The sequence below is a fragment of the Passer domesticus genome, chromosome 15 (assembly GCF_036417665.1).
Source record: "Passer domesticus isolate bPasDom1 chromosome 15, bPasDom1.hap1, whole genome shotgun sequence".
In the NCBI taxonomy this organism is placed as follows: domain Eukaryota; kingdom Metazoa; phylum Chordata; class Aves; order Passeriformes; family Passeridae; genus Passer; species Passer domesticus.
The window spans coordinates 11,972,237-12,090,357 of record NC_087488.1 but is presented as its reverse complement, the minus strand read 5'-3'; the positions used below and the strand labels follow the sequence as shown (position 1 = coordinate 12,090,357).

The following is a 118,121-nucleotide window of genomic DNA, read 5'->3' as shown; positions in this document are numbered from 1 at the left end:
CAAGACAATGCAGGGGACAACACTCTCAGATCTTAATGGATGAGACGGGCCAGGAGAGAAGAGCTCATTAGGAAAGGGCACTGCATGGTGAAGGGAGGACAGGATGTAAGCCGTGTGAAAGCTGATAAAAGACAGAAATGGAAATCTTTTCGTCCCAAAGAAAGCAAGGATGGAGTGCATTAATGAGCTCTTTAATGGCAAGGCAAGTAAAGGTGAGCAGCAAATGGCTATTGCCAGACAGCTGAGCTGAGTGTGAAAAAACAGATGTTGGTGGGATGTGAGAAGAGATCAAGCTCGTACAGGAACAACAGCACAACCCTGTGATTAACATTCCCACTGAATTATTGAAAAGGCACACACACAAACTTGGAGACTTGGCAGCTCCTCTGGTTACTCTGCAGGGACAGGGAGGTTGCAGGGGGATGGATATAGGCATGCTCACATCCAATTTGAACCAACAGAAAGGGCAGCAAAACTAAAGTAAAAACTGACATCCTGCTTGGCTACTCCCCAGGTGATGAAAATCCACATCCCTGGTACTTCTGTGTCATCTTATCCCTTGCACAGAAGAAACTGAGTCCAGAAAACTGGCTTTCACTCTGGATCAAATGGTTTCCCTCCATTAAGTTCTGGACAGGGGTGGGGGAAAATGGGAAATGAACAAAACTCTCAAGGCAGCATTTGTACAATCTCTACCACCCTTCTGGTGGTGCTGGTGAGCTGGCTGAGAGGGGTAAAACAGAAGCTGTGACACAGAGGAGATGATACAAAAAATTGGAGCCTAAGTAAATTCAGGTGAAGTCAAAGTCACTGCTCCAAGCCAAGGAGTTGGGCTGGTTTCTCCAGCAGCTCTGGCCATGCTTTCCAGCACCTTCACCATCTTCACTGCCTTGGGCACTGCTGGTATTGGAGGTTGGAGGTGAAGGAAATGAAATGTGCTATATTCCTCTCTCTGGAGAACAATCTAATCTCAGAACACTTACCCAGAAAAACTGCCCCAGGCCAATGGTGGAATGCCTATGGTGAGGAAAATGGGAGAGAGGAGCTGGAGGAGAGGCTGGGGCACCTCTGAAGTCCACACCTGCCTGGCCATGGCAGTGCTGCAGCCACGCTACAAGACCTGTGCATTTAAGGTATGATCAGTGCTTTTCCCAAATAAACCCTTCATCCTCTCAATTCCATCCCCTCCCCTCTCTGCTCTGTCCCCATCCTGTGTCCATGTGCATCCACGTGCTCACAGCTCCAGGCTTTGGTGGGTGGCACTGTCCCCAAAGGCACTGCAGAGGAGAGGGACACAGTGTGCACCCTGGGGTTCCTGAAGCCAAGGTGAGCAGGTCCCAAAAAGATCAGCAGGGCACTGCTGCACCCGTGCTGGGTGGTGCTGTTCATCCTCCCCCTGACAAGCACTCACAGATGCAAATAGATTCTGACTTGGGCTCCCAAATTCCTGCTCTGCCGGCTGTGCTATAAATATCCCAACACAGTGCTGGCTTCAATCACCTTCATCGATCCGAGCTCCTGGATCTGCTCCAGCCACGCCGCAGCGCATCCATTGCATGCATCCCATCCCATCCCATCCCATCCCATCCATCGCATCCATCCCATCCCATCCCATCCCAACCACCCCATCCCATCCCAACCACCCCATCCCATCCCATCCCATCCCACCCCACCCCATCCCATCCCAACCACCCCATCCCATCCCATCCCATCCCATCCCATCCCATCCCATCCCATCCCATCCCATCCCATCCCATCCCATCCCTCCGCTGCCTCCCCTCCTCGCCCAAGGCATTTGTCCTTCCCCCCTGCCCGCCCCCTCTCCTGCCGGCAGGTGATTTATTGCTCCACAGCCCGGGGGCATGCGGCTCCCGATCCCTGCAGAGCCAGGTCCGACACCGGGATGAGTTCGGGGCTCTCGGTTCGCCAAGACCCAGCCCTGATTCTGGGAAGGGCTGACCTCAAAAATGGGCAGGGGGAGTTGGCTGAGGTTGCTGGGAGCGAGGGGTGTGCAGCAGCTGGCTGGGCTGCTGGAGCCCAGGGCTCTGCTCTGCCTCTCCTGCCTCCCTGGGCATCACCCAAGTGTTGGTGCATGGGCAGATCCATAAGCATCCATGGGGCTGGGATGCATCACTGCCAGGGATGGCTCCCTGGCAGCTCTAGGAAAGGTGCCAGCTCCCAGGAAGCACTGCAGGTCACTGCAGGCCTGATTTGGGCAGAGACAATGAGGCCTGGCTGTTGTGTGGTCAGGGTGGTGCATGGGAGCCCCTTCCCTTGTTAGGGCCCCCTGCACCCACACAGACCCCTCCCATGGGATCTGCACCTGCTTTCATGGCAAACTCAGCTGAAGCCACCAGGAGGCTCAAATGCTGGGCAGGGAGGGGGCAGTTCACACCTCCAACACCCACCACCCACTCTGAAGAAGGAGGCAGCCCCCAGCTCCCCTCTCGAGTGCTGTGCTGCATCAGGGAGGGAGCTGGGCAGGCACTGCCTGCCTCCACTGCACCCTGTGCTGCTCCACGTTCTGTCTGTGAGCATGGCCCTTCCCACAGGCCATGCTTTGGAACAGATGGACACACCCCGTGTGCACACCAGGGCTGGCAGGTGCCCTCAGGAATCCTGGGCTTAAATGGTGCATGTCTATATAATGGGATGTTTCTGTCCTAATTTACAGGGTTTTAAATAATATCCAGGCTCTGGATGCCACACAGGCCTTGTAACACATGGCAGGGTCCTTTGCTGCCTCTGGGCCAGAGTGAGGACTGAGCCATGGGCAGTGTGGGCTTGGATTTACTCTCCAGCTAGAACTGCCCTTGCTGAGGAAGGATCAGAGAAAGGATTTTTAGTGCTGCCTTGGTTTTGCCCTTGAAGACAGGTTGTTGAGACAACAGCAGTTTTGTGGACACAGAAAGGGCATCAGCAGAATGCATTTCCACATGGCCCCAGGGCTATGGCTGTACTGCAGGAAACTGTGATTTTTTTTTTTTCCCCCTAGCCTCCCCTCCTCTTCACTCCAACATGCCTTTCTTGTGCCCTCTCCTTTCTGCTTGGTGGGGGCCCATTCTTTTGGAAGAGTTTAGGGCAGCCTATCTGTACCAGGTATCACTTCTCTTTGCAGAGGCAGCTTGGGAGCTTTGGTGATTGAACAGGAGACAAAACAGAGAACAAAAACAGCCAGCATGTCACAGGTGATGCAATCCCTGCTCTGTCCCCAGAGGGGTCTGTAAAGTAGCTGCCTTGGAGGGATGGAAATGCTGTGGACAGAGCTCTCCAGGCCCTGTGCAGAGCCAGCCCTGGAGCTCATCCATGGGGTGGTGGCCCTGGGGACAGTGGAATCTCTTCCCTTTTCTTGTCTGGCTTTTTTCACAGCTCATCTTATGGCATGTCCTACCAAGGGATGTGGACAATGGCTGCCAGGACTGCACCTTGTTTTGGAGGGAGGGCAAGGGGCTGGAAGGTGCTCAGCAGCTCAGGAGCCATCTGGAGACCTGTGGTGAGGCCCCACCAACAATGGGGTACTGGGTGATGACTTAGAGATGCCTTGGAGATAGAGAGGCCTAGACTTCTTCTAATTCTCCTTTCTTCCAGTTGCAGACCGTTTGCATGTGGGAAGTGTTTAATTTAGAAAGGCCAGCACTGCTGTATCACATTCCTGTCAGTCTCTGTTGGTTTATCACCAGTGAAATCCAGGTGTGAAAACAGAATCAGGCTTTGATTTCATCTGCCCCTGCTGTTTTACACCACTAACAGCTTTGCATTTCGATAGCAGCTTTTATTCTAGGAGCTCAATGGGCTTCACAGACAGCCAATTAATTAATTGAGCCTCCCCAGCCAGCCTGTGCCCTCAATGCCACAAGGAAGCATTTGCAGAGGAGGAAACAGAGGCAGAGAAGCAAAATTATTGGCCCCAGCTAAAGAGCTGAGCTGGCTGCTGCCTCCAGAGCGAGGCCTCACACTGCACTGGGGGGGCCATTGCTCCCAGTTCTGTGGAGATGGTCCTGGTGTTTCCAAACTGGTGTGGGAATGGTCTCAATGCAGAGATCCTTTGGGTGTCTATCAGTGACTGTCAGCCCTGGAGCATCTGACCCCAAAGTAACTCATGAGCTGCCATCACTTTGGACCACCCCAGCCTCCTGATAAGGAATCCTGTGAGACCATGAAACAGTGTCAGGAGGCCCCACTGCTGTTTCCATCATCCATCCTTGCTGACCAACTCTTTTTTCTCCAGGTTGTGACTTTGAGCAACAGGATTTAGTGAGTGGCATTCCTGCCCATGGCTGGGGAGTTGGAATGAAATGATGATGACTTTTTATTTTATAATCCTAGATTACTTTTAAGGTCCCTTCCCATCCAAAACATTCTGTGGTCCTATGAGGAGGCACTCAGGGTTTGCAAGGAAAGGCTGTTTCAGCTGAAAGGTTTGCTTTGGTCCAGGTGCTGAGATCTGGGGATGAACCTGCCATGAAGGCACTAAACAAGAGAGGGGTGACCCTCAGCTCCCCCTCCAGTTCTGTTCACTGCCTGCTGAGCAAGACACAGCCCTGGGGAGCTGTGTGCTGTGGGCAGGGTCTGGGGACCTGGAGGAGGTGGAGGAAGAGTGAATGCATTCCTGGAGAAATTACCTGCCTTTTATTATGAAATCCTGCTAATGGTTTGTTGTCTACACAAATAACCACGGGGAATGAACTCGTGCACTTCCCAGCCTGCTCTGTGTCTTCCTGGCTCAGCTCCTTTCTGAACAAACATAACCTTTTGCAAGAATACCTGTCAAAATCGCTCTGAAATATTGAAATAACAGGATGGGATATGGTTTGCTCCTGGGCCCTAGTGCTCATCCGTCAGGACTTAGGATGCCCATCCAAAGCGACTTGTGAGCAGGATGCAAGGGAAAAAAACTGCAGCAGGGCCTCAGAGGGCTGCATTTGGGGAGCTTAGCACCTCACCTCACTGTGCTGGCCTCCTGGGCACCCACACACCCACCTGGGAGCAGGGCAGCTCTCAGACCTTCATGAAGCCCTCACTTTTTGTTGGTCATGGGTGGGTGAGACATAGGGGCCTGTGACTCAGCTGGAGCTGATCAGGACAAAATCCTGTCCTTTGGCCACCAGTGTGGCCTGGAAGTGCCCTCATGGCCCCAACACCTCCCTTCTCACCTCATGTGAGTATTTTGGAGATGGGGCAAAAAGCTGTGGAGTCTTGGAACAGTGCTGGACAGCAATGGTTGAGGGGGTGGCTGCTTGGGTGGACCCATTGACAAAGAGCCATCCCCTTCCCCTCCAGTCCCAGAGTGCCAGGGGCTGGCCAGGGGCTCCCCAGGGTGTCTCAGTATGGGCAGGCTGTAAATGCTGAATCACCTCAAAAGCAAAATCACCCCTCCATTCTCTCCTCCACAGAGCAGCAAGAGGCTTTGTGCCCTAACCCATCACTGGGTTCCCCATCCTGAAAGTGGGGGGATAATCCACCCCTCAGTGGCTGGTCCCCCAGGGCCACCACTGCCCAGACACATTTGTTTAGGGGCAGAGACCAGTACCTTCTGATGTGCAGGAGAAACCCCACTGCATGGTGGCACCTGCTCAGCCAAGAGCCCTTCACTCCTCATCCCCTTCCCAGTTCCTGGTCATGATGGTCTCCCAACTGGAATAAGGTGAGGGATTCTATTTTCTTGGGTACGAGCCTTTTTTCTTCAATGCACTTGGAAGTGATGAGAACTTGGACACAGACAATTGGTGGAAGAAATCAAAACAAAACACTTAGAAATTCAAACACTCCCCCCTCCAAAAGATGTCCCATCAACCAACCAACCAACAAAAAAGTCCTTCAAATAAAACTCCATCTCTTTCTCTAAAATCCATGATTAAAACCTGGTACAAACAGGTGAATATAGAGATATATATATATATATATTTTTTTTTAGTAGATGTAGTATTGTTTTTTTTCTCCTCTCTCTCTCTCATTATACAGCAAACATTGCAAATATAGAAATTTTCTCTGTACAATTAACGACTTCGGTTTACAATGCAATGTGTGGTAAAACCTCTTAGTGAGTGAAAATGTGAACGGGCCTTCAACCGGGTAAAAGTCTAAACTGGAAGACTCCGTTTGCAAAAACAGCCCAAAAGATGGAGCTCCTTCTGGTCTCTTTTTGGTTTTTGTTGCTGTTTTTGTCGCTGTTGATTTTGGAAGGGAAGGAAGGAAGAACACAAACTGTTCACAAAGAATCCACAAAATCACGGAATAGGGACTCATGCAATGCAATATTGGAAAACGCCAGACCTCAGCTCTCTGCCCGCTCTTTCATTTTCATTTTATATTCAATTTTTTCTTTTTTCTTATATTTTTTTAAAAAATCAAAATGAAACAAAACTTTTTTTTCCCCCACTCCACAGTTTGTTTGTTTGCAAAGTTTGTGTTCAAATTTGGTGCATGTCTCACCAACGTGAGGACATTTTAATATCTCACTGTATATATTATATAGAATATTTATAGATTTTTCATTATTTGTTCTCTCTTTTAATTTTTTTTTATTGATTCCCTTTTTTTTTTTTTTAATTTTATTTTGTTTCAAAGACAGTCTGAATAAAAATAGCTGCTGCGGATTTCTTTTGGTCCAGTTAGTGTGTTAAGTCACGAGTTGTGTGAGGACTCAGGACTTTTGCTGGGCAGAGACGCCCTTCCAGTAGTCTAAGATGTCGTGAAGATCCTCGTCTTTGGCAAACTGGACCTTTTTGCGTAGGGCATGGCCGGCTGCCATGTACTCCTCCTCGTCTTTGTGCCGCTTGCGGTTGAGTTTGAAGCGCTCCCAGATGCTGTGCGATGGTTTGCAGGTGTACTCTGGGCTGGAGGTGTAGCTCAGGTTGTGGTACTGAGGCGAGAGCTGGGAGTAGGCCAGGTCTCTGGGGCGAGGCCGGGTCAGCGGCTCCAGGATGGAGGGCTTCCTGCCGCCCATGCTGTCGTGCTGCTCCCCTGGGTGCGAGCTGGGGTACGAGTGCCGGTGTTCGCTGTACTGGCGGATCTTCTCCGCCTCTGCCCGCAGGATGGCCGCGGCCGGTGTCACAGTGAGGATGGTGTCGGTGGTGGGGGAAGTCTTCTCGATGTATTTGGCTTCGGATTTGTGGCCCGATCCCTCGGAGCGGTAGGACCTGGGGCTCCGTATGGAGCCACTGGAAGAGGTGCTGGAGCGTTTGGGGGCCGCCTCCATGCTGTGGTGTCGCTGGAGAGGGTGGTTGTAGCTTTCCTTGTAGACAGGGGAAAGGAATCCGTGCTTGCTGGGGATCTGCTCTGACAAGAGCACCAGCTGAGGCTCCACCGTGGAGACTGCCCCCGACTTCACCCCTTGGAAGGAGGTGGACTCGGATTTCAAGGCATCGATGCAGTTGTTGATGATCTGGTTCACCTTGTCCACCTCCTTGGCAATGGTGGAGATCTCAGCCACAGAGCCCTGCGTGTCTGGCGGCAGGGACAGCTCACAGTCTCGCCTCTCAGGCTGCTCACCTGTCCTCACCTCCATGTAGTTGCCCTTGGTGGCCTTGGGGGTCTCACTGCTCTCAATCAGCTTGTACTGCTCGACCTCACCAGCAGAAGGTAGATAGGGGATGCGGGTCACTGTCTCCCCACCCAGTATCTGTCCCTGGGACAGCTGGGTGATGCTGGTGGTCTCCATTTCTGGCCCATACTTCAGCTCGATGATGGTCTTCTTCATGCTGCCGGCAGCCTTTTTGTGCTTCTCCTCCTGCTGGCGCCTCTTCCGGAGGCAGTAATACACCACGCCCAGGACAATCACCATGCCAAAGAGACAGCCCAGGATTGTCATGATGTAATGGGTGGCAGTGGAAGGGGTGGGCACCGGCTCCTTGCGGTTGGGTCTGGTGGGGGTGATGGTGACGCAGGTGTGGTTGTACTTGGAGTACTGGTGAACAGAGACTACACAGTAGGTGTAATCTCTTTGTGCTACTAGGTTGCTCACGGTGATGTTCTCCTCCTTCTTCCTGAGCTTGGTGATCATGGAGGAGAAGCCGTTTTCGAACTGGGAGAGGATGTACATCTTGCTGAAGGGGTAGGGAATCTGCACGGTGAGGACGGCCGAGTTGTGGTTGAGGTGCTTGACCTGGATGTTGGGGCGCACCTCCGTCTCACCGATGGGTGTGAACAGGGAGAACTGCGGCGTCGTGCCGTCGCCGGAGGAGCACTCCTCCTCGGAGCAGGGGCTTTCGGAGGGCACCGTGGTCACCTGGTACCTGGGAGGGATAAAACGAGGGATCACAGTGTAGGAGCCGCCAGTGCAAAGAGAAGAGAGCATGCTCAGAGCATTGCGGTAGCCAGTCCGGCCTTGGCCTAACAAGTAGTAGCCCATGTAGTCGGGTGGGGAGTCGCACTGCATCCGGTCGTAGGTGCGTGTCATGTTGGTGAAAGCCTCCAGCCATTGCAGGAAGCCGAGGAGCTCGCAGGAGCAGTAGAAGGGGTTACTGTAGAGTTCACAGACAGAGAGCTTGTTTAGGCCCCGAAAAGTGTTGCTGTCCAGTCTCTGGATCCTGTTCATGGACAGGTCAATGTTCACTATGTTGGGGCACTCCCAGAAGGCATTGGGGGTGACGGTCTCAATGAGGTTGGCCTGGAGATAGAGGTACTCCAGCTTCCCCAGGCCCCGGAGGATGCCCTCGGTGAGGTTCCTCAGTCGGTTGTAACCCAGCTGCAGCACCTGGAGGTTGAACTGTCCTGAAAAGGCACCGTCCTCGATGTAGGAGATCTCGTTCTTCGTCAGGTTGAGGTATGTCAGGTTGCCAAAGCGGCTGAGCGAGGCGTACTGCACGCTCTTGATCTTGTTGTCGTTCAGCCGCAAGTCCACGATGGTGCTGTTGATCTGCTGGGGGATGGACTCATAGGGGGGCTGGTTTTGGCTGCAGATGGCCAACCAGACGAAGCCCTTGTCCCCCTCGATGAGCCAGCAGTCTGCCCGCACCCCGCCGGCGTGCAGGAGAGACACGGCCGCCACGCACATGCAGAGGGCTGACGTCGCGGCCCACCGGCGACCTGCCATCTGGAAGGGCAGCACGGAGAAGGGCTCCTGGTCTGCTGGAAGCGGGGAACAGGACAGGGGCCGGGAAGGTGTGGGCTAGTGCTCCTTCGGCAGCTTTGCTTGCCTCTCCCTTCTCCTCATGGCTCAGAGACGGGAGGGAAGCGTCCGTGGAGAAAGCGGACCTCGGTGCCCACGGTACTTGGCAGCCAGCAGCCAGGGGCTGCTACCAAGGCCTTGGAGGCTGGGGCTGGTCCCACATCACCATGCCTCTGGCATCTCGAGGAGGGAGTCATGAAGTTAAGCGCCTGTGCAGAGTTGTTGAGGCTTAGAGACAAGCCTTCCTCTCATTTTTTATAGTACTTCTCCTCGTTTTCTTTTTGCTGCACATCGTGGCGCTGGTCCCCATCTCCCTGTACCTCCGTGTGTTTGGCTGTCCCCACTCAGTCCCCCAGCTCACCTGCTCAAAACAAAACACAAACACAAACTAAGCACAAAGGAAAGACAGTCAGCAGTCAGAGGTGTTGGAGATCCATCCAACTCCCCTATCAGTTAGGCACTTGCCTTCTCATTCTGGCAACCGCCTTTCAAGGAGCCTTTGGTTTATTTGGCTACCAGTACTGTTTGGCAGCACAGGGAGAGGCAGTCACTGGCCATTGTGGTCACCCTCTGAGCCCTTGTCCAGCACCACTTTTTTGGCAGTTGAGAGACCAACACACATCCAGCACACCGTTTGTCTGACCTATTTAGGTGTCTACCTGAGGAGGAGAGGAGTGATGCCCCAGAAGTGTCTGTTCCTCTCCGCTGAGAGCAGGTGAAGTCTAGACAACTCGCTCTGATGTAGATTTGATGCTGCAGCGTTTTGCTGAGGGGAATCCTGCCTGTCTCGTGTGCTGGTGTGCGTGGCAGCAGTGCCCACACAAGGGGTGCTGGTCGAGGACATTGTGTCTCTGCCTGCACTGCCATGTGGCAGCTGGGTACAGCCCAGCATCAAACGCTTGTCCTGTTTCTGGGAACCTTTGTCAAATCCACTGGTGTGATTGTGAACCACCCAGTGTCCTTGTCCCTGCTGGGGGCTTTTTCCCTTTCTCCAAGGCTCTCCCTCCCAGGTGAAATGATGCAGAGGTGTGGAAAACCAGCAAACATTCAGTGGCATAACAAGAGCATTTGCAGAAGATGGGACAAGACCTTCCCTCCCCATCCAGAAACAGCTGTTTGAAGACTAGGAAAAGTCTTCATTAGACACAAACCTATGGGACTTCCAGCAGCCTCACTCCCCACAGAGAAACTAATTTCTGGCTCATGTTTTCCATTCTTTTTCCCACCTAAATTTTTGACTAAGCATAAATTTCCATGGACAGCTCTTACTTCTTTTTCTGATTTCTTAGGGAAACAGGAAGGCAAAAGTGGAGAGGTAGGAAATGCATGAGCACCAGCAACTCCTGGGTCATGCTTTTCCACCAGATATTGAAAACATTATCTGTGAATATCTCTACTGCCAAACAGAACTCTGGGCTGGTAGGATGGATGCAAGAGAGATGTTGTAGCAGAGATGGAGTTGCCCACAAATGGAGAGAAATCATCATGGCTTATCTAGAAAAATCCTTCTTTGAACTTTTTTGGGAACAGGAACACGATTTTTCTGCCTTGTCCAAGGGCAGACTGTAGAAGCCAGAGAAGGCACCACCAATACTCATTGGAAACAGAGCTGATAAGAACTGCAGGTTTCTTGGGAAGTTGTGAAGGCGATAGGAGCACACCTTACATCCAAATTTTCTTTCAGTAAATCTGAAAAACAGTATAAACCCAGAAACAGTTTTCCAGACCATTTGACAGTGCCCAGGCTGGACTGTTCTTGGTGCTACATACCTGAAAATTGTGTGGGGTTCATTGTTTAGAGGCAGATGTATACTCTGACCCTTGTCCCAAAGAAACCGGGTTCTTTTCCAGCCACAATACCAGGCTGGAAAGGAGAGCATATTTCACTGCAGAGACCCCTTTCCTCCATTCAGTTTGTACCCTGGTAAACAGGCCAGTAATAAGAACCAGTGAAACAGTTTATTTGGTTGGATTGTGACCAATGAGTCAGTTCCCTGGTGACAGTTGTGTTTCCATTACATAAATGACAGGACCTTCTCTCACATCACCTCTCTGCACATGAGAATTTCCAGCCACCTTTTCCTCCGTGTGCTGTCACTGTCCTGAGATGCTCTGGCAATACCTGCAAGTCCATTTTAACATAGCTGAGTCCTTGGAGCCAGCGAGGAAGGGAAGTGGGACTGTGCTCCCTGGCAGATTGCAGGTGAGTGCCCCCCCTTGCCACCCCCACAGAGACACAGGCTGCAGTGCCAGACTGAAACACGCCTGCTGCTGCATCCCTCTGGTGTTAGACAACTCAATTAACCTCTCTGCACTCCAGCCTCCTCCCTGGTACCATGAGATAATGATAGCACTTCACAGGCTGGTGGGAGACTGCAGCAAAGTGCTCTGGGCTCTTCTTGGGGTGAAAATCCCAGCACACACATTGTGTTGCAGGTGGAGACTTTCTCTCTAGGTGTGCCAGCTCTCTGCCTGGTGTCCAGCTCCTCCTGCATCCTGTGGGGATGTGCATTGCCCCTAAGGGTTGGGATCGGGGTATTCCTGGTCTGCAGAGCCATAAGCAATGACTTGCCCCATTGTCCCTTAGGGGTGGCCCTTGATTCCAGCATCTCCCTGTTTTCCTCCAAGGACTTGTGGATTCCTGCAGGCAGGGGAAGCCCTTCCAAACCCAGCACAGGCAGCAGGAAGGGATGCACTTGGTATGTTCTCTTCAGCATTTGTTCTGTCCCCTCTATCTCCCATTGTGACCCAACCACCCTGTCTGGGCAAACCTGGGTTTGGGAAGGCTCTGCAGAGCCAAACCAGCCTTTTCCTCACAGGAAATTTGTGAAATTTCCTCAAAGGAAATTTGTGGAGTGGGACCATTCATGAGGAAGGAACAGAGACAGATTCCCCACAGATCTTGCCAGGCTGACCATCTAAAGCCTTCCCCTACAGCACCCTCGTGCTTCCCCCATCTAGTTGGAAATATTTGGGATGAAGAAGAGGAGTACTAAATGACTCAAACACATTCAGTGAGGCTCCCAGTGTATGTTTTCTCTTATTTCCCATACATTGCCTATCAGCCAGGTCCTTCCCAACAACAGAAAGGAGAAATGGCATTTTATCAGCAGCCCGAGTTTAATTTCAGCTCATTAAAGCAAGCAATTTGCTGGTTTATTTGCTTTACAAAGTGTGAATAAAATGACAGCATTAAGGAGATGTGAGAGAGGAAAGAGGGGCTAATCTCCCTTTTTATTAGATTCTCGGGACATGACTGGTGAGTGGAGAAGTGGGCCTTGTTGCTTTGCACAAAAGGCATAATTGTTCATCTTGCTGCCTTCTGAGAGCCTCCGTCCCAGCCCGTGGTGGGTGTGGGTGTGTGCCCAAGCAACACCAGCACCGAGCATCCTGCAAGGATCTGGTGCTTTAACTCTCCTGCCTGCTTGGTTCATCTTTGCCCAGTTGTCCTGAGTTTATTCTCCTGGTAACACAATTGCACATTCCTTTTTCCAGTCCTCTGAACCCCCACAGAGCTGAGAAAACCTGAGAATAAACCAGCAAAATTCTCACATGAAAAGCAACCAGGAAAGTGGCAGTTTGGGGAGTCTCTTACTGCTGGAGAATGAAGCAAAAGGTAGGAATGAAGAGAGTGTGGAATAACACAGAAATGTTTAGGAATGATGGGTTTAATCTCAGTCAGAATATCTTGAAGTGTGGCACCATGGTGACAATGACTACAGGCTCATCCATGACAAGGCCATGGGAGCAACCCAGGAAATTCCTGCACCATTCCTGCACAGTTTCCTGGGCCCTGCAGACACTGCTGTAATTCCCTTTCCTTCCACTCTCAGGAGGCAGAATGGATTGACCAGCTGAGATGATGCTGAGATTTTGTGGTTTTGTGTCTAACAGAGGCCAGCAAAGGGGCAATAACAACTCCCTCACTCCTTGCTCCTCCTGCACATTGCTCTGACATCCAGTATCTCTGCTGGAGCCCAGATCCATGCTTCCCCCTGCTAATCCTCAGCCCTGACTGTGATATGCTCCCCTCCTACCCTTCTCTGCTTCTCCAGCCCTGGTCCTGTCAGCAACCCAGCAGTAAAGAGGATGGCTGGAATTTCCAGGCTGTAGCCTGCTCTGATGAGCAGCAGCATCCTTATCCTGGCTGAAAACCCATAGCAAGGGAAGTGGAAAGAAAAAGGAAAAGCTGGAGCTTCAAAAACCAATGCAAGCTGAATGGGAAGTTTTTGCTTCCATTTCCCAACTAATGGCATCTTGGAAAATTAAACCAGAGCAGCAGCTGCAAGGAAGCAAACAAAGCAGCTGTGGGGGCTGGGAAGAGAGCTGGCACTCAGTTCCTAATTTTGTTATTCTACTGAATGAGTTATTTCAAACTGTGGATTACATTTGCTGAGGGAACACAAGATTACGCATGCGTGTGTGTGTATACACACAGCAGTGCTCCTCTCCTTGGCATTTCTGCATCTCCACCACTTCCTTTTCCCTAGCTGCTCCAGCTCCAGCTCCTCTTGGATCCCCTTTCACAGCCATTTGGGCTGTTTTACCAAAAAATTATCCCCACTACAAAGAGAGCCAGAGGAAAATGGGAGTGCTACATTACAAATATGAGTGTTTGGTCACCCAAACAGAAGGAGAGGGAAAATTTGGCTTAGAGAAACCAGAGTTTAAAATGAACCTTGGTTCTTCATTATGTGTAAAAAAATCTGAAGAGGCAGCTCCAAGATGGCAGATTAAACCTTTTCTAGTGATGAAATCACCTGCAAATAGCTAATGTCCATCCTGTATATGTCAGGTGGGGAAAGGAGGCTTCCAGGCAGCTTTTTCCCTCATTCATACTCCTGGTCTTTGCTCCATGACTCCTGCTGGGTGTTGTTGGTCAGAATCACAACCTCCCTGGATCATAAAGATGCTCAGGCCTGTAGAATTTAAGTTAATTTTATATCCAGACATCCTGGTCCTAATACCCTTCACTGACAGGGCTTAGGCAGCATTTTGTGCATCCCAAACACCTCACAGTGTTAGATAATAGAGTTGTCCAGTCAATTCTACTCTCTCTCCTGCTATTATTTATTATTTAAGAAAAACAGGAAAGGGAGAAGAGATACATTTTCCACTGAGGTTTGAGGAGAGATTAAGAAGGAACGAAGCAGAGAGGTGAAGGGGAGGCTGAGAGAGAAGTGCTCAGCATTGCATCCAGCTTTTACTGGGACTGTGGGAGGTCACAGGCTGTATGACAAGTATCCAGGTGGGAAGGATGGCAAAGAGATAACTTTTCTGGTAGACACTGGGAGAAACAAAGAGAAATTACATGCTTGGTCTCTATACAGGGACATTAATATCATCAGTATGTCAACACTCTTGGGCTCTGTATGGTGCTGGGGTCAGTCTATCCTTGGTTTATTCCTATTTTAACCTTGATTGAACAGGTTATGATCTTTAGTGGAAGCTGATAGTCAATCCCATTTAATTTAGCAGTAAACTTGAGTGCTGTAGTGTCTGAGGGGAGCCTTAGTTCAAAGCCACTGTGCCTCCAAAAGGCAGGATGAGGCCAGAGCTGCAGCCTGGGAACGGCCAGAACACACCTTGTTTGCACAAACATTTTTAAGAACCTTTTTTTTCTACGGAAAGATAAATTCTGGTTTAAAATGACAATATTTTCAAGATAAACTGTTGGGATTTCAGAAAATAAGACTATTCTGCTGTTACTCAGCTGCAGTCTGAAATCATTTACATCCATCTCATGCTGCTTGGTTTCCAGGGTCTGTTGAGATGACAACCCTATCTCATGCTGCTGTGGGCTGCTGAGCAGAAGCCTCTGCTGAGTTTAAGTAAATGCATAAATGATCTTCTTGGTGAGCAACCTCTTAAGCCCAGCTGGGGTACCTGTGCATTAAACCAGCCTTCCAAAACATCAGCACGAGCTGCAGTGGAACACCAGCTCCAGCCCCTGACAGTGCAGTTGAGCCCTCAAGGAGCTGAGAAATGTGATGAGAGGGACAGAGTCAGGGGAAGGTGAAGAGGAAAAACATTTTAGGGAATGTAGAGAAGTAAGAGCTCTGATCAGGTACCACTCTAGCAATAAGAAAGATGTGTTTCCATGGGAGAAAGCCTTTCTAATACTTTCTTGATGGGATTTTTCCTTAGAAATAATCAGTCTGAATCACAGCTTCATTATGGGATGGTTGTGCTGATGGTAGGCTGGGGAAAAGCAGAGGTCTGGTGTGGAAGCAAGAGTCCTGTTTTCCCCTGTAAAAAGTGCTGAAGATCAAAGGATGCTTTTCCAGCACCAATGCCATGGAGGGAGCCAGCCCCACGCTGGGAAGTGGAGCTGCTGGTGTTCCTCAGCAGTGACAACCTGAGCTGAGCCTTGCCTCCCCTGCATTGTCATCCTCACTCAGATCTTTGCTGCTGTTTGGAAAAGGGCTTTACTGCTTTCATTCATTAATTCATTTTTGCAGGAAGCCTGCATAACCCTTTGCCTTCCAGATGGGAAAACCCACTTCTACAAAAGGAAAATCTGGTGATGGATCTGTGAAATGGTGAGTTGTTAGAAATTCTTTTTAGTGGTGCAAGTGTCTTTTTTGCTCTGGTATTTTTATGGTGGCATTTGCAGAAGAACACTTCCCCCTCTGTCCTGCCCTTCCCCTGGGAAGGGGTCTCTGGCCAGAGCAACATCACAGTTTCTAGGCTGTAATGCTGAGTGCTGAGAGATGGACAAGAAAACATACAGCTCATGAAGGACTTCATGATCTGTGATCTCTGGGTAGGCAGAACAGAATTCACCCTTCCCTCAGCACGTGCCCTGCACACAGGGATTGTTATGTCTGTGCTGTGAGCAAACACCTCTACTAACCTCTCACTGGCTCGCTCACCTTGGGAGCTGGTCCTGCTTTTCTGCTTGGAGACTTTCAGATGTCTCTTCCAATCCAGGTTATCTTGTGATTTTAATGGTCTTCTGGAGCTGAGAAGCCCAGCTTAAGGCTGGACCCTCTGGCTATCCACTTTCTGAAGGGGTTTCTGCCCAGATATTGCTATATCTGGCAAGCCCCAGTGCCCTACAAGCCTAATTTTAGCTCAGTGCTGCAGGCTGGCTTCTTGTCATGGGCCAGGAGAAGGTTAATGATCATCTGGGCAGCCCTCCAAAACCAATCTAATGTTTATTCAGGATAACAGCATTGCAGAGGAAACCAAGCATGACCACCTTCCACGTACAGCTTGCCCATCGCAGCCCTGCTCCTGCAGGTGATGTCATTTTAAACCAGAATTTATCTTGCCATTTATCTTGCTCTGCTGGAGCAGCTCACGTTGGTCCACTCTTGGAGGAGACCCTTCCCTAGGTCAACTCAGGAACTCATCAACATTTCCAACCCTGCCCTCTTAACCCAAACAGATGCTGTTTTTCTACAGAAAAGCAGTTTACCAGGCTGTGGGTCTGCTGTTTCAGCAGTGGAAATATGCACTCACCCTTTTATTTATTTAATTTTTTAATAGGACACTCCTCACAGGTCAGATAGCCAGGCTACAAACAAATATCCATTTATTTGGATATTTGGGAGGTGGGTCAGTGGTCCCAGCCTGGGGGTGGTGGCCTGGGTGCTGCAGGTCTGTGCTCCAGCTGGGTCTGGGATGGAGGTGAGAGGATGAGGGGCTGGTGCAGATTAGCCCATGAGGAGGCACAGGGATGTGAGACAGCAGTGACTGCACCCTCTGGCAGAGGGCAGAGTCCACAAGATGGCTGTGTGCATTTATTCACCTCAGCTGCTCTTTAATGGCTTAATTTCAGCCATGAATTACAGCCTTGTCTTCCCACCAGCACAGCCCCTGCAGTTATTCCATCATGCCTCTGACCCAGCGTGAAAGGATGTGCAACAGATTCATCCCAAGCATACCCTGCACCTGTAGGGAGGTGAGTACTCTGCTTTTCTTGGGCCCCCCAGGGCTCCATGAAGGGATGGGGTACAAGCTGTAAAGCCTGAAGGCCTGAGATGTGCTGTGCTGAGGGAAATATTCTCTTCAGCAATAAGTACTCACAGACATACATGGCCCTGGAGAACTCTTGATGCTTCCCTTGGGGTGCAGCAAAAATTGTACTAATAGCAAAAAGAGTTTTCTGAGGCAGCCCTGAGATGCTGGTAGTGGCTTCACCATCAGCAGTCCCAAAATAGCTGCTTCTCACTGCCTTCCCAGGCGTGCTGAGGGGCATTGTGAGAACATCTATTTAGCAGTGTCCCTGGAGAACCCTGGGAATGTGCCTCCTGCCACCTGAGATGGTCAGGGAGATGCCTGGACAGCCAGATGGCCACATGTGTTTGGAGCTGATATTAATGTCTCATTTGATTATGTTCACAGCATGATTAAAAGGCTCCTAGATTCCTGAGCAGGTATCTTTATTATGCTAAATCTAAACAGAACACAGATACCCCACTGTGGGCTTGGCTGGTTAAACATGGTGGCAGGCAGTGTTTCTCTCAAGAGAAACCTGATTTCCCACTGCAGCATGCCCATGCTCTGGTGGGAACAAGCAAAACCCATCTTTGCCCACAGAGGATACTCAGCTCCAGGGATGAGGGAGCACTGTGTTTTCTTTATGGTGCCAGCATGCCTAAAGCTCAACCAAACAGCCTTCTACCTAAAAACGTGTGGCCACATGCAGAGAAGCTTGTAAAAAATGGGTTGTGCTCATGCTGGACTCCAAAAGAAACTGGTTTTGTCTGGGCACATGCCAAAGTGATGGTGGAAAAGCAGCAGTAGGAGCTGCTGGTGTGTTATTGTGGGCTTGCAGCACACAAAGCCCTTGCTCAGCACCCTGGCTGCCCCTCAGCCAGGTCTGTGGCCCCTCTCTGTGTTTCCCTGCTTGTCCAGAAGATAGGGAGAGTTAAAGAAACTCTGGAGTCCAAGACAACAGAAGCAGGGAGCTGTGCCAGTGTTTGGATTGCCCGTCCTTTTCCTAAACATTTCCTGTGGAGGTTACCCAAGCCGAAAAAGCAAGTGAACCCAAAACACCTACCCTCTTTGGAGGATTGGAGTTTATTGTTAATAATCTACTGCTAAAGGGTAACATCTGTTTTGGACAAACTGTAATGAGATTTAAACCCCAGGTGGAGGGAGGACTTCACAGTAATAAATGACTTTCTGTATGTCTAAATAGTTTTAATTTTTTTTCTGGCAGAAATAGCTGCTTTTCACCTCAGGCTTCTTTTTGCCAGCTCTTTTTGTTTAATGATTGCTATTAATTTCCAGGGTGGCAGATGGATTCTAGGCTGGTGTAGTCTGAAATGAGGAAAATCAGCCTGTGAAGGTGTGAGCTCTCCATGAATGTGTGCACAGGTCACACACGCAATGCCACGTGTGGGAGTTTGCTTCCCAGGGGAACAATTGCTTCCAGGTACCTGCTCCTCCCCCCTGGGATGTTTGAGCATCCCTCAGTCATAAAGGAAGGTAAATTAACATTTCTGGTCAATGCTCGTAGCTCTGCTTGTTTAGACCTTCATTTAATAAAGCTGCTGATTTCAGCAAGGGTTCGGGAGGAATTCAAACCAGCACCAAGTGCTTTGCTAAATCCAAGCTGGAGTGAGCTGGAGAGCAGCACGTGGTCCCCAGAACATGGAGAGGAGCTCCCTGCCCATGGCTGGATGCTGCAGGTGATGGGGATTCCTCCTTGGGCATGACACAGACATTTTTCAGTGCTTTTCCTGTGTTACTTGCATTTTGGGGTTTTTTAACAATGTGGGATGTCCCAAACAAACAATCATTCTCCATCCTCCAGCTGTAGTAGTAAATATCTGATGTTGAACCCAGCACAACCTGGGTAGTGCCCAAAGGAGGACTTTCTTTATCCTCTCTGCTGCCACCTCTTCCTCAAGAAGCCTACAGAACTAATCCCAATTAGTGCTACAGTGTGCTGGGGTGCCCTCCTTTGTCTTCTCCTGTGGAGCATCTCTGCACTTGGCTCAGGGGGCAGAACCAGAACACATGGGTAGTCAGGTGAGAAGCTGGATCTGGGAAGCAGGGCTGATGATGGACCACCAATGGCAGCACCCTGTGGCCAGACAGCTGTCCTGAGACAAGAGCGTGGCAGAGGATTTGGGAAGGAGGGAGGGGTTTGTTTGCCTGGGCCTGGGCGAGCTCCTGGGGATGGAGGAAAGGGGGTAGAGATAGAAAGTGCAGCATCTCAGGTGATGCAGATAATCGCCTTTAATCTCCTGCTCAAAATAACCCAAAGTCAAGTAAAGGAGGGATTACAGGGCCTAAGCCACTGTTATTGCGGGGTGGAACAGACTTAGGTTGCCTCTGAAGGGCTCCCGAGGAAGAAGAGGAGCTGCAGCAAACACTGCTGGAAATGCCTCCTGGTGAGGGTGGCTGGGTGGGCTGGGGACCCTCCTGAGGTAGCCCAAGGGGAGCTGGAGCTGCAGGGACAGCAGCTGCTGGCAGACTGAGGAGCCTACACAGGACCTGGTCCCAGGGAGAGAGTGCCTCAGATGCCACTGGTCACCTTGTCATTGCTGATGGGTTTATTCTTAGTGCAGGATCCAAAGTGCTTTATAGCCATTAATTATCCTAATGGGGAAGCAGTGCCCCTGAAACCCATTTTACAGATGGGAAACAGAGCCCAGGAGGAGCTAAATGACCCACCAGGTGCTGGGGCAGGGCTAGAGAGGTGGCCAGGCCCTGCCCCCACCTCCCTCCAATTTGAAGGGGCCTTTCCTTGGATGTGTGTTCCCATCAGCTGTGAAGGCACCTCCTGCCCTTTGCCAAAAAGCCACACCACAGCTCCCTGGCTGCTGTGCTGCAGCCGGGGAAAACTGAGCTGCAGGGCCCTATTCATCAGCTCCTGGTGATGCCTCTGAGATAGCAGCAGCACAGGGACTGTGTGAAGCAGGATTGCACTGGGGAGGGAGCAGAGTATGCTCATTTTAATGAGCCTGTCCCTGCCTAAAGGAGAGAGAAAGCGAGAGGCCAACCTGGTTTAATAAACTCTGGCATGCGGATTTAATCAGACGGATCATTGTTCCCCAGCACAGGGATGAATATATTAAAAAAATGATTCAAACTTTTCCCCTTTGTTTTTCATTTGTATTATGTGCTGTGGTGTGATAAAACATCCTGGGGCCAACTTGCAAGGCAATAAAAGAGACAGTGGAGGAGAGGAAGACATTGATCCATGTGAGCGAGCACAAGCGCTGTGGGAAGGAGGCTGCTGGCAGGCAGGGCTGGGAGAGAGGGGCTGCAGCATCCTCAGCCCCCACCAAAGCCCCAGGGAAGATGTGGTTATGGAGGCTGACCTGCTGTCAGCTCCTTTTCAGAGATCTGAGATGACTAATAGCAGTTTAAGTCCAGAGCTAAAAGCAGCCTTCTTCAAGCATGAGACTTCCATCTCACCACAGAAAGGTCTGAGCACAAGAAAATCCCCACACCCCTGCCCCAGGAGGGCAGGAGGGACAGTCCCCACCTTTCTACAGGGACACCAGCACGTGGATTGTGCTGGTGGTGTCTTTTGGAGTGGCCTCCCAGGGAATGGTGCAACAGGACAAACTTTCCTCTGGACTCTCCCTTTCCCCATGGAGTTGTTTCATCTCTGCCTCCTTGTGCCAGGGGATCTGGGTGCTGCTCACTAATTTAGAGAACTAAACAGCTGTGGGTGCAAAGCTGCAAACTGGCAGAAGACAAAGGCTGCTCCCCGTGTGAATGCCACAGCCCTGTGCCTCTGCCCGTCCCTGGGGACAGCAGGCATTCTTGGAGGCACAGAAAGGCCTTGAGCCAGCACAGCAAAGAGCAAACTGGGTCTGCAGACAGCCCAGGTGGGATTGTGCCAGGGTGTGCCTCAGCAGCACCTGGCTCTGTGCTTGCAAGGCTCTGGCTACGTGGGTGGGAATAAAGCCAGCTTAGACAAAATAGTCTTTTGTACTAAATCCTGGACAGACCACCTGGAGCTGTGGGCAAGGACAGACCTCAGGGGCCTCAAGATGCCTCCATGGAATTTACCTCCTTTGCCCTGCCCAAGCTCAGTGTCCTTGGCTCAGGCTTAAATAACCCCCAGCCTTGCTTTGCTCGCCCTGCTCTGGCCCATCAGGCTGCTTGCCACCCTGAGACACAAAGAATTGGCTCTCCAAGGATGGCACAGGGCACTCAGCTGGGGTTTTAACCTCTCCCTCTAATACTAAGGCCAGAGGTGTCTCGCTGCACCAGACAGCTCTCTGACAGGTGACAGATGGGCATTTGGCTGAAGGCAGCCCAGAGGGGTTTTTTGGGGGGCTACAGTACACCACACCAGAGCAAAGCTGTACCTGACAGGTTTGACTGGCCCTAAGACACAGATGGGGTTTGTGGTGAGAACCCAGGAATTACTTTTTACATCCTTCCTTCAGGATGGATGACCAGCAGCTGCAGGGCCATGATAATGTTTAGACTAAAAGGCATCTGCTTCCTTGGAAAAGCTTTCTCTAAACTGTGCCATTGACCCATCCACTGAAGAGTCACTTATGGCCACTTGGAGTTAAGTATCACCAACTTTGGCTTCTAACACACCACCGTGCTGCTGCTTCATTACTTGATCCATTACTGTCCATAAACACTAATAAATAATCCTATTTTCATTCCCCCCATTGTTTAAGTGGTCATTAATTGTAGTTTATATGCTTTCCTTGCGTATTTGTGTACGATAGCTTCTTCATGATTCCTTGATTAACTGTGATTGATCGTGTATTTTAAAATCAATTAAAAGTTGCAACACTAAAAGGTAGAGTCTTTAGCAGTAATTCTCCAAGACATTGCCATTTATAATGGAGCTATTGTAGTGCTGGGATCCATTAGTGTGGCAGGCTGTGATCTTTATTTTCCAGATTTATGCAAATAAGTAAGTGTGAGTGTGCACGTGGCTGTGTCGGGTGTGGGAAAGAATCAGCTTCTCACAGGGTTGCTGGCTTTTGTGGGTGACCAGGAATCACCCACTCCCTTCCTTAAGGCACTATGCAAGGGCTGAGCCCCAACACCCTATAATTTCCTTGCACTGTGTATTAATTTTCTAATTGTAAAGAGGTGCTGATACCCTCAGCTGAAGGGGGGCACAAAGTGGGATGGGTATTCTTCTGCAAAGCTGCTTCAGTGAATGCCCTGTGCCTTGCTGGGGTGGAGGTGAGGGGCATGTGGGAGGATGGGGATGGCTGTGAAGGTCTGTGTCTGTGGTGGTGCTGATAGGATGGAGGAGGAGGAGGGTGGCCACCAGTGGGTGTCAGGGCATGTGCTGGAGCACAAATCTCTGCTCTTTATAGCATCATACCTGTATTACATCAATGTTTAGCTCCTCATATTGCTGCTGTGCTGGGAAAATGTGTATGTCCAGCACCAGGGCTGGAGGAGATGGGTTTAACACCGTGCTGCCTTGTCCTGTAAACCTGGATCCTAAGTGCTCATGCCTCTGTGCACCCTGTGACTCCAGGGCAGCTCTGCCCAAGCAGAGAATTAGGGATGGGGGAACCACAAAAGAGATTTTGTGCAGGTGCTCCGAGGTGGGGAGCAGATCCCCAAGGACCAGTGGGAAATCAGGCCCTTGTAATGGATCCCCTACTTGTCCCCTGTCCTCCTGGATGTCTGCCTGCTGCCAGGAGCAGGGCCCTCCCAGCCATCTGCCAGCTCAGGCAGAGGATTCCTGTGTTCTAATCTGCTCACAGACATTTGTCACCCACCCCTCTGCCAGCTGCAAAAAATGCCTCAGTGCCCCAGTACAGCTGCTGGGAGCACCTGTAGAGGAAATCACCAGTCCTGTTAAATGATGGGGGCACTATTTTGTGCAAGCCCTGGAATGGGATCACTCTGTTGTATTAACTTGCCTGCTTGCATTGATGTTAATGAAATAAAGAAATATAATGGTTCCAGACTTTTAAACTTCTTATGGCTCGATTTGCATAATGGCCACCACTACCCTGAACAGGAACTGATCTGTCAAAAAATATTGTTCCAGTCCTCTATCATTCAGCTCAATGGGAGGTGCAGATTGGCCCACAGGAGCTGTTTTTCTCTGATGGAGTGGAGTTTGCCTAGTGCCGACCATAAAAAGCTAATATTAGCACGCAATCCAATATTGTAAAAAAGAAATTGGTTAAAAGTTATAGATCAATAACTGTTAACGTGGCTCTATTTTTCAGACAGATCATGTTTGCTGCTGCCTGCTGATGGGGAGACAGGCTCCTTCCAAATGGCTGAAGCAACCCCAGAGTTCCTCCTTGGAGATGCCTGGAGCTGCCAGCTGAGGCTCAGCTGTCCTGGACAGCCCTGGCAGCTCACTATGCTGCATTTCTTGTGGCAGTTTGTTCCCCTCTACCCTGGAGTATGAAATGCTGGTCAGGGCTGGACATTAACCTTCTGGCACGTCACTCCTCAGTGCTTCAGATCCCCTCTCCTTGATGCCCCACAGCAACCCCCTTTGGTGCCTTAATTGTCACTCCTTGATTACCTGGACCCCTTCTCCTCCCTGCCCTAGATCACTGCTCCTTGATTATCCACATCTCTGTTCTTTGATGCCCCAGATCTCAGCTCCTTGATTACCTACATCTCTGCTCCTCCATGCCCTAGATCTCTTCTCCTTGATTATCCTGATCTCTGCTCTTTGATGCCCTAGATTTCCTCTCATCAGTGCCCCAGATCTCTGCCTGCTGCCAGCATGGTGTCTCTCCCTGCAGACGACTCCTGCAGTGCTTCCAGCTCTTCCAGAGCAACTGGATGCTCTCACCCCTGTGGGGAGAAGGGTGCTGCTCTTGGCATGTGTCTGTCCCCTCCCTAAAGTGAGGTGAACATCCCTCCTCTCCACTGTGTGGATTTAAAGTGTGCTGCCCACGGGGCAGGGACAGTCTGTCCACTCCAGAGTGTGTTTAGGGAGTGCAGACCCCAATCCTCAGGTACAGTGATGGGGATGGGAGTGTGCAGGAGCAGGGAACCAGCTGAGCATCACCTGCCAGTGTGACAGGGACCCTTTTGCCCCCCCTGACCTTAGGCTTGCCTCTGATAGCTCATCACAGCCTGCCTTGGATCACTTGCCTCTTCCCTGCCCTTTATTGGAGATACTGGAGAGCTTTCCTGACCAATATCATCAAAAAGGACATTTTTACTTCCAAAATATACAACTTAATTAGAACTGTGAAGGGAGAGAGCAGCCAGTCCATAAAAACACCCACTCTGCCACAATCTCTGTACTGATTCTGTGGGAACTGGGGACAAGAGTCACCTGGTTTTCTGTGGGAACTGGGGACAAGAGTCACCTGGTTTTCTGTGGGAACTGGGGACAAGAGTCACCTGGTTTTCAGTGGGAACAGGGTAGTTTCTCAAATGTTACAAACACCACTCAGGTCCTGGACAAAAGGGGTTCTTCCACTGCAAGAGAAGGGTTTGGAAATGCTCTCACCTGCAGTCAAACATGCTTTGCTGAATTGGGATCCATTGGAAGCATGGGCTGAACAGCTGCAGACAGCAGCAGAGAGACCCTCATCTAAATCATCCCTCAAACACACCTTCTGGCTGAATGCTGGAATATCCACAGTCTTGCCAGCACACTCACAGAACTGGGACCATTTCCAGCTGCCCAGGGCCATCTCCCTGCAGGCAGCAAGGCAGTCCCAGCCCACGGCAGGGAGGAGTGTGTTTGCATCCAACTGCCAGCTGTGGGCAGGACCTGCCTAACAAACCTTCCCACCTCTGCAGCTGCCCCAGGAAACAGCTGACACCTTAAAAATTGATGGGGTTCATTTCCTGCCTCTGCGCACTTACTTGAAGCACCAGCTCTGCCATTACCAGCCATGTCCACATTAATTACTATCACAACCCAAGTGCCTTGGCACGGCTCCCCTGCCTGGAACGTCTGTCCCAGCAGTGACCTGCATTTCCCTCCCCGTGGGACCTTGGGCATGACTGGGATTTCCAGCACTGAGCAAAGCTGATGCTGTGACAGCCCCTGGGGAGGAGGACAGGCAGTCAGACAGGTCTGCTGACAGGTTGGCTCTGGCCCAGGCTCACCTGCAGCACGGGGGGCTCCTTCACCCCTTGCCTCAGTGCTGCCCCATCTCTGGGGAATGGGCTTTTCCACGTGGCATAAACTATTTAAATATTCATTGGAGACTGACTCTGTGGCTGGGTGGTGGAAGCACTTCTCCTGGGATTGTCTGGAGTCCTTGCACTGAGTCCCTTCAGGTTTGAGCCCCAGGGACCAGCCTTCAGCTATGGAGTCCTTCTGAACAGAAACCTCCAGTTTCTAAGGAAAAAAAGTCAAGTCATGGAAAAAAGGCTCAGCTCACTCTAAAAACAGCTCCTGAGGGATGGAGACAGGCTTTTCAATGCTCTGTTGGCTGCAGAAAATTGAAAATCTCATCTCTTTTGCATAAAATGCTGATTAATGAGTGCTAAACATAAGCATGTCTTAAACAGTAAAAGGACATGCACAAAAGAGATAAAACACTAGAAATTATGAGGTAATGGGTGTCAGCAACTGAAAGGATCATCAATAAAGCTTCTTCAGCATGGACAGAGTTACATCTAACCCAGGCATCACACAGCCTAGTCAAAAGTCTAACCAAAATGTGCTTTGAATGCACGAGCACACCAAAATCAGGACCTGCAAGAGACTGACAAACACAAGAGAAAACAACATTCATTTGAGATGCTTCATTCTTGCCTTTGCCATTCACCTCAAAACCTCAAGGGAAACACCAAGCCCGCAAGCAATAGTTCCCCAGAAAAAGGTCTGTGAATTATCATGGGTCACAAGCTGAACATGAAGTATCTGTGTCACATCAAGAGGCAGACAGAGCCCTGGGATGTTCGAGCTGCAGTGTGGCCTGGGAGCCTCACAAAATCATCTTTGTGATCTCTTCAGGGCTCGTGAGATCTGCACTGGAGTAGATTCTGGTATTGGCAGCTCATATCAGAAAGGAGGTGGCACTGCTGTAGGCAGCACAGAGCAAACAGGATGATCAGAGGTCTATGAGACATGACCTACAAAGAAAGATTGAAAGAACTGGGTTATTTTGCCTAAAAGAGATGATGGAAGAAGAGATGTGATAACAGTTTTCAAGTGCTTAAAAGGCTGCTGCTAAGGGGAAGAGAATAATCTGTTCTTTATGTCCATGGTGGACAGGACAAGAAATAATCAGCTTAAATTACAGCAAGAGAAATCAGGTTAGACTTGGGGACAAAAAAGGCTCCTGGAGCAAGGCAGTGGTTACCTGGGAGGTGGAGGAGCTCTGTCACTACAAACACAAATGCTGTCTGGGGACAGGCTGCCAAATCCATGGGGAGAGGGGGCTGTCCTGGGGCAGGGCTGCACCCTCCCCATGCCCCTGTGGTGTCTCCAACATGAGTCTGGAGCTCCTGGACTGTCCAAAGTGAGATCATCCTGCAGCTATCGCTTCAGCTGGCTGGACAAATCCCAGACATTTTGCCTTGTGAGAAGATTCAAGATAGCAAAACTTGATTTGGTAGCAGACCGGGGGCACAAGTCAATGTTTTGGGTTATTTTTCTTGCAGTAAAGAAATACTTCAAAATTGATTTTCCTTTTGCCTCTCATCTCTTTCAGTCACTCGATTGTAGCACAAACGAAGCGGAGCATCCCAGCCACGCCACACAGCCAAGCTGAAATGACACCATCCAAATGAAACCTGTTTGATAATGCCCTTGCTGAAAACAACAGTGAAACCAATCTCTCTCCCCCAGACAGTGGGGTTGAATCACCAGTTCTGAGTGCACAGACTTGCCTGGAGACGTTTTTCAGCCAGCTCACAGGATTGTTGCTACCCGAGAGACAAAAAGAAAACAGAACCAGGGCCCCTTCCAACCCAGCTGTGCCCCCAGTGAGCAGCAGCCGCCGTGCCAGGGGCCAGGATGGGGGATCCACCACGGTGCCCAAGAGCAGCTCCATCCACTTCCACCCAGCAGCATCCCCCTGTGCTGCTGAGCATGCACCTCGGGGCTTCTGATTGAGAGATTCTGTGTTCTCCTCAGGAATTATTATTACCCCTGGTTTCCAAGAGCAATCCTTTATTTTAAAAACCTGACTCCTAGTTCATTTTATATTTACCCATAGAATCTTGGCCGGGGTTTCTGAGAGTTGCAGGTTTTTGGGAAGGCCAAGTTTTAAATGGAGCTGACTCAGCAGAAGCTAAGTTGATTGAAACAGTGCCTGTTTGAGTTTATTCCATTCCTGGGCAGGATTGGAAACAAAGCAGCAGAAAATGGGCTCTTCCCAGCTTTGTTTTCTCCACAGGCTCTTGGCTGTGTACAGCAAATGTTGTTGCTGACCCACAGGGCTGGGACTGAAGTGGAGGAGAGCAGAAGAGAGCTGGCAGAAACCCTGCTGTATATCCCATATTCTATTGATTTAAAGTTTCATACAGTTGAGATGAGAATCAAAAAATAAAAAGAAGAAAAATGAAGAAATAATGAAAAAAAATTAAAACCCTGCAATTAATTTTCAGCCTCGCTGCCCAGCATCATTCTCAAGGAGGGGACTGGGGACGCAACTAATACTTAGATTATTAAAATATCTCTCCAGTTCCCCCCAGGTATAGGCAAGCCCTGTCATGGGGAACATGGTGCCAGTTCTTTCCCACATGACAACAGCAGCAAACTGGGGCTTGGAGTCATTTTAACATAGCAGCCAAGCCTGCTTCTGCCTTCCTTTTCCCAGGCTGTGGATGCTTAGCTGTGCCTGTGGCACAGTCTGACTTCTGGACACAGTGGCAGCACGCCTTGCTTGTTGATGGGGCAGTGCTCTCCCAAGCAGGTCTTGCCTGGGAGATGAGTGTCCCCTCCACAGCCTGGCCTTTTTCTCAGGCTCTCCTCCTTCCAGAGCTGGAACTGGAAAGACAAGAGGGTTATGGAGGATGGCCAAGCTGCCATGCCAATGTAGTACTGGGGACTGCAGTTGGATCCTGTCCCAGGTGAACCAAGATTCCTTCAAGGAAAAATTCATTTTCGGCTCAAGAGAAAAATACAAAAGTGCTGAAAGTTGACCCTCTTCTCATACCTTGGAGAGTGCCTGCTGTTGATGTCCTCACTGTTATGAGGTGCCTGAGTGACAGCCAGACTATGAAATACAGCCAAGGGGTTTTGAATTGACAGCTCATTTCATGTACAGGCAAAGCCTGAAGGACAGTCCAGAGCTGCTTAGCAAGAGCAGGCTAATGGCTAAGTACACAGCAGAGGCCTAATGAGAACACCAGTATCTCCTAACTCCAGCTTCATTCAGAAAGCCAAGAATATGGAAGTTGTCACTTAGTGTCCAATGACCACAATGAATGTGCCAGTGGAGGTGCCCAGAAAGAATAATACCATAAATTGGCAAGGTGGCAGCTGCATTCATCAGCTCAAATAAGAGCTGGTCATCCATAAAATCCGCCAGGATCAAAGACCAGTTCTTCAACGCCAATGTTTTTTCCACCTTTAGAGTGTGGGTGGAAATATGCTTGAAATTTGCCAGCAGCCCCAACAGATGTGTCTCTTCTGCTGAGAGCCAATGCTGGATGGTGATCCAAGCTACGAAATGCTATTAATTTATTACAGAAAACACTGAGAATCATCAGGGGATTCAGAAGTGAACCCCCAAGTCCTCTGGAGAAGGCAGCGAGCGTGTGCCCAGGCCATGCATCAGCAGCAATGATCAACGCCCTGCTGAAGCTGAGCACCCAACACCTGGGCTGGGGGTGAGGACCAGCCTGTCCTGGCAGTGATTTGGAGACCCCTCCAGCACATGAAATGTGCCTGCTGAGTTTGTGCTGCAGGGACAACACACGGGACCCTGCTGTCCCCTCCTCGGTGACAGCGCTGTCTCCAACCCGCCACAGGGCAGCCTGCCAGCTGACACCCTTCCCCTGGGAGCTGGGAGGAGGGTGACAAACGTGCTGCAAGTCCCCAGTAAGTCATGCCCACTCCTGTCTGCTGGCAGAGCCCCCCCAAGCCGCCTGTCACCACGATGGGGCTCACCACAGCTGTGACGAGCCCGGGGAGCGCGCGGTGTTATCTGCTGGGCTTGCCAGGCAGTGATCTCTGCAGGGACATAACTGATAACTTCCCTGCAGCACCCAGGATCACATCCTGCCTTCCCCTGGGCAAAGGGGGGGACTCCTGCTGTCCCTTCTGATATCCTTCCCCGGGATATTCTGATATCCTTCCTCAGGGAATTGCTGGGGCAGGGGGTGGTCTGCTCGCCCAAGCTGGGTCACAATCTTGGAATGGAACAGAGTCCCTGGTGAGGACTTTCTGGAATTTTTTTTCCCCTTTGCAGGGGAATATGGGTGATTTGAAGGCCCTGGGTCACCAAAAGTTATGCAGTGTTATCCCTGCAACAGCTAATGAAGATCACTCAATCCATAAAGATTTTAAGTCAAGGGTTTGATGTTAATTATGGACCAAAACATTTAATAGCCCGTTTCACTTCCACAAGGCATTTTTTAAATTAAAAAATGATATATTGCACAAAAGGGTGGGGGGAAGGAGAGATTGTTTTATTCCAGAACAACCTGAGGCAGGGAAGGCAGCGGAGAGATGACACGTTGGGGAGTGTGATGGCAGCACCACAAGCCATGAACTGGTGGCAGAGGAAGCAAGGGAGGGAGCAGTCTCATCACACTGGGAGAAGGTGCCCAGGGAAGAGAAAAACAGCATGTAGGTGGAAATCCAGGTCAATCTTTTGGCCACCATACTGGCCTGCCCTTACCTGTTGGATCTTTAGTTTGTGCTGCTGAGGACTTGGTTTCAAATCCCTCTTTCTGACTCTCTGTCAGCTGTCTCTCAAGAAAAACAGCTAAACCCACATAGTGGAAATTAGTCTGGGATAGGCCAGAGATGAAGAAAATCTGACACGTCTGGCTCCAATGTTACTCTGGTTTTCATTCAATATTTAAAGATGGGTTTGAGCAGGAGATGGTCTGGGCAAAGGAAAGGTCTTCAGCAGAGCAAACCAACACTTCCCCTGCCTTGATGGGCACTGCCCATCAGCTGGTGGTGCCCAGGGCAAGGGGGCAGCAGGAGGGAGTAGCTCCAGGTGGGAGGCTGGTACTGGACTAACTCAAGGAAGGAGGAAGAGAAGTGGGATGGAAATGTGGCCTGGGGCTGACTGGGAAAACTTAGTGTGACTGCTTAAAACTGGAAGGAGCAGGAATATGACACCAAAGTCCGTGACCATGGAGGGACTCAAGTCCTCCTGTGCCTCCAGCTTTGAGTCTTGCTGTTGTTCTCTTCCTTCAACTCTACAAGGGGAATAATATTATTCCCTCCTCACAGGGTTTTGAGATGCTCAGTTACTATGGTGATGGGGCCATAAAAGTACCAAAGATAGCAAGAAAATAATAATATCAGACATGGTAGGAGCCAAATAATTGCATTTAGGGCACGCACACAACACAAAAGGGAGAGCCACCTCCATTCACCACGGCTCTCAAACCCCAAAGACACAACCTTTGTTGTACCAATGGGCTCTCAGCCTACTTAAAGGGCTAATTCCCAATTCCTGCAATATCCACTCAATGCTAGGAGTGATCACCAATAGCTGCAGCTCCAGGACTGGTCCTGCCTCTCCCCAACTCCAGCCAGGAGGAGAGGGGAGAGCAGGGATGGATGGCCTTTGCCAGTGGAGAAATCAAATATTCCTGGCACCACCTCTGTGACACAAAGTCCCCACAGGTGTTTGGCCACTGCACTGTGTGACCAGCTAAGCTTTCTTTGCCCACAGTGGCAAGTGGGCCCAGCACAGTGCCAGTGACAATTTGTGTTCCTTTGTCTCTGCTCAGCACAGCGCCTGCCTCATTGTTTTTATTTATTTTTTTTTTAATTTATGGGGTTTTAATTGAAAAAATTGTGTAACATCTGTGGCTGCTTCCTAGCACCTGTGTGTGACAAGGCTGATTTTCAGCAGTGATTGTCACAGCATTCTCATCTGGGCAATGCTGAGTCAGTGCTGTGTGGCCTCCTCTGAACTGCTCAGAACGATCCTTGGATGGTGTGTAAGAAACATGTGATGGAAAACAAGGTGCTGAGGAAAAAATATGAAAGACATCCCTTTTAAAAGGGGAAAGCTTGGCATGAGCAGGTGGTGAGTTTGCAAAGGTTCACCTGAACAAATGCTGCTGGCACCCAGGGGGAGAGCTGGGCTGCCAACCCAGCTCAGGTGTTATGGTAAGGGGAGGTGGCAGAGGGGATTTGGCCTTTCCGTCAGCATTTCGGGCTGTGTTTGCACCCCAGTTCTTGCTGGGCATCCACCTTGTGGTTGCCCCCAGCTCTGTCCCAGGAGCTGCCTGCTCCCTGAGGGGGGCACGGGCAGGGCTGGTCCTCCTTTTGCAGCCTTTACAGCAGCGTGTGCCACAGCAGTGACAGCTCTGGGACCTGCTGAGCCCGGGGGGGCTGCTGGCAGCAGGAATACAAACTGCCCTCCTGCCATTTGCACAGCTGCTGTGGGGACCTGCCCTGCTCATTCCTGCTCTGACAAACATTTGCACACTCGCAGCATCCCAGATGTGGCTGGGAAATGTCACCACCCGTGCTGTGGCACGAGGAGCTGCTGCAGCCCTGGCCTTGCCAGCTGTGGACAGTGAACCCAGAAGGCAGCAGACACCCCCAGATGGATGAAAACCCAGCAATCCTTCTCCTGCATTGTTAGCAGCACTGCCCAGGTAGTTTTTATCACGAGTAGAAGGATCCTGGAGCTCACTGCTGGTGTTGCCACCCAAATCCTCATGATTTTGACAGCCTTGAGTGCTGCCTACCGAAAGCTGCCTCCTTACAGCATCTCCCAGGGCTTGCTGTGCAGGTGCTGGCTGTAACAGTTTGGCTGTTCAGGAAGCACAGAGCAGCCTGGGAGGCTTACAGGTGCCTCTTACATTTCTACATGCTCATGACAAAGCTGCTTGGTAGCACGAGTGAGCGAGGAGCAGCAGGGACACAGCTCCAGCTGTGCACAGGCTGAGGTTTCTTCCTTGCAGGAGCCTCCCTGTACAAAGCTGGAGGAGGTTTTATCCACTGCTCACAGCTCTGGGAAGCTCAGGCTGCCCTAAAATCCCTCTTCCCACTGTGACTTGGTAAATAAATAAAATCCTGTTCCCTGCTGAGCTCAGTAATGGCAGCAGGGCTGCCAGGGCAGCAGACAACCAGGCTGGCAGGTAGAAAGCAGGGGCCAGCTGAGCAGTTTGGGCAGGGAATAAAGGAGCAGCAGTGCAAACATTCCCTGCTCCTTGTCACGGCAGCTTGGCAACACCCCTGTGTAACATGAGCTTTTTGAGCAGATTTCCCTTGCACATCCTGGGAGCTCCCCCACTGCTCTCCCTTCAGCACAGGATCACCATCACTCCCCTCCTCCCTCACTTGTTCGGCCTAAGAATTCCCCTCATCTCCCAGAGCACATTAAAAATCAATGTAATTACACAGCAAACATTAATTATGATCAGAAAATGCAACTGAGCGGGATTGATCTGGAGGCAGGTGGCAGCTAGCCACCAAATTACCAAACACCAAATCAGTGGGGTCGGCCCAGACAGCAAAGCATCCTTAGTGACACATGGCTTGTCCATCTCAGTCTCTGGTTTCTGCCATTGGCTCTCCAGTTTGTGGTGCAAGGCAAACTGAGAAGTGGATAAATGTCATTTGTTTGTTGATACATCTATGTGCCCCTGGTATGGCTGCTAAGAGGACATGAGACAAGAGAAAGCAAATTGCTTGTCTCAGCCTGGTAATCCAAAGGGCACAGCTAATCCTGCTTGGGGTGAAACTTCATCCCTGCTATGGAGGTGACCTCCATGCAGATGCTGCCTCAGTTGGGTGTTGAAGCTCTCCTGGGGACAGGACTCCCACACACCCCTCTACAGCCTGCACAGGCTCTCAGTCACCCTTGTCCTTAAGAAGCTTTTCCTCAGCATCTAACCCAAGACTCTTGGCTGCAGTTTAAGCCCATTGCAGCTTGTCCAACCCTTGACCAATTGATCAGCATCATTTTTATAACTGCCTTTTTCCACCCTGATGAATGTTACACATCCTACCTCCAGTTGTCTCAGTCATGGAGCACAAACCAGCTCTCTCAGTCCATCTTCCCTGGAGCATGTTTTCAAAACTCTGTGAACTCACTCAATTTGTCTGAATCTTTCTTAGAGTTGTGATGCCAAAGCCTGGAGATATATGTCTCCAGCTGATGCATCACCAGCACTAAATAGAGCCAAATAAATTACCTTTCTGCTTTCTATCTGAAACTATTAATACATCTGTGGGCAAGATGTGCCTTTGCTCTCCCTTTCTCAAGCACCAGGTTATTGTCTGCTGCTCACTTTGAGGGCTACTCCATTGCTTGAGCCACTCTCCTGCTGGCTTACCAGTGCTTCCCCATCTTATATCTGTGATTTTGATATTGCCTTCCTAAGTGCAACACTTTGCACTCGACTTTATTGAATTTCAGTGTATTGATTTCAGGCCATTTCTCCAATTTATCAAGATCATTTTGCTCAGAGGAATCTGGCAGCAGCTTGTCTTATATCTGCTCTGTTGACAAAAGGTCTTTAGACCTCAGGGCTATCAAGCCAGAGCTTTGCATTATCCTGAAAATAGTCAGAAAGAACCACATGGGAGGCATGGGGACAGTGGCAGGTGGCAGTGACAGGCTGGCTCACACAGAACAGCCCCACGCTGCCATCTCAGCCAGGCAGGGAGCAGAAGCAAGAGGAGGAGCAAGATGGGAATGCTAATGGGTCCCCAAGGGTGAAAGCAGGGATACCTGCTGAGAGAGGCTGGGGCCCTGCTGCAGCCCTGGGGACAGCCCTGGAGCTGGGCATGGAGGGAGATGAGCACTGGCATTTAATGGTGCCTCTTTCCTTTCAGGTCAGCGTGTGATGAGCTGCCCTGGTCCCACCTGAGGGCTCGCCAGCAGGCTGGGAGAAGCCCTGCAGCACCAGGCATTAATGGCAGTATTTGGGGACAGAAACACTGGAGTGAGGTGGAGACAGGAGTCCACCCCTGGTGTGCACAAACCAGGTCAGATGGTTTTATTCTTGCTATTATTATTATTATTATTATTATTATTATTATTATTACCCAGAGATTGGAATGCTCCACTCTTTAAGGCAGAGAAAGAGTCTTGGGAAGATGCTGCTTGTCCTGGGGTGGAAGGAGCAGCTCCCAACCCTTCTGTGTCGGAACACAGAGCATCTCTCTGGATGCCCTGAATGTCTCAAAGCCCTGGCAGGGGCTTGGAAACCCTGACAGGAAGCCAAAGACACCTGGAAATTTGATCTTAACTCATGGAGCAAATTGCCAACCTTATACGAAGAATTACAGGCCACAAAAGTTTAAGTGGCACAGTAGTAGGAATCACAGGGTGAAGGAAAAAATTTTAGAGCACTGTACAGGGGGGTTTTGTATGTTGTACAGGGGGGTTTGAAATTCTATACATGGGGGTCAGGGGTTCTAAGATGGAGGGATTTGGGTGTGCCCTGTCCTTCTTTCTTCTCCTTGGCATCCATGTTCAGGATGATGTTGGCATGTGTGGATTGGTTCATAGTGAAAGTGCACTTGCCAACAAGGACGAAAAGTATTGGAAATTAAAGGTAAATATCTTATACGTAGTTTTTACTATAAAACAGACAACCGCCCCGTGGGCGGGAGAGAGTGCCCTTGGCTGTCTTGCTGATCAGACCTCGGCTGGACAGACAGAAAAATTTTGTAGATAAGGAACAATAAACTCAACTGAAGACCAAAAGCAAGAGTCCAGACTCCTTCTTCGAGAGTGCGGCGTGCCCAGAACCACCTTTTCCCGTGCTGGGGCAGAGACAAGTAACAGCCGACCCCGGCACTTCTGCTTGGGCACACTGCAGGAGCACAAGGCTCTGCACAAACACTATGGGTATACAGCAGTATCCACCTTCCCACCACACTCTCCTTCCTCTACTTTTCCCACCAGCTTGCCAACAGCCCTTCCTCTGCCCCCTCCTCCTCCTGCCCCTCAGGAGGGCTGCAGTTCAGCCAACAATTACCCACATACTGGGAGGAATCTCCCAGAAAACTTTGCAGAAAAGCACCTCCTGCAGAGCTGCTTCCTGCCAAGTCCCCGTTCTGCTGTGGAGGGCAGGTGAAACAGCTGCTGGCACAGCGGGAGGCTGGGGAAGCTTTGGGAGAGAGCTGCCAACAGCCCTGGGGAGGGGGCAAGGCAGAGGCGTGATGGAGGGGCTGGAACAGCTTGGGAGAGGGCAGTGGGAATGGTTTCCTTGGGAGAAGGCTGGCAAGCCTCGACTGGAAAAGGGATAGCAAGGAGGAGATAGCAGAGCTCCTCTGGGGGCAGAGGTCGTGAGGAGAGAAGAGGAGCAAGGTTTGGGTGAGCCCTGGCAGCCACAGGAGCTCACCTTGGCTCTTGCCATGGAAATGATGCAGACACAGACGTGTGATAAGCTCTACCCTGCACACGCTTTAAAATCTAAGTAGCTTATGAATAAGTAATAATCCCTTATTCCCAGAGCCATAATCTATATTTAATTAAGAAAATAACTAAATGGTGGCAGTAAAAGGGGCTGTGTGGGGAAATGGAGAGAGGAACACTGTCAGATAAGCTGCAGTAAGAAAGGGAACAAACAGAAGCCTCAGCAAGGCAGAGGCAGCAGAGAGTGGCCTCCAGCCTGGCTGCAAACACAAGGTAACCCGACCTTCAGAACACCTGTCTGCAGCAAAGTCTGCCTCAAGAAGCTTCTTGGGTCAACAGGTGAGCTGCAGGTGGCCAAGAGGGCCTCAGTCATTCTCATGCAAGTGTGAATTTTCCTGCTGTCCCATGGTGCTGGACTGTGCATGGAGAGCAAGGCACAGAGGAGCCAAAGCAGCCCCCACATCCTGTATGGGAGCATTCAGCAAACACCCTCAACGCTGCCACAACAGAACTGCCTTACAGCATCTCTGTGCTCAGTGTTCCAGGTCTCCCAATGCCTGGCACTGGCACATCCAAGCAAGCCCTGCAGCTGAGCAGCACACGGGGCTGGCAAGCTGTGAGCCTGGCAGGGGCCATGCCAGCCCAGCACTGGGCCAATGCCCAGAGCAGGTAGAGATGTCCATATAACGCCTGCAGGAGCTTGTCAGCCAGGCCAGAGCCCACAGCAGTGCTCTGCTGGACCCCTCCATGCACCCTGGGACCACCGTCCTGCTCAGTGTCACCCCAGCACCCGTGGGCATTGGCTGCTTTTCAGGGGTCTTTGCCATCTTGGGCCCAGTGCCAGGCCAAGCCTGGAGCTTGGCTTTTCCCCTGGTCTCTGCTGGGATGGTGCTGATGTGAGCACTGAGCACCCCCTGCCCTGGACAAGAGAGAAATGTGGGCAGCAGTGTGTAGATAGTCCAAATACTCAGCATCTGTATCTAGACCCCCTCCAAGCCCACCAAAAACACCTCCCTGGTGCATCCCCAGACCTTTCCCTCCTGGCACCTTTCACCAGTTCCTCAAAGCTCACTGCAGCCTTGCTCTGTTAACTATATTTTACTTATCATTCCACCCACAGGGTCTGCAGGTGACAGATGCCCCTCTGCTTCCTTGGATTGTAGTAGTGGAAATGACAGCACGTTTTAAAGGCTTGGTTAAAGAGAATAAAAAAAAAAATCTCAGTCCACATACTATGCATTATAAATAGACCGTCTGGTTTTTAAATTGAAAAACAGCAATAATCACTGCTAAGAGCCTGCTGAACAAAACTAGCCTTATTACCACTGGGACAAATTCATACTTACCAAAAGAACACAAGTATTTTTAAGCTGCTCTTGAGCTCCCTAAGTTGCTAATGCCTTGCTGCTTCCCCTCACGGAGGTCCCTGGGAGCAGAGCCCCAGCAGGGACACGTGGGCAGGGCAGAGTGGGGGCAATGCTTTCAGCTGTGGGCAAGAGGGAGGAAGGGCATTTGGAGCAGCTTTGCCAGGCTGCAAAGAGAGATGCCGTCAGTTTTTTTTAGCTGCACTCTTTTCCTCTAACTGCTCTTTTATGGCAGGGAGGCCTGGAGAAACGTGGGTGGAGGAACCTGGGTGGAGGTGAGGGGCAGGCGTGGGACAGGCTGTGTTCCAAGGGGCACAGCCACTCAGGCAAGGCTGCATTCCCACAGCTTTTAAAGGGCATGGTGTGCCCAGAGCCCCCCAGCACAGCACAGCTGCTGTCCCTGGGAAGGCGCTGCTGAGAGGTGGAGGAATGGTCCAGGGCAGGCAGGTGTGTGAGCTGCAGGGATTCTTGGGTTTGGATTGTCCAGGGGGATCACAGAGATAACCACCACAGCTGTGACACTGCTGATGGCAAGGTCAGAGCGTGGGCAGTGAGTGCACTGAGGGAGGTGCAGGGATGGGATCCCCAGATCTGCCTCTTCTCCCCTTCTTTACCAGAACAGGTGACCAGGGCAGGGACATGGGCCTGCAGAAGCTGCCATGGGGAGCAGGGTGCATCTCAGTGGGATGAAGGGCATTGCTGCCAGGCCTCAGGGCTGTCCTGAGGGTGCAGGACAGGCTGAGTTCTCACACAGCATAGGAAAGGAAAATTAAAACAGCCCCACGCCAAGGTCCTGAGATCTTCCTTTCCTCACTTCCCAGGCCATAATACAGTGAGATCACTGGAAGCTGGCTGCTAAATCTCATCTGTCCTGTACTTTGGGAACACTGAGGTACCACAGAAGTCATCAACAAGCTGCCAAGGTGGCTGCCAACCCAGAGCCAGGAGCATGGCTCGAGCAGGTGGAGGGCTGGAGCTGGTGGAGGTAACACTCTTTCATCTGGGTTTTGGCCCCTGAATCAGAGGGCTGGACAGCATCAGCCACCACTGATCTGGAGCCAGCTTCTGGATGACTGCAGAAGAAGCTCTCCCTCGCTGGAGCCCTGCCTGGGCTCTGTTTCAGGCACAGCTGCCAGCAGGCTCATGCAGTTGGCCTGTCCTGTGCAATGATCAGCACAAGTGATGTGGGACTGAGAGCGTGCCACAGCCCTGGCCACAGCAGCAGCTACCCTGAGCAGAGCTCTGGGGCAGCCATACCCTGGGGATGGGGCTGTGTGGGTCTTCTCTCTGCTGGAGCCTGGCTGTGGCCACTGGGGAGGAAGCACAGACTTGTGGGGCTGATCTACCAAGTGATGCTGACTGCTCCATGTTGCAAGTTGTCTCTGAGTGCAGCATTCAGCATTCAAATTTTCCAGAGAAATAAGAAAGGTGCAGCCTTGGAAGGTGGAGGAGAAAGGAAAGGAACAATTTAATAATTAATATATTATGTAGACATGTCATGCCTCTTGCCTGATGGCATGGATTAATATCCCTAAATCAAGAGGAAGGAACTGTTTTTAATGCTGGAGATGGATGCTGGTCCTCAGAAAATTGCTAAGGGGGCATTAATGAGGAGAGACATCTGGGAATGGCTCCAGGTGCATTGGCTGCATGCACAGGGAATGCTGCAGTACTGCTGTCAGCTAAAAATTATTCCTGTGGACACGTGTGGTCCATGAGGACAATAGATGGGGACCACAGGTCCCCATGTGGAGGTGTTGGTCAAATTTAGGAGGAAGGTGGACAATCCCTTGGTTCTGTGTTCCACAAGGCAGCTCCTTCCCTTCTCTTGCACACCAGGAATGTTGCCCTCATCCTTTGACTTTGCTCAGCAAGAAGGTCCACACAGTCCAAGTGATGGGACAGACTCAGCCTGTGGAAGCCAGGAGCCAAAGCTGCAGTGAGACGTGCCATCACATCCACCCTGCCCCTGCTGGGCATGCAGTCACCAGAGACAGGAGCCAGTGTCACCTCACAGCCACCAGCACTGCCATACACAGAGCACGGGGAGTGGCACCTCTTCCTGCTGCTCCATGAAGCACTGGATCAAGATTGTCCTTTGGGGCTAGGAGGAGCTCTGAGGTTACATGGAGGGGACAGAGGGCAGAGGCTCAAAGCATGGAGCATCTCTCTGCTTCTGGAGCCCACCCTGAGAGTGGCTGCTGGGTGTCTGGGCAAGATGCAGTTATCCTGTTGGATGAGCACAAGCCCTAAAGCACTGATCAGGGATGACCTCCTTGGGATCTTTCCCTTTCAGCAGCACCAGGCCCCTCCCAGGACTTCAGAGGGGTGTTAAACCCAGGGAAAATGGCACAGTGAGACCTTTCACATCCCCAGGAGGGCTCTGTGTGGTGGGGGCTGCTATCAGGAAAAGGGGGGGTCCCTGCTGCTGTCAGTGCTTTTTCCTCAGTTGAGGGCATTGAGTGCCAGGATTTCGTTAATCACATTTTATGTGCATTTTAAAAACCCCAGAAATCTTCACTTTTTAAGAGCATCTGCTCCTCTCCCACCCACCCTGTAATCTGGCAGGGGCTGCCTCTCATGCCTGCTCTGTCCCTGCCCTCCCTGGGACCACCTCCTGCCACCTGCACTGACCCACTTCAGGCATCACCTTTGCAGCCCAGCGGCACAGCCGGGGGCAGAGGCTGGATTCACAGAGTAAATCTGCAGAGCCAGGGAGCCAGCCAGGGCTGGGGGAGCAGGAACAGGCTCAGGAGGCAGAGCAGGAACAGCCTCTCCAGGAGAGAGAGAGACACCCACGGCCATGTAGCATGTGGAGAGGTGAGAAACCTGCCAGGGAGAAGCCTGGGAGCAAAGGATGCTAAGAAAGCATCCAGTCACAGTATGAGTGGATTGGAGGGGAAAAGGGGAAAGAAAACAAGGCAGGAAGGAGGTGAGCAAGGGAAGGGCATGGCAGAGAGGGGCACAGAGCAGTGGGAGGGAAGCTCACCAGGCAGGGAAGGCCCTGCACAGCACAGCTGCTGCTTTTCAGGCTGCACTGCAAGGGAAAGCTGTGATATGGCAGAGAGCTTGGTCCCAGCACGGGGGGAATCTGCCACCCCAGAGGGCTGGAGCAGGACTGGGGGGTAGGGAAGTTGCTGGCTTGGAGGATCTTGAGGGGTGCTGGGACTGAGCTGTAGAGAGGGAAAGGAGACATGGAGGAGGCTGAGTATTAAGAGATGCCTCAGCATTTCTGGGTTTATTCAAAAGGAACACTTGTTCCTGCAAGGTTCACCTCATGTGATGAAGCAGTCCCAACTTCTGACAGCAAAGAAGCAGCAGCTGCTGTGCCAGGGTCCCGGCAGAGGGTTGGAAACCCCAACATGAGATCCAGGGAGCTGCTACAAGCAAATCCATGTAGCAACATCAGAAAGCCATGCTGGGGCTGAGCTCACAGGCAGACAAGCTTAGCCCTCAGAGAGCAGGGAATTGCTGTCTGTCTGTGTCTCCCTCTGTTTTCCCTGATTTTATTGTGTTTTGTTTAATTGAATCACACACACACATGCACATAAAGCCCCAACTTGTGGTGTAAAGTCTGTGAGGAAATGAGCAGCAAATGAACGTTCCAGGAGGAGCGATGCTGAGCAAACACATGACACGGCACGAGCTGTGAGCAGGAGCAGAAACTGCCAGAGAGGGAAGAGGGAGCTGCAAAAAGGATTCTCCTAGGGGAAACGGAGCCCAAGGAAAGCAGAACGAGGGAAGGAGGAAAACCTGAGAGGAGAAGTGAGAGGACAGCACAGGTGATGCTGGTGGTTCCTGTGGTCACTGCACCCAAACTCTCACTGATCCCTGTGTGGAGCAGTTCAGAGCACTGGGAGAGAAAGCTCACACAGCTTGTGGCCAGGGGATGGCTGGGCTCAAGGGACATGGCTCAAACTCCATCACTGCTCCAGGGCTCCCCTGCCCAAATATGAGCAAAACACTCCTCTGGACCAGTACCCAAGTCCACCAGGACCCCTGTCATGACCAGCTCAGCCTCTCTCCTCTGGCGTGGCACTCCATCCCTCCCTCAGCTCTCAGCTCAGCCAGGACACCCTTCCCCTTCCTCTTGTCCCATCTGGTGTACCTGCAGCTCCACACAAGGTGCTCATCCTCAGGAGAATACTGGACACTGAGGAATGATGGACATGTGGGGTGGGACCATGATATGCTAGGGGATGTGCCCCAGCACTTCCCAGGCTCCTCATCCCCACAGAGCTGCACACCAGTGGCACCATCCAAACCCTGGACGAGCAGTGCAACCCTCAGCAGCCTGGACCACAGTGCAGAGGGCAGGGACACACAGGGGGAGGAGCAGGATAAAGGGATGTCTGTGCTGACAGGCAGCTCTCTTGCCTCTCCTCACCTCCCAGCTCACCCCACTCACAAGGGGCTGGGAGGCAGCACAGCACTGATCAGCCACTCCCCAAGATGAGGGGCTCTTCAGTACTGGAGAAGTGCAGGGTTAAAGGATTCTGATTATCCTGCCCAGGCTCACTGTGACAGGCTTCACATGTGTTCAGTCACAACCAGATATGAAGCCACTCTGAAAACCAAGACATTTATTCAAAGGAGCAGCAGCATTGCACACACATCTGCCTGTGTAAAGGAGAACTTCAAAAAGGCTGACAGTCACAGAGCCCAGCAGTAACCTTTGGCTAATTAGCTGTCTTGATTTTCTTGCCATTTATTTTTATACTTCTTGGGCTCTGAAATGCATTTACTGTAATGTCAGAAAGGCCATGGTAAATATAAAGCTTTCTAGCAATAAGTATATCCACCCCACTGAGCTTTTGGGACTGACAGCTCCAGCTTGGCGTGGGCCAGGTGGAGTGACAAAGCTTTGCAGAGGTTTTTGTCTTGCACAGGATTTACTGAGACTGTGCTGGTGGAAATGATAAAGGCACCTGGGGCAAAGCAGGAATGAGCATGGAGCAGAGAGCACAGGGCACCTGTAATGGTGCTTTCCTGAGGTCAAACCACAAAGGAGCAGACAAGACAGAGGGGTGAAGATGTCTGCAGGATGCAAAGCCATGAGCCAGCTCGCCAAGGAGAGGTGAGGTCAGGAAAAGCAGGCAGCCAGAAAGGTGGGAGTGATGCTGAACCTGCAGAGACAAGCAGGGGGGACCCCATTCTAAGCATTAAGGAAATCACCAAAGGGAGCTGCACTGCCTGTAGAAGCCACAGAGCTTTCCTGCCCCTGGAGAGAGGAGAAAAAGGCCTGGAAAGATGCTTTGGTTAGATCTCAGTCAACAAGGGATTTTCAAGTCCCAATTGGGTGGAAGATCACAGTGCCTCTTGAAGCAGGGCACTGCTCCCCACCCCAGCTGTGCTTGAAGTAAGTCTGCACTGCAGGTGTCACTGCACAGTGCCACAGACACTCCGTGAGCCCTGTCAGAGGGTTTGTGACTCTCTGAGGCACCCAGGGCTTCCTTAACAAAGCCAGCCCCTCCATTCCTGGCTGCTCCATCCCAGCAGCTCCTGCACCCCACAGCCCTGCAGGGCAGCGCTGCTGAATGCCAAGGCCAAGCTGCTGGGGCTAAGTGAGGGTGTGCACAGCCTGGGATGCTCCTGCTTCTCTCTCAGGGACATGCAGCCCACTCTTGCAGGGCAAGGCTCCTGCCCTGGGCTGGGCACAGACCTGGGACCAGGCTGAGCTGCCCTGTGAGGAAACACCAACAGCTTCATTATCTCTGCACTGTGATCTCCAGAACAAACCACTCAGTATGTGGCTCTCCCTGGCCTGTGCACAGAGAAGATCAGTGAGAAGAAAACAGAGGAGACCAATGCATTAATGATCAGAAATGAAGCAATGCTCCTCTGCCCCCAGATCTAGCAAGGAGGGTTCTGAGTCCCTGCAGATGGGTGGCAGGCACCCAGCACTTCAAACAGCCTCCCCTCCTTGGCTGCTGCTCCTCCTGCCTGGCTGGGTGTCAGTCCCAGGACTGCCCTGGGTACCAGCTGGGAGAACTCAGTGCCAATTAAAAACCAGGCTCTTGTATCCTTTGAACTGCAGTGAAACAAAACCTGTGAATTGAAACATTGCCTTTTTTTCCCCCAAATGATGTCAGGAGTTGAGGAGACAGAACAGTGCTGAGTGCAATTGCTGTTGAAAGCTGCTGGCTGTTTCCATGTGCTGCTTGAACTCCACCAGGGCAGCTGTGCTGGAGTTGGTAACTGCAAACCTTTTATTTTAAGGGTCAAATCATTATAGAGTCACTCGGGGAAGTCAATAGGAGGTTTACCTTTGACTCATCTATGTAAAATCAACAAGAAATTCCCAACTGATCACAGTGATAAACAGTTCCTTCTCCAATCCCAAGCATCCCTTCTACAAGTCAAACTCATATTTTCATTTTTAAACCCATTCTTCCACTTAGAGCTTGTGCTGCCTGATCAGAACCAAAATGTCTCAGATGGCTGTGCTGGCCTTTGGGACTAACTTGGGACTCACAAAAACCACCAGGTTTGTGAGCAGAGCAAGGCACTGCTGTACCCACAGTCCTAAAAGCACCCACAGGCTGATGGTGAGCAGCAAGCACTGAAGGTTTCAGTGACAGGGAAGGAGTTATTACATTGCTCAAAAAGAATGGGACAGACATGCAGCACCAAGACTCAGCCCTTTTATTGCCCATTTTCAGCCCTATCAGCCCTTTTATTGCCCATTTTCCTCGGACAGATGTGTGTGATGCCTGTGTAATCCCAGCCCTCTGGCCTGGCCAGAGCCAGGGCATGGTGCAGAGATCTTTTATTTCATTCAGGCAGGGAGGGTCCTGAGCTCGTAGGTCATGCATATAGGGCTGCATATACATTATTAAAGCCCTCCACATGACAGCTGCTGGCTGTATCTACAGCCTCTCTCTGAGTCACGGCTGCGTAAAGCTCCTTGGCAGACCTGGAGGATGAGAGATGTGGTAAAATCCCAAACATGAGTATTGCATCAAAGGTTCTGTGGTTATCAGAGCACAAATAACATCTCCCTCGCAATTTCAGGGGCAGGAGTAGTGTAAGGGTTGTCTAACCACCCTCCTGGAGCACAGGGTCCATACCAGGGGCCCAGTGTGTCAGGGCCAGCCCGAGATGCTCCATGGGGTGCAGTGAGGTGGTCTGTCCCTGCTGCTGGCAGAGGAGCTGGGGAAATCAGCAAGGAGCTGGTGGGTGGACTTGAGTGGGATTTCTCCTGCACGGAGAGCTCAGCAGCCCTGCACACATTCCTGGCAGTGTCAGTCACTCTTGGTTTAGCTGACATGCAGGACAGCCTCATGTGGGACTTTCAGAGGGTGCTGCACACCAATGGTGGGAGATTGCCCCATGTGCCTTCACCTGAGGCACTGTGCAGTGCAAAATGAAGAGGGGTGGCTGGGACAGTCTCCTCTCTCCCAGCGATCTTTTTTTTTTTTCATTACCATCTTTCTTATTCTCCCCAGGCCTTTCACCTGCTCTGGAGCTGCTGCTGCCTCAGCCACCCAAGAAGGGTGAAGGATACCTGATGGACACAACAGCCACTTCCAACAGCAGGTACCCTGCTCTGCCACAGGCATTCATTTACAGACACTATTCCAACCAACCCTTGAGGCTGGGCAGGAGGTTTTCCACCCATATTTTGCTGGAGCTCTGCTCTGGGGGATAGCTGTGGCCCCAGGAATCAGCACTGGGCTCCAAGGCAGGAGGACCTGCATGGGGAAAAGACCCCACTCTGGGAACAGACAAGAAGCAAGACATCAGGGAGGATCACTGTTTCCATTGTGGGTTTTCTAGCAGAGAGAACTCTGCTCCTTCTAACTCCATCTCTCTGCAGAGTCAGTGACTCCTCCACTATGTATTACATTTTATTCTGCAAGTGCAAAGCAATTTCCATTGAGGGTAGGGACAGTGAAGCACAGGGAAAGAGGAGAATAATATCTCATCTTTCTTTAATCCCCACCATCCCAAAGGATCCTGGTGCCCTTTGCTTTACTTTCTATATGTATGCACAGTTAATTAGCATTACCACAGAACTGCAGGTATTCTCAGGCTTAGTAGAGGGAATATCTTGTAATAGAAGGGTAAGCAAATTGTTTCTGCTGTTTCCATTACAGCCAACTTTGATTATCCAGGGTAATGGGATAACAGGCACAAAGCAAAAACATGGATAACATGAGACCTATGCAAATTAAGCTGGGGTGGGGGGGAATGTGATGCTGAGAATAATGAAGGAAAGAAAGGTCAGTGATACTGATTAAGGAGCATGGAGATCCCTGTGTTAGCACTGCCTTAAGCTCACAAATCCATACACAATGGTACCTGGGCATGGTGGTTATGGAGCAAATCTATAGGGTCTGTCACTGTGAGAGGGAAGCAGAGGCATCCCCTGCACAGCAAAGGCAAGCTGCAGCAGAGGGAGGCGAATTGCATTAATGCTGAGCATTTCAAAGCCTCTCTGTGAGGGATTTGTCATTAAAATGAATAAGATTTGGGCACTCAACCCACCTCCTCCCTACATGAGCAGGAAGAAGCCCAATTTAAAGGTCAGCATCTTAATGGTTTTCGCTGCGTATATACCAGGATAATTCCTCTCCAAACAGAAATCCAGCACCTCCTTGGCAGTGCTTGAAGGAGCACAAGAGCATCCCTAGCTGAGGAGGTACAGGAGTACAGACAGATACAGCTTCTATGTTAGAAGAAGCTCCAACTTCATCTCCTTGCAATGCAGCCCAGGAGGAGGAAAAGGAGCAGCACTGGAATTCCTCTGTAGTTCCTCATCTCAGCAAAGACCGGATTCACTCCACTCTGTCAAAGGGGATGTTCAAATCCTTGGCACCAATATCGTGGAGGCAGCTCCAAAAAATCTCTGGCGGTGGGTGGATAAAAAGGGCACCAGTGGAGATGAGACAGAAAGAAGAGAGGGTGGAATCTTAGAGGAAGAACCTTCTTAATAGGTTTTATTGATTTAACCCAAAGAGAGAACAGTAGGGGGAAATATATGCCATTTAAATGTAAACCAGCAATAAAAATAATCATTAGAGTCATAATCTCAATCTGTTAGCATTTTATGTAGAAAATATCTTAGTGGGAAATATTTTCTGAGTAAACTGTTTGCATTTACTTAGTATGAAGGAGCCTCTTAAATATAACTCAATCATTATCATGGACTTTTTTTGCAGGGGTTGTTATCACTACTCAGCTCTTGCAAGTCCTTGATGATTTCACAGCCCCTGTAGAGCCTGACTTGGAGAAGCTGCTGACCCACCCCAGCTGGGATCTCCTGTCCATATCCGTGTGGATGTTCCTGTTTCCATACTGTAAATATCTGTGGGTTTCAATGGCAGCTGGAAATCATCACTCTCCACCCAAACGGTGATGTGACTTTGTCACTGGCCAAGAAGGCTGCATCCCTTGCCCAGATCTTGTGAGCTTTAATTGAGGAAAAGTAACCAGAGCATGTTTCCAGGCCCTGCACACTCCAGAAGAAGTGAGAACCACCTGACCATCTCTTTTAGCTTTCTCTCTTGTAAAAGAAATAGAAAATGAGGGGTTTCCCTTTGCAGAGGAGCTGCAGGGCTGGCAATGAAGATGCAGGGCAGGAAGCCCTTTCCTGGTGCAGGAGGGGACATTGGATGTGCCCACCTGTGTCTCAGAAGGAGTTTTCTGGTCAGTTGTCTTGTCCCCAAGAGCAGTCCCCGTGGGGACACAGCCCTGCCCACGTGCAGCTGCCCAGGGGAGGTCACTGTCCCTGTGCCTCCCACGCCATGTGCATCTCAGCCGCACAGAAAGGGATAAATACCCTCTTCTGCCTGGGGACACCTTTTAATCTTCTTGCTAGATTTTCATACACTAGTCCAGACTCCCAGCTGGGCCAGGCATGATCTCATTTAGCATCCCATGCACAGAGGCAGCTAAACCAAGGCTGCTGTTTTATGCCATGCACTGGTAGGGGCTGGGGATGCTCTCACTGATGCCACTGGGGGTTCTCACCCCCCTGCAGCAGCCAGACCTTACCCCAGAGGGAAGAACATCCCATGGAGGCAGACACCTGGACCAGCATCCCCAGTGGGATGGGGGATGACAGCAGACAGTGCTGGGAAGCTCATCAGCCCCTTGCAGAGCTGCTGGTGCCAGGACATTTGTGGGCAGCAGGTGCCAGAGCAGCAGCTCTCCAGGGGCCAGCCAGGGTTCCACACCAGCAGCTACCACTGGCAGAAGCCACTGCAGCTCCTGGAGTGGGTCTGGCCCAGTGTGCCCAGCTTGGGGAGCAGGTCTGGCCCAGTGTGCCCAGCCTGGGGAGCAGGTCTGGCCCCTGATGCCCTGCTCATCACCAGATCTCCACACTCACAGTGGCCCTCACGCTGTGTGGGTAATTCAGGCTCGCAGGGGGGTTATTAAAATCCATTCAAAGCTAATGTCAGCCAGTTCAGTGTTAATGTCAGTGGCTGAGAGGCACAGCAGGAGTGGGTGGAGAAGGGCTTTGATTTCCCCACTCGAATTTCCAAGCAGGGTGGGCTTGGCAGGCAGTGATGGGGAATGGGGAGCGGTGGTGGATGGAGGGTGCAGTGCCACATGTCACACAGCAGACAGGTGGGACTCGCAGCTTAATCCCAGCAGCCAAACATTTCACTCCATGCTTTGCTTGACAGCATCTCTCCCTGGCTGGCCATTTCAGAGGCATGTTATCTGCCAGGATCCCAGCAGGTGAGTCTGCCTGAGCAATCAGCTCTGCACAGAGGCTGGGAAGGGGCTGTTGGTGTTGCTCCATCAGGTATTTCAGGTGGATTGGGCATCTCACCCAGGTGCTTCCCACCAGGTGCATTTGGAGGTTCAAACCACATGCCCCATCTTCTGCACTGACTGAGCCCCCAAACCTGATGGGGTTGAAAGCAGGACTGGTGTTTGCTCACGTTGGTCGGGTGAGTCCAAGCCATCCCCTGGATTTTGAAAAAATCCGGGTAATTTCAGGATGTGGCCAGCATCGTGCAGGCTCAGATAAGAGTAATCAGAGCTCCGGGCCGTAAGCCGATTCCTTGCATATGACAGGAAGGAATTAGCCCCTTCTCTCCACCCTCCCAGCAGCGTCTGCACACATGGGCACACACCTGGCAGGGGGCTGAGCCACGGGACACGTGTGTCCCTGTGCTGGCCGGGGACAGGGTGACAAGGATCCTGTGCAAAAGGGGCACCAACAGCAGAGGAAATCTGCTCCAACCATCGTTCACTGGGCAGGTGTTGCCCCTCAACCTCCTTGCACTGGCACAGCAGTGCTGGCAACCCCCAGGTCTCCTTCCCACGCAGTCCTGCCCTGGTTCTCCCCTGGTTTCAGCATGTTTGCAGCAGGGATTCCTCCACCTTGGCTGGGAAATGCATTGCAGTCTCTTAATAGCTCATCCTGTCTGGAAGCTTTTCCTCGTGTGTAAATACAATGTGTATAACAGTGGCCTCATTTCGCACTATGGGAGTGCATCAGACACAGCTAAAGGTACTGAGGATGGCTCAAATGGTCCACATTTAACATTTGGTTATGTAGGCTGAATATTTCAGTGAGTTTTTAGGTTAGAAGGTGCTGTAAATGGAGTCTGACCTCCTAGACAGTGACTTTTACCCAGGGATTTAAATCAAGTCTGACCATTAAGCTTCATCTTTCTGACAGATAAAAATTAGTCCGGTTCATAAGCAAGGAGGAAAGCTGCTGAAGGCAGACTGGTCACAAGCCACAAGATCAAAGTGTTGAACAGCATCTCTGCAGGGCAGCAGGTCCTGCCTGCCTGATGATACAGACACAAACCAGGTTATTTTGCTTTAGTTTGTCTGATTTGTGAAATGCGGGTAACAAGCAGTTCTGAGGTCAAAGCCAGTGTTCAAAAGCAATATTTGATGCTGCTGTTTTCACCTAGAAAATAGCTGCTGTTCAAAAACCAACAAAATTAGGGAAAAGTGAAACTCTAGTGGTTGCCAGCAATCGGCCAGATGGGTCAGTGAGGTGGTTTAGGGTGCAGGACGATTGGGATGTGTGGCACTAGCAGACCCAAGTCCCATCCTGTGTCCCTGGGAGAGGGGCCACAGGGGTGGGAAGGAGTTGCATCTCCCTGCAGCTGGCATCTCGTGCCACGTGGCAGGTTACCAAGCAGCTGAGAGCGGGAGATGGTTTCTTTTGCCAGTTTTCTAATTTATCTAATGAGCAAGAAAATAAATCAAGCTGACAGTCACCCAGGTGGTTTTGGGCCTCAGCTCCTCACAGCCCCCTTGTTCTCCCAGCCCATTTTATAACAGGGTTACAACCCGAGGACACTGCACTGCCTCCTGCTATAATCTTTTCTTTACCAACGTCACTTAGCAGATGGAGTCATTTAGATGTGCTCACGTTTAAATGAGTGGCTTGCCCTGGAAGGGACAGAGCTGGGGCTGCTGGCAAGGTTTTTGGGATCGTTAGCCTAGAAAATGCTTAGCAGGGGAAGCAGTTGGCAGGCAGATTTCACGGACATGGCACTGCTGTCCTCTGCCAGCAAAATTACAAGGCTGAAATCCTGGAGCTGGATGGGGCCAAAGCGTTCACAGCAAACAATTTAATTGATGAATGAAGTGAATTGCCCAGGAGACGGGTTTTAGTCATCTGCATGAAGCTGCTTGGAGAAGGGTTTGCACAGTGGGGTGTGGCCTGGGATGGGCTGGCTGGGGCTCCCCATGGTGGGCACCTTCACCAGAGCCCCCTGGGCACCTCCTCCCTGGCAGAGCAGCCCAGTGCTGTGAGCCTGGCTACCTCCAGGCTTGCCAATCCAAGGTACTTACAGTTGACACTGCTCCTAAGCCCTCGTGGCTGGACCAGTGATGGGACCATGCAGAATATCTCAGCACTTAATGTTGAAAACAGGGCCAGCACTATGCAAGGAAGAACAGCACCAATCCAAACAGCAAAAGCTACTTTTAAGCTCCTGCAAGAAATTCCATAGCAGTCTCAGAGGTCTCTCCTCTCTAGCTGCCTGACCTCCTGCACAAGGCTACCTCCATAAGCTCCTTTCATTTTGTCTAATAAAGTAAACCAGTTCTCCAGCTCTTCCAAGGAGAATAGGCATAAAAATGTACATTGAGATGAATGCTTACAACCCTTGAAAATACCTCTTGCTTGTGAAAAGGCTTCTGAGGAATGAATAGAAGGGACAGTGATTACCAGAAAAGGAGGAAATATTGTTCATGCTGCCTGGGAAGCATTTGACCCAGCCCTTGCAAAGGCTGGGGAGAAAAGGAGGAAGAAGGGAGAGAGCTGAGACACTAATGGCAATCGTTGCTCTGTTGGGAGCAATATCTCACAATGTCCACGGAGATCAATCCCAAATTATTCAGCCTAATAGTTCTCGAAACAAACTCTAATTCTGCTCCTTTGTGGCAGGCATGAAGCTTTCTCTGCAAGGCCCATTTTACATCTTAGGTAACTGAGTGCTGGATGGTGTAACACTCCATTGTGAAATCCCTGCAGGAGCCTTTGATGCCAGCATCTTCCAGAAGAGATGCAGAGCTTATCAGCTCAAATAACACAACTGTCTTTTATCCTGTGTGTCCCAAGCCTGCTGTTTTGGCACTTATATTTGTAATTCATTGCCTGGCTCTGGGTCTGGATCCATCTGGACAGGCAAACTGTCTATCTGTCTGCATTGCTGAGATATTTGTGTCTGCCCCAAGGGACCTGAGCACCTAAGCTCTGCTTATCTTCATTGATGCTTAGGTTCCTAATTGGTTAAAAGTCATTTTGGAAAGGTGGTCTTAAGGGCTGTAGGCTTGTAGATGCTTTCAAAATGACTTCCCCCAGGCCAGGCTGTCCATCTTTCCCTGGGACTGTATCCCTGGTCTGGTCTGGCTTCCAGACATGCCCGTGTGCCTCCAGCTCTGCTGTCCCTCCCTTGCAGATCAGTGCCAGCCCACAGACCTGCTTGCCTTTCACCAGCACTACATTTTCTTCAAAAAAGGACAAATGAGGTGGAAGAAGAAAAGGTGAAAACATGATAATAGCTGTGGGAAAAGGCCGCTGCTAAAGATTTGACAATGCTGGAAATAGAGGCTCAGAGAAAAGTTTTTCTCCAAAAATTATTCTTTTCAATCTCAACAGCACACTGAAGAGAAGTTAAGGCACACTTTTTAGCACCTTTTGTACTCAAATTCGAAATTCACCTGTCTAACCAAGCAATAACAGAAATAATCTTTTTTTTATCCAGCTGCACATTTTGCTACAGAAATTTGTTTCCATTAAGCTATTCCCTTTTGTCCTCTTAGAAAGCATCTTTTAAATAATAACAGTGTAAAAAAAAAAATTACACACTACCCAAAAAACTCAACCCTGTCAACCGTGCACTTTTATACAAAAGTTATCTCCTTCTTTCAATGGATTGATGAAAACCCTTTTCATAATGTCAAGGTGGATATGAGGAAGAGAGAAAATTTCAAGGTGCCCGGCAGAGCTAGTCATTTAAACAGGGAACATGGGGCAAAATCTGGTCTTAGAAAAGTGAGCTACAGCTCCAACATGAACCCAATATTCTTTTTCTGCTTTGTAAAACACAATTTTGTAGAAGCTGGGTTGGAGGCACACACTGCACTTCTCATCTGCAGGGGAGAAATAATGTGCTTTTTCTTTATTCCCTAAATCTCAGGAGAAGAATGTGAATTTGATCTTTAAAAAAATAAAAATTAAATAAGCAACCACAGTAAGTCTCACTGCTGCCACGCTTTCAGGAGTGCAGCAGCTCAGTCGCTCAGGGATTCCCCAGGAAGGTCAGCACTGGGAGAAGAGCCCCACCAGGAACCCCCTAAGATCAGCAGTGTGAGGAACACAACCCTGGCTCGCTGTTGTGTCTGCATCACTCTCTCTCCTGCTGGGAATGAGTGCCACCAGGCTCCTTTCCCAGCACTCAGCCCCCTCCAGCAAAACCTGCTCCATCCCTGCTGCCTCTCCCCCACAGGCAGCTACTCCTCTCGCTCCAGAGATGCCACCCTCACCTCTGAGCCTGTGTGTCACTGCTGGTCCCAGCCGCGGTCCTGAATGTCTCCTAGTTGTTGTCCTCAGGGGCTGGGAGGCACACTGGGCACGGCATTCGGGGTCCCACGAGGTGGTCAGCAAGCCCAGTATTCAAACTGCAAGGATAAAAGAGAAAGCATAAGAGGGAGTTTCAACAAAGAGGATAAAAGATTGACTGATGGCTTGATTAATACCAAGCCATCCCAGGGACAGAAGAGCTGCTTAAGCCATGGATCGAACACAGAGACACAGGGACCAGAGGTGAAGGGGAAGAAGACCACAGGGAGGTCCAAATGAGAGTAGCTGCTCAACAGAGTAACTAAAAGGGAAAAGAAATCCACTTGCCAATGGATTTGGGACTGTGAGAAATGCTGGAAGGGAACCTGGGACTGAAGCAAAAAGAATGGGACAAATGCCAGACAGGGATGGAAAAAGATGCAGGAAAAGAGAGCTCTGGGCATGCCCAGGGCAGATGGCAAAACATCAATGCAGAGCTCCTGGAGGAGTGAGGAGCCACTGCCCCCACCAGCACCAGCCACCCAGCATGTGCAGGTTTTGATAAGTTTGATAATCCTTGTTACACCTGAAGATCGGCCTCATAAATGTATTTTGATATCTTAAGTGTGATTTTATTGCTCTCAGTGGTCGGTTCCCACACCTTCACTGTTTTTCTATTATTTTTGGATGCCTGGCTGGCCAGGGCTCTCTCTGCTTCCCACTGCTGTCAGCTCCTGCTCTGAGATGCCAAACAACCAGTACAGCAAGAAGAAGTGACACTGAGGGTAACAATACTCATCTTTGTGATATCCAGTGTCTTGTTTTATTATCATCTACACAGTAACAATAATAGCAATATCGGTGACAACCATTTTGTTACTCCTCCTGTTAGTAATATTCAGACATGACCTAAGAGGTATTTCAGAAAGACAACACAAATCCGGTGCAAGATCCAGGAGAATGGGGCAGTTAATTAAATGTCAGAGTGATGGACAGAGCTGGGACAAGCCTGGAACAATATCAGAGAGCTGGACAACCTCTGGCAAGCACAGGGAGATGGATGGATCTGGGACACGTCCCAGACCTCTCCCCCAGCAGACGCAGAACCCTCCTACCCCCCACATCATTAAACACAACATCGCTCCCTCCCTGTCACTGCTTCATTGACTTATGCAGGTGAGGAAATTTCCTGGGGAAAGCTGCCTTCCAAGCCATGTCACTGATCACAGCCTGATCCAGTGACATTTTTATACCTCCAAATTGTGCAAAGAAAATAAAGAGCCCCATTGAAAATGACAGTGTCTTAGAAGTGTGTTTTACCAGCGTTATGTGTGAACTCACAGCAGGTAGGGGTTTATTTTGCAAAAGATTTCTTGTCATTTTTCCAAACTAGACATTCATAAGAGAGGCAGGTGGTGGCCAGGGAATATGGAGAGAGAATGGCAGCCGGAGGGTGTTCCAAAACTCCAAGAATATTAGAGAACAAAAGGAAGCCTGTGACAGATACTGGGCAATCTGTAAGTCATCAGAAAGAGTTCAGAGCATAATAGACTAATCAATCAGGCAGACAAGGGTGAAGTGTCATGGGGAGGCAATAGGTAGTTGGAGGTCAGTTATGAAATATAATCTCTAAATTGGAAGGAGAAGAGCAGTAGCACAAGAACAATGACAGGTGTTTGAATGCAGGTAAGTGAACGTTGGATTGGTGATTTCCAGGAGAGTGAATGTGGGATGGGAATATTATGGGGGTAAGGAAAAATAACCTGATATTTTAGAGACAGGCACATATTCTGTGAAGTGAAAGGCTGAGCTGGAGAGACTTTAAAGTACTGTTCCATTTCAGAAAATGCTGCTGGAAGACAGACAGTGGGGCTCCCTGGTGCTCGTTCCTCTGGGTTTCCAGACAAACCTTGTCAGGTTAGAAGCAAAACAAAAGAAAGTGATGCTCTTCCTAAGCATAAGTCCTGCAAATAACAGCTGGGATCTGAAAGCCAAGCCAGACCCTGTCTAGCTGGTGCTTTCTCATCAGCATGAGTAATCTCTAATCTAGTTAGCTGAGATGCAGGGAAGTTGCACGCTGCCACGCATGAGAAGATGGGGATTCTGCAGGTGAATTTAATTACTCCTTCCACAGAGAAAGTGGGAGTCAATAAGGCACCACTCACCCTCCATTAGCTAACTGGGCTGCACAGCCAGCATCATTTACTGCTCTTTCTAAGCTCAGGGGGAGCAGCCCTGTTGCACCCAAAGAAAAGCTTGACTTAATGTGAAGTAATTTTACCAACACTCTTCTGACCTTAACTGCACATTGCAAAGTTGTCACACAGTCCTTCTAAGAACAGTTAGACCCAAGCAATTAGAGCTGAATGAACAATTCCTAATGAATAATCGTTTGGCAAACTTCACCTCATTTTGTGCTCACAAAACATTCACACACGGATTGCAAAGTCCTCACGTTTCTTTGTCAATGGATATAACTTGCTGGTTTTTTCCATTGAGCAAATAGCAACGTAACAGTTCATTGAAAAATCTGCAGTCAAGCACAGGCTGTGTGGATGGGTTATGCCAGACATGTGGTGCTGTTCCTCCAGTGCTTCCATTGGGTGAGGAATCACAGCAGCTCCAAGGAATGTGAATCAGGACTCTTACCCCTCTTGTTTGAAATTCCCTTTTGCCAAATGTGTCACTTCTGGAGCACATTTACTGAGCCATGAATATGGGCAGTGTGGGAAGGGAGCCAGCTGTGGTCCCTCTGTAACTGATGGAGAGAGCCAGGTATTGCCAAAGCCACTGGAGAGCTATTCACCAGGGACACACTGGAGACCCTGGAGACCTTAAGAGATGAGCCTGACTCCCTTAAACCCTTAAAACCACCTGCTTAACCGTGAGAAAGGGGCACAGGTGAGCAGCCCAGGAGGTGGGAGCACTGGTGAGGCTGGACCAAGGCTGGCAGCTGACCTGCTGGCGGCTGAAGAAGCTGAGAACAAAGTGTGCTGCAACACCCGGGGGGATAAGGGACAGTGGAGCAATAACTCAGGCTCTCAAAGCAGAGCATATTAGGAGATCAATGGGACAGACGTTAGACCAAAGGAGCAAACTCCAGAGAGACAGGAGCAATTCTTTTCCTCCTCCTTCTCCCTTGTTGCTAAGGATTTTTTCTTCCCATTTAATACCATCCTCATTGTTTTTAAATGAACAGCAAAGCCAGTGGGTTCCACGTGGCATTAGCAATGTGTTTGTGAAAGGGAGAACGACTGGCTCCTAGCAGGATTTGATAAAAGCCTCTCCAAGTTCTGAGTGATTTACAGCTGGAGAAAACAAACACGGACTGATACAAATGCAGAGAGAGGCAGAGCCAGCACTGACATCCAGGTACACTCAATTACCAATTCATCAGCCCAAGTGAACTTGAAGGGCTTTTCAAACTCCACATGGCTCTAAATTAAAGGAAATATTTAGATGGATAGCATTCTGCAGTGGGGGAGAAGAAGACTAATTTGCTGATCTTCAGCTCAGGAGCCCTGGCCTTTCATGGGCAAAGGGCCACAGGAAAGGGGTGCAGGTGGCAGCTCCCACTCCCCACATGGGAGCAGGGAATGCAACAAACATCAGGATGATGTTCACACACTGTTGCAAAGCTGTCAGTGCACAGCTTTCTCTGTCTCCTCACTGTGCCAGTCCCCAAACAGAATTTTTTTCCCTGTCTCTAAAAACTTTGCTTTTACCTGCCCTGGAGGTAATAATGGAAAAGCTGTGAAAATAACCAATTTTTTGGTTCATTGGTTGAACTAAAAAAGAAAAAAAAAAAAAGAGGAAAAAAAATCACTGCACAGTGACCCCAAATTGGAATCGTCCAGGCTCTCCACAGCAAAATATATATAAATACATATATATAAAAGATATAGATCTATGGTCAAACAATGGTTTAATTCAATCTGAAACTAACTCATGGGGAATGTCATTTTTTCCTCCATCCCCTGCCCAGAAACCCATTTTTTTTCATGAGAAGAGATGATTTACAGCTCCACGCTCCAGCAGCACTGACACAGCCACAGTGTTTGATATCTTCCCCTGCTCAATGGAGCTCCTCCATGCTGGGGCATGGGGCCCTTCAGTGCTATTCTGATACAAACTCTGGCAGCTGGGGGTAGGAGCAGGAGGATCCCAGCTGTTGAGAGACTGCAGGGAACTCTTTGGTAGTTGTTCATGCAGAAACTGTTTTGATTTCAGTGTCTAATTGATATCTTGGGGAAATCTTTACAAAAGACAGTGCATCCTCCCCAGAGCCCACCTGTGTGTGCTCAGTTGAGGAGCCCCACACTGCTAGTGCTGATGGAGCCCCAAGGCTGTGGGGTTGCCCCTGTTCCCCTGCTCCACATCCTCATCCCACAGGTTTGGAGAGCTGAACCAGCATGGGAGCCCTGGGGCAGCTGGAAGGGTGGGTGCTGAGCTCCACTGCTGCTCAAATTTTTGGCAGAGAGGAGACTTTGGAGAGCTCTGTGCCGTGATGTCTATTCATCAGCAAGGAGAGCTGTGTCAGCTTCCAGCCTCCCTCAGGAGCAGGGACTGCCTGCATCCCTCTGGAAGCCGCCAGCACCATCCCTCCTCCTGCCAGAAGCAGCACCAAGCCCTGAATTTTCCACTGGATCTCAGCCCTCCTCTTTCCTCTGGCCTCCTCCAAAGACAGCAGCCATGGCTCACACGTGCAGCTCCGGGGCTGGCTCTGAACTGCTGAAAAGCACAGCAGGTGTTTTAATTATTCACGTCAAGCGCGCCTTGCTTGCTAACGACTCTCTGAAGCTGTCATAGCTGCACGGGGGGAGCAGAGCCCTGCCAGCAGCTTCCCATGGCCTGGCCTTGGGGCAAAGCTCTGCAAAACAACCAGGATCCAGTGCTGTCACTGAGGGCAGAGGGGGACACTTGGTGAGGAGCACCCTGGCAGATCTGTCCAGAACGAACCTGCCCACCCAGCCCATTGTCCAGCCTCCTGCCTGGCACCTTGCATCCTCCAGGCCAGGGGGATCAGCCAAATGCTTTGCTATTACTTTGAGCTGTTTCCCACACTGACAGATTAGCTCTTGTCACATTTTAAGGGCACTGGAATTACCAAAATGCAAGGAAACTGAGGGGTACTTATACAGCACAGCTGGGTGGTTCAGATGAAGGCACTGGAGGGGATGACACACTTCCTTGCTGCCTTGAGCTGCTCCCAGGGTTTGATGCAAGAAGCTGCTTTGGAAAACAAGCCTTGCCACCCTGCAGCAATGTCTTTATTTGCTTCTTCCTTCCCAGTACCATCAAAAATATTTGCTGCAATAGCGTCACTATTCTCAGAGACATTAGGAAAAGTTCTTTACCCAGAGGGTGTTTGGCACTGGAACAGGCTCCCCAGGGAAGTGGTTGAAGCACCAAGCCTTGGAGAGTTCAAGGAAAGTTTGGATGACTCTCAGGGGTGATTCTTGGGGTTGGTTGTCTTGTGCAGGGCCAGGAGCTGGACTCAATGACCCTTCTGGACCCCTTCCAACTCAGGATATTCTGTGATTCTGAGCCACATCCCTGCTTGGCAGAACAAGCTCAGCTCTCTCAAGGTGAAATATGTGTAGAAAGAATGTTGGTGCCCCACCCACCTGCTTTGGCTGGGAGGAAGATAGCTTGTGTTGAAGGGAGCCAGGTTCACAGAGGCTTTTCTCAGCTCTAGAGGGCAGGTGAGGGGCAGAGACAGGAATCCCACCTGCAGAAGCATCAGGGCTGAATGAAATGTTCCTTCATTTTTACCCCACTGAGTCTCAGTTAAAGGTGAGCTTCCTTTAAGGACCTCAGGATTTCTATCTGAGGTTGATCTGTTTTCTTGGAGGTTCCTCCCAGTTATTTCTCTTATTTCTGATAATTAAGAGGCTCTTCTTCCCTGCCTTTCCTCACCATTGCCTCAAGGTAAATTTGGATGATTTCCAAGAATATTCAGGACCTGCTTTCTCTCTCTTCAAAATGAGCAAGAGCCTCATCATGGTAACCCTGAGCTCCAGGACTCTTCTCTAGCAGAACTCCCCATGGACAAAGCCCGAGAGCAGAGAGGCCCCCACAAAAGCACATACCCTGGCTGAAGAGCCAGGCTCTTCAAGCCTCCTGGACCATCAGAGCCAGCCCCTCTCTTTTTAACCTGCGTGTTTTTTAATGCTAATTCCCACCACATGCCCAATTCGAAGCTCTAATAATGAACAACTGCTTTCTTCCTTTCCTTCTGATTTCATATTCATGAGTCAGGGTTTCCTGGCACTAAACGTAAATGCTAAACGGAAATCGCTGCACAGTGACACGTCTGTGTAGCTTCACTGTCCATTTATTTGCCTTTTCAAAGAGCTGCTGTGTTAAGCAAACATCTCTGCCTGGATCCTATCTGGAGGAGTTTGCCTGGTGCGGCACGGTGCCTGCCGGGGCGGGGGAAGCGCCTCGGTGTGACGGTGTCTCGCAGCTCTGCTTTTGCTCCAGGGTACTTCTTGTACAGCAAGTTGGAGCTCGGCGAATATCTCAACCTTTTCTGGAATATTTTGCCTGAATCTTGGCAGGATGTGTTCTGCTCTGACACAGCGAGGGATGAAGAAGGGAACTCCCTGAGAGAAACACATCCCCTGCTTCAGCATGGACTCCACCGAGGGCTCCTGCAGGCAGCAGTGGGCAGGGGTCTTGGCAGGGGAAGCAAAGAGGCACCTGTAACATCACTGGGCAAATTATTTTTTTCTGGCAACTAGAAAATTTGCATACACATGCAAACAACAAAAAAACAAACCAAAACAAAACAAAATAAACAAACAAAAACCCCAAACATTTCAGGATTCATCCAAGCTACCTGCCATCTTCCAAAACAGAGAGATAAAAGACATCTTGAAAAAAGGAATGTTTTCCACTAACCATATTGGTCAATCTGTTTTCCAAGTATTTTCCTTGAAGACTGCACTTCCTTGTTGAATTCAACTTTTAAAAGAGCAAGGGCAAAAACTAATCTAAAAGCGAAGGTCAAAGGAATTAAATCTTCACATATTTCAAGGTGAGCTGAGATGTTCTCTGCAGAGATGCCAAAGCTGTGTAGTTTCCAAACCTTTTAACCTGTCTGGGATGGAAGCTTTAGGATAACAGAGTGGCACCCTGAAGTCTCCTCTCCACCAGTTCTCCCTGCCCATGGAGTAACACTTCTGCCCACCTCTGCCAGGGAACCCTTCGTCCCCTTGGAGACATCATCATCATCCTCAGCTATCTGCTCTGCAATCAATGGCAACAGGAACCACAGTCCTGGGGCAAGGACAGCCACGTAGGGTCCCTGCTCCCTGGTCTCTGCATGGGAGCACCAGCTGAAGATGGCTTTGCTCTAAGTGCTGGGCTGGAAAGGGGAGCAGCCAATATCCCAGAACCCTGGATTGCTCTGCAGCTTTGCTCCTGCACTGGTCGCCTCCATAGGGCAAGGTGGGCAGTGAGGAACTGCAGAGGTGGACTGGGAACTGGCAGCTCCAGCTCTTTGGTTGTCCAGTGCTGAAAGCTTTCAGTTCTCTCAGCTGTCTCCACTATGGTTTCCTTCTCCAGGGCTCTGTGGATGCTCCTTATGATCTTGGGGCTCTGTTGCCTTCTGCAGTCATCCATTGCCTTTCCCTGTCTGCCTTTCCCCAAACACTTTAACAAATGAGCTCATGGGAAGGCAAGACAGAAGATGAGAGATGAATTTCAGACCATGAGAAATGAACTCACAAATGAGAGTGTTTGCAAGCACCATCTGAAGAGCTGTGCTCCTGCTCATGGAGAACATCATGTGTGGCATGTGTTCAATCAAAGTAATCAATGGGGACCACATTTTGAATATTATCTACATGCAACAGACTCCTTGGGAGGAAATTATGCAGCAATATTTAATGGTGGCAATGGTTCGGCAAGTAATAGAAAGAAATATTCCTCAAAACACCATCAACTTCTCATGGATAACTCCCAGATGGGACTGAGGGTAAAAAAACCTTTCATTAAAAAGCTATTCAGTTATGGTAAAACTGCCATATGTGGCTCACTGAGATTCTGATTGTCAGTGACTTCAGCTAGAAAGCTGCTGTGAAATCAGAAAACTACTTCCCATTTGAACAGGGGGGTGGAAATCAGTCCTTAGGGACCTGAAAGCACAGCTCGATCTCACGCAGCTGAAGGTGTCTTACAGCTGGATGTCTAGGTTAAAGTAATTGTCTAGACTTCTTTTATCATCAGTGAACAGAGAGACGTGCACCAACCCCCAGAGAGTGATTCATTCTTCCTGTCTTAAACATCTATTTTTGGATGGGATGAATTACACACTGGAGGTGTTCAACTTTCTCCACTGACTGTGGAGTCTGGATGATGAACTTGGCCTAGACACTTCACCTTTCTAGTGCTGAAACAGGGAGTGCTCCACCAGACAAAACAACTCAAGTTGTGCCAATAGTGGTGGTAGGTTGGGAGCACTTGGCCAACACCTGAAGTGAACAGGCACAGGAGAAGCAGCTCCCTCAGCAGACAGGAGATGGAGGAGGGGAAATCATCATAAGCATACCCTGGAGTGATCTCAGTATTTAAAAAAGACCTGAGGACATGCTGGTGCCTGATTATCTCATCTAGTTCTTTTATGTCATGCACAAGGTACAGATTACATCCAATTGCTTTTTAAGTGTGACCTGAAAGGTGTAATTGTGCAGTCCTAGGAGGAAAGCAGGGACTGGTCTCTCAGCTACGTGCAGCCTTCCTAAAAGAACAAGCCTTTTACTGAGCTTGGGTTTTCCTGAGATTAGCAATTCCAAACTTCTCCAAACCACCAGTTTATTTCTGACACACCACCTGTATTCTTCTACCCATCTTCCCATTCTTGAGCAGCCATGTCTTGCAATTTTAAGGGTTTCCTTACAACCTTGAGAACTATTTTGCAGACAGAAGGTTTCATGTCTCTGTTTTGACATAGTCTAGGGTCAGTGCTAATGACCCACACTGCAAAAATAATCCTACTGTGTTCTAGGAGGCTTCTTGCTCTATGTCTTCCATAAATAAATGAGATTATTACCTTCCATGACTTCATTGAGAGCCAGTTTTAGTCCTCTCAGAAGACCAAATTCTTAGTGCCAGCTCAGGTTTTAGATCTTAGAGCCATTGAAGCCACCTCTTAGAGCCATCCTGCCAAAACCCCTCTAGATTCCACTCCTGCTATATAAAATGGGACAGGTTATCTGTGTAAAACCCATTAGTCAGGATTCAGGAACTCTTCAGGAAAACCAGATATTGCCATTTCAAAGATCAGCATGAGAAAATCAAATAGGAACCTAAATGGCAGGAGAAGTCACCAGAGGAAGGTCAGGCTGCCATCCATATACAGCTTTGCAAAGGAAATGTTTGCAACTGGTTCTGAGCAGGGCACACAAATTGCAAAAAGTACATCAGGACCCTTCTCCAAAGCAAACAAATGTGGAGGAAGAGTGGGGATAAAATTAATGAAGAGTTGTTAGTGCTAATTCACCAGGAGAGAGATTTGTGCTCTTTCCTGGAGCGTGCTGCTGCCAGGAACAGGATGCAGCTGATGACAAAAAGCCCATGGCTGGAAGCCAAAGGGTTCCTTGGGGGCCAGGGAAAAGCCTTGGAGACTTCAGCTCTCTACACCAACTGGCTTACACCTGTCAAGAAAAATTCCCAGTATTTTTTCTTGGCTCACCTGGAAAATCAAGATGGATCATCCATATTTAACAGGCTATTCACAGTGCTCATGGGAGCGTGTTCAAGACAAGGCAGAGCAAGACCTTCAGTTCACAGCGTGATACCAAAAGTAACTCAGACATGTGAAGGGAGCATCCATCTGTCTATCCAGAACATGGAACACACAGGATTCTTAGAGCCTAAGAGATATAAATTACCCTCCTGTGAATTGAACAGGTTCACTTAACAATATGACAGTCCAGCAGGACAGATACCAGTGCTTGGTTTCTCCTTTTCGATTTGTTTTCTCTTTTCCTTCCTGCTTCAACCACTGAGTTTCCTGGGATGACTTTTTACATCTCTGCCTCAATTTTCCTCTATTAATGTGACAGGGAAGTGTTGGAGATCTCTTAAGGAAAGCCAACACATGAGAGATTTTTCTATTTTAAATTGTGAAAATTGCTAGCCAAATGCTAGTTCTTAAATACAGCTGGTGAATATATAAGGAAAATTGATTTTTGCAAACAGCTACATCATTTAAGTGAAAAGTCAATAATCATCTTCCATACCAGCATTTAAATATCTGAGCAAAAACACTCAAATAATGATATCTTCTGGATTCAGATTGTTCACTGGAAAGAAGGGAACACACAGTATTAGACTCAATACTATGTTGACATAGAACACAAATGTCAGTTTGACCATCTTCAAAAAGACATTTTAAAAGATATGAAATTAAATGACTCAGGATTACTCATGATGACATCTTACATTAAGCAGTGAAAACTCTTTTTCCAGGGCAGTTTTTGGGATTGCTAACAATGTAAAGAAAATTCATTTGTGAAAAAGCTGCTTCCCTTGATACAGAAACACAGGGACAACAAGCTCCAAAGATGAATGCTGTAACCCAAAAGCAGGACAGAATGCTAAAGAGTCCAACAGAAATCTCAACACATAATCAAGGGAAAAGGCAAAATTACAAATAAAATGGCCAAAGGAGACTTCCATGAAAGGGGCAGCAAGATAAAAGGATTTGCTTTCTCTTATTACAAGGGAGTTTATATAAAGTACAAAAATATGGAAATTTTTCAGAACAAATGCAAAATTATTTTAATAAGAAGATGTAGCTCAGCTTGGAAAAAGAAAAAAACATAAAAGCCCAACATTGCAGTATCATACCAATGGTCAAAGGGTTAATAACCATGCAATTTCTGGCAAAGGAATAAACACGGCCAGCAGGCTCTACAGCCAGGCAGCCCTGGTCAGGTGTTAGTTCACTTTCCCAGCAGAAAGTTGCATTCCAACAAAGGTGAAATTTCTCATGACATGAATTAGTTCTGGCAAAATCCCATTTTAAAAGAATTAGGAATGTTTTGATAAATCAAACATTTCATTTGCAAGACTTCAGGAGAATTTTCCATTTCTATTTTTATCATATAACAAAATCTTTATATGTTCATAGCTAAATGACATTAAAATTAACCTAAAGTATATTTTAATAATAACTTAATATTCTATTCAGAATGCGACCTAGTGTCAAAATCTTGTAATTTTCTGCAAGGTACAAATTTTTCTATTATCTCATAGCTAAATTTTCAGCCTTTCCAGGTATTTATTCCAGAACCTGTACTGTAACATAAGAAAAAGTCAGACTCTTGAAACCCTTAGTTATATTTTTGTTATTCTAATGTGAAACAAAAGGAAATCTATAAGCAAACATACCTGCAGCCCACAGCATCAGACCAAAATATGAGCATCAGGATGTAAGTCTGCTAAACACCCTCAGAGTGCAGTGAACTGCATTCACTCATCTTAGGTAAAGAAATAGGAATTTAAAAATCCTTTTGGGTACAGGAACAGCACCTGACTTTGTAGAATGGCCATTCTTTGTGAATCTTCCTCTTTTTCACCTCAGCTTGGTTTATATTTAGAAATGCTATAAATATCATCTGTTTAATCAAACGGAAAAAATATTTTGATAGATCACTCACTCATTTATTCTCCCAAAAGAAAGGCTGCCGATAAGACTGTCTGTTTTCACTGCATCTGTTCACTTGGCAGCAAAAAATAATTTCAATGGAAACATTGCAAAAAACTACCCTTTCTACCCAGATGCTCTATTTCCATATTTCTGATGCCATCCTGCCTGCAACCACTCCTTTAGATTTACATGAATTAACTAGTGTAGGACAGACACCAGACTACAAAGTGTTCACAAAGTGACGATGGCTTTTGATGATGACTTTGGAAGTTCAATGGAAAAGCTGTAATCTCTTGTCCATGTACAAAAATAAACATTATGGGATGGGTTTAATACACCTAAAAGTTTCATCCCATACGGTGTTTTTGCATAAGTTTCAGAATGAAACTGCAAAGTAGAACAAAGTACACAGGTTCCAACTAGGCAGCATTTGAATGAACTCCTTCCTTCATCATTTCCCCTCTTTCTTAGGGTTACTTCTGCAGCTATCCAAGATTTCTTTGGCACTTAAAAAAAAAAAGTGCAATCATAGCTATACAGGCCTTTATTAATAATAAAACTCACTGAGTTTTATTAAGTTTTACTTAAAAAATTTAATTTTTAAAACTTAATTTTTAAAACTCAATTTTTATGAAGTTTTAAAAATCAACCTCACAACTCTTTTTAGAGAAAAACAATTATTAATCTTCAAGTTAAAGTACAGGAACAACAGATATTTGGGAGGTAAATTAGGAATAATTTGTATCTAATTGAAACTGGACACTCAACCTCTTTAGGTCTTTCCATGGCCAAGCTGAAGGAATCTACCAACAAGAAAAATCTGCAGTAGAAATCTGCAGCCCTGTTCTGGCTGACCAGAGTAAATTGTACTGATTTAAACTTTGTACAAGGCATAGAGCATGGGGAAATTAACTGTTTTGATCTCAGGGAATTGGCAAAAGATGCAACAAAATGCAATTTTCCACAATTATGATCCTTCTATTTTCTCCTAAAGCACAGTACTAGGAACACAGCCTTGAAGATTACACAAAGCATTTGGGATTTGTAAGATAATAATGATTATATGGTGCAGCCAGGAGTAGGATTTTACCTATTATTACCAAGCTTAAAAGAGAGGTTCTAACTCTGCAGAAGTTTGATGGTAAATTCACATTCTTCTGGAGCAAAGTGACAGGCAGGAAAGAAAAAAAAAATTGTCACAGTTTCTATCCTGTTTTATAGTATCCAGTTCTAGCTGCTGTCAAAATTTTTATAGATGTCAAGGAACAGAGAGTAAAAGACAAAAAAAATCAGAAAAACAATGAAAATGAACTACAGCGAGAGGGTTCTTTTTGCCAATACCCCTTGTCATGCAACAGTGCATTAACAGTCATATTGTACTAAACCATGTGACCACGAGAATTCTGCAGCCATTGGACAAAAACTCTTGGAAAAATCCTTGCAAGGTCTGAATTAAAAAATAAGCCATCAAGATAAAAGCAATTGCTTTCCAAATGGCCAGGCAAAAATTGATTGATATAACATGATCAAGTAGCTATTGCATGTAATTTTATGGCAAGTCTGTATAAAACTTAATATAGCCTCTATTGTGCCTCTTCCAGATTATGTTCTTGATGTAACTGGCTTGTGAGTAGTGCTGGAGAAACTGCAGTGGGAAAAGGCACTTCCAACATGTAATTTGGTTTTGTCCTAAAATACAGACATATTGTCAGGAAATAGTAACTGTTACCAAAAATACTGCTGGAATGAAAAATACTGTGTTTTTTCCAGTGGAAATAATCTTAGGAGAGGAAAATACCAAAATAGCCCACACTAAAACACAAAGTCCCTGCAAGAAGAACGTGCCCTGATTCAGCAAAACAGGTAAGAATGGGTTCATGCCAAAGGAGTTCTGCCCAGTGGAGAACATTTGTGCATGACAATTTTGTTTATATCCCCTTGAAGTCAGCTGGAAGCATAATTCTCCACTAAATTGGGTGGTAGTAGAGAACCTTCCTCTCCCCATGGCCGTTTGGGAGCTATGGCTTCAAATACTGGGAAAACAAAGACCCAAGAACTTCCTGCATGGGAGGAAAAAACAAAAAGTGAAGAGCAGTAAAGCTCTGTAACACCTTTTCCCTGCATAATTCACAGCAAGAGAGGAGCAGAGGAACAGATCATTTAAGAGGGATCCATCTAAGAGGGACCTGCTCACTTGCAGATGTTGATAACCCATGGGATGTTTTGGGTTTTTGCCTTTTCCTGGTGCCAGCAGAGGTGACCAGAACCTCTTTGGGCCCTCCTAGACATGGAAAACTGAGGTGTAAGGACAGAATTTAAGGAATCAGTTCTACTCCATGATCATGTGTGGCCTTGGCACAGTTTGGAGGTCCCACACTTTGAGATGGGGAACTTTCAGATGGGCTCACTGTGAGGTATGAAGCTCCTCTCCTGCCTCCAGGCTGCAGCTTGTGACCCTTCCTCAAACAAAAGCAGAACTGCTCTCACTTCACATCTTGAAAGATGGGTCCTTAAATATTTACCTCAGAATCTGGATTTTCATTTTTGGCTCTTTGATCTTTTCTTTTTGTTAACTTTTTTTCCCTCTTTGCTCATTCTGGAGTATTTAGTCTCATCCCACAGCTCCTGAGTGGATGAAATAAGAATAAAATAACAACAAGGGGTGGGATTTTCCAAAGCACTCAGCATCGGCCTGACTCTATTCTCTTTGAAGTCAGCAGGAGTTTTATTACCAACTTCATTGGGAGCAGTTAAGCCAATGCTACACATTGTGAACGTGCATATTCATGAAGCAAGTAGGATTTGCTAATGGAACAAGGATTCAAACGGCTGATAAGATTTTAGTGAAAAAGATACTTAAAAAACAAAAACAAAATAAAAAAAAAAATCCCAAGTAGTTCCATGAGCATCAGATCTATGAATTCCTGCTTTCTTTGAGCTTGATTGACTTGGGCACCAAGAAGGGGCATGGGCTGATTGAAGTCCTTCCTGTGGGTGGGGTGCTGAGATTTGTGCTCTCTCCCAGATGGATTCACCAGCATCAAATAAAGGCTCAGCACAACATGGCAGCTTTTTCCTCTGTAGAAGTAGGGCATCTCTCTTCTACCTCTGCCTGTCTGCTCAAACCTTGAGGGAACTTGCTATTTTTGAGACTGCTACCCTCTATCAAATTCGGCTGGAGTTGGATAATGCACTTAAAAGTTGTGAGGCATATACACACAGGTATAAACACACTCCATGTGAGCATGAAATCCACGTTTTTGCAGGATCTGCAGGAAGGCAGATGTTAGGACTGCTCAGAATCAAGTTTTGAGGCAATGAAAAAGATGGGTTCAGAGCAGTTGAACAGCAAACAGCCTCAGATGGATGAACCACAACCCTCTGAGAATCTCAGCTATAGAGAAGGTGTAAGAAAAGGGCAATCCTTGAGGAAAGAAGAAAACAACAATATAGTCCTTCAGAGGAATTAGAAAAATGGTTGCTGAGATAAGTACATTCCAGATAAGAAACTGACATGTATGAATATGACAAATTGCTCAAAGTACTCAAAATGTCAAAAAAAAAATACAGGACTTGAAAGGGTGCAGGCTTTTTGAGCAGCAGAGGCACTGCACTTCTGGAAATCCAGGGCATTTCCATTCTGGAAAGCCAAAGCATCTTTGGCTGCACAAAGAAAATGAAAGGAAGCAGCAACATTGACTGGTCCCTTTGGCATCTGGGCTAAAGCAACCCAAGAGAAAGACAGAGAGAGTTGGATACAGTTCCCAAACTCCTTTCATATGGGAATGCAGACTCCCAGGAACAAAGCCTGGCAATGGACCTTGCCTGCCAAGAGCAGCCCCACTGCCAGCCCAGGTGCTCACATGCACTCTCTCTGCCTTTGGCACCAGGGATGTCCAAAGAAGAGGATCAATTCTCTCTCCACCCCACAATTTCCACACCGCTGACAACTCAGAAAACAATTCAAGAGGGAATTCAAAGGATCTGTTGAAATTTCAACGAGGAAATCTGAGTGAGTGAGCATATGTAAATAGAAAGAATGAGTAGCACATAATTACATCAAATTGTTACTTAGCAAGGGAAGTAAATAACGCAAAATATGCAGAGCAAAAAATGGCAATGAATTAGAACTAATTACTTAAGGCTAATTAAAATAAGAATGGCTTGAATTGAAATATGTTAATGGCATTGAACCTGCCTTCTACCAGGGAATTTCAATAAAAGTGATAATGTCACTTCAACCTTCACCTGACAGGGGGAGGAAAGTTGGGATTTGTCCTCATGGCTGCTTGGGGGTACTGACCACAGCAATGCATTATTTATGATGGAATGGACTGGATTTTTGTGGCAGGTGCAGGTCTCCTGGTCATGAGTAGAAAGAGGTTTTCTTGGGTAATGGATGTGAAGTGGAGAAAATACTGTGACAGGCAGAGGTTAAATCCCTCAAAGACAAACAGATCCTGAGGTACCTCTCCATGCTGGGAAATGCTATGGTTAAAGAGAGAAAGAGAGAAAAAGAAAAAGGCATGGAGATAATGAGATCACAAAGAAGGAAAGAGAAAGAGGCAACAAGAGAGACTGAGGGACTGAGGAATGAAATAGATAGGGAAAGATTAGAGCCATGACAAATCATCACCAGCTTCAATTACACGAGCCTGCTGGGCTATGAAATCTGCCAAAGGTCACTGGATTCCTGTCTTTGCAACTAAAAACCAAGTGGCTTTGCTGGTTCCACCCCATGGCACGACTGTCTGGTGGGAGTGCCCAGGGACCAGCAGCCTTGCTGATGGGCACTAACAAGCTGGTCCAGAGAGCACAGACAGCCCCAGTTAGGAGATGAACGTGTCAGAGCCATGCACCAACTCCCAGCACTCTGCCAGCACGCCAAAGTGCTCCTGTGCCAGAAGCTCAAGGCCTGCCAGAGAGCAGGGGGGATCATGGAGCAGCAGCAAAGCCTGGTTCAGCATCTTCTTGCCATGCCACAGAGCCCAGCTTGTGCTCCACCACCACCACCCTTGCAGGCTTATGCCCCATCACACCCTCAGCCACAGCCACGGATCCCAGCAGACTTGGATCCCTGCTGGGCACAGGCACAGCTGCTTCATCTACACATGGAGAAATCCTGATCTTCTGCCACAAGCAGAGAGTGCCCTGGCTGTGCACCACGCCCTGGGGCTCACCCCTTGGTGCTGAGCTGGGCACAAAGCTCTCCCTGCTCCTCCAGGAGCCTAGCTGTTAGCTGTGTTTACTGCCTCATTCTTCCCAGTCCCTCTGGTTCACACTGGAAAACCTCTTACCCCTCTCAGAGCTCTGGGATTCCCATAAAAACCATGAGCTCCTCATCCCAGCACTCTGCATGAACAGGGGTCACAGAGAGGATGGAGGGTGGGATATGGCAGCAATGCAGCCTTTCCACTTTCACTCCATCTCCTGCACTGGCTTTTGAGCCAACTGAAGGAAAAGTGGTGCCAGGCTTGCTGCCAGCTGATGAATCCAACTGGATTCATCTTGGATCTGTGCATCTGAGAAAGCTCTGAAGCCAGAGCATGGCTGGGTTCTGCCCAGCAGGTATGGGGTGCTGTGAAGTACCAGAGAGGGGCTGCAGCTCCAGGCACGGCTCTGTCCATGCCAGCCTTCCCAGCACGGACCAGCTGCTGAGACTGGGCTGCAAAGCCAGTCAGGAGCAAGAGCACAGACTGGCTGAGGAAATGGTAACAAGCCTTGGAGGGATTGCCTGGACTGCAGGCTGTGACCACCTCCTCAGAGCTCCATTTGTACAGAATGCCAGCCAGGACGGGTGACAGTGGGACACACCCTTGGAAAATGTCACTGTGCTGAGTACCAGGGCTCTACCTTGAGCACGCTGTTATTTCTATTTCTCCAGTCTCCTTCAGAAGGAAAAACATTGCTGAGAAAACCGGAGCTCAGACTTGCTGCTCCTCCTGTGCGTGGAGGAGCTGTGGCAGGCCAGGAACAGGTTGGTGTGAGCCTGCTGCCAAAATCCTGACATCGCTGTCACCGCCCTGCCTGACCCTCTGCCTGCCAGGGAGGGAAGCCCTGGCTCTGCTGAGGATGCTGCCTCGGCAGACACGAGCTGAAAGACATTTCCTCTTTGTTTCTCTGCTCGGTGTAATGAATCCTGCCTCCCACTCAGATCTGCTAAGTAAGAGGAGTTACTGTGAGTAATCCCCACTTCGACGTCTTCGGCTGTAATCGCACAGAAATCACATTAGCTTTTTTTTTTTTCTAGGACAAGGAGAAATTCATCAAATTGCAATCCAGGGAGAGCACACACAAGAGAGAGAGAAAGCCAGCAACACACACATACCCTGCAAAAAAAATCCCAAAGTTGACATTTACATTTCAAACACTTATAACAGCTAAACAAATAACAGTAATTATACTATTTGCATACTTTGTTAAATAATTGTTTGTTAGGTAAAGGCAGCCTGTGTATGTCTGTGTGTGTGTGCAAGGAGCAGATGCCTGAAACCCCAGGAAGCAGAACAGCTGCTGCCTCCCTTCCCAGGTGACCTGTTTGCTTTGCAAAATGGTGACAAGTGGCCCAAAGCGCTGGCCAGGGGGGTTGGATGTGCTGACATATGGGGCAGGAGGCCTTTGGGTGGGCAGGATGAGGACCATGAGCTGTAATCCTGCTGCTCAGCACCCACATCACCCTCCTGGGCACAGGGACAGCTGAGGGCTCCAGACATGAGCACCAGCACTCGATGAGGTGAAACTCCAGAGCTCTGAGCACAGATTGAGGATTGGAGAACCACTGCCAAGAAGGAGAGCTGTGGGAGAAAGCAGGGGAAGGCACAAAAGCTGGACAGAGGGAGGCTCTCCACCTTGCAGTAGGAGAGGCTGAACACGAGGATGCCTGACTCAGAGCCCACAAACCCTCTCCTGGCTGGCGATTTCCCTTTGCTCCTGCAAAAGCATCTCAGCTTTCATCCCTTTCTGCTCAGCTCCTCAGGCAGACAGCTAATTGAAGGGTTTTCCTTTCATTTCTAGTACAGAAAACCCAGTAAATGCCTTTTAGTCTGCACAGTTTCCCCATGATTGGCTCTGTCTATCCGCTCACCACTCCTATCCTGTTTGTTGTTTTTTTTGGTTTTTTTTAATAGACTTGAATGATGCAAACTGGTGGAGAGAGGAGAAGCCTTCTGCCTCTCCTCACATGGTCAGGAAAGGTGGAGCAGAGCCAGAGCCACTGCATCTTTTCACACCTGGATGGAACCAGGTCAGGCAGCTAATGCATTTCTCAGGCTCAGTGGCTACTTGTTGGAGACACACAAATGCTGCTCGGCTGCTTGAGTGCTGGAGGCTGGGAGAAAAAATTCCAGCAAGAGACATATGTGTCAGAAGGCTGAGAGGGATGTGGTGCCAGGAAAGAGAAAAGTGATGCACACACGGAGAGCTCAGCTCTGTGCAGCAGGAAGAGATGCAGATTGAATAAAAGGCTCCATGGCTTTGAAACTGCCCCTCTCTGCATCAATAAAGAGTTTTTTTTAAAGGGGGTTCATTAAGCATAAGAGCCAGTGCTCGTGCCCTGGCTTTCGTGGGTGAAATCCCAGCTCCAGAGGTTAAAACTGTCCCTTAGTCTGGGAGCAAAGCCCTGCTCACTCTGACCCCCCCACCCAGGCAGTTTGTCCCCCCAAGCAACAGCAGGAAAGTCACAGTCCCAAGGAGGAGCCCAGGCAGTCACTGGCTCTGATCTGTGCAGCTCAGATTTTTAAGTGTACAACTAAGGGCATCCCATGGGGCTGGGGAAGAGAAATGCTCCAAAATAACCATTCTCCCCTCAGAACATTTTCACTGGAAACGTTTATATTTACCCTTCAGAAAAAAAACTTTTCCCTGATTTTTTTCTTTAAGTTAAAAGAACATTTTCCAGTTCAACTCTTGTTCTTTCAAGTAGAAATGTTCAGTTTTCTTTAATGACTCCTTTTTCCCCCCGCTTTTTACTTAGAGTTTAAAAAAAAGGAGATGAGGAAAGGAAAACTAACAAAACCAGAATGAAATTTTTTACATGAGTGTCAAATAACTTGAAAAAAAAATTTTTTTAAGCTTTATAAGTGATTTTGAAGGATGCAAGAGTTTTCAGCAAACTTTTTTATGTAGGTCAAAAAAACTTCTTCCCAGGATTAAAAAAAGCCTAAACAAAAGTCCTTAATGTGGGTGAAACAATGTGGATCAGCTCTCTACAAAAGCTTTTCTACAAATGCCTGTGCAAGAAAATCATAGAATTATAAAATTATAGAAGAGTTTGGGTTGGAAGGGACCTTTAAAGGTCACCTAGTCCAAACCCCCTGTCTGGCCAGGGACACCTTCCACCATCCCAGGCTGCTCAACGCCCCATCCAACCTGGCTTTGAATATTTCCAACAATGGGGCAGCCACAGTTTCCCTGGACAACCTGGGCCAGTGTTTCACCATCCTCATTCTAAAAAACTTCCCTTTATCTAATCCAAATTGACGCTCTTTTACTTTAAAACCATCACCCCTTGTCCTACCACTACTGACCCTGCTAAAACATTTGTTTGTTGTGCCACAGTGCACAGCACACCGGGCACGTGTCAGCCCAGGCAAGGAGCCTTGGGAAATATACTCGGTTTGGGACAAAATGGCAAAAAATCAGAGAGAAAAGAAGTGTGATTCCTGCCTCCCTTTAAATAATAATTACAAAAAAGAGCTTATGGAACCGGACACATTTTCCTTCAAAAGATATTTAACACTTCATTTTGCTTCGTCCTTTTCTGAATACTTCTTAGAAAACACAAAGGCTTTAAACAAAAGGTCATTAAGAGATAAAGAATTGAAGCTCTTCTTGCAAGAATGAAAGGAGAAGGCATCTTGACATTTTTAAGGGGGGTTTTTTCCCCCTCTTTTCCAAACTGAAAATTAATCAACATTGATTTGATTTCACACACATAAGCCTGTTTTGTGGAAGTGGCATTTGCTGAGAGAAACAGAGAGCTGTTTTGACAAGAAAATTCCAGCCAGAGGAGCACACAATATGCTGCACACCATTAGGGCACACAGGCTGCAAGGACACTGGGCTCCCAGGGTTCATAATAAATCCTCTCCTTTTTCTGGGTCAAGAAGCTCGTAGCTGTCTGGAGGTTATGCTAACACGCCAGGGTTTGGGGACTGATGTTGAGATCTGAGGAATTCCTGTTGCCTGGAATAGAAACAATGAAATTGTTCCAAGGCACCATTTATTCCCAGGTGCCTGCAAGCTGTCATTTCTGGGGAAGATGAACAATTTGAGAAGATCTAATGTCTTCAGAAATAATTCAGGAAGACAGGATTCATTCAGGTCCCCGGGTCAGTAATGAATGGGACTCGTGTGAGTCAGGGGAGGACAGAGGGGACCTGAGCAGCAGCTCTCCAGAACCAGGTGAGCTTGTGCAGCCACGCAGGGGGCACTGACAAAGGCTCTGAGCAGCTGGGACTGGAGGCTCTGATGCCTTGAGAGGCTGAACCTGGAACAGAGAATAGACAGAGCTAAAGAATAAAGCGGGAATTTATTAAAAGGCCTTAAAAGGATCCACCTTGGACAGCACAAGAGCCCAGCCAGGGCTACAGCCAAGATGCACCAAAAAGGATCACAAAATAGACAACCAGTCATAGGGTCTCTCACTTTTATAAGTCTTGGTCCATTTGCATATTGGGATTAATTGTACAGTTACAGCTTTAGGTTATGAAGTCCCATCCTTCTTGTTTGCTCCCCTCAGTTCTTCATTGTTTCTACTTTTGGCCCTGAAGCTTGTAACAGTTGTCCTTGGTCTCAAGCTGGAAAAGGATTGTATGTTCTAACTACCCTGTGAAGAGAGCTTACTAATACTTAATGTGAAGCTCAGAGCTACACACCTAGGCAGCACAGAACCTGAGAAACATGAAAGTTAAAACTTAAGGCATCAGCCACACGTGCTGCAGAGGGGCTGGGTGGGAGCAACACAGTCCTGAGCCTTGTGCTACTCCAGCACCTCAGTTCCCCCGATAAACACCTGTTTTATCTCACCTCCTTTCACCTCTCAGTCAGTTCCAGTCAGGAATTGCAGACAGGAATTCTCTAACTGGGAACAAGCAAGCAGTGCTATGAACAGGGAGTATTGTCCTTAGGTATTTGACAAGGAGCTGTGAGACACCCTGAGTGTGCCACAGCCTCTACCTGCAATGAGGGGTCAGAGGTGGCATGAGGAAGGAACAGGATGGAGAAAATCACAGATCATTAAGGCTGGAAAAGACCACCACGACCACTAGACCCTATCACAAAGAACTACCCACTGAGCCTGGGTACCAGAAGCAGTCCTGCTTCCCTGCAGCACTGCCCTGCATCCTGTCCTGGCTGGCATTCACTTTCCTGCTGGCATTCCACTGCTTTGGAATGCTGTGGGTCCCTGTATCTATGTCAGGGAGCAGAGAAAATGGCAAGGGAAAAGCAAACAAAGTGAATGAGGAAAGCATAACAAACCCAGCAGAAAAGTCTTCCCACGCCACTCTGTGCTTTCAAGTAAATGAGGCTAATTAACTAATTGCCTAAATTATTAGGGCTATTTTTACCCTTGTATGAAGGCTTGGCGTTATTGCCAATTCCTTAAGACTCAGTGCTGAAGTCTCAACTTATCAGGAAGTTAATGAAGCAAAGCCCCTGCAGAGGGGACCCTCAGGGCAGAGCAGCTGCCAGGCCAGGGCTGGGTCGGGGCTCAGGTGGGCACCTCTGCAGCAGGGAGGGAGCAGCTGCAGCAAAACCACCCCCCTTGGGTGCTGCTGTTTAACACACAGGTTCAGAGCTGTTTGCTAAAATCTCCCCTGCCCCCAGTAAAGGATTCCCCTCCATCAGCTTCCCACTGCAGGCAAGATGATAGAGGTTGATTTGGAAGAAAGGTTTCACACCTGGGCGAGAGGAGGGGAAGAACGATGGCTGCATGCCAGCCCTGGCTCCATGGCAGCCCATCAGATCTCCTGGGCAGACCCAGAGTGACCTCGGGACCACCATCCACAAAAGGAAAGGATCCACCTGCTGGAACCTCGACTGACCACACTCACTGCCCCAAACATGCAGCCTCCAGGCAGGAACCCAACGTGGCAGGAGCTCCCTCCTCCTGCTTCGAGAAAATGCTGTTTTCTTGGGGTTTGGAAGAAATCTAGATGTTTTCTCCTCTTCAGCTAAATGCCAGCGCCTGAGCTCCCTGGTGGCAATCTCAGTTAACTCCATTACAATCCCCCAGTCATTCTGGCTGAAGAGCTCGTCCCCTCAGGAGCCAGAAGACTGATAGCTCTCCTTTCCTGTAACAAATCTCACCTATCAGCGCTAATGAGGTGACATTTCAAGCCTGCCTCTTCTCTCAGCACAAAGTACACAGCAGTTTGGGGTGGCAAGTCTCTTGCAGGCATGCAGGTGACAGTCTGCTGTCCTTTGGATGCAGGAGGGAGCTCTCCTGTGAGTTCTCTCCAAGATTATCTTCAGTGCTGGACCAGCCACGGCTTGGTGTGGCTGAGCCCTGGAGACCTCCAAGGATGGAGATGTCAGGGCCTTTTCTGGCCATCTGTTGTGGAGCTGTGCCACACTCTCAGGGCACATCTCCTTCCCAGTGCCCAGCCTGAGCCTCCCAAGCTGCCTGTGTGCCCTCTGCCCGTGTGAGGCTGCCTGCTGCTCCTGGGGAGGGTTTGGCTCTGTCACCTCTGTAAGCCCTGTCCAAGTAGCTGTAGTTATTTCATGCTGCCTTCCCAGCCTGGGTCCTGCTGTCTGGCAGGATGAGGAGTCTCTGGATGCCCTGGAATGTTGGTCTGACAGTGCTGGTGAAGGGAACCAGCAGCTCACATCCAGCCAGATCAAGAAAGCCACAGACTTCCTTGGGTCAGCTCCCCCCAGCACTTGTGCCTCCCAGCAGGGCTCCTGGGCCCCTCTCAACTCCTTTGGTGAGGTCAGTAAGATGAGGAAGGAGGAGCAGATGGCAACCACTGCTCTGCTCAGCAGTGCAAGAAGGGCATCTCACAACTCTGTTATCAAGGAAATGTGACTCACCACAATTTTTTGGTATCTGTCTTTCTACCTGCAAGCCCTCTCCCCAAACTCTGGTCACCTTGCTTGCTGAAAATCCCATTTTGGTTGGAGCTAGCCAGCTTTTGCTATTGAAAAATACCATGTTTGACTAGTCCAGAGTGGAACCTCTGTCAGATCAGGTTCTTTTATCTTAGAAAAGATGAATACTTTCTCCTGTCTTGTCAGAGAAGCACAGAGAGCCGTTGTTCCAAAGTTTTGTAAATATAAAAGAGAGATTATGGTCTCTGGGGTGACTTGGCAGGAAACTTCACCATTTTCAAGGGCCTTCCTGCCTGTGAAATGGAAAGAGCAATGCTGCCCTGTAGCTCCCTGTTTGCAATGTACTTAGAAATTCTTGAATATCTGGCACAAGACATGCTGTATTATCTCCTACCTCATCTCCTGTGTATAAAGCTGGCAGCCTGGTCAGGGGAATTATTCCAGATTTGTGCTGTCCAGAAAACAGCCTGACAGGAAGATTTGCAAGTCACATCTCCCTGCTCAGTGCCATCTCCTGCCCCATTGCTCAGGAACCCACTAGAGACGATGAAATTTGGGCTCCCCACCCTGGGAGAGGGTTGGCAGTCCCAAAGCAGGAGCTGGCAGGCAGTTCTCACTGCCTCTGCCAGCTCCAGGGGCTGCTCACTGCCTGTTCCCATCACTCTCAATGTCCCCACCAAGACGCCACCACCTCAGCCACCACTGCAGAGAAACCCAAGGCTGCCCCTTCCACCCACACTCAGGGACCAGCAGGGAACTGGATGACACTGGGGAGCCCAAGGGAGGTCAGCCCTGCTGCAATATTTACAATACAGGAGAATACCCTGGTTTCTTCATTACCCCCAAGCCCACATAACAGTGGAGATGGAGAGGATGTCAGGGCACAGATATTTCCCTACTGCCCTGGGGCAGGTCCTGCTGGAGGCGTTGGGCCAAAAGGAGTAAAAGCCTGGTTTCAATTTACCAAGTGAAATTTGCACATTTGCAAGTCAGATTAAATTTCCCAGGTTTGCCTTCTGCATATTTTATCCACTAACATATTTGCATAGACTTAAACACAATACAAATACAATACACAATGCAGACCCCATCAAAAGAGGCTGGAGAGAAAAAGGGCAGGAGAAGCTTGTCCTTTTCCTATAGGCTTATGGAATATTCTCTTCCCAGAGGTTGGAGAAGGGGCATTGCCAGGCTGGAGCTGTGCCAGCCCCTCACCTGAGCACTGCTTGGAGATACAGGCAGGAGCCATGGGGACCTCAACAGGTGGGTTCAGGGCAGGGATTGGCACTGGTGGTGCTGGGACAGAGCATTCAGTAACCTCAACCCATGCCAGTAGCACCTGAGAGAGCAGGATTCCTCAGAATTGCTACATGGCCTCTCTCCAGAAAGTGGAAAAATCCCTTGGATAATGCCAAGGTTTCATGGGAATGCTCCACTGGTGCATTCCCCAGGAGGTCTCTGCACAGGTACAGGTAAAGCACAGTTTAAACACACACTGGACAAAGAGAAGCACCATGTTAGATTATTAAATCCCCCATGTACCTGCAGGAAGTGGAGAATAGATCCTGCTCACCAGAGCTGTGAAACATATTCACCTGTTGCAGGAATTAATCCTTTTTTTTTTTTTTTTTTTTTTTTTTACTAACAGAGAGTGGCAGAGCTGTGCACAGAGAAATCCTGTCTGAAATGAATCCCTGATAAAGAGGAAGCCAAGTTAAAAGGTGAGTTTTACTACCTGCCAAGGCTTTGGGTTTTTAAAGGGTCTCTTGTGGAATTACTGTATTAGCAAGCTATTACAGGTATAGATATCAAAATGCTATGCACAGCAAGAAAAATCATGAAAGTTTTGAGATGGGAAGGAAACACACAGAAAAAAAATGAGGCAGAAGAAGGGAAAAGGCGGGGAGAGAAGCAGTGATGTGAAGAGGGGAGGCAGGCTGGTAAATGATGGAGGAGATAGTGGAAAGGGGTTGAAGAAGACAGCAATGAACAGTAGAGTTGGAAGAACAGAAAAAGATAAAAAGAGGAGGAGAAAGGAAAAAAGAGATAAATGAGGGCAAAGACCAACTCATCATTTTGCAATTCCACCCCGGTGGAGAGGAAAATTGATGTCTGGAGCTTTTTTATGGCCAACCTCCTGGGCATGGGACAAAAGACAAGTTATTACCCAACCCCAGGTCAGGTCTGTAGCCTGCCAGCTGCCTAGACACATTCAGAGAGCCCAGGAGAGCTGTAAATCAAGGGGGCCAAAGGGATCAAGGGAGGCTGGGACCAGGCACAGCAGTGAGCTCAGCAGAGCAATACAGCCACAGGAGAGGAGCGAGCCCAGGAGCAGCACGGGCAGACAAGGAGTGCCCAGATCAGAGGGCTCTGCTCATCTCTCCTTCACGCCATTCCTAAGGACAGCTCTCCCCCAGAGATGCAAGTCCCCCTGCATTTCCTCCTGATTTCTCTTCCTATTGATTTCCAAGCCCTGAATACCATTTATTTTTGCTTGCTTGATTCACTCATTCATTGAATAAAGGCTTCATCACTATTATTATTATTATCCCCGTCATTGGGCTCCTCATCACACATTATATTATTTGCATTGCAGAGCTGGAAGATTTCAGGTTGAGGCAGGAAATTTGTGTGAGTTGTTATTACTGCAATCAGATGAAGTGAGAATTGGATCGGCGGAGGCTGCCAGAGCACAGCTCTCCCAGCAGGACACCGAGGCTCTGCCCAATCAGGGAGAGCTGCTAACTCAATCTGCAGGTCCTACCAGCAATTTTGGACTTGCCTTTGGTGTCCCACCTCTCCCTCCCAGCCCCACCAGCTGCCAGCAGAGAACGGGGAAGCGCGTCGGTACAGGAGGGCGAGGAATCAGAAAGGACTTGGCGAGATTGCACATTTTCTGCCTTGCTGATGGTATTTATTAGACAACAGAAAATAGCTATTTTACCATCTGCCTTGTAAAAAAAAAAAAATCCTCATTAAATTAATGGAATGTGCAGCTGCTGAACAGAGTGTTCCTCTTGCGGCCGCCTCCCCATTAGCCCAGCACTTGCTGGAGCAGGGAATCGGGCTGCCAAAAGGAGCTGTGGCTAACTCCAGCTCCTGTGGTGGGAGAGGATGGACAGACAGACAGCTTGCTCCTCCCAGATCCGAGGTCATGCCAGGGTACCTACAAATGCCCTGTGGCTGCAGACAAGGTGTAAGCACTGCCTTGCTCAGGGTGCATCCCTCCTCCTGCACACACCCCTGCTGGTCTCCCTGTGAAGGGAGACAGAGGGGCCAGCTCAGCAGGCTGAAAGTGCCTCCTTTTTCCCAAGCAGAGCATGATCCAAACTCCAGCTTGAGAAGGTCAATGCTGCTCAATGTCATTTGTTGAGCAAGGCAGTGTTTGCAGGCAAGTGAGGTCCCAATTTCCTGGCTTCTGCCACCTCAACATGACCTAGTCTGTCCATCCCAATCATCCATGTCTCCATCTCTACATCTCAGAGTTCCACTGAGCTGATGTTTGCCCTGAGGTGTTCAGCTGGGATCCAAGGAAGCCCCAAGCCTGGCTGACTGCACAGCCCAGAGGAGTTCCTACAGATAAGCCTTTGTTTTGGCTGAAGGGAGACCAAAAATAATGAGCCCAATCCTTTCCCAATCCCAGCAAGACAGGTGCACCATAAACCCAAGGTCCTGAATGATTTTAATGATGCTGACAGAGAGAACAGCAGCCACTCTTACCCATTCATTTCTACTGAACAGCACTGGAGGGGTTTATATGAACCTTTTCTTCTGATACTTGGTGGAGCCTGGGCAGTGTCTGATGGTGAAGTGATGCCCAAAATCCCTTATTACATGGGGCTTTGGGGAGCAGATCCACCAGTTTGCATTGCCAAATTCTCCAAGAGGTACCAGATACCAAAACATGCTGCCTTGCCTCACTGCCTCACCACTTCATCACCAGCAGCTCCTGAAGAGTTTTATCTACAACTGCTGTGGGCCCAGCAGTTCTTCTCCTTAGGAAATAAAGTCCTTTGTTAGTTGCCTCAGCACTGCCGATGTTTCAGGATCGCTGCAGCATAATCCACATTTAATCCTCAATTGTGTTTCCTGCAGTTAACCCCTCTGCTAATGCTGGGGAGCTCCCAGAGCCTGCACTGCTCCTCTGAAGCTGCAATCCCTTCCCTGCTGCCCTCTCCTCTTCTTTCTAGGAGGCTTTGCTGTATAGATGTTTCACCTAGGTGCGTTTTTACCTGTCCTTCACAGGGAATTTCTTCTCTTAACTTGCTCCTTCAGCACTTACGAGGCAGCTGGGGGAAAGCTGACCTTGGGAGACAGGGCCAGCTGCACAGAGGTTGCCCCACTGTGTCTGTGGTGGGAGCAGGAGATGGGCTCCTGGATTTCAGCAAGCAAAGGGAAGTTACAGGACTACAGCATGTTGAATCACCTCACGCCGAAATAAATCCTGACATAATAAGCCCTAATACCGCCAAAGAAACTATTACAGTCAGTTACAGAAATAATCCACATTGAAAATCAGTGCAAATACCTCTCCCCAGTGGAATGACATGGCTCTAGAGGATCAGTTCCAGTCAAAGATGATCATTTCATGTTTACCCAACAGATGAGGGCAGCTCCAAAAGTCAAATGTTTGTTGCCAAAAAAGCTCTGCCTAAGTGAGATTTTGCCACCTCTCATCAAAGATTTGCTTTTAAAAGTGATGAGCAAGTACAAAAGGGAAGACCATGAAAGGCAGAGATCAAATCAAAGTCCAGAAGGCTGCTCTGACTCTCTCTTACACCACTGCCTTCACTCCTATCAATTCAATCAATTTGCAGCAGCAAGGGCAGAACAAACACCAACCTGATTGCTTCTTTAGCAGAAATTTTTTGGGTTTTCACAGGCTAATGGCAAAATTTCTCCTAGCCTTTGCCTGTGTTGCTGCTGGTCTCGGGGATTTTAAGGCAGAACCCAGTCTGCAAGTCGCTGGTTTTATCTACAGCATCAGCTGGTTGTGTTTTCAGGGCTGTAGGTGTCTTGGCATGTGTGGATCTGGCCAGTGGTGTGTACATGCTGCCTCGTAGCAGTGCTACTCTCTCAGATGAGCCTGTGACACAGGACCACCAAGCTGCTGAGCTTCCTGCTGGAGAGGCTCACGGGTTGGTTTAGAAAGCAGATTACCCAGAAAGACAAGGCAGAGTAGCAAAAAAACAGGGGCTGTCATTTTTCCCTTGGAAAAACATTTACTTTCTTAGGAAAAAAACCCAAAAACTAATTTCACGGAAACAAACAAACATACACCCCCAAGTTCCATTAATTAAAACTTGAAGCCTGTCACAGGGAATTTTGATAAAAACGTTGACATTTTGCAAAGTTGCCCTTGGACAAATCATGAGCACTGAAAGCTCTGAGACAGGGAGACTGTGGAAAGTGACTCTGCGCATGCCGGAGCGTTTGGGAAGGACATTCATCTTCCTGCAGTCAGGTGTGTTGCTAACTCCGTGATGTTTCTCATGTGTTTGTCCTTCCCGTATCCACGTGCGATCTGCATTGCACGGGGCTGTGGCAGGACTGTGAGAAGGCCAGGAGAAGGTCGTGTGGCTGCACACAGGGAAATGCAGCGTGCCCTGGCACGGCTCTGCGGGCTCCAGGTGCCGTTTGGAAAGGAGGCACTCTGTGCCCGTGTGCCTCCTGCTGCTGGCACACACACGGAGCTGCATCACTTCACAGAGCCCAGCACACATTTTTAAACTGGCCCAGGGTCAGGGATGCTGGCTGGAGCAGCCAGAGGTGAAGCAGAGCTCTGAGATTTTGGGTTACTCGTTTGTTCCGTGGGGATTCGTGGAGCCGCAGGTTGACGCAGCGCCCGCAGGTCCCCAGGACACCTCCAGAGCTCAGGGCCTCACACAACAGGATGCTTCCACCTCGTGAGTCAGAAATGCTGGGGTGCTGAGGCTCTCTCCTGCTTAGGAGAGTTCTGATACATCACCCCTGGCTCAGGTCTCAGCTGCAGGCAGCAGCTCTGTTCATGCACACACGGACCCTTGGCCACCTCAATCATCCATCCAAACCAGAGGAGACACACAGGGAGGAAGGACCTCACCCTCCAGGTCTGCCCTGGGGCTGATCTACATGTGAGGAGCCGCTGCCTTTGGACGCCACAAGTCTCATCTCAGCCTCATTTCCCCCTTCTCCATCCCCCTGCTTCTCCCGTGCCTATGGGAGCACTCAGTTCACACTAACAGATCTGAGCGTCCCCGGATGATTAAAGGAAGCACTGCCTTTTAAATCGCTCTGATTGGGGTTGACGGCTCTGTGGAATTGGACACTTGGCTCTAATGATGTGTGAAAATCTCCCTGCTGTGACCCGTCGTCGTTCCAGCTGTGGAAAATAAGGAGAAAGGCAGAGGAGGAGCACTAAAAAAAACCCTTCAGTGGGAGTGCCAGATCAGACAGAGGTTTGTCAAGCAGGACAGTCCCTCTGGGGCTCTGCCCTGTGCCTGCATGAGGCTGGGAGAGGTGGCCCTGCTTCACAGAACTGATGGGGATGTGTGTAAATGTGTCACCACCGGTGGCAGCAGATGGATTGGAGTCCTGGTCTAGTTCAGGTCAGCATGACCAAAGCATCTGAGCCACTCTGGAAGCTCACTCCCAGGCAAGGAATGCCTGCCAGTTTCATGGGCTCCATCCTGGCTCTGGCTGGTCCCACCAATATTCCCATGCTGGCGTTGGGGGTATGATCCCAGACTGAGGTGCAGCTGGTGTGTGCAGGCTGCTGGGCACTGCCGTGCTGCTGGAGCGTTGCTCCAAGCTGGGACTGCTCTGGTGAGACTGTGGTGAGCTGGATCCAGCCCCAGGGACAGGCAGGCATGACCAGCCTGCAGCACAGCACGGTGGCTTCAGTCGAGTCCCACAAGCATGGTAAGAATCGTTTCAGGGAGCAAAACACCTCATCCCTGACACACAGGGGACACCAGCTGACACCTCCTGGGCTCTCTCCTTCACTGCTGCTGCCAGGGGACCAGCCAGCAGATCCCTGTCAGCCCAGCCTGTTCAATGCTTTTTGTCCCCAACACCTTCCCCTGTTATTAAATCCCTGATGACACCTGAATTCAGAGCAAATCTGGCCATGCACAGTCTAATCCTTCCTCTCCAGACAAACTGGATTCTTAGAGGCCTTCCTCGCTGAGATTCACTGTTCTGTGGCACAGGGGAATGTCCAACTGGGCTCTGAAACAAAGGATGAGTTTCCTCAGGCTCAGATGGGGCTAAACAGAGGCATGGGGGGAGGCCGGAGGTGTCCTGCAGCGAGTGACCCTCAATGTGACATTGATGGCTCTTAATTCCTAAGCCTGCTTTGGAAGGATTTCAGTAGATCCAATTTAATCACTGCAGCCTCTTCATCTCCCCTGTCTCAGCTCAGGGTAATGTTGTGCATTCTCCTCCACCGCTTTTCTCCAAGAACTGGCCACCCTCCTCTCCCTCCGGGGAGCTCCAGCGTGTGGCCACCGAGCCCTTCACCTGCTGCACGGTGCAGGGCTGCCAAAGCCACAGCTGCCCTCGGCCTGTTTACTACCACACAGCTCAAACAGCATCTGCTTAATTTCCTGTGTCTGTGGGAGGACTCGTTGTCGTGCTAACGAGGGGCACAGCTCCCTGCAGGTGCACCCACCACCTCCCCACGGCTGGGCTGTGCCGTGCATAGCATTAAACATTTAAGCGCTTGTCAAAATGTTGTAACTATTTTTTTGTCTTGTTCCATTAGCTCCATTTCCAAAGGCCACCACTGGAACTACTGAACATTTATTTCTATTGAATCCAGCTTAGAAGTTATGATCTGAGGAAGCAGGAGACAGGACAGTATGTTCTGCGGCACCGGCTTTTCCCCACCACCGCTCAGCTGAGACACGTTGGCCTTTGAAATATCATTTTTATTCCTACCTTAGAAAAGCTAAAATAAAGAGATTGACTCTTCCATCTGGTTGATTTGCTTCTGCTGTTTAAATAAGATACATAAATATCAGCCAGGTGGCTGCTCTGTGTAAGTTTTGGGGCTGTGTGTTCACACACCCTGCACCGTTTGTGGCACCAGCCGTGGAAACTGGATTTCCTCCCCAGGTACAAAATAAAGTGTGGTTATTACATGATTTTCCTGTTGCTAGAGAAGCACACATGAATCTTCCTCCCTCACTGCCTGTGCATGAACAATGTCTCATTATGCAAATACTAGGAGTACTAGACAAAAAGCACAGAAGAAAGCCAGTGGAGCCAGCAGTTTAGAGGGAGTGAAACGTGGGCTGTGGGGATCAATGGTGCCCAGGTTTGCTTTATGTTCACTTTATCAGCAAGAAGTACAGAGCAAGAGGGAGTTGCATGGGGCTGGGGACACCTGCAGCCCCCAGGGACATTGGGGAGATGCCCAACACATCAGCCCTTGGCCACAGAATCCTGCACCAGGGTCACTGCAGGACTGAGCTCCCCCAAGCAAACCCCACATTTGCACGAGGGAGCCGGGCTTGCTGCAGGACAAGGGGACACGACTGCTGGTGGCAGCCCTGCAATCAACAGCCTCGCTTCCTTCAGGGTAAAAAAAGGGAAATCTAAAGCCTTCTTAAAGACTTCCCTGCGTTTAAGTTCTTGCTATTTAAAGACATGTGAGAGCCAGAGAGTTCCAGCCCGGCTGCCTGTGCCTGGATGCTTTGCAAAGTTGTAATCCCCGCTAGTGACATCATGGGCCGTTGCCATGGGGATGTCACAAACTCAGAGCTGTGACTTCATCACAGCAGAGATCGGCAGCAAGGGAGGCAGTGCTTCCCAGTGCCTCTGGTAATTAGCAAACTGGCATGGAAAATGAGGATGAAACACACAGGATAGGGACATAAAACCATTTAGCAAGTATCGTCTACTGGAAAGCATTCCCTCATGAGAAAGTGCCTCCTTAATGTATCCTGCACTCTTAAATAACCCACAAAAGGCAGGGAATAAAATAGAAATTATAGTGATTTGTTTTATTGGGCATTTCATTGAGTAATTAAGAGGATAATTATGAGAAGAAACATTAAAAGGCATTACTCTCAGCCTTCATCCTGCTTTAGAGGAGCATCCTCATATTGAATGTGCAGCATCATCCAACATTGTCCTGTGCCAGCTCGGGTTTCCCTGCAGGGAGGAAGGCATGCATGCATGTGGGAAGGGGTAAAAAACATCTCCCCCATGGCCTGACAGGATGCCAGAGTTCTCCCAAGAAATGCAGGGTGGGAGCAGTATGTTGCAGGGAGCAAACCCCACCTTCATGGTGTCTCCTGGCATGTGGTGTCACACCCTTGTGCAGTGTGTGTCATGCAGGAGGAGGCTAAAGGAAAAACTAGGGAGAGATCAATGTGGTGCAAAGTGCTCATGGGGCACCACAGCCAAGGCAGAGGTGGCAGAAGTCTGGAAATCCACCTGAAAGTTCAGCGTAAAGGTGACACTGCAACAGGAGGGCAGTTCTCACTCACCCCCTTCTAACAGCCATCCTCTATTGTGTCTCCTCACCTTTGGAAAATACGTACAGAACTATCTGTTTAACTAATCCACATCCAGACAGGACCCAGCACCACTCAGCAGACACAACTCAACCTAAGCTGCCTCTCTAAGACTGCCAGTAATTCCCTCAGATGAGGAAGCCTTGGTGCTGGCCAGCACATCCATGAAACACATCAGTGCATCAAAGATCTACTCAAGTCCTGAAATCTGCAGCTCCTTTCTGACCCCAGCACATCTCACTCCACCCCATTTATCCACCAGCACAGACACACTCCAACAGGAATGCCCAGGACATCAGGTCCCACCACAGGCTTCCTCCAGAGCCCATGTCACATGCTGGGGACCCCAATGCTCACAACACTGCCACCTTCTAAGAGGCCCCAGGTGAAAGCCAGCCCCAGCAACAGCAATTTGTCCACTTCAAGTCCCCAGAGGTCACTGCAGGGAGCAAACGTGGTGATAAGGGAAATGCAAACAGAAGTGATGGACACGATGAAGGCAAGAGCTTTACCAGAAACAACGACTCCCACTGGACAGGCATCTATAAACTGAGATGACAGATGAGCTAATTCCCACTATTTCCTCAAACCACTTGCACAGGTGGCAAAACAAGCAACCAACCCACCTAGATAAATGAGAAACCTGCAACATCACAGTGCTGACCAGTTGCCAAGATTTAAGTAGCCCTTAGGTCGTCGTTTGCTACAAAACATACATTTAGGAAAGCATGCTGGAGAAGGCTGGCATGTCTTAAACTGGCCTCTGTTGTCCTCCCTAGGGAGAAAAACCCTTTTTTCTCCCTAGGGAGATGGATGTGACAGCTATAATCTAGTTGCTATGCTGGATTTCAGGGACAGTGGCTTGTCCATGATGAGCCCAAAGCATCAGACAACTGTCAGAAAAATCCACATTCAGAAAGTCACCAACCCTCCCTTTTCTTGTCCTGGGAACCACAACTCCCCTCCAAACTCCCCTGCTCATGGGGAGCAATTTCCATCATCTTCAAAAGAGAGTAAAACCAGCTTTTTGGCTTCTGGCTGGCCCTTCCAGGCACGAGAGCAGCTTTCTGGGAGACTCGAGCGCTCAGCACAGCCCTAAAACAAGGCTCCTGTTTGAAGTGCATGGATTGAGGCTGGATTAAGAAAACCCAGGAGGAGTGCTTAGCTCTGCTTCTGCTCTAAAAAGGCTGCTGAGCAGCAGCAGCCAACGCAGCTTCATCCTGCTCAGCCCTCCATGGGATCCCTTCGAAGGGAGAGGGAAGCGGCAATTTCGGATGCGCGGCTCGACGTGATCCGGGAGCAGGGAATGGCAGAGAGTGTGCTCTGCTTCCCAACGCTGCAGGAGAGCCCAGAGAGGAACAGATCCTCCAAGAATCAGGAGCAGGGAATGGCAGGGTCCGTGCTCTGCTTCCCAGTGCTGCAGGAGAAACCAGAGGGGAGCTGATCCTCCAAGAACTGGGAGCAGGGAATGGCAGGGCCCGTGCTCAGCTTCCCAACGCTGCAGGAGAGCCCAGAGAGGAGCTGATCCTCCCTGAACCAGGAGCAGGGAATGACAGGGCCTGTGCTCTGCTTCCCGATGCTGTTGGAGCACCCAGAGCAGAGCTGCTCCTCCTGGGAGGCTGTGGGGGCACCCAGAGCAGAGCTGATCTGGTTCTCACTAAGAAGGAGGATCAAAAGCCTCCACAGGGGTAGGGAAAGAACAACAGCAAACGCAGGACAAAACGCCACCATTAACCCCCAGCAGAGCCTGAAGAGCCTTGCACTGCTTGGGTGCAGAGCAGGTCCCAGGCAGACACTTATCTGTGGTTTGAAACGTTTAGAGAATCCCTTCTGAAGTTTCCCTCTTGCAAACACCTTATTCCCCCCTCTAATCAATGCAACGAGCAAGCTTAGTGCAACACAAATAGGGAACAGAGGATGAAACAATTTTCCAGCCCATACCTGAAGGTGCATCCTTCTTTTCTCACCAAGCAGCAGGGAGGACGTTGCTGTCTCTCGGTAATTTTCCAACATCCTGTGTTGCAGGTAGATTTATGCACTGATCATAGTTGAAGCTGTTAATAAAAAAGTGCAAAGAAAACGGATTTTACTGTGAAGTGTAGGGCTGCTTTTCTCCCAGCTTTGCATTATCATGACTTCCTCCTTTTTTAATCTTTTTTTCTATGATTGACCATGTTTGGGGTTCAAAGCTTCAAAAATAAATCGCGGATCGTCTTTCATCTACTATGCATGAGAGAGTCAGAATCATTACATGGTTTAAATGGATATTTTGGGAGCAACTCTGGACCAAGCAGTTCCTGCTTTAACTGGGAGCCAGAGGGATGAAGCTAATTTGCAAATAATGTTACATGCTGGTTTTGCTTGAACGCAGGGAAAAGCTGCAGTGGCTACTTGTCATTCTTTGTGAGAAATTGAACAAAATGGAAATCAGTTCACTAGTTAAAAAAGAAATATATAGATATAAAAAAAAAATCTGCAGCAGACCAATTTCTCCCGCATCAGGGGAACATCCCAGGACTGCAATTAAGCTGTGGCTCAGCACGAACCCTACAGCTGCCTGAGCACTGAGGACAAACACACCGACCACCCTTTTCCTGGGAGCAGGTTTTTAACTCGGTGAGCTGTGAGATTTTCCACAGCTCCACTTGAGCCACTTCTTCCTCAGGCAGTTCAAAAGTCAACTTTCCCCTTCAGCATCACTCAGGCCTTCCCCCAGGAGCAGAGAGCTCCAGATTCTGCTGCACTGCACCTTCACAGGGAATCACCTATTGATGACTTTGTGGCTAGTGTCTACAAGGGGAAGCAGAGGAGCTAATATAATGTAATTTTCCATGTTTACTGCATTATTACAGTGGTTGAATCTGCTGATTAGTTCCCCTTTTTTTTTTTGCCATCTCGTCCTAAGCATCCCTTTTATTTTTGCCCTGCTTATCTGCATAGAGTCATTTATTCACATGGCTGCTGTAACAGCAAGCAGGGCCAAAGCTATCATTTCTCCTCCCTCTTACATTTTAATCTTGCAGACCTCAATCTCTGTGATACTGCTATTAACTTTGTCCATATCTGATCTAACAGGAACCTGCCATTATTCTTTTTTTTTGCCTTAAAAAGAGAAAGCTAATCTGAGCAAAAGATCATGGTGGCTGTGGCACTAATGATCCCTGGCATACCTCCTTGCAATGAACCCAGTGCTAGAACAGAGAATGTTTGTTTCCCTTCTCTCAACAGAACTTCAGGACTGACCCCTCATGCACAGGCAGCTCCCATGAATAAACAACATTGCCCCAATCTCCTGGGGGATCCATTTCTCTGCCAACTATCTCAGCATCTCTTCTTATTGTCTTATTTATCCAAACAGTGGAAAAACAACTCAAGAGGAGCCACTCTTCAACAACATGATTGTTACTGGTTTATTCAGATTTGCTCCCCTAGGAGCTAGGAAAGCCTCTTGCCCCAGTGGTTATTAACTGAAAAGAGAGTGGGGAAATTTCCTGTAATATGAACAATAACAGAAAAAATCCTCTTCCTTCCTGTTCTTTGAAGATCATGGCAAGACATTTTGCCCCCTGGGCTCCCTAATGCTTCCCTACTCCCAGCTCTGAGCTGTCACCCCAGCTGGAGACCATCCACTGAAGCACCAAGCCAAGATGCTCTGCATATGCCAACCACATCAGCCAGAAAGGATTTACTTGGGAGAGGCAAGGAGACAAATTGAGGAATCCCTCTACTCCTTTCTCCGGCATCCTGAGGTTTTTCAAACTGTGGTTGGTTTCTCACTGATTGTCTCACTTCATGTCCACAATCTGCACCCTCACTGTTGTTGTACCTAGGCCATGCTTTTCACCTCTGCTTCTAGAGACCTCCACGTGCCCCTCCTTTTCCCAGGAATATTATAAATAAATCAGGGGCCACGTTCAGCTCTTGGTCTTTGATGTAAGCAGGGATGTGGAACTGTTCAAAGACACACAGCAGGGCATAGGGTCTTGCCTGTCCCTTGTCCAGGATTTACACAGATGAGACTTCTGGAAATCAAACTGAGCCCTTCCTCACATCCTCTGCTGATTTGGAAAATCCCTTGCTCACAGAACTCACAGCTGCCCAAGCTGTAGCACTGCAGGAACCTGAGTGTTTCTTGGTCTGCAGGCACCCCAGCGTGTATTGTATTCACTGTTAATGAAAGATTAAATGTTCTAAAGAGCAATATTAATTTTAAAGCTACTAATATTCATCAGCTGTCCCTCATTCCACCTCACAAGCCTGAGAGCTGTAATGAAAGAGCAAATTCCAGCTCAGAGCATCTGTAAGCTGTGGTCCACAGCCCAGCTCCACAGCTCAAGGTCCCACAGGCATTTTCTGCAAGTAGTGGGGACCCTCAAAGATCTTCTAACGTGAGCAACCATAAATAACCAGAAATGTCAAAAAAATAACTCTGTTACCCTTGTGTTTGAAAGGCAGGACTAAAGCAAGCCTCCCAGCTCTGCAACACCAACCTGACTTGTCCTGTGCCAGTCTGCACCCCTGTGATCATCCCAGGAGCCCAGGTTTGCTCAGCAGCAGCCACAGCAGTCATTAGATGGTGATAATTTAGTTCCAAGAGAAAGTCTGCATTTCCAAATGTGTACCTTGCCCTCCTCCTCATTGGGAAAATGCAGCTCCTTGCAGGAGCAAAAGCCAAACAAAACTCACAACAGACCCATCCCAAATCAGTTCTCACAGGACAGGACAGGGTATGATCACACAACACCCACCTCACCTCCGAAAAGTGGCATTTTCCCCCATCAGAGGTGCTCCATCAGCACCAGGAGCAGGGCCATTTCTGCCCTGAATCCTCCAGCTACTCAGTAGGACAAGCAGAGCAGGAAGCCACCAGCCCAGGCAGGGGATCTGTGTGTCAGAAGGGCACATGTGCAGGTACAAAGCTTCCTTTGCACACCAGCAGCTTTGCTGCTGCCTTGGCACATCAGCACTGGTGGTGAATCACATCTCCTTTGTATTTCACTTGGAGGAACAGGGAGAAAGACGTATTTCACAGAGGAGAGTCACAAAGAGGCCCACCTAGGAAAATAGGCTATTTTTGGCACTATAATCCCTTTCCTGTGAAGAAGAGAGGGAGGCCCAAGAGACTGAAGGAGCTGCTGAAGCCCAGAGAGGAATCTGGTAGCAGAGCCTGGGGCATAATTCAGATATCAGGGACCAACAGCCAGGACTAAGACCCAGGTTTAAAGACTGCAGACCTGTGCTTCACCACCTGCCTGCCCACCAATCCTGCTGTGAGCCATGCCAGTGTGGGATGCTGCAGAGCGAGAAGGCAACCAGGAGCACTCTGTTTGCTTCCACAGACCTTTCCCAATCATGCAAAGACCTGGCTCTTCATTTGAGTGCTAATTCTCACTCTCTTTCATCCCAGTTTTTTGCAGCTTTTCCACAAATCCAGAATACATTTGAGCGATCAGCACAATGTTTAGTGAGAAAATCGTATGCTACATTTCCGCTTGGCATGATTTTGAAATGGTTAAGCTGTTAAGCCCTGAAAGGGAAGTTTTAAGAATACCGTGAATAAAAGAAGCCAAAAACAAAAATAAACCAACAGCAGCAAAATTAGAGCATGACATAAAGGAACCATTTGGATGGATCCTTTTTTCCAGAGAAATGGTGCATGCTGGCTGCTCCAATGTCAGGATCTCTGCAGTTGTGTGGCACTTGGACTTTCATTACAATGGCAGAGAAAAAAAGTGGAAAGTCATCACTAGCACACAGGAGAGGGAGGAAGTTTTCCTAAGTTGTCACCAAATCCCTTACAAACTTCTCTAAACCATGGCCACATCATCCCGGAGGCTCCCTTTGCCCCACTCTGCCCCTCAGAGCAGGAAGGGGCTGCCTGACACACACATAAGGACAGGCAGTGGTCCAGGGTGGGGTACTCCACCCAGAAATGCTTGTATACCCACATTTTCCAGACAAACTCTTCCAAGGAGAAGCAAATCCTGCCCCAATGTGTGTCTCACACAACACAGCCCCAGTGATGCTGGTCTAAGGACAGCAGGTTCTGCCCAGAGTGTTCTGGGGCAGGGGGGACTCCCCACCTTCACCCAACCAACTTAATTCACACAGTGCAGCGACAGCTGAGTGGCCCCTCTGTCCCCTGTGCCACCCAGAGGTCCCTCCTGAATTATGCATGGCTTTGCTGCTGTGCACCCTGACTCAGTGACTTGTGCAGCCAGATACTGGGCTGGAGGACACAGCTCAACCACGACCACTTTACACTGATTTTTGTCTTAAAATGTGATACAATGCCGGATCAAAAGACCTCCCAGAATCCATACATGTGACAATGTCCCACTCCAGCTGTGACACAAAGCATTAAGGTAATGACATCTGCATTCATGTCTGCTACTTTTAGGTCCACCCAACCCAGAGCAGCTGAGAGGAACAAGGGCTCTCTTCCTCCCACTCCAGCCTCCCCTGAGCCACTGTGAAGTGTTTGCCAGTCAAAGAGTTCCTGCAAGAGAGCCCTCCCTCCTGGGAGGGCCTGGATCAGAGACATCAGGTCAGGTCATCTACAAAGGTAATGGTGGGAAAAACATCATTCCTGAGCACACTCATGTCTGTGCACATCTGTGCAGAGGTCAGGCACGCTCTGGGTAAGGGCACCTCCTGTCCAGTTCTGTACCCTGACCCAGCTTCAGCTGGGAGTGATAAAGAAGATGAACAAACAGCCAAAACCAGCCCTTTCCTCCACGCCCTACAACTTCTCCAGCTCCTCCTTCTTTCTGAAGTGCCAAAGGATCTCACACGGGGTCTGCAGACACAGGATGAAGCCCATGACCTGTACCCCAAATACCTCTGCTCCCCCAGAAGGCAGGAACCTGAGCAGTCAGCCCCCCACCCATATCCACCCTGGGAGGAGTTCTAAGACTTGTCCAGACAAAGTCAACACCACTGAGCCACCACTGGCAAAAGTCCTGCTTCAAAAAAGAAACTGCACAGACCCAGAGTCCTCCCTCCTGCTTCACCCTCCTTGAAACTGCAGCTCCTCTGGAAAGCTCTCTGTCTCCACAAGCAGAAACTCTCATATATGATGTGCTGACAAAATGCTGGGATTTCATTTTTATTGGACAGAAAAAGCCCCCTCTGCACGTGCCCCTCCCCTGATCACAAACAGCATCTCTGCAGCTGCTGAGCACCCTGAAGCACAGCACACACAGGAGCAGGCCACAGCACATGGTGGCCTGCAGAGGACTTGGGCTGAGGAAAAAGCACAGGTGCTTTATTGCAAGTCAAGGGCCAGCACTTCCACAAGGAGGAGATTTTTACTCTGCACTGATTTTTATAGCACACACTGCTTCTGTGGTGTGGTCTCAAAGAGCCCTGCTTCTCCTCACTCTGGGAGGGAGCCTGGCAGCCTCATCCCAGGACACTGCCTACACTTCAGGCAGAGGGAGTAATTCCTCTGGGTAAGGTGGGTAAGAGCACAGTGCTGCTCGTGCTCAGGGATGCACTCACCTCCCACCAACCTCTAGTGCATGTGGGCTCCAAGTTGCCTTTTATTAATTCAAACTTCCTCCATCCCACTTCCAGGTGATCTAGTGAGATCCATGGGAGGCTGGAGCTGGAAATTCAGATGTTTTGCAGAATAATACCTAAACAACCATGCATCTCTTTTTCTCCTCCATCTGAAGTGCCATGTTATCAAATGCTAAAATTCTTTAAAGAAATTACTGGGCAAGTGTCCCTATTATTGCAGCACCAAAGAATAAAAAAGCACAGGGCAAAAGTAAAGCAGTGCCTGTGGAAGAGGACTCTTGTCCATGGGCATTTCTCCACACTGGCAGCCTGGGGACCCTCAGTGCAATACACAACTTCATGACAAAAGGTGCTGAGAAGGTGCTGGTGAAGAAGGGAAACTGTTTTTCCCTCCCTTTTGTTTTACAAGAGTTTCTGCTGGCACTGGCTCCTGGACATGCATTTCACCATGCCCAGCTGAGCATGTTAACCCAGAAGCACAGACCCAGGCCCTGCTGCCTGTGGGCTCCACTGTGGATCAGCTGGCTGATGAGGAAAAGGTTTGTTTGCATTGCTGGCATTTGGTATTTGCAGCATGCCCAGAGCACAAGAGTTAACCTTCACACCACACACTTTCCTGAATGCAAAATCCTCCTAGCAGCCCTCTGTGCCATCCCAGGATGGCAGGGCAAGGTCACAGCACCCAGCTCTGTCCCAGGCTCCTGTGACTCTGCTAAAGCCACCGTGGGCTGAAGCAGCCCTCAGGCTCCACTCAAACACATCAAGTATTCAGTCCTCAGCCAGGGAGCTGGGAAACACCAGGAGAGCCTGGAAGACAAGCAGTTGTGTTATCAGGCATTCATCATCAGGGATGAGAGCACACAACTCAACACGAGTGTCCTCCACTGGCTTCAAGGGCACACATGCATTGAAATTCCCAGCAGATTCGGGGATCTTGTTTGCACTTCCATCACAGCCACGGCCAGAAGCTCTGAAGGCTTTCCAGGCAAACCCAGGGGTTCCAGCAGGACTGGCAGCCTTGGTTTGCACCTGTGCAGGGCTTTGTGGATGCTCCTGGGAGAGTGATGCAGGGGGTTTTGCTATTTATTAATTAGAAGAGTGGTTTACGTATTTTAAATGGAAAGGTAGAGGAGATTTTCCTTTTTTTTTTCCTTTATTTATTTTTAAATTGTTCCAATCATCAGAACTTCTTGCCACAATGAACAACCAGACAGTTGTCATGTTACCTCAGATGTATCATGGCAAGCAGCTAATCCTGTTGGTCATAAATCATGTCCCTTTCAATCTCCATTATATAGCCAGAGCAAATTTGTTATGATGCATGTGTCATTACACACCAATGCCTTTCCATTATCATATAACTGGATACCCCCAAGGTTTGTAATTTGCAGTATAATAGTAATTTTTAAAGAACCATTGGTAATCAATAGCTCTCAGCATCACTGTCAGGATCATTTGCAAAACAAATAACAACACTGATCTCAACCAACTTTACAGGAGGGATATTTAATCCCCATGAACTGCATTATATGATGGATAAGCGAGGAATCCTAGACTATGTATCGTGTATTTTCCTTGGATTAAATATCACTTCAATCAATGTTGCTCCCAGCTATACAATGCTGTCTGTGTTTTCACTGGGTAATGCTGAAGTATTGTTTTACAAATTGACACCAGCTACGTGCTGGGCAACAGAACCCCACGGTGGGTGTGAGGAGGGGGCACAGGCAGGGGCAAGGCTGACGTGATGCTCAGGGCAGCAGCCAGCAAGGCTGTGCTGGGGGCACAGGGGGCTGCAGGGACCCCCAAACAGGGCACTGCTGCACCTTGACCACCACGCTGCTGTGGTGGGGTGAGCACGGATGGTCCTGAGCCCTGAGAGACTGAGCAGGGCACAGGTGATGCTCCCTCCCAGCGTGGGTTTGCTCTGCACAGACCTGCCCTGGACAGCAGAATGCCCAGCACAGCCTCTGTGCCACAAGGGAATGAGCAGCACGAGGAGGTGCAGCTCTCAGTCCACACAGAGCTGGGGTTTAACCAAGGCACCCTGTAACTCCACAAAATGCTGTGCAGTATCAGCTAAGAGGTTCAGCCATTATCTCACCACCTAACAGCAGCAAACACATTGTACTTATTGCTTTTGCTTTTCCTTCAGCATGCACAGGCAGAGGCTGGAATTTGGAAGGCAGCTGCATCCTCTGCCCTGCTGTGGTCAGTCTGTCCATCTGCACCCCAGGTCCTGACACCCTTCAATGCAGCTTTTCCATGTAAAAATGGGGGCACAAGCAGCTGATGCAGCCGGACCCTGTGCCAGCAGTGGATGGAGAGCACCCACAGGGACATCGCTGGCCTTGGGCTGTGCCTCAGCCCAGGGCTCCTAATGAACACCTCCCAAGTCAGATCAAACACCACGCCTGAGCTCCAGCAGCTCACAGCCAGCCAGCCCGAGTGACCTGTTGCATGGCCAAGAGCCAGCCAGCACCTGCCCCTTCCCTTACAGATGGCTTTCTGAGGCATTAAATCCACATTTAAATTTTCTACTCAGTTCTGCCTCTCCGGAGCTCTCCAGCAGAGCCGTATCTCGCTCCCTGCAGCTGGAGACACCTTTAGCAAAATCTCCAGCTCCTACTGATGTGGAAAAATTCATGCATTTCTCTCCTTGTGTAAGCATGGGTCTGGCATTCACGGCACTTCCCAGAGATAAGCCCCAAATCGCTCATCGCTAGAAACCCCACACTTGGGTGAGGGCAGACAGGGCTGGAATGAAAAAAACCCACCCTTGGACCCTAACTAAACACTTCAGCTGCTGGAGATTACAGAATCCTATTTAGTTATACCAGAGAGCATTTTTCACAGAGGAAACATCACCAATCTGGCTCTAGGAAGCCAGTCAAATAAAAAATTTTGGAAGGAAGAAGAAATCCAGCTTGCTTTGGTTCATTTTTAGAGACAAATGTGGTTTAGAAATGAGATTAACTGGGTGTCCTGGCACCCCTTCCCGCTCAGCAGCACCTCAGCTGGGCTGTGCACTCCTGCAAGCTCCTGGCTGCCCCAAGGAAAATGCCATTAAAGAAAACACAGCTATTTTTAAAGCTAGAAGGACAAATTCTCCTCCCAGTTACACCAGTGACCTCGTGACTCTCCACAAGGTTGGGCAGGCACAGCTCTGATTTGGGGCTATTTTGAGCATCCTCCAGAGTCACCAGGCACCCAGCAGGAGAAGGCACTGAGGAGCAGGATGAGGCCCTTGTCTTCAGACAGTCAGACACAACCTGTTAAGACAGCGATAACTTCCACCAACAAAAGAATAAAATATTAATTCCCTTTTGAAGTAAAAAACTCTAACCAGCACCACTTCCCCCCATGCACATGGGTCTGAGCAGGGCTGGTGCTCACTGCTGCTCCTGCTGCCATCCCCACTCATTCATCACACATGCACATGTAGTACAAACTCATTTAGGGCTCCTCTGCAGATGAAATATTTAAATGGTTTATACTTTGCTATCCCTTTTAAATAAGATGGAATCGCCATAAACAGACTTGGGCTGACTTGCTCTCTCTCTCCACCACCTTTTTTTCCTTCAATATTCTCCCTGCAGTTCCACCAGGCTGCATCCAGGCTGATTCAGGAGCTCCATGGGCACAATCCATGCTGGTAAATGGATGGAGCTCCATGGATGTTGTAGATATTGCAGTGGGATGAGGAAGCAGCTTGTGCTCTCTATGGGCCGTGGTGTGACTGAGGGGATGTCACACACGAGGAGATGCAGAGCCTGGGCTTTCCAGTCTGCGTTTCACCAGCTGGGATGAACACAACCTGCCCTGCCATCTGCCCCAGCCTGTGTGTGCTGCCCTTTTCAGGAGCTGCTGCTCCCACCCCACGTTTTGGCTGCTGGTGACACCAACAAAAGCAAAATCCTGGCCAAGCTGGCAGACAAGACATGGCCAACATGCAGTGCTGCTGCTGATGTGTTGACACACCACCCAAAACCTTCAAGAGCACCAGGCTTGAAGGAATTTCCCAGCTTGTGTGGTCCAAGGAAGATGTAGCCACAACACAGAGGTTTTCTCCCAGCTCCCAGGTGTCCCAGCAGGCTGCACACACACAGGCTTCAGCAGCAACCCTGATGGACAATGACTGAGCCAAGCAACCAGAAATTCTACCCAAATTCACCCCCAGTTCTCACACTGAAGGCCGGGGCACCCAGAGCTGCTGCCCCTGGTGCAGGGGGAGAGGGGACACACCCATGGGCAGGGAGGGAAGATCTCTCCCTTCCCTGCAGAAGCCTGGAGATGGAGAAGGCTTACAGCTGTGTCCACATCCATATGCATAAGAGAGCAGGCCCTGATCCAGCACACGCTTACGTCAATCTGCCGTCACCAAGATTTAGGAGAACGTTTAAAATTAAACAAAAATTTCCTTGCACTGCAAAACTAAGGACAAAGAAAGCAAGGAAGTCTTGTGGGTGGTGCAGAAGCAGGTGTTGAAGGACCTGGTCCCAGCAAGGCTCTGGTACTGACACCCCAGATAACCCTGGTTCAGGTTCACCCAGTGAATGCAGCTGCCAGCTCTCTGGATATAATTCTGATGACAGGTGAGGGGCTCTCAGATGGTCACAGACAGCCTGACCAGCTCAGGAGGTCATTTCCCTGCTGGTCCCCATGCCTGGCTGTCTACAAGCTGTGTGCAGGACAGGTTACCTGTAACTCAGCACCTCCAGGACCCCACAAGCCCTGGCTCCGAGGAGCTGCTTGCAACCTAAACCACAGTAGTTAGGCAGCATTTGCAACAACACTTCAGATTTCACCTGCTGAAAATAAAGACAGCAACTTTTCAAAATAAATAGGGAGAAAAAGCAAGATCAATAAGTGACACACACTTAATTCCCAAGCCAGCCTCATTAAAATGAAGTGTGTTATTCTGTTTACCCCCACATATAAGAGTTCCAGTGCAAAAGAGAGTGTGCTGTCCTAAGGGTTATACAAGTTGATGCCGTTTTATGGCTGTTCTGTTAAGACTGGGACTGGAATGGACAAAAAAAAAAATCATAACATGAATCATCCATTCTTTATTGACAGAGAGGATGAAAAGCCATGCAGAAAGTTTGGGGCTTTTTCTTAAAGACAATGTGGTATTACAGAACCTACAAGCTAGTCCACAACTGGAAAGGATTTTAATATAGAAGAGGACTTTTCTGCAAAACTGTTGGAGAATCACAGAATCATTTACATTGGAAAATATCTCCAAGATCATCAAGTCCATCAGTGAATCACAAGATTAACAAACTGACCCATACATTAACAATGAGATAAACTTCTCTGAACTTGGATGTGGCCGTGATATTCATTTTTGCTTGTATGCATTATGGCTGGACTTTGTCTTTTAGGCTGTTTTCCAACCTAAATGACTATATGGTTTCTAATGAAGCTTTAAGAATCTCATCCCACAGATTTATTTCTCCATTTTTCTTTATACATGAAGCAGCTACACAAACTCCACAGCTCAATTTCTTCTCCTTTGTGAACTGGGACAGAGGGTGAAACATGTTGATTTATTGAAGTTTTCCCCTTGCTCCTCTGTGGTAGACATTCTCCAGAAGCAGTTGTATTATTCCTGAGCCCAGGCTCCAGCATTTCCATGGACAATGTGCAAAAGGAGCCAGGACAGCTGAGCAGCACCAGAGGGGCTCAGCGAGGTGTGAATCCCCACCCACCCTGTGTGCACCCTCATTTCCAGCCCCACTGCCTGCTCAGCAGAGCTGGGCAGGGGCAGAGCTGCACTCCATGCCCCTCACTGTCCTGCTCTGCTGCACAGCTGGCAAAGCTCAGCCTGTCCCCAGCCCGGGCCAGGTCCTGCAGCCCCTGCGGACACAGGCTCAAGCCCAGGCAGCAGAGAAGTTCAGTGGTGCCAGAAAACGCAGGAGACTGGCTTGAACACCCAGATTTTAAACACAAAGGGATTTCCAGCAGCTCTCCATCCCCCTTGGGCTGCACACCAGACCTTGCAATTCATTGTTCAGCACCACCTTCCCTGGGAGACAGCGGCTGGAAGTGGCATTACTGCAGTGCCCCCCTCACCCCCAGGAGGCAATGCACCAGCAGTCCATCCCTCACCCCCCTGGTCCTGATGGAAGCTGTGTCTGGCACACCCCTGATGTCTGCCCACATCAGCCTTTGTACCTGCTTCACCCTGAGCAGGTGAGACCACCACGAGGGTTACAGGGTTTGCTTTCCAGCCCTGTCCTTTGGCAGGAGTAAAGCAGAAACAGGTACTTTTACACTGCAAATCAGATGTTTAATACCTTTTTTTTAATCATTGTCTTTTTTGCATTACTTTAACAGTACCTACCCCATATCTTTAAATCTATCCTTCTTTTGTGGGGCAGTGAGAGCTCAGAAGGCTGAGTGGGAAGTGCCCCTACAGTGCTGTTCCACACACCCCTGCTTTTACTCCAGGCCAGGCACAAATTTCTTAGCACAATGATGAAAAGAAACTACTTCAGCTTCTCAAGTGTCCCAGACTTTTTCCTGGTTACCAGACTGACCACTGTTTATCCTGGAGAGGGAAGGGTTAATTAATAATGTCACAAGATGAACCCCTGGGCCACACAGCTACCATCTCCTGCTTGGTGAACCACCAGCATTAAAAGAACCAGCACTGAGCTGGAGTTAAGACATTTATCCTTTGACAATTCTCCATTGCAACAACTTTATTTTGATGATAGGGGATGATTAATGCTTACAGCCACTGTCATTTCCTTTGATAGATTTTTGGGGCTGTGGAGTGACATTTGCTCAATGCTCCGTTCCTGAAAAGCTGCACTGGTCGTAGCGTGGAGGAGAGGGATGCTCCATGCATCAGCCATCAGTAACCTGCCTCTGCCAGCTGCAGGTGGCCAGAAGAGATACTGTGAGGAACTGGGGGGTGTCCACAGAAAGCTTTGACTGGTAAAGGCTGTGGAGCAAGAGGAGAGTGTGTTAAACAGCCAATGCTGTAAGAAATTGTGAGAGTCTCTCTTAGCAGAAAGAAAGGAGACTGTTGGTTGCAAACACCACAGCCAAGAGCTGCAGCAGCCTTCGCTGTTTTGCCACAAACACACTGGAAGATCAGATCCTGAGAAAGACTGTCTGGGGCTGAGTCGCAGCCACAGCAAGCTCTCACAATCACTCTTGAAGGTAAAATACATCAAAAAAATAAGACTAATCAATCAGTAAAACAAGACAGACAAATGTCTCAACCATAATCTTCACTAACGGCATAAAAACCCAACCCAACCTGGAAACCTTAATCTTAACCTGTGCACCTCTGAGCTCCCCCCACCTGTAACATGAGGACAAGAATCATTTCTCTCACCCGGCTGCTGCAAGGTTCTCCTAATCAATCAGCTCATTAATTCATGCAAAGCATGAGACAGGCAGCAGATGGATGGCTTTACACAATAGTGTTTTCTACAGTGAAATATTTCTACTTAATTCTCCACCAGCAGCTGCCTGCCCACTCTCATCACACCAGCACAGAGTGGTCCAGGCTCACACAGGGACACCCGTGAGTTCCACAGCAGCAGAGCCTCCTCTGGATCCAAACAGCACCGGGTGCCACATGGAATTCCCTGGCTGGAGACACCCTTTCACAAGGGCTTCTTAACAGACTTGATTTTCCTCATATTTAAAAGCTGTCTCAGGAGCGTAATGATTTTAGATTCACTCCGCGCCGCAGTCAATCAATGGAGCGGCGGCTGCCGGTGCCTGGCGAGCGGGCGGTGATGAATGGGGCTTTGGAGGCTGCTCCGCTCGCTCCGAGCGAGAGCAGAGCGTGGGCAGAGGGTGGGGAAGAGAGGCAAAGCCAGCGACAAAAATTAAAAGGGAGAAATGGGGTGGGGGGTAGAAAAGCCCAAACTGCTCGCTGCGAAGTTGGGACAAGCGCAGGTCTGGAAGGCGTCGCTTGGAGGGAGCAGTCTTGGCTTGCTTTGCTCTCCCTGAACCATCCTACAGCTTGAATAAACCAGGTAATGCATTTGTTTTAAGCAAGTGCTAACCTCAAGCTTGGCTTGTGGCGAGGACCAGAGCCCTGGCACCAGCACCCACCCGCACATGTGCCACTGACCCAGCTCTGCTTTCCAGGAGCTGCCCAAGAACAAATGGGAGCAGCTCTCGGGAGCACATCTTCCCTGCAGACACAGCAGTGAAGGGCACAGCAGCAAAGGTGCTGTCCCTCAACCTTTCCCATGCAGAAGCAGGCAGACAAGCCCCACGGGGTGACAGACAGCTCCCGGTGCCCCCATCCCTGCACAGAGCCAGGACGAGCAGCCCTGTGTGTCGCACTCACCCCAGAGGGACAGGGAGCACCCATCCCTGCAGGTGCCATGAGTTTCCAGAGAGGAAAAAAAATCAAATAATCCCATTTGGGGGAGCCCAAAGGGCCTAATCCTGCCCCAGCATGCTGCAGATCGCCCTGCTCTACGGAGAACAGATGCTGCTCAGCATTCAAAAGGAGCTGCTTCAGATCTGGGCTCTTTTTCTCCCTCTTCCTCCTATTACGGGGTCAGGCCAGTGCTGTGCAGCCTGTCAGTGTAAAAAAAAAATATTTAAAAAATCATAATACAGAAAACTGGTATTCCCAAAGAAGCTGCAGCTTGTGGCATAAGCATCAGAGCTGAGGGTTACGAGTCTCACAAACCAGAGAGGGGAAAGAGTCGAAAATGAAACTCACCACACCAGCAAAATAAAAATATGACGCAGTAAATTAATGATGTTGCTCCAATTTGAGAAAACACTAATTAAGAATGTGTAATTGAATTAATGCATTATTTAGAAGCCCCAGCAAATCCTGAGTGGGAATATAAATGCATTATAGGGTTCCTTTGACATTAAGTCTCTCTCATACCTCACTACCCACAATTTATTTTAATGTCACCAGAATCTCCAGATTTATTTATGTCCTTGCCATTGACCACTGCTTTACATTTATCCCACATATCAATATCCTCTCTCCTCAATTCCACACACTCAAGTGCTCCATATGGGGTGGTGATCACCATTTGATAAGTCATAAGTAAGTGCAATTAATTAGCTCAGCTCATCAACCACTTCCCCTCCCAATGCCCTGCAGCCACAGATCTGGGTCTAATTTGTTTAGAGCCTGGAAAAACATCAAATACCTCATTAGAAAATAAATCCATCTCCTATAAATACATTTTTTCTACAGCTTCAAGTGTTGGTTTGCCCCATGTTACACTGGGAAAGGCCCTGCACGTGCAGGACCTAAACCCAGCCCAGAATAGGTCAAGAAATCAATATCATCACACTGTGAAAATAGAAGAAAACAGTATCTCAGGGAAAAGGGTGGCGGGGGGAAAGTCAGCCCCTCAAATATATCACAGCACCTGTGAAATGCCCTGAGATCATGCATTTGCAGCTGGCATGGTTTAGGAGTGCTTTGGGTATTTAGCAAGAGGCTTTACAAACATTATTATTCCCTCATTCTGAGCCCTTCAGAGCAAGGGTTAGGGTTCTTATTACCATTTCTAGGAAGAGACACAAATACACCAAAAAGAAAGAAATAAATCCAGTTAAATTGTTAAAAACTGCTAAAGACTCTTTTAAGGAAAGGAGCAAGAGAAAATAATGCAGGCAAATCCAAGTTCACATGCATACATATAGCTCTGGGAAAGGGAAAAAAGAAGCAGCACTAAAGTGCCTTGTGTTAGGTATGAGCATACACTGTAGCAAAATATGTATGCTGTTTATAAAACATATTGGAAGACTTTTCCCTAAAAGATGCCATAGAGAGTATAAAATTTTATGATCTCTGCCTGTCCATTTTACAAAGATATACACAAACAAGTAGCCAAATCTGCCTGCAGTTTAACTCCATTAAATCCAATGAATGAGTTTGGCCCACGAAAACTCTGCACTTACTGTAATAAAGTTAAAAGCTGATAGCAGCTGATACAGTAAAACACATACATTTCCATACACTTATTCCTGCAGATTTAAAAATACGAATGAGTTCAGAGATTGCCCTTGTCCAGCTCATAAAGAAATGCTGGAATAGGAAAGAAAAAAAAAACCCCAGATCTTGGAGATTTTCCCACTGAATCCCTCTAAGCACAAAGGAGAGAGGGGTAGGGAAAGCCAGCAGAGTTGTGGTAATTTGGCTTTTCTGAGCCATGAATACATCAAATGTGTGTGTTAGAACAATCCCCTGATGGCTTGGTCCCCAAGAGGGGCAGGACCCCACCCAGCAGGAACAGGGGTCACAGCTCTGAGACCCCACTTCTCCCTCATCAGTCCCCAGAGAGGACAAGGGGCTGTCAGGGCACAAATGTGGGATGCTGTGCTCCCTGAGGGAGCTGTCCACACTTCCATCAGCTGAGGGCTTTCCTCATGACAGTGGTTCTACAGCCACTGGGCCATCTTTAGCTGTGCCTTTAACCCCACATTGCATGGGGGACCACACCAGGTAGTGCAGAGGCCAAGCCCAAACAACAGATTTAAGCCTGCCCTGACAGATAGGCATTTTGGGTTTGTTTATTGAGGTGGTTTTTCAAACATGCAGCTTTCTCACGGGCTCCGCCATGACCACACCAACTCCCATCTCCTCCTCCCCAGCTTCCTTACCCAGGCTCATAAACCCCCTGCACCCTCAGTGCCACCTCGCCCAGACCCTCCTGCCCCAGCTCCTCGTGGTCCATGGAGGCTCCAGGTCCCCCTCACTTGGAGCTATCTCTCCCAACTTTTTTCTTTGATATTTATTATTTTTTGCTCCTACTACAGGGATGTCTCAGGGACTGAGATAACCCTCATGCTGGGTACATACACTCCCCACTCAAGCAGCCAAATAACACCACACAAATCATTTCATAATCTTTGTCCTTTTTTTCCTCACCGAGCCCCTGGCACTGCTCTGAACTCTGGACAAGGCTCAGGGTCTCCAGTCCCTTCACCCCAAGGTTCTCACAGACCTCCTGCTTTCACAGCTCTGCCTCCCTCCTCACCCACAGTTTGGGCAGTGTGTGACTCCATAGCTGTCCCATGCAGCTCCACACAGCTCCTCTCCTCCTCATCAGCCTCCTCTGGGCCCAGTTTACTGCTGGCCATCAGATCTCCATCTCCCCACACCAGACACTCCACCCCAAGGCTGTCCTGACATCGGGCTCACTCCAACCTTCCCCAAGCCCTGGGTTTGCAACACCGAGAAAATCCAGCAGCTGCACGAAATCATGCCAAACACAGCTCAAGGTTGTGCTCCTTGCTCATGCCCCCTTTACAGCCTCCACAGTAGCTTCCCATCTCCTCAGCCCTGCACCTCACAGCCTTGTTGGTGACTCCACAGCTGCCTCCCCACTGCCCAGAGCAGCACAGCTTACCTGCAGCAAGCCCCAGCCCCTCATCCTCTCCTCCTCAGGCTCCTCACTGCCCTGCAACAGCTCCTTCCCTCTGCCCCACCAGACTTCCCAGTGCCCTTTGCTGAAAAACCACATAATCCCAGGCTTTTTCTTCCCCTGGAGCTAATGCAAATTCACAGCCAGTGCTGGCAGCTGGGATGCTGCAGGTGATGTTCTACTGCTGGGGCTTTTCTCAGCATGAAATCCAGGTCCTGGAGCAGCCAGCAGGGAGGAGCACCCCGACCAGCATGGCTGGGATGCTCCTGGGTGCTGCTTTCCGTGTCCCTCTGGAACGCAGGGCTTCACTGACATAACCCACTCACTTATCCCCAGCACATACATGGAGAAATAAATATTGGAAAAAAATTGCCCAAGGATGGGGCTGAGACTTGACAAACAGATGGAACAGCTCTGGGTTCTCCAGGGCATGGACCTCGTGCCCTGTCCCCATCACAGTTCCTCCAAGCTCAGCATTACACCCAGAGCTCAACTCCTAAGCCTCAGAAGCACTGACCACGTCCTTCTGTTTGCATGCATTGTGCACTCCTGTGTTTAGCATAGACAGGAGAACCAGAATACATAATCCACAGCTCACAGTAACAAACCTTGCACCTAGAACAAGCCAAAAGCCTGACCTTTCATAGTTAGAGCATCCTGGTGAGAGGTTAGATCTTGTGTTTTCTGATCATCAAACAGGGAAGCATTAGCCAGACAGGGAGAACAAGCTCTTATCTAGACCTGATTTCTCTCCCCTCCAGGGGATCCTGTAGGATATTTCAGTTCTCTCTCGCTCGCTGTATGATTCTTCCATCCCCCAGTAGCTTGAAATCAGCCAAATTCACAATCTAATCTGGCCAGGAGTCAAAGGGGAGAAAAATCAAGTCCTAATGCAGTGACTTTGAATGGGGAACTGAAGCCAATCAGAAAGGCATTATCGATCCCTGCTCGGAGCACCTCGGTCAGGGAGGGGGAAGCTGCGGGCAGCCGCAGAGCTGCCCACCGCAGCCAGCCGGGGCTGCCCTGCCAGGCCTGCAGCGTTCCCAGCGGAGCTCCCAGAGCCTGCCCGGGCTGGGGGCCGGCAGGACGAGAGCACCCAGCACGCCCGTGCCGCCGGTGGCGAGCACCGGCCCCGGGCGAGCACCGGCCCCGGGCGAGCACGGGCCCCGGGCCAGCACCGGCCCCCGTGTGTGCGGGAGCGTGGCCCGTGTGCTGCCCGCAGCGCTGTGTTTGTGGGCAAACACTCGCACTGTGCATCGCCTCGGCGCGGGCCCAGCTGCGGGAGCCGCTCCGCGGGACGGGCTGTGCGCTGCCAGGGCTGCGCGCGTTCCCGTGCGGGGCAGATCTGCGGAGAGCCAAGGGCAGGGCAGGGCAGGCAGGGCAGGGCAGGCAGGGCAGGGCAGGGCAGGGCAGGCAGGGTGTCTGTGTGCAGGACCTGTGCAGCACGGTCCCCGCAGCAGGCAGGGACAGGCAGCGGGCGGCTCAGCGGGGCAGGAGCGATCGAGGATGGCGAGCAGCAGGACGGGGCTGAGCTCAGCTCTGGGCATCCCTGGGTGCGATCCCGATGATCCGGCCCGCGTCAGCGCTGGCCACGGGCTCCTCTGCCTTATGTAACCACGGCAGGGACGGAGCGCCGAGGGGGGATGGAGACCGGGGGGAGAGGAGCTCCCCACTGAGCCCCGAAAGCAAAGGGGACTCGGAAGACGCTGGATGTCCCCGGCAATGTAACTCCAGCTGCCCGGCCGAGTGGCGCTGCCGCCGGGCAGGCTGGCCCGGCTCGGGGCTGCCCCGGTGCGGAGCGGGTCCAGCCGCGGGGCTCAGCCCGGAACCCTCCAAAGCCGGCGGGCTCGGGGCGGCAGTACCGGGAGAGGAAAGGAGTCCTAGGAAGTTTAGGGACTCCACATTTTGCAAGGAGTCAGGAGGAAAACATGCTTCCTAAAAAAAAAATCCCAAACCCATGCAGGGTCCCGGTAGCTCCTGTCCCCCTTTGGCTGTGCCCCCCATCCTGCCATCCCGGGCACCGCGGGGCCGTGCTGCACCGGCACCCCCTTACCTGCCGGCGTCACGTCTGCTGCTTGCCTGCCCTGCTCCGGCTCTTCCTCCTCCTCTCCTTCCTCCTCCTCTCTCCCTCTCCCTGCTGCTTGGGGCTCTTTATGGAGATTCATTCATTCATGCCTTCCCATCGGTCCCTCAGCCTTTCCCTGCCTCCCGGAGGCAGACCGTGTGACGCCTCGCCCCTTTCCAGCCACTTTCTGTTGTCACAGAGCGGCGCTGCCCCAGCCCGGAGCGGCGGCCGGGCTGGGACACGCGTGGGCAGCACCGGCCCGGGGGAGCGTCCCCAGCGCGGGGTGAGGGGCGTGGGCGGGCGTGGGCACGGCACCGACCCGCCCTGGTGGGTACAGACAGTCTCTGGCACCCGGAACAGGGGCGTCGGGTCGGCCCCAGGGCTTTCCGCTCTGCCCTCCGCTTTCCCCATCCCCACGCCAAGCCGCTCTGCGGAGAGGGCACGCACCCCCGGCCGCTCCCCGGGCACCCCTCGCCCTTTCTTTCCCTCTCTGCTCGCCCCTCCATCCTATTCCAGCTCGTCTTTCCTCTCCCGCTGCCTGCGCATCCCGCTCCGAGCGCTGCCCCATCCCCGCCGCTGACAGAAGCGCTGATTTCGGGCACCGGAGCCCGGCGTGCGGGGCCAGGGCTCACCGGCCACGCGGCCAGCCCCGCGTCCTTCCCACCCCACCCTCCGGAGGCTGCCCCGAGCCCGGGGGCCGCTCGCTCCGCCAGGTGATCGGGCAAACTTCATCCCCGTTCCAGCCTGGTACCCCCACTGCCCAGCGCTGCGCTTCGGGGTGCTGGGGACACGCTCCAGGTCCCCACCGGCAGCACCCCGCTGCCCACTGCCCCGCTGCCACGGCAAACCCGGAGGGTCTGGAGGAGTGTGAGCCCTGCATGGTGTCAGGCAGCACGGCGGGAGGTGCTGGAGGGGGATTTTAGGTGCTAAACTCGAGCGGATTGCCTCGTCTCTGAGAAAGCAGGAGTTTATTCTTTCCAGGCAGGCAGGGCAGAAAAAACATGCTTTTTAATGACATCGTCGGAAATGTGAAGAGCGGCTCCCGGGTTTTGGCGCTGCCACAGCACTCGGAGCGCTAAACCCTTAACTTGGGGTGAAACCCCTAAAAACCCTCCCAGGAGCGCCCCGCCCGCTCTCGTTGAGCCGCGCCGTTCCCGCCGCCGGTGCCTCCCCCTTTGCATCGGTGCCATCAATTTCTATTAACGATCGCTTTATTCACCGCTGCAAACTTCTAAATATTTAATCCAGCGTGAACCGGCGGCGGAACGCGCGGAGCTGACGGGGGGAGGCGAGTCCCCGGCCGGGGAGGCGGGAGCGGCGGCTGTGCCCCGGGGGAGCCCGGTGATGCCAGTCCCCCCGTCCCCTCCCTCCGCCGGGCTTTCCCGGGGCTGCAAATCAGCCGGGACGTGGGCAGCACCGCGGGTCCCCCGGGCTGCCCGAGCCGGAAAGGCGGCGATGAGCGGAGGTGCGGAGGATTCTGTCCAGGGAGAGCTGGAGGAAGAGAGGGCTGCGGGGGGAGCGCCCCGGCATCTCCCCAGCTCCGGCCGCGCACGGGACGAGCAGCCACGCTCCACATGGAGAGGGATGAGAGCTGGGCACGGCCGGGGGTTTGGGCTGGTTGGAGGGATCCTGCCCAGGGAGCGGAGGCTGCCCGCGTCTCCCTGGCATCCCCGGGTACCACGCACCGCCCCGAGGACCCCAGACCCGGCCGAGCCTCGTTTAAAACGTAACCAAAAAAAATTTTTGGCAACTCCGCTGCGCCGACGGGCGAGTGCCCGGTCCGACGGGCGAGTGCCCCGGTCCGACGGGCGAGTTTGCCGGTGCTTCGTGCTCTGCTTGTATTCGGGAACCGAGACGGAACTTTACGGCAACATCTGTCATTATAATTAAAACTGCAACACACCCTCCGGGAAGGAACACATTCCCGCGTCGTCGTGTGTCCGTACCACCCCCCCACAAACACACACCTCCGCCGCCACCCTTTTCTAAAAAAAAAAAAAAAAAAGAACAACAACCAACCAAGCGAAAGCGGCTCAAACTCTCGGGCGAGCACCTGCCCCCCGCCTCCCCCGAGCCATCAGGGACCGCAGTCGCACCCGGCGAGGTCCCGGGGACCGTCCCCCTCTCCGGAGCACGGACACCCCCCTCGCCCTCCTCCACTAATTTTCTTTAATTAAAGCTGTATGTGCGGCGCGTTTGGCGAGGACAGAAATAGCCGCTGAAGGAGCGCGTGTGGGGGGAGGCAGGTCCCAACTGCCGGCGTGGGAATGCAGAAGGGATTGGGGGGGCGGGGGGAGCAGAGCCGGAGAGCGGCTCTGCCACAGCTCGCACCCCAAGGCTCGCAGCCTCCAGGGTTATTTGGGGTGAGGGCGATGTCTCCCCTGTCCGAGCGCTCCGTGCGGCGCTGTGGCGGCCCGGGCGGAAGACCCCTGCCCCCGAGGCCATGCCGCTGCCCGCGGCACCGGCTCTTCCCCCGGAGCAGCGGGGCTTCCCGGCGGCAACAGTTACAGGAGCTCTCCCAGGGGATGCTCCGGCTCGGGCGGAGGGAGACCCCGAAGTGGGGATCCCCCCTGGGCGGGGGAGGGAACCCGGCCCGAGCGGCCGGAGGGGTTCCCGGCTCCGTGGCCCCGGCCCGGCCGTGGGGAGCTGCTCCGGTCCCGACCTCCCGCTCGCCCGGGGACAAGGACAGCGGGAGCAGCCCCGGCCGAGCCCGGCGCTCCCCGCCCGCGGAGGGGAGGGCGCCCCGCTCCCCCCGCCGCCGGCCCCACGCTCCCCTCCCGCCCGAGCCCCAGCCTGGGCTGCAGCCGCTGAAAGTTTGGCGACACGGAACGGCCACCGGGGGCTGCGCGGGGCTCCCGGGCAGCGCGGGGCGCCGCGGCGGGGCGACAGCGGGCGCGGGGCCGGAGCGGAGCGGAGCGGGGGGCTCCGCTCGGGGTCGGGGGCGGCGGGGGGAGCCCGGGCGGGCTGCGGCGGGGGATGCGGGCGCACCTACCTGCTCCGGAGGCGGCTCCCGGCGCTCGGCGGCGCGCCCAGCCCCGAGGCGCGGTGATGGGCGGCGGACGCGCCCGCGGCTGCGGCTCCCCGCGCCCTTCCGAGCGGGCGGGCCGGGGGCAGGAGGCGGGCAGGGAAACGCAGCCGGAGCCGAGCAAATCCCAGCGCTGGAGCCCGGCCTCCGAGAAGAGAAGGGCTGCAGCTCCTCACTGCGTCAGGCGAAGAGCCCTGCCCGTGCAGGCGGCGCCGGGCAGCGCTGCCAGGCCCGGGGGGCTCCGCTCGGCACGGCTCGGCTCGGCGCGGCTCGGCTGGGATGGGATGGGCACGGCGCAGTTCGGCTCGCTGCCGGCCGGGTGGAGGGGTGCGATGGGGCACGGCACGGTTCGGCTCGGTACGGCCTAGCACGGTCCGGTACGGCTCGGCACGGCCGGTTCGGCTCGGTTCCGGCTCGGCACGGCACGGTTCGGTAGAGCTCTCCGGGGCTCGGTGACGGCCCGGAGCGATAAACGGCTCGGCCGGCAGGGTTGGGCTGGCACCGGGAGCTGGGGGCTGTGTGTGGGTGACACTGAGTGTGACACGGGGTGTGTGACACTGTGACACTGCATGTGTGACACTGCGCGGTACACAAATGCAGTGTGTACACCACATTGTATTTGTGACACTTGCATGTGTGTGACACCACCTGTGTGTGTGTGACACCTTGTGAGAGAGGGGCTGTGAGTGTGCAGGGCTTGTGAAGGTGTGTGTCCGTGTTGGGGACATCTGCCTTTATGTGTGTGTGTGGTGACACCCGGAGGGGCGCAGGGGTGATGGTGCTGGGGTGTGTCTGTGTGTTGGGCTGGATCTGTGCAGTGGCAGGGTGCAGGGTCCGGGCTGTGTCAGTATTTACACACACGGCTCTGTGTCTCTGTGAGCCTGTGTGAACATCTCTGTGTGTCCCCATGGGCATGACAGCCACCCCGCTCCTCACACCAAATCTGAACCTCCGTGGGCCAAACTGGTGCCATCTGGGCAGCACCAGGTGATGCTGGGAGCATGAGGACTGGGACTAGCCATGACCCTGATGGGGCTGGACCATGACCCCTGCCCACAGCTCCCGGGGTCCCCAGCCCCTGTGCTCAGCCCTTCCCAGGCATCCTCCTGCCTCAGACCCTGTCCCACAGACTGCCATCCTGCCTCCCCATTTTGGGCAGGTTTTTTATGCTGTTTTAGCAACACAACACACCTTTAATCAGGATGATTAAAGTGTGGCTGGCACTGAGCTGGCTCTTGGAACAGAAGTGCTCTTCTCCCTCCCCAGGCACTGTCATTTGAGGTAAGGACTAGCCCGTGTGGTTTTTTGTGATGGTTTCAGGTGTCTCGAACCATCTCCAAAACCACCTCCTAGGCAGCAATTTCCTTTTGCAGCCCTGTAAGGAGGTGGAAGGGGAAAGAGAAAAGGATGGGTGCAGGAGAGAAATTTTACTCCTTTCAATTTAATAGCAACAACACCAACACCACCACAGCCAAAAAACCTGAAGCGTGGAGTAATAGAGCTGGGAACAGGCAGGCAATGGCCCCTCTCCAAATGGCAGCTGGCAAGCTGGCACAGCACTCAGCTGCATTAGACACACAGCCCAGGGAAAGTGCCCATGGGAGGGCAGGAGATACCCTGCATGATGCAGAGGATGGGCATGGAGAATGGATCCAGCATCCTCTCTTCCACAGCTGTGACCCAGTCCCCAGGGGCTTGGGCTCTGGGTGAGGAGGTTGATCTGAGGTTCTTCTGTTCCCCTTCACCATCACCAGCTGTGCTCATGCCCTTGAAGCATGGGAGAGCCCTTCCTCCCTGGAGCAGGGATATCCCATTCTCCCACGACCCATGGGATGCCCCAAAGGCAAAGAATTCCCACTGAAATTGCTTTGGACTAATAAATACCCAGGCAATGACATGAAATAGCAGAGGCCACCATGAGGGTGGCTCTGGGGTCAAATGTCTTCCTGGGGAGATGACAGATAAGAGGTCCCATCCATCCTCTGCCTTTGCTGGAAAAGGAACAGACTGGATTTCCTGGCTGCCAGGTCCCTCCTGGTGCCAGAGCAGGGTGTTCTGGGGTGCAGCCCCCACATCTGTGCCCACAAACCCTGGGCCAGCCACAAACACTGGGTTCATGCCAGCCCTGGAGCTGCAGCTGGAAGAAGAATTGCCCAGAGGGGACATGGATGCCACTGGCACTCCATTAAAGATCTTCACCCATGGCGACCAGTAGCGAGGGGAGGGAAGATTTGCCAAAGGGTCTTTGCAAGTTTGTCCCCTTTGTCCCAGCTCCTCAGGGATGCTTTGGGAGAGACAGACCCAAAAATCTCAAGCCTCACCCATGGATCAAGGACAGGCTTTAAGCAGAATAATTTCTTCCAGCTGCCAGGTCAATGGGGGGTGGAAAGACTTGGTGCAATCAAACAACTTTGCAAACCAAAATAAATTAATAAAAGGAGAAAGTACTTCTGAGCAAGCTGTTCCAGTTCTTCTGGGAGGAAGTGACGCCAGTCCAGACTCTGGCCCCTATATTTAGTAAAAATCTAAACCAGACATTGATAATATTATTAAAGACAGGAAGGAGTAAAAGAAGACGTAGCCGTGCTGGGATGACTGATCTATTTATGAGAGATGGCAGGAGGAGGGCTGTGAGAAAGGTGTCTGGGGTCAGGAGAGCTCCTGTGAGCCCTTCCCCTCCACCAGCAGAAGATGTCTAACACAGCAGGCTCAGGCAGTCCTAACCCAGTTTAACAAGGAGAGAGAGGTGGTTAATAAAACACTGGCTGCTTCCCACGATGATGTGGAGGGGGTATGGGAATGAGAGCTCTTCTGCTGCCTTTTGACAATCACCTGGAAATAAATGCTGGCCGAGGGACAGAGTGCTGGCTGGGCACTGCTCCATTTGCCCATGCAGAACGGGGAGGTGTTGAGCAAGATAAGAAACAAAGTGTGACTTTGGGTAAGCGATGTCTCTTCTGTCCTTGCTCAGGGCAGGGACTGAGTTGTTCCCCTGCAGTGCCCACAGCAGCAGGGCTTGACTCTGGATTCTCCTTGTTGTCACAGTGAGAGTGACAACCCGGTGTCCCTGTAGAGGGAAGTGCTCACCAAAAGAGGGGAGTGTGGAGGGAAGGGTGGCGATGTGACAGCCGTGGGGCTGCCTCTGTGCAGAGCCTGGGGGAGGGTCACAAGTTCCCACCACACCTCCACAGGACCCCCTGTGGGCAAGGGATGGAGGTCTGGTGTCCTTTGCTTGGTTTTACTGTTCATCTCCCCCCAAAAGCAGTGGCTTCAACTGCATTAAAGATCCCAAGCACCTGAAGCCCCGCAGTGAGCCCAGCAATGACCCACCTTACACAGAGGGTGAAAATCCAACCAGCCCTGCTCCACCTGGGACCCTCACGAGGGCTCTGCCTCCAGCTCCCCTCTCTGCTGTGGAATCTGAAAAATGCACCACAACGGGGAGCTCTTACCAGAAAAAAGGAAGGATGATCCTTGCAGGAAGGGTGTGATCTCCCCCTCTGCATCCCTACAAGGCTGGCTGGTGTCCCCTGGCTTGGAGGGTGAGTGGATGTGCCCAGCCATGAGTCACCGTCCAGTGGCATGAGGGGATGCTGCTCTGCAGTACCCAAGGATGCACCAGCTTGGCTGTGGGTTACTGGACATCTAAGGGATAATATTTTTTTTCAGCCTGAAATGCTTTTTCACTGCTGTTGTCAAATTCTATCTAAAAATCATCAGATTAATTAGAAAACAAAAAATGACATTTTATGGGCTCTTAGTGCTGTAAGTGGACTAAGGCCTTATGGTATTTAGAGAATGTTTGGAAAACAACTGCAATATTTACATCTGGGAAAGTTACCAGGCCCAGGCAGAAGCTGCATTTCAAAACATTTTTGTTTAACATACTCAGCCTTGGTGATGACAAATATTACTGCACATCATTACTCCAATTTTTCAGGGCATTAATACCTCATCCATTGCAAATCACATCTGCTGTAGACTTGGCAGCTTGGATGTGCTTTTATAGGTCCCCATTTGTTCTGAGTTTCTCTTTCAGTTTTGACTTTGAAACTCTCAAGAAGTCCATGAAAGTCAGCGAGAGGTGACAGCAGTGGGGACAGGGGACTCCTGCCAGCCCACAGCCCAGGGGCAGGGTGATTCTGCATGGTGAGTCGCTCTGCTCAGCACCTGGAGCTGGTGGGGACACCCAGGGTTGGCTTGGTCTCTAGTTCTACCTTTACTTGCTGGGTCTGGCAGCTGAGGAGATGTCCATGAGGATGGTGCAGTTACCATGTAGACATTCCTGCTCACCCACCTCCCAAAGCAGAGACACTTCCCTATCCTGTGTGCTGCTTGTATTGACCACTAACTGAAAATGGGTTTCATTTGGTCCCTCCCTGCTGTGCTTGCATCCCTGTGGAGCCCACATCTGCAGCTCTGGATTCAGTGCAGCACGGTTGGATGTCCTTCACCAAAGCCCCAGGGACTCATCCCACTGTTGATGGTTTCTTCTGGACCTTCTGGATACCTTGACATGCTATTGTAATGCAGATTGCACAGCATCTTCCTCTTGAGAACTCTGAGAAAGTAGACATAGTAAATAATTCAAAATGAGCAAATTCTTTAAAGATCTTTGTCTTTTTTTTTCTTAACTCTGTCTCACATACATTGTCCATGAAGAAAATGAGAAATTCTCCAGTGCACTTGTTAGGTGCTATTCACGAGTCTTTTTGAAGAATAACTCTCAGCTTGTGCATGTTTTCAAAGCAAGGAGTCTGTCACCAAAACTTCAAGTGCCAATTTGCCAATTTGATCATGGCCCAGGGCAATGTCCAAAATCCACCCTGCATGCTTATACACCAGTGAGTGGAGAGGGAAGCCTTGTCTCTGCCCTCCTGGCACTGCACAGATCCAAGCACAGACATTGTGAACCCCAGCTTTACAGGTGGCCACTGGTTTGGGGGCTTCATTCAAGACATCAAAGCCACACCATGGGTACCCAAGGTTCAGTCTCCTTTGGTTGGTGGTGGAGCAAAGTCAGCCTGAGCCTGAAGGTCTTCACAGCAAAACCTTTCCTTTGCTGCTGTGCATTTGGTTCTCCCACTCTCCTGATGTCCGTGAGGATATCTCCAGTGACCCTTTGCTTGAAGAGTCTCACCTTGTCATGCATGAGGGGCATCATCTGTTCCTCAAAAGGCAGAGCCAGTTCAAGGCTTGTCAGTGGCATTGGCCAAACCAAGTGATGCTATCCCAGGGCTGTCATTAAAATGAAGCTATTCACTTTTGCCAAAGCCATCCCTGAAGCTGATTCCAGCAAGAAAGGTTGACAGGGAGCACACGCCTGCCTTGGAGACATGTAGATGCAGGAAGACTTTCTTTTTATTTACAGAGCATCAGATTGCACATTCCCTAAGAGCTCTGATTCATCCCTCTCAAACCCTAGAACAAATATTCCAAAATCAGTCTACAGCATGGGGACAGGCTTTGTTCAGTGCTTTGAAAGAGAGCAGGTAAAGTCATTACCCTCACTTTGCATAGCAAAAAATGATATGCATAAAGCTGCATAGAACAGCCCTGCAAAGCTCAAAGGAAACAAATGGGCGACTTGCACCATGAATTTCAATGGGACTTTGTGCCGCCAGGATAATAGCCAGGGAGACAGTGAAATATTGCATGGAGAGACAGTGGGCAGTAAAAACATGTTCAACTTGCTAATGCAGTGGAATATCCTGCAATATCACACGGGGGGAGATTGCAGAGCCATTGTGTGGGGACACGGATCAGCCTGGGAGATAACGGAGCACACACGGGCCCAGGACAGGAACCATTGGGGATGGTAACTGCAGGGATCTTTAAAACACAGGGAATTGCCATGTGGCTTCTCTTTAGAGCTGCCCCCCTGGCTTGAGGAGCTATTTATCCAGCTTGCCTTGGAGGCAGAACCTGGTTTGCAGAGAAGTCTCCAGCCAATTTTTCACATGGGTTAACTACAGCCCTTGGAGCACCCGATCTGGGACAGAGATCTGTAGCCAAGTTTCTTATTATTATTCCCAGCAACTGCCTTCACCCTGATCCCTGGCTGCCAAACACAGCCTGCCTCAGGCTCCCCTCTTCCTGTGGTCCAAAGCAGGAGGGACAAAGCAGAGCCCAGGGAACCCCAGCACAGGCTACAGCATCCCAGCTCCATGGGGATGGTGTCCCAAAGCATCTCTGCCTGCTGTGAGCTCCCTGCTCCCCCAGCTGTCCCTGCAGGATGCCCTGTGGGCCATGGGCTCAGCAAAGTCTCCAAATATAGACTGAAGAAAATCATCCTCCTATTTGACACCCGCAGAAAAGGAGGTTTGCACGAAGCTGGATAACTCACCCGAGGATGGAGTGGAGTGAATTAGCATCCTTTAAATTAAAGAGCTTTAAACAGCATCTTCTCCCCAAATTGCCACTATATCCATTTCAATAGTTATAGCAGACACTTTGCAAGTACACCCAGAGGAAGAGGAAGGAGGAGGGAGAAAGCCAAGAAAGAGAGGATGGGCGGTGCTGCAACGTGGTGGGGAGGGGGCTGGGAGAAATCCATGTGCACCAGGAGCAGCTGCGCTGTTACCAAGCAAAAGATGCTAAAGCCAGGAATTCCCCAAGGCTCCCTAAACTTCTATAGATTGCTGATGGTGAAAGCAGTAAATGAAAGGACACCTCTGAGTGAGCACTCATGTATTAAGCAGACTTGGAGGTTGTCCTCATGCAAAACAGAATGTGCCTTTCAAAGCTGTGTAACTCCACAGTGGATACAACAGGTGAGGGGTGCAAAATCCAGACAGGGAATTCTCGTTAGGACCTTCAGGATGCATTTCCAAGATGTCCATGACAAGGGGAAATGGCAGTAGCCTGTCTGACTGCCACCATGGAGCTGGCTACTGGCTCCTGTTTGTGGCCACCTGCACTATTTAAGGCTATTTAAGGGTCATTTGTATTTTGGGTCAAAGTGAGATTGGGAGAAAGGAGAGAATATGTGTAGGTGAAGCTACAAGACAGGACTGGTTATGGCTCAGCTGTGGACATTTAAACTCTTTTGCTCTGAAAAGCAGAAAAAAAAATTAAGATGGCTGAATGCAGTGAACAAATTAGCAATTCAGATGGAAATCCAGCTACTCAATCCACCAAATCTGGGATTAATGACACCATCTCAGCTTCTTCTCCTATTTTAAGGCTGACTGGAGATCCAGGAGAGCATGAGCACTTTCAGGAAGGGAATGGAAATGGGCTCAGAATGAGTCTCGTGGTGCATCTCCTTTCCCCAGGATTCCAGGAGCAGAGACCTCCACATCGATCACCTTCTTTAGCTGGGCCAGGCAGGCTGAGTGCATCCTTGAAATAAGAGTGTGGGGAGCAATTCTCCTCCATCCACACCAACCCAGCAGCAGGACTCTGAAGGCAGAGCTCTGCTAATGTCCCTTTTATTGACACAACATTCAAAATAGGGCAGCTGGGGCTGCTGACTCAGAGGTCCCCAGGTGAGGAAGGAGCTGCTGGGAAGGATCCAAAGCCGTGAGCAGATCCCAAGATAAGCCCTGACCATGATGGCAGTGACTACAGCCATCCAAAATAGCATTTGTCTCCACTGAGACTCACAAGCCCCTTGGGAAGGAAGGACCAGCTATTCAGCAGTGCCGTCAGCTCCCAGGGGAATGTTTTGCTCAGAGACTGGGAGTTGGGAGGTTTTCTGCAGCTTCCCCTCCCAGTCTCAATTTACCTCACCAAATTAAAAGCAGTGTGGGCTGGAAACGACGTTAAAAGGAAAAAGGCGACAGAAAAATCACACTGAGAGTATTGTTCTGGATAAATAAGACACAGGCGTGTTGTGGAAGGTAGCTAAACCCAGCCCACAAATGGTCTTCTCCTGCCAGGAAGATGTGACAAAAATAATTACTTGGGCTATACATAATTATTGTGCTGCTTTGAGCAGCTGCCTGCCCTTGGCACAGCTAAGGGAGCCTTCCCCTGACACTGATTAGTGATATTAACCATGAGCCCATTAAAGTCCTGACCTGAAGGAGCTGGGACATCCCCAGTGATGGTGCTGGGTGCCCACCTGTGTGTCTGATGCAGGAGCACCCTGTGCCTGTTGCAGGAGAAATGCTCCCAGTTCCACCAGTGCCTGGAGGTTGGACCCCAGTGCAATCCTGCATCAAGATCTCCACTCAGGAGATGCTGGGTGCCACTGGCAGGGCCAGGCTGGCACCACAGATGCCAGTGATGGTTTTTGGTACTCATGGGAAGTAGGACCAATGCTGGAAAACTCAGAATTGTTTTGATGATATAAAAAGGAAGGACAAAGGTAATGAAACCACTTTTTTCCTCCCTTGAGTGAAGAAAGTTCCAAATCCCTCCAGGTTTGGTCCAGCTGCCAGAAAGAGACCTGTTCCATGGGTCACTTGGGGAAACCTCCATGGAATAAATTAAATGTTCTGCATTTAATTCTCTCAAAGGAGGAAATAAGAGTTTTACAACCAGCTGTCAAATGCTCGGCAGCTAAAATATCAACAAAGTATGACAGATGCAAGACTGAAAAAGCCTCTGAGGTTTCCTTTTATTGACTGGGAAGTCTCTGGTTTCTATCTTATTATCTTTCAAGCTAAACTGATATGAGCTGAACAATCAGGAAATTGAATAGCATCATTGGCAAAGACCATCCTCTCCCAAAATAGCTGACAGTGATGAATACCTGAGAAGATCCATTGCTTCAGCAAGGTGGGATCTAAGCAAACAATGCTCAATTTTATCCCATACAACCATCTGGCCAGAGGTGATGGAGCACCAAAAGTCCTGCGTCTCCTTTATCTGGGAATAATCTAACGTCTGGGTCACATGGAGCCAGGTTGCAGGTTGATAATCGCATACTTGAAGATCACAGGCTATGAAAATTATTGCTGTGCTGGCTGGAATAAATTATGCAAAGCAATGCGTTATCTGGGAGGCTGCAACGCACAGGCACACGCGCACACGCACACTTCGGTGATCTATCGCTCTCCATGCAGATGTTCTGCTGCAAAGACATTTTAATTAATACATTGAAAATATGTTTCCTGCCTTGTCT

General features: G+C 50.0%; 1 protein-coding gene and 2 long non-coding RNA genes across 6 annotated transcripts; 2 read left to right on the top strand and 1 right to left on the bottom strand.

The window, feature by feature from the left end:
• Positions 1-2,509: 2,509 nt before the first annotated feature.
• LOC135281297 (uncharacterized) lies at positions 2,510-22,780 on the top strand. Of its 3 annotated transcripts, XR_010347987.1 has the most exons (5): positions 9,459-11,312; positions 12,605-12,725; positions 15,571-15,651; positions 16,926-17,018; positions 18,353-22,780. It is a non-coding gene; the product is annotated as an uncharacterized LOC135281297 (long non-coding RNA). The 3 variants fall into 3 exon arrangements; XR_010347986.1 differs by adding an exon at positions 2,510-5,644 and having other exon boundaries at positions 11,140-11,312; positions 12,605-17,018; XR_010347985.1 differs by having other exon boundaries at positions 12,605-17,018.
• Positions 5,816-109,587, bottom strand: ELFN1 (extracellular leucine rich repeat and fibronectin type III domain containing 1). 2 transcript variants are annotated; one of them, XM_064390034.1, is made up of 4 exons: positions 109,016-109,587; positions 86,992-87,104; positions 51,819-51,953; positions 5,816-9,470 (listed from the first exon to the last, which is right to left on the bottom strand). In XM_064390034.1, the coding sequence occupies exon 4, from the start codon at positions 9,032-9,034 to the stop codon at positions 6,644-6,646; it is 2,391 nt and encodes a 796-aa protein (XP_064246104.1). In that variant the 5' UTR covers positions 9,035-9,470; positions 51,819-51,953; positions 86,992-87,104; positions 109,016-109,587; the 3' UTR covers positions 5,816-6,643. The 2 variants fall into 2 exon arrangements, with proteins under 2 accessions (XP_064246104.1, XP_064246103.1); XM_064390033.1 differs by lacking the exon at positions 109,016-109,587 and adding an exon at positions 106,012-106,226.
• Positions 75,465-78,767, top strand: LOC135281720 (uncharacterized). The gene is made up of 4 exons (XR_010348260.1): positions 75,465-75,541; positions 76,715-76,810; positions 77,196-77,268; positions 78,144-78,767. It is a non-coding gene; the product is annotated as an uncharacterized LOC135281720 (long non-coding RNA).
• Positions 109,588-118,121: the final 8,534 nt, after the last annotated feature.

Coding starts and splice junctions, on each gene's coding strand:
- ELFN1 (XM_064390034.1), bottom strand. CDS start 9,034: ATGGCAGGTCGCCGGTGGGCCGCGACGTCAGCCCTCTGCATGTGCGTG.